Source organism: Leucoraja erinacea, chromosome 12 (genome assembly GCF_028641065.1).
Source record: "Leucoraja erinacea ecotype New England chromosome 12, Leri_hhj_1, whole genome shotgun sequence".
In the NCBI taxonomy this organism is placed as follows: Eukaryota; Metazoa; Chordata; class Chondrichthyes; order Rajiformes; family Rajidae; genus Leucoraja; species Leucoraja erinaceus.
Window position 1 is genome coordinate 44,439,480 of NC_073388.1, and position 144,179 is coordinate 44,583,658.

At 44.5% G+C, this 144,179-nt stretch overlaps 1 protein-coding gene across 1 annotated transcript; it reads right to left on the reverse strand.

The window, feature by feature from the left end:
• Nucleotides 1–2,570: 2,570 nt before the first annotated feature.
• Nucleotides 2,571–55,507, reverse strand: npas2 (neuronal PAS domain protein 2). Its single transcript, XM_055644024.1, has 21 exons — nt 55,113–55,507; nt 51,595–51,651; nt 50,974–51,128; nt 48,912–49,003; nt 47,924–48,013; nt 44,068–44,188; nt 39,278–39,391; nt 34,501–34,619; nt 32,216–32,298; nt 29,746–29,852; nt 28,250–28,397; nt 23,716–23,800; nt 22,390–22,531; nt 19,953–20,059; nt 18,883–18,969; nt 16,701–16,859; nt 14,464–14,652; nt 11,348–11,547; nt 9,928–10,020; nt 8,398–8,587; nt 2,571–6,838 (listed from the first exon to the last, which is right to left on the reverse strand). Exons 1-21 carry the CDS (start codon nt 55,169–55,171, stop codon nt 6,680–6,682), a joined length of 2,556 nt encoding a protein of 851 aa, XP_055499999.1. The 5' UTR covers nt 55,172–55,507; the 3' UTR covers nt 2,571–6,679.
• Nucleotides 55,508–144,179: the final 88,672 nt, after the last annotated feature.

Genomic DNA, 144,179 nt, shown 5'->3' on the forward strand with positions numbered 1-144,179 from the left:
CCAGTGATCCCCTCACACTAACGCTTGTGTTTTCTGTTTGAGTTTGACATTTCAACTCCCATACCCATACTGACCTTTCTGTCCTGGGCCTCCTCCACTGTCAGAGTGATACCACACTCAAATTGGAGGAACAGCACCTCATATTTCCCTTAGATATTGATTTTTCAAATTTCAAATAGTCTTTGCATTCCCCCATCTCTCTGTCCCTCCCCTCCTTAGTCATCCTGCTGGTTTCACTGTATCCCTTCATTATCACCTCTTCCATAGTCAACAATGGTCTATTGTGGGCTCCACCTTTCTTGAGTGATCTGTGCCAGCTCTAATTTTTTCTGTACCTTTTAATTTCTCTCGTTTCCCTCTCCCCCGACTCTCAGGCTGAAGAAGGGTCTCGACCCGAAACGTCACCTATTCCTTTTCTCCATTGACGCTGCCTGACCCGCTAGGTTACTCCAGACATCCGTGTCTATCTTTGGTGTTGGACTTTGACTTGATTGTATTAGGATTGTACAGCATGATCTGATCTGATTGATAGCATCCAAAACAAAGCTTTTCATTGTACCTCAATACACATGACAATAATAAACCTGAACTTAAGGGTGGACAAGCAACATGGAGGAATACCAAGCTGGTAAGTCTGTTAATATGACTGTGTATCTAATGTACATCCATTGTACTTGGTGACTGTGCATGAAGTGTAGCCACCTCTCGTTCCCTGTTTTAATTGGTGTTACACTGTTAGTCATCAGTTTCTCTCTCCCAGATCAGAATTAATTTAATCGGCAAAGTTGAAAGTATTTTGGTAGAAATTGCAAAAGTGTCCTTCATGATTAGACACAAAATGCTGGAGTAACTCAACGGGTCAGGCACCATCTCTGGAGGAAAGGAATAGGTGACATTTCGTGTCGAGACCCTTCTTCAGACTGGGAGTCAGGGGAGAGTGAAACTCGAGGTACGGGAAGGTAGAGACAAGATCAGAGCCGGCACTGATGACCAAAGAGCCCACAATGGTCCATTGTTGGCTGTAGAGAAGGTGATAACGAGGGGATACAAACAATCAAACTAGTAGGGAGGGGAGGGATGCTGAGAGAGGGAATTATCATGTTTCATTGCTGAGAGAGTGTATGGAGAACTGAAACATCAATGGCACTTGTCGGATGAAGCACTGGTTTCAATATGTATCAGTTACTGCAATAACAGTAATTTTGTGCTTGTACCAATTGAGATGGTGAAATGTTCCATAGCATGTAATTGTCTTCATGTAAAGAGGGTGTTTAAATAATTCAGTGTGTTCTTTCTAAATAACTTCATCCTAAGCGCCCAAAACCTTCCAGTACGTGCAAGGCCACCTGGTTCAATGATTGCAACTCTGATTATCCTTTTTTGAATGTGGATTCAGACAAATTTAAAGAACCCTGATATTTCTCCTCCAAATGCTGAAGTACTTGTACTGCCTCTCAGTGTCCCTGATACACGGCATGATTACATTGCTGCCTTGCTTTCATCAAATCAATGCATCCTTTCCAAGACAATAAATGTATTACTGATTTAGTCACTGTGGCTTCTTATAAATCTGGGTAATAATAACTATACAGTCATAAGACATAGGAGCAGGATTAGGCCATTCAACCCATTGAGTCTGCTCCGCCATTCGATCAGGATTAGTTTAGCTTGACATCACGTTCAGCAAATTGTGGGCCGATGGGCCTGCTCCTGTGCTGTGCCTTTCCAAGTTTAAACAGATTTTGTTTATTTATAACGTATGTACCTGTCTACATATAAATAGGTCTGAAGAAGGGTCTCAACACAAAACTTAGCTAATCCATGATCCCCAGAGATGCTGCCTGACTCGCTGAGTTACTCCAGCACAGTATCATTTTTTCTTAAAGCTCAGTTGGTCAGGCAGCATCTGTGGCGGGAAAGGACAGACTATGTTTTCAGATGGGGCCCTTCAGATTGATGGGAGCAGGAAGAGGAAGTTGATCTCCACGCCCCATCCCAGTGCACTACCAATTCTTTCATCACCTCCTAAAATCACCCTGACCCAGTCACCCTCTTCCTTTCCCCTCCCTCGTGCTCTCGCACTGTAAGGCAGCAACTTCATTTACAATCCATTAGCTCAAGGTAGAGTACGTGAATTACTTTATTTTAAACTATTGCAAATTTCCCAAAAAATACCATTAATCTCAACTCCCACCCCCGAGTCCCCTATTTCCTTTGTACCCCTTCTTTCCCCCCTGCTATTCCTTTCCACCCGTATCTCTCCCCATGGTGTTACATTTCACTCTTCTCCTTTGATCACCTTTTTACCTCCACCCTTGCCTTTTACCTCCACCGTTCCCCCTAATGAACCCCCCCCCCCTCTCCCTCACCTACACCGACATATCACTTGTCAGGGTATGTCCCACCCTCTCTTTTCCAGCTTTCTCCCCAGTCAGAAGAGAATTAGAATTAGAATTTCCTTTATTGTCCTTCAGACCTTACGGTCTGAACGAAATTTCATGCCTGCTGTCATACATACAATAATACAATAATAAACAACAATAAACACAAATTAACATCCACCACAGTGAGTCCTCCAAGCACCTCCTCACTGTAGTGGAGGCAAAAATCTTAGGGCTGCAGTCTCTTCCCTCCTCTTCTCCCTCTGCGCTGAGGCGATACCCCACTGGGCGATGGTACAAACAGTCCCGCGGCTCACCGAACCCCGCAAACGGGCCGGCCCGGGGTGGTCGAAGCTGCCGCCCTCCAGTCCAGTGGAACCCCGGACTCAGGTCACCGCCGCCAGAACGCCGTCCCAGCCACTGGAGCACCGTTCCAGCCCCGAGCCGGATCGCCCTCAAGTCAGTGCTGTTCCTCCCTTGAGCTGGGCTGCCCCGACGGGAGCGCCATACCTCCCTTGAGCTGGGCCGCCCCGATGGGAGTGCCGTTCCTCCCTCGAGCTGGGCCGCTCCGATGGGAGCGTCACAGCCCCTCATGGGAGAGTCTCAGCCCCGCGCCAGGCCGCCCTCACGGGAGCGTCACAGCCCCTCACGGGAGCACCGTTCCAGCCCCGAGCCGGACCGCCCTCACGGGAGCGAGCGCAGGGCAAGTCCTGACTGGCTCTGCCTCCGGAGTCTCGAGGTCGCCAGCTCCGCCATTAGGCCTCAGCGCAGACGGAGGCAGAGAAGGGGGATATGACAAAAAAGGCGCATTCCCCCGAAGGGAGAGACAGCAAGTCCCATTTCAACCCCCCCTCCCCACAAAAACACAACCTAAAAACCAAAAACTTAACTAGACAAAACGAAAAAAAACAACACAAAAAAGTAAAAACAAACGGACTGCAGGCGAGCCGCTGCTGCCAGGGTAACGCCGCCACTTCCGGACAGGGGTCCCAACCTGAAACATCTGTCCATTCCCTCCACAGATGCAGGCTAACCTGCTGAGTTCCTCCAGCACTTTTCATCTTGAATCAGGAAAGGACCCTGTGCAATGCTGAAATGGTAAGAGAGGAGAAATTGTGTCTGTTCGTGAAGTCTCTTTGGAAGTAATTTTTTATGTTTCTGTGTAGAACTCTACTGTTGAAATTAGGAATAAAAATCCAATGGCATTTGTGCAAAGATCCTTTATTCACAAAGACATAAATTGTGCAACCCCTTTCTGTAAGACACTTTGCTGTAACAAATTTTCATTGAATAAGAACATTCATAAATTCAAAATGACCAGTCACATCATATAAAATTTGCTAATTTGCTATTATAAGGATTTTTTGTACAGAATTCAATACAATATGTACAACAATTAACACTCTTCACTCTTTGTCAGGAATATATATCCAAACAAACAATGACTCCAAAAGTGCATGTTCTTCGTCCAAAGGTTAACACACCGAACAGATCATCTAAGACCAAAATGCAACTCTTTGAAAAGGTTATACAAAATACAATGACAGAATTGTAATACTGACTATTTTGACACTAGAGCTTATGTGAAATAAACCGTGATAAACTGGTTTATGTTGGAATTCAGTGTCTTTCCAAAACTTCATCCCTATACTCTGCTGGGTATACATTTTAAAACACAATACAGATTGATTGCCGCATGATAAGTCAATGTTAATAAATGTGAACATTTATATTTGATTAAAGAGTTCTGATGGCCCTACTTTAATGAGATTTTTAGGGTAATTTGCAATAGTTTAAAATAAATTAATTCATGCCATACAGCGCCAGAGACCCGGGTTCAATCCTGACTACAGGAGTTTTTACATTCTCCCTGTGACCACACAGGTTTTCTGTGGGTGCTCCAGTTTCCTCCCACACTCCAAAGACGTACAGGTTTGTGCTTTGGTAAAATTGTCCCTAGTGTGCAGGATAGTGCTAGTGTACGGGGTGATCGCTGGTCGGCGCGGACTCGTTGGGCTGAACGGCCTGTTTATGCACTGTATCTAAAGTCTAAAGTTGTGGGTAGAAATGGTGCTTTGAGATTAAGGATCTGCCATCATATTGAATGTTTGAGACTCTCAAGGGTCTGGTTTCTTGCTCTAACTTGTTTGTGTTCTTTGAACCACCATGACAGGGAAGAACATCAACCACTATACATGATCTTCACAAAAGCCTTTGAATCTGCCACTAGGGAATGATTGTGGAGGATCCTAATGAAATACAAAACTCCATAGAATTCATCTCAATGTTACATTTCCCACAGGATGGGATGTAAGCCCTGGTCTTAATAAACAAAACAGCTCCAGAATAGACTCAGTGGAAACTGGTGGTAAGCAAGGCTATTTCTGAGTTTTGTCATTGCAAAGTGCCATTTCACTGCGAATAGCTTGCCACTGTGGAGTGGAGCTGATCCTTTCGACAAACGGGGAAACTGTTTAGCCCACATCCATTCCACTTCAGAACCAAGGTCAACCCAATTCTCTCAGCCAGCTGCCCACATAAAGGATGCGTGAGTACGAACATGTTTGGGAGCAATGTGGTACTTTAGTTTAATTTAGAGATTCTGCATGAAAACGAGCCCTTCGGCTCGCCTACATACTCGGGGCAATTTACAGAGGGCCAATTAACCTACAAGCCCGCACATCTTTAGAACGTGGGAGGAAACAGGAGCCCCCGGAGGAACGTGCAAACTCCGCACGGATACCACCCAAGATCAGGATTGAACCTTGGTCTCTGGCTCTGTAAGGCACAGGGGTGGAGAAGTGGGGGGGACATCTTTCCCCCTCTTGCCCCCATCAGTCTGAAGAAGGGCCCCGACTCAAAACGGCATCTATCTATTCCCACCATAGATACTGCCTGACCCTCTGAGTTACTCCAGCACATTGTGCATTGTGCTTAAGATTCCCGATGAATCTGCAGTTCATTTAATTTAGAAATACAGCATGGAAAGAGGCCCGAACTCAGAAGGCAAGAGAAAGTCAGCACTGTACAATTAATGCCCTTACTGAAAATAATCAGATGACATTCCCAATGCATGGTCACAAATTTGAGAAGAAATGCCAATTGTACTGCAGCAATCTAAATAATACTTGACATACATTCACATGCATTCGGATTTGTCCTCGCAGTTAAATTCAACTCTCAGGCTACTGAGTTAAACCTCAATTTCCCTATTAAGATCTGAATGCTCATAATGTTTTTGTGTGTACATTTCTATATATAATATATATATATATATTTCTTCCAAGTTTGAAAGCAATTGAGGCATTTTAATATATCATTTGGATTGTCAGTTCCTGAGAAGATAAAACAGCTGTGAAACCAGGGAGTATTTGACTCTTGTTCAATCATCACTAGACCTGAATTTAAAAATTAATAATGCATCAACTAGTATTACACACAGTGTACAGATTGCCAGCAGAGAGGTTTAATGCATTTAGTTTTTTAGTGGATTCCACAGTGAAATATTTGGTTCAGAAACAGGAGAAGAAATATATTTTCAGTTAATGGCGGTCAGATTTAAATACTTTTAAAATATAAAATAGGAACGTTATTTAGAATATAGATAATGTAATATTTACAGTACATTTGCCTTGCAATTCTAGCTGTACGTGAAATGAGTGAAAAGCAGACTATTTCACAGAATCACATCTGACTTCCTGCCAAGGGCAACTATAAATGTTGACTAAAAGCACACGATGTAACATGGCATCTGACAAAATTAACTGCACAGTTAACACAGCTTTTAACAAGGTCACTTTTGTCGTTGTTTTACCAGTAATGTTCTTTTACTGATCGTTTTACGTTGTGCCAGTTTAATCCCAATTGTCATTTTCATGACTTGTGTTTAAAGAGAGCACACTCTGATCGCTAATAAATTCCATCACAACCTGCACTTACAAATTGGGTCCATGTAGGTGGCAGTGTTGCAGAACGTGTTAGGTTTTCTAACTGTTGGGTTCTGGTGGGATGTGTACTCCAGGCTTCTGCTGTGAAAATGACAACTGAGCATTAAATCCACTGCATAATCCCAAGGTATCCCTCAAGAGGGTGCCCCAGCCTGGTCACCCATCTTGGCTTCTGTTTTCCACGAGCTTGCAGTCCTTCCATGACGGTCTCCAAGAAATGGATCAGCTGCCCCAATGGAACAGGGTGAAGATGAGTCACTTGTTAAATGACCGAACACCTCCCCCCGGCGCCACTCGCCACGCTCTGCCCAACTAGCGCTTGGTCATAATCCACCGCTGGCACATTGGTGGTTACCGCGGCAGCTGGATGTTGGACATGTCTGAGAGTGTACCCGCGCTGTTCTGTATGCCACGGGAGTGGTGTTGTGAGAGGTAGTCCATATGTTGGGCTGAAGGCAGGGAAAGTGGCTGTGATTGGATGCCTTGCATTATTCCACTTGGCAGCACCTGCTAAAGAAGCAAAAGCACCTGGTTACAATTCAGTTCACTTCATCACATATCATTTTAATGACATGGCTAATCTTCCCTGCTTTCCATCTTATTCAGCACTCTCTCCATCTCTCTCCAACATAATCTCCAACCAGTTGCCAGTATCTACATTAATCTGCCCACATCACGCCTGACTGGGCGTCCTCTGTGCTGAATCTGTACGTTCATCTTATTTCCCCTCATAAATTCATAACTTGTAGGAGCAGAATTAGGCCATTCAGCCCATCAAGTATATTCTGCCATTTAATCATAACTGATCTATCTCTCCCTCTCAACCCCATTCTCCTGCCATTCTCCCCATAACCCCTACTAATCAAGAATCTATCAATCTCCACCTTAATAAATATCCATTGACTTGGACTCCACAGCCTTCTGTGGCAATGAATTCCACAGATTCACCACCCTCTGAGTAAATTCCTGTGGTTTCCTTCCACATCTCAAAGATTTGTGGATTAGTAGGTTAATCCACAAATAAGACAGTTGGATGAACGTTTTGTAACTTTGCCAGCACCAGAAACGTGGCGAATCTTGTGCACTGCCGAGGTGAGGTCTGCTGCATGATTTTACAGAGTTGTAGGCCAAAACCAAGAATGTCACTATCAAGATACATGTTACAATAAAGTATAATTGAATCACTGAATCATTGAAGATTAGACCCTGTTTTGTTTCTCAATTCCATGCCAAAACTCCAGGTGACGGCACGGTGGCACAGCTCGTGGAGCTGCTATCACATAACTACAGCAACTCGGATTCAATCCTAACTTGGTGTGGTCTTGGTTGAATTTGTTCATTCCTCTTCTTTCCCCTGATGTTTCCTCCCACATCTCGAAGATTTGTGGATTAGTAGGTTAATTGTGTACATTACACCTCGTGTGGAGGTGAATTGTAGAATCAGGGGGGATTGGGTGAGGGAGGAAGAGATGTGGGGAATGAAAAAAAGTATTAATCTATGATTAGTGTAAATGGGTCTTTGAATGATATAAAGTTACAGCATGGAACAGGCTTCAGCCCACTAGTCCACGCCAACCGTCGATCATCCGGTCACACTAGTTCCATGTTCTCATCCACTCCCCACACTCCAAGGACAATCTACAGAGGAAGATTAACCCGTACATCTTTGGTATGTGGAAGGAAACGGGAGCACCCAGAGGAAACCCACGCAGTAACAGGGAGAAGGTGAAAACTCAACACAAGGCAGGTCAGGATCGAGTGCAGAATATAGTTCACAGCCTTGTATCCCATCAGTACGATAGGAAACATTGGAAAGACTCAGCAGATATGGAAGAAATGAAGGTAGTGTTTCAGGTCAGCAACAAATTCTGATGACCCTTGCAGTTCCGGCGAAAGATTGTTGGCATGAAATGTTAACACTGCTTCTCTCTGCATACCTGCTGCTTCTTTCCAGTGTTTCCTGACACTATTTATTGTTCTGTCTCTTGATCTGAGATCTAACTCTAAATGGACGTTATTACCATAGTTTGCAACGTGGTGTTAGCCAGAGCCTCAGGGACTCACCTTACCTGTAGGTAGTGATGTTGCTGTTGGAGGGGCATGGGATGGTGGGCAAGCTGCTGTGAGATGGAGGTCGACTGGTGCTGAGTGAACCCTTGGTACTGGAGAGCCATGGATCCAGGAGATGGCAAGATGACGGTACTGCAGCTGATCGGCTGCATGGCTAGCGCTGTAATCATCTGCTGTTCTTGAAGATATCTGAAAAACCAAGAGAGCAAAGAGCATTAGTCGTGCTTCCCTTGAAAGCATCCAAAAGCAAGAAATTACAGATGCAAGGCAATGTGAAATAAGAACGAACAGCCGGGCATTCAATGCCCTTGGAGTCAAAAATAGCCCCAACCTTCAGCATTTCAAAGTTGCATCGAAACTGGGCAGTTCTTACAGACAGTCAAAGTCAACGGCCCTGTCTCCAAACATCTACCCACCAACATGAAAACCCTCACCTGTATCTACCCATCACGTAGATAGACACAAAGTGCTGGAGTAACTCAGCGGGTCAGGCAGCATCTCTGAATAAAAGGGATTGGTTGACGTTTCGGATCCAGACCCTTCTTCAGACTGGTTAGGGATAAGGGAAACAAGCGTTTTCGATGGTGATGTGACATTTCGGATGATGCATTCCTAACCAAAACATCGCCTATTCCTTTTCTTCAGAGATGCTGCCTAGCCCGTTGAATTACACCAACATCGTGAGCCCAACTAGTATAAACCAGCATCTACAGTTCCTTCCTACATATTTTGCTTACTTAGTACTTGTCAGGCTTTGTTTTTCCCACATCTCTCTTCCAGCTTTCTCCCCCACCACAATCAATCTGAAGAAATGTCCCGACCCAAATTTTCTCCTATCCATGTTCTCCAGAGATGCTGCCTAACTCCAGCATTTTTGTGTCTTTTTATTTGAACCAGTAATTTCATCTCTGTTTCTGTCTCTCCAGAGATGCTGCCTAACCTGATGTCTATTCCAAACATTATATTTCATTTGGTTTTACAACAGCTGAGGTGTTCAGCACTTCAATGTTCCAACATCATTCATCAGCAGTTCTGGCTCTTTTTTTCTCTTAATTTATATAGCCTGATTTACTAACAACACAAATCAGAGACAAAGAAGCATAAACGGCTTTTAACTGCCACATTAATTTACTTGGTCTCTCGCCACCAGAAATATTCCCACCTCCCCCTACATTCTTCAGCAACTCCAACATTTTGTGTCTTTGTTTGGTAAATCAGCACCTGCAGTTTCTATGTAGGAAGGAACCGCAGATGCTGGTTTACACCCAGGATGCTGCCTGACCTGCTGAGCTACTCCAGCACTTTGTGTATACCTGCAATTCCTTGTTTCGTCACATCTCTGTGGTAGATCGGATACTGAGCTCCACATTTGAGAATCACTACTGTCTGTGAAAGTTATAGAGGTGGTAACTTTATGAGGACACGTTAAGCATTTGTACTACTACATAATTCTCAGCGATCCCAAGCCTCCTCTTTGTACAGCTATGCTTCTGAGTTTGCTTTGGTTGAATCCTAGCTACAGTACATACTTGGCTTGGTGCTTTGTTGTGCTGTTCTGGGAGGGCTGTTCATTTCCACCTCTTTTTGGCATTATGGAATGGACGGGCTGATTTAAAGAAAATCTGCAAAGAGCCAAGCGAGAAATATAGTTGAGCTCCTTTCCCTTCACTCATGGAGACTAAGCTGAGGCCAGCCCTTTTCAAGTTGCCGGCTTAGTTTGATAACATGCAACTGGAGGTGAAGTCAAGGAAACAAATTTGCGTCAGCATTTAATTTGTGTAATGAGCGGCACTGGGTCAGTCTAAGCTCATGGAAGTACAGGTAATTTGTGTTTGTTTGCGTATTGTCACCTGCACCGAGATACAGTGCAAAGCTTTTGTTGCGCGCTAACCAGTCAGCAGAAAGACAATACATGATTACAATCGAGACAGTGTATCACATGAATAATGTGAATTACGTTTAGTGCAGTTGTATTCCTAAGAATCCCTCTGCTATAGAAAATCCCATTATAAAACCAGCAGTGTCAATTGGGAAAAGAGGGTTATGGGCTAGAGAGTTTCTTGCTTGCATTGGGTTATTTTTCTTGACTGGATTTTCAAACATAAATGTATTTTTATAATAACTAAGTTTCTTTTTGTTACTGTGTAGGAAGGAACTGCAGCTGCTGGTTGGTGAAGATAAATACAAAGTGCTGGAGTACCTTAGTGGGTCAGGCAGCCATCAATGGACCATTGTGGGCCCCACCTTTCCTGAGTCATCGGTGCCGGCACTGATTTGTTCTGTACCTTTTAATTCCTCTACTTTTCCTCGCCCCTGACTCTCAGTCTGAAAAAGAGCCTCGACCCGAAACATCACCTGTTCCTTTTCTCCAGAGATTCCACTTGACCCGCTGAGTTACTCCAGTATTTTGTGTCTATCAAGGTTGTTACCCAAAGCCTTCTTAAAGAACTACAATGTTCCAACTGACTCCTGGCAACATACGACCCATGACTGATGAAAGCAGGGGAAGGGGCATTTGGGAAAGTGTTGAGAACTTTGAAGCCTTGGATTTGGAGTGTAAACATGTGGAGATGGTGGAATAAGTCACAACCTCACAAACTCTCCTTCCTCCAGCCTCACTCTATTGACTACCACCTGGCCCACCCGTAGTAGAGTCTATGTTTCCCTAGTCCTCATTAGTCACCTCAAAACGTACAGAGCCAGAACAAAAGCAAAGCATCCTTAATCTCGAGGGACTGCCTGTAAAGCAGGTGCAGAAAAGCTGAAATAAAAGCAGAAAATGCTAGAAAACTCAGCAGATCAGGCAGCAAAACAGAGTTAATGTTTCAGGTTGAGATTGGTAACTTGCTCTTAATTTGTCAGCTGAATGATCTAAGTTATAAATACCAGTTCGACACTGGGCCGAAGGGCTTGTTTCTATGCTGGATGATTCTATGACTTGAGTTGTACCTTAGTTGTCGGTCATGTCCATAATCAGCACACGAGTGGCTTTGGCTGGTGTCTGAAGGCAGTGAAACTGGGAAGGTCCCTTTCGGAGCCTGGGTAAACATCATGGGATTGCTGAAGATCGGTGCGACCAGGTTGGTTGGTGATTGAATTTGTACGCTGGCTCGCTGAAGTTGCCCGTCTTTCACGAACTGCTGCTTCATCTGCAGAAAGTAAACACACCGTCAACCCTCAGACAATACCTACGATAAAATACAATAAAGGGCGGCACGGTGATGCAGCAGTAGAGTTGCTGCCTTACAGTGCCAGAGATATAGACCAAACGTGGGGGCAGGTGGGACAAGTGTAGCTGGGACATGCTGGCTGGTTTGGGCCAGTTGGGCCGAAGGGCCTGTTTCCACACTGTATCACTCTATGACTCCATAATAGGAGTCTGGGCTCCTCAATTCAAGAGTGTGTCCATGCTATATTTAATAATTGAACCTTGATATCACAAGAGTTTTCACTTGAACTGCATCAGCAATTTGGTCAGAGTTCTAATCATTTTAAGAAAATTAGTTGAAATTGAATTTTAAGAAACATTTAGACATGTATTAAGACATATTTATAAAGGTATAGGACAGGTTTAGAGGGATATGGGCCAAATGCAGGCATGGGACTAGTGTAGATGGGACATGTTGGCTGCTGTGGGCAAGTTGAGCCGGAAGGGGCTGTTTCCACGCTGTAAGACTCTATAACACTATAAAAGTTTATGCATTTCACATGTCTTGTAAAATTTATCAATCTGTCTGTACAAAAGATGCCATTTCATAATATACCTTTTTATTCCCTTTACAAATACCTTGTTTTAAAATGAAAATTATATTCTCTAACTACAAGTTGTATCTCTGCAGTTCGATAAATACTGTAGTTAAAAATAGATTCACTATAAATAAAAACATTTACAATGAGTGTTGTCATTGATGTTAAATAACTGATAAATACTTTTAAGAAGAACCAAAACAGTCTGTTAAGTAAGAGTACAGTTGTTAACTGCTTAGTAGATTGGAAAAACTGCTTGCTTTGGTGCTTCCTATAAGAGTCATAGAGACTTACAGCATGGAAACAGGCACTTTGGCCCAATGCCCATGCCGACCAAGCAGCCTCATCTCTCAGATTCTCACCTGCCTGGGTTTGGCTTACATCTTGCTAAACCTTTCCTATCCATGTCTGTGTCCAAATGTCTTTTCAATGTTGTCAGAATCAGAATCAGAATCAGAATCAATTTAATTGTCATTTGGACCCCTGGAGGTCCAAACGAAATGCCGTTTCTGCAGCCATACATTACACACAAATAGACCCCAGACACAACATAATTACATTTAACATAAACATCCATCACATTGCTGTGATGGAAGGCCAAAAAAACTTCTCTCTCCACTGCACTCTCCCCCCCCCCCCCCCGATGTCAGAGTCAAAGTCATAGCCCCCGGCTGGCGATGGCGATTGTCCCGCGGCCATTAAAGCCACGCCGGGTGGTGCGAGGTCGCACACCGGGTCTTGGTGTTGGAGCCCCCGGTGTGCGCTCGCAGAGTCCGCGGCCATTCCAGCCGCGCGGGGCAGTGGTGTCAGGCCCCGCTCCAGGAGCTCTTCGACCCCGCAACTCGGGCGGGAGAAGTCGCCGCCGCAGAAGCCCCGAAAAGCGGTCTCCCCCCAGGGAGCCGTGGGCTCCCGGCGCCGTCGTCCACAGACCTGTAGAGAGCCTCCGACTCTCCGGCAGCAGCAGCAGCAGCAGCAGCATCAGCAGCAGCAGCGCTCCTCCACCGCTCCGGACTCGGCCAGCTCCACGACGGCAACGGTGAGTCGGCACCTGAGTCCCCGGTCTCTTCCTGTTGGAGGCCGCTCCTCGTTGCGGCCTCAACGACGACTGAGACCCGACGAGAAAAGGTCGGGTCTCCAGTGCAGGGAGAGATTCAAAAAGTTTCCCCCCCTCTCCCACCCCACCCCCACCCCCCCACACACGCACCCCAACATAAAATAACAAACACTACATAAAAACACACAGACAAAAATAATAAAAAACGCGGACAGGCTGCAGAGGCCACTGCTGGCCAGAGCCGCGCCGCCTACCGTCATAGTTCTTGCCTCAAATCTAGCTTGTTCCAAACACCCACCACTACTCTGTGCGAAAAAGTTGTCCCTCAGGTTCCCATTAAATCTTTCTCCATTATGTATCTGTTTCTGAAATGTCCTGGTTTTTATTAAGAGTTAAAATAGAACTTACTGAAAACACTCACTAAGTTAGGCAGCGTCAGTGGAGTGAGAAACAGGTCAGATTGAAGATGCTTTGTCAGAACTTGGAAAGAGAGTTTCCAGGTCTGATGGAGAGTTCTGGACCAGAAACATCAAATGTTTCTCCTTCCACAGATGCTGCCTGACCTGCTGAGATTTTCTAGCATTCTCTGTTTCTGCACCATCTGCAGCTTGTTGGTCTTTAATTTTTTAAACGTTCTTCAACATCTTGCAAAATAGTCCAATTAGTAAACCTCATCACGATGATTACTTAATCCTGGGACAACATCTAATTTATAAGCAAGTTGCAACTTCCAGAATGAAGTGTGGACATTTGATTTATGTAGAAAATAATTGATATTTAAAATTCTGTCACCTTATGTATTGGTTAATATTAAGTAAAATACAATGCTGAGTAGCTAAAGAGAAACTCCAAGTCACGTATCAAGAAGTCTAGACTTACTTTACTTTTGACTTTAGAGATACAGCGCAGAAACAAGCCCTTTGGCCCATCGAGTCCATGCTGACCAGCGATCACCACTTACACTAAAACTATCCTACACATTAGGGACAATTTATAATTTACAGAAGCCATTCAGTCGACAAATCTGTATGTCTCTGGAATGTGGGAGGAAACCGGAGCACCCAGAGAAAACCCATGCGGTCACAGGGAGAGTGTACAAACTCCATACAGACAGCACCCATAGTCAAGATCAAACCCGGGTCTCAGGCGCCATAAGGCATCAACTCTACCACTGTGCCGCTCTAAGCCAAATGATCGTGCCTTGAAAGCCACTGTGAAGCTCCCCTCTGTATTTGACTGTTGTAATCTGTAACTAAGACATTACCGGCACTGATTTTGCTCTTGATTCCCTGAGGAGTTGCTGAGGGGATGAGGACATCTGCTGAGCGTGCAGATCAGATTCAACGAGTGCTTGCATTTGTTTGCTGGACAGGTATGAATTCTGCATGGCCACATCTGGCTGCTGCCCTTGAACTTGATGATCCGATACATTAAAACTTGATGGTTCCGATTCCTGAAATAGCATCGAGAAGCACATGGACAATATAGATTAAAATATAATGATCTGCAATTATTCTCTTAGAACTGCAAATTTTAGCACAGAATATTTCAAGAAAGCAGAATTAATGATTCTCTGACATTCCCAACCACCTACTCCGGTGAGTCTCACCCACAGTTGGTCTACCTCAGTGGGATTTGTTTAGTGTAGTTTAGTTTTGAGATACAGCATAGTAACAAGCCCTTCGGCCCATCAAATCCGTGCCGACCAACGATCACCCATACACTAGTTCTCTCCTACACTCTAGGGACAATTAACGATTTGCAGAGCCCAATTAACCTACAAACGCGCACGTCTTTGAAATGTGGCAGGAAACCATAGCACCCGGGAAAACCCATGCGATAACAGGGAGAACGTACGTACAACGTACAGACAGTTACGATTAAACCCGGGTCTCTGGCGCTGGAAGGTAGCAACACTATCTCTGCACCACTGGAGGCGGCCAGGCAGCATCTCTGGAGAACATGGATCAGTGGCATTTCAGGTCAGACTGAAGATAGGGTCCTGAAACAAAACGTCGCCTATCCATGTTCTCCAGAGATGCTGTCTGACCTGCTGAGTTACTCCAGCACTTTATGTCCTTTAGTGTAAACCAGCATCTACAGTATCTTATTTCTTCTAGGAATTTCTAATAATTGGTTAATTCCTTTATGTTATTGCCACAGAGAAATTGAGACTAGTGGTGTGCCTCAGGGTTCGGGGCTGGGCCCATTAGTGTTTGTCATCTACATCAACGATTTGGATGAGAGCATACAGGGCAAGATTAGCAGGTTTGCTGATGATACAAAAGTGGATGGTTTTGCAGATAGTGAAGATGGTTGTGAACGATTACAGCAGGATCTTAATCGATTGGCCTGGTGGGCTGAGGAATGGTTGATGGAATTTAATACAGAAAAGTGTGAGGTGTTGCATTTTGGGACGTCTAATAAGGGCAGGACCTACACAGTGAATGGTCGACCTCTGTGTAGTGTTGTAGAGCAGAGGGATCTAGGAGTACAGGTGCATGGTTCCTTGAAGGTTGAGTCGCAGGTAGATAAGGTGGTCAAAATGCCTTTTGGCACATTGGCCATCATCAGTCAGAGTATTGAGTATAGAAGTTGGGAGATCATGTTGCAGTTGTATAAGACGTCGATGAGCGCATTTAGAATATTGCGTTCAGTTCTGGGCACCATGTTATAGGAAAAATATTGTCAAGCTTCAAAGGGTTCAGAAAAGATTTACAAGGATGTTGCCAGGACTAGAGGGTGTGAGCTATAGGGAGAGGTTGAGTAGGCTGGGTCTCCATTCCTTGGACTGCAGGAGGATGAGGGGTGATCTTATATAGGTGTATAAAATCATGAGAGGAATAGATCGGGAGTCTCTTGCCCAGAGTAGGGGAACCGAGAACCAGAGGACATATGTTCAAGGTGAAGGGGAAAAGAATTAACACAAATCTGAAGGGTAACTTTTTCACACAAAGGGTGGTGGGTGTACAGAACAAGCTGCCAGATGAGGTAGTTGAGGCTGGGACTACCCCAACGTTTAAGAAACAGTTAGACAGGTACATGGATAGAACAGGTTTGGAGGGATATGGACCAAGCGCAGGCAGCTGAGACTAGAGTAGCTGGGACACATTGGCCGGTGTAGACAAGATGGGCCGAAGTGCCTGTTTCTACACTGTATCACTGTATGACTATGAATTATGGAGTTATACAGCGTGGAAACGGGCCCTTTGGTCCAAATCATTCATGCCAACCGATATTCCATCCCAGCTAATCCCATTCGCCCGTGTCTGACCCATATCCCTCTAAACTGTTCCTATCCATGCACCTGTCCAAGTGTCCAACGACATCCTCTAGCAGCTCGTTCCAAAACCTACCACCCTCTGATTGAAAAAGTTGTGATGGTTGTGTTCTGATCAAATAGCAACACTCAGCAGGATTTGGTAATGAACTGTGAGACCAAATCAGAAATTAGCAAGGAAGCAAAGCACAAACAAAAGCAGATCTCCATCTAGACCGTACCTGGGGATTGGAGGCATGCACAAGTTGGAGCTGCTCCTTAATCTGATGGAGTTCCTCCTGCTGGGTCTTAATGTTGGCCTGCAGGATCCTAGTCCTTTCCTCCAGTTGCTCCTTCAGATGGTGCATCACCCCCTGCTGGACAGGGCACTGGTACGCGGCCTGTGGTGAAAACATGGGCATCAGCCAAACAGATATCACAAACAGTTGCATGATTCCGTTTTAGTTTTAAAGATAAGTCTTGGAAACGGGCCCTTGGGCCTACCGAGTACACGCCAACCACACTAGTTCTATCCTACACACTAGGGGTAATTTACAGGAGGCAATTGACCTGCAAACCTACCCATCTTTGGAATGTGGGAGAAAGTCGGAGCACTTGGAGGAACCCCACGCAGTCACAGGGAGAACGTGCAAACTCCTCACAGACAGCACCCGTGGTCAGGATCGAACCCGGGTTTCTGGCCCTGTAAGGCAGCAACTCTACCGCTGCGCCGCTGTGTCTGTGTTGATTGCTCTCTCTCCCCCTCTCTCTCTCGCTTCATCACTTTGTCTTTTTCTCTTTGTATCTCTCTCCATCTTTCCACTTTCTCTCCGTCATACACACACCCCTGCTCTCTCGCTCACATTCTTCATCACACACTCTCCCACTCTCTGCCTGTCTTTGTTGTGAGAGTTACTATTCATCAGAAGGACTTGTGGTGGCTTACCACCACTTTTCAGGAGGAATTAGGGACGGCCAAAATCCATAGGCTTTGCCAAATCCTGAAAACATAACAAATAAAAGTCAGAGGAGAGCGTTGCCATTAAGTGACAGTTAACTGTAAGGAAGCTGGGGGTCAGAGTGAATGCTTGCGGGTGTGGGTTAACTAACTTTGCCAAATTCTACTGAATACACAAGTAATCTTGTTCTCTGCATTGCTGCGTTCATTCCAGTTACTCAAAGGCTCTTCAGGGCTGGTACTCGACAATGTGGGCAGTGGGATAATCAGGGTGGCTGATCGGGGCCTCCTGTTGTGGCCATAGTGGACACCCAGTGGCAAGCATAGGTTTACACACTCAATGAGGACCGGCAGTGGGATGATGCAGGCACCTGACAAGTCTCTTCCAGCTACATGGAGCACTTGGAGGAACTGTCCCTCCTGTTCCCACAACCTGGATCGAAGAGACTTGTTGAGGAGATGGAACAACTGGCTTGAACCTTCCAAATATCAAATTCTTAAAAAGACTCGATATTTTTAAGAACTTGATATTTGAAAGCTAAAAGATGGCGCCCAGAAAGGTGGCAACTCTTTGTGTACTACCTACCTCAAAAGAAATCTACTCAGTCATAAAGTCATAGGGCTGCACAGCATGCAAGCCGTCCCTTCGGCCCAACTTGTCTATGCTAACCAAGATGCTCCATCTACACAAGTCCCACCTGTCCGAGTTTGCCCACGTTTGGCCCATATGCCTCTAAATCTTTCCCATCCATTTACCTGTCCAAGTGTTTTTTAAATGATGTTACAGTACCTGCCTCAATTACAGATGGCGGTGGAGGTTAAGGCGTTGGTTATTTTTATAGCAGAGATTGATAGGTTCTAAGGCAGTGGTTCTTAACCTGGGGGTCGGGACCATCACGGGGGGTTGTTTGGGCTTTACCGGGGGATATGAAGGGGTCATAAATAACATACCAATTTTTAGGAACCTAATAGTCCTATCCCACGGTGCAAGTTCATTCCAAGAGCACTCCCGAGTTTAAAAATAAATCAAACTCGTGGCAAGCACGGAGAATGAACGTAGCGGGTACGTCGGAGCATGGGGACGTCTATTAGCGCTAAAGGCAGGTACTCGGGAAGACTCGCTAACGGCAGATAAGCACGGGAAGACTCGTGACGATTTTTCAACATGATGAAAAATGTCCACGAGAACCTGACGAGCAGTCATAACCGTAAATCTCCGAGTTCGAGGGCAATGTGTTATATTGAAGCATCAGCTCATTGTCTCCAAAATTCACCTCCACTGACTTCAATGGGAAGATTTCAGGGCAAACTTGGGAGAGCTCTTGGAATGAATTCGTACCTTTTTCGTTAATATTTTGCTGTTTCCAGCTACTTGTGACCATAAATATCTACTACTACTACTAACTACTACAGGTACATCAAGTTATGATAGGGGTTAGAGCTGGGTATTTCCAGCTATTACATACCATAGGAGGCTGTTGAATGGAGCCTTTGGTTGGAGGCACAGACAGCTGCTGAGCTGCTTCAGGCGATGGTTGCCCTGTCATCAAGGCCTGAGAAAGCAAAAACAAGACTTCATGAGCAATATTCCCTTGACTTTGTCATCAGTAAAAGGCAGTATTCATGTCCATAATGCTCAACCAAATGACAATATCTTAAGGGTTGGAATGAACATTCAATTACTATTCCAATATTGGTATTCCAAAGCTTACAATGCAGGGAAAATTAATTGGTCTTAAGAAGGGTTCCAACCCAAACCGTTGTCTATCCATGTCTCCAGAGATGCTGCCTGACCTGCTGATTTACTCCAGCACGTTGAGTCTCCTTGTCTTACTTTAGAAGGATGTGAAGGAATCTTATTGAAACATAACATTATTAATGGATTGGACACGCTAGATGCAGGAAACATGTTCCCGATGTTGGGGGAATCCAGAACCAGGGGCCACAGTTTAAGAATATGGGGTAGGCCATTTAGAACGGAGATGAGGAAAAACGTTTTCACCTAGAGAGTTGTGAATCTGTGGAATTCTCTGCCTCAGAAGGCAGTGGAGGCCAATTCTCTGGATGCATTTAAGAGAGAGTTAGATAGAGCTCGTAAAGATTGTCAAGGGGTATGGGGGAAAAAGGTAGGAACAGGGTTTTGATTGTGGATGATCAGCCATGATCACGGTGAATGGCGGTGTTGGCTCGAGGGGCTGAATGAAGTAATAGAAGCTTTTACTATCCTCCTTTAGATTCTTACCTTTTATACTTCATCTTGTCTCCCAGTATTGCCTTTTTAGTTACCTTCTGTTGGTCTTTAATAGTACCTTCCCCTTCAGCGTTCTATAGACTGACATCCCTCCCCCCCCCCCCCCCCCCCCCCCAAGCTCCCCAAATCTTTACACAACCCCAGTCCTTTCCACTCATCACTTTAATTTCATGTTTCATGTATCCTGTGTTTTAAGACTGTTGGCAGATCAATTTCTCTCCTGGGATAAATAAAGTTCTATCATATTGTATCTGAGTGTTGTATCATGCGAATGCAAAATCTCACCGGAGTGTTGATTGTGTGCGGTCTCTGTACAGACTTGTCCTGCAGACTTGTGTTCACTGATGATCTGGATGGTGTACTTGCCTCAGTGTGCGTCTTGGATATCGTTGCTGAAAGCAAGAAGCATTCACGGCATCAAATACATTCTCACAGGCTTCAAATATTTACCAGTGGAGACTAATTTTAGACTTGTTTCAAATAATAATATCTGGAAATACCGCCATTCTCATCACAATTCTCCCCGTTGGATTGCAACCTTGTCGTGGTCGGGGGGGCTTGTGTATCTCAGTGACCCCTAGAGCTATGCCAGCGGGAGATTCGTCTCCTGTTAGGGTCTCCCACGCTGAACAGGTCGAAGGGTAGAGGCGAGACGAGGAGAGATCCACTGGTCCTCCAGGTTGGGGGTTGAGCACAGGGCTAACACCCCTGTCTCGTAAAACAAATATGTTACGGAAACAGCAACTGAAGGAATCTGCACCACAGTGGACCTGACCTGGGGTCATGTCCAGAAACTAGCACAGAACAGACAGGAGTGGAGGACCTTCTTTTGCTGCCCTACATGCCAGGAGGCATAATAGGCAGTAAGTAAGTAAATCATCGGCATTTCAATAATGCAGAATGAGAATGCGACGCATGTTTTATCTGTTTTGTGCTGCTTGAAATTCATCCCTAACCAGTAGTGTTAAATGTGTTATATTGAAGCATCAGCTCATTGTCTCCAAAATTCACCTCCACTGACTTCAATGGGAAGATTTCAGAGGCTGATTCAATGTTTCAATGGACCTTTATTGTCACCTGTACCATTTAAGGTAGAGTGAAATTCGTTTTACCGTACAGTCATACCAGAAACAAAGTAACAAGACACACAACGACATAAATGTTAACATAAATATCCACCACAGGGGCTCCCCCACATTCCTCACTGTGATGAAGGCAATAAAGTCTTATCTTTTTTCCTCCTTATTCTCCCGCAGATGGGGCAGTCTAACCATCCTCAGTCGGGGTGATCGAAAATCCCGCAGCCGGCGATCAAAGCTCAAGCAATCGGGGCAGTCGAAGCTCTAGCGGCTTGGAGCTCTCGAAGTCAGTCCCAAACCAAGGGACTGCGAGCTCCACGATGTTAAATCCGCAGGCTCCCGCGGTTGGAGCTCCCAAAGTCGATCCTTTGGGAGCCGCCAGCTCCTCGATGTTAGGCCGCAGCGCAGACGGAAATATGACACGGAAAAAAATTGCATCTCCATTGAGGAAAGTGATTTTAAAAAGGCACCCCCCACATAAAACAAAGCTAAAGATACACTAAACAAACATTTAAGAACATACTAAAAACAACAAAGAAAGAAAAGGACGAGACAGACTGTTGGCGAAGCTGCCATTGTACGGAGCCACCCGGTGGAGAGGGCAGATGACATGGGCAATGAATTTCTGGACAGATACCTGCTTAATACTGGGAATGATAATAGTTGTATAGTCTCCCCATTTATTATGACAGTAATGCTGCACAATAGATTGGTCCTTTCTGGATATTTATTATACACTGAGCCATCCATGCAGTATGCTTTGGCAAACTCCTTAGGTTACAAACCATCACATCTCTCTCTACTTCTTTCTGACCACCTGTTTCTGTCTGTCTCTCTCTGTCTCTCTCCATCTCTCACTCTTTGTGTCTGTCCATCCATCATCTATCTGTCTATCTGTCTAAATTTATCTTTCTTTATAAATCTCTCTCTCTCTCTTCCTCTCCCTCTCTCTCTCTCTCTCTCGCTCTCTCTAAATCTCTCTCTCTCATCTCTCTCTCTCTCTCTCTCTCTTTTCTCTCTCTCTCTCTCTCTCTCTCTCTCTCTTTCTCTCAGTCTCTTGAACTATCTAATTCTCGCTCTCTCTCTCTCTCTAATTCTCTCTTTCTAAATCTCTCTCTTGATACTCTCTGGACTACTGGCCCTTACTGCTTGTTGTGTATCATTATAAATCTTTAACTGGACATATGTGAACTTCCACTTCTCATGGGTTTACCTATTTGACCTTTAAAAGAAAACTTTCAGCGTTCAATCATTTGTTGAGTAAAACAGTGGAGGAACAATGGCCCAGGATAGGGAAGAACTTCACAATAGGACCAGTGGGCTTCCCAACAACCACCTCTTGAACACTACAAATACCAACTAATCTACAAACTACAAAGTGTTTTGGTTGCACTAGGAACTTCTTGGTTGCACAAGGGACACTAATGTTGCATTTTTAAATTCATTTGAACTTTTATTGCTTATTGTGTAACATGTCTACAGTCCTGTTATGCTGCTGCAAGTAAGAGTTTCATTTTTCCGCTCTTGGTACAAATGGCAATTCAACACACTGGATACTTGAGTATTTTACACTCCACCTTTATATCTTAATGGAGATCAAATGAGGTCTGAACATAGAGAGTACAAGCTTAATTTCCACTTACAATGAGTGTCAGAGAGAGCGTCAGGAGAGGACTTGAACGAGCCTGGGGATGACACCCAACAAGGGTGGCTGCGGCTGAGCTTCTCGGTGGAGAATTCCTGGATGCTTTCACGATGCCTGGTATCCATGTGACAGTTCTGAGTCTTTAACACGGGGAAAGGAGGAACAACTTTTAATCTCCAGTGGCTATCGCCAAGATTACACATCTTCTCTTCAAAGGAGAGACACAGAAACATCGAAACATAGAAAATTTTCCCCCTCGAGTCAGCACCGGCATTCAATATGATCATCCAAAATCAGTATCCCATATCGCTTGATTCCGTTAACCCTAAGAGCTATATCAAACTCTCTCGGTAGCTGTAAACGCAACAATTTTGAATTGCATGACCACCGAACAAAGTTATTCTTACACTGACAAAACTACACAGTGCAGACAGAGCTATTTTTTAAATGTAAACTTTGCATCTTTCCCCTTCCAATTTGAAAGACCCAAAATAGCTCTGCTTGCACCATGTTCCTTGAATCAGAGTCTGGCTTACGACCAAGTGCTCTATAAGGAAATTCAACTTTAAAAATCAGCAGATGATGGAAATTTTAAATGAAAGCAGAAGGTGTTGGGATACTCAACAGTTCAGGTGGTAAGCATAAGAAATAGAAAGGAAGTTAAAAACTAGTCATAGATGTCAGCCTTTCAACCCAGCACATCTATACCAATCAATGCGCCTAGTCCTATTTGCATGTATCCCACTGAACCTCTCCTATCCATGTACTGGTCTAAAGGTGTAGCTGGGTGGTAGGAGAATGTCGATGGGGAGGAGAATGTCGATGGGGATCATTAATGAGTGTGTGAGAGAGAATACAAGGAAGTGAGTGGAAGAAATAAGATTGGTGGTCCTAGCAACATCCTCGAGACCTGGCAACGTCCTCATAAATCCTCTCTGCACTCCGCGATTCAGGCCAAACTGAATGGGCAGGGCCGCCCAGTGCTTTGCTCTCACTTCTGCTCTCATGTGCTGTATAAAGAGTTCTGATCATTAAGGTGTAGGAAGGAACTGCAGATGCTTGTTTACACCGAAGATAGACACGAAATACTGGAGTAACTCAGCGGGCCAGGCAACATCTCTGGAGAAAAGGAATAGGTGACATTTTGGGTCGAGACCCTTCTTCAGAAGTTGGTCTGAAGAAGGGTCTCAACCTGAAACGGTGCCTATTCATTTTCTCTGGAGATGCTGCCTGGCCAGCTGAGTTACTCCAGTATTTTGTGTCTATCTTCTGATCATTAAGGTAACTGATTCAGAATGCCAACATCTGCAGTGATTATCAGTACCTTCAGGCAAGGTGGTGTCAGGGTTTCAGTGGTGGATTCTTTGAGGCCCAGCTCTTGTCGCCTCTCTGCACGAACTTCAGCGTAGCTGCAAATCGGAAGATGAAGGAAAATGAATTTGTGCTGAAGTGAAATCTCACCCGGACAGGGTAACCATGGCGACATCAGTAACACCAGAGACACCAGCCTCGTCAAAGGGTCCAGACCCAAATGTCACCTCTCCAGAGATGCTGCCGGACCTGCTGAGTGACTCCAGCATCTTGTGTCTATCTCCATTTTAGACCAAAATGTACAAGTCAAACAACTATGGAGATTCACAATTGGCCAGCGTTATAGATAAATTCTTCCAACTTGTCAAAGAAAGCAGACATTATCAAACAGTCTGAATAACTACAACCATGCCCAAATTATATACATATGCAAAACAAAATTGTTGCTGTCAAACATGAGCCTAAATGGAGACATGAGGAACTGCAGATGCTCAAATCATGAGCAAAACACTGAGTGCTGGTCAACGGGTCAGGCAGGACCCGTGGGGAGAAAGAGGTCGGCAATATTTTGAGTCGGGATCCTTCTTCAGACTGGGATCCTTCCTCAGACCATTCCCTCTCCAGAGATGCTGACTGACCGGTCGAGTTACTGTTGTGCCATTTGCCATTGATCAATGCTTGGGATTTACGTGAGTGCTTCTACCACAGGGGGGCACAATCAGCATATTGTTTCACGAGTCGCTGCCTGACTGATCGATCTTTCTGAGAAAATGTGCTTGTTATTTCCACCGTAATTGTTGTCATTTTGTTAAAAGCCAACAGTTATTGGTTTTGAATCAGAAACAGTTATTGAATTTGAATCAGAGTCACCTGTTCATCTGGTCGCATTCGGAACCAGATACATCTAGAAATTCCGCCAGGTTGGATTATGTTATTTTCTGTCATGTTGGAACATTGAAGTTGGATATTGCAATGCTGGTTCTAATATATTGCCCTCTGAGCCCAGACAAAGGTGTTGAATTTCTAGGCAAAATAGCCTTGTGTCTTAAAACTTAAGAACTTTGAAAGCTGAAAAGAGTGGTGCTGAGGGAACTGTGTGCATAAGGATTGGAAAAGGGCAGAATTCTTGCAGGGTTGTTTGACTTCAAGCGTTCCAGAGATCAGGAGGAGTCAAAATCTTGGGCTGATGATTTTAAATTCCGCATTGTTGGACCAGGATTTAACATAGATAGCCGAGTGAATGAGGGTTATTTCGAATGAGGTGCGAATTAAGATATAGATTTGTTGCAACCATGCTGATACTCCTGGACTTTGTTTGTGGCTTCTACCCCTGCATCACTGGTGAAAATACAATCTGGTGGTGCTTGGCGAAGGGCCGCTGAGTGCAACCCAGTGGATGGACCACCGAGAACAAAGAGAGGAATCTAGCAGGGGTCCGGCAAAGAGTGAAGAGGGACCCTGCGGGTGGGGGGAGGGGAGGCCCGCTGAGAACTATGAGGGACCCGGCAGATGGGCCGCCGAGAACTAAGAGGGGCCTGGCGGGGGATGCTGAGGGGAAAGAGGGAGGTGGCGGGCCACTTGCGTCCACATGCGGCAGCGGGTCTGAGTCGCTGCTGCGAGAAGATAAGAGTGTACCAAGATGCTTTGACACTTTGTCAGCGCTGGAAACATGGCGACTCTTTGTGTAATGCCCAGGTGAGGCTTGCAGTGTGGTTTTACTGCATTGTATATAAAAACAAAGGATTTCACTGTACATATCATTGACAAATTGACTCGTTAAATCTGCAAAGCACAATGAGTGCCACCCAGTAAATGCCAAGATTGTAAACAAAGGCAATGGGGAGTAACCAAAGTCTCACTGCTAATTCCACCCCATCCTGCCTAAAGTGCACCCTGTTACACACAGGGCAGGATGGGTGTCGAATACATGGCCTTGGAAGCTGATTTCGAGAGAACACTCACAGAAATCCACAGCTGCCAGAATAAAGAAGAACACTCACGTGCTGGAGCAACTAAACAGGTCAGGCAACATCTCTGAAGAACATTGATAGGTGACGTTTTGGATCAGGACCCTTCTTCAGACCCAATGCATGAGGCTGAAGAATGGTCACGACCTGAAACATCACCTATCCATGTCCTCCTTAGACGCTGCCCAACTCGCTGCGTTACTCAATCAGAGTTCGATGAGGAATTCCAGCATCTGCAGTTGCTCATATGTGAATAAAGCAGAAACTGCCCTGACATTAAAGTGAATTAACAAAATGGACAATGCACTAAAGAGGCTGCCCTTAACACGACCTTCAGTGAAACCAAAGACATAGTCCATTCGTTTTTGAATGCACCGTTAATCGTGGCTTTGTGGCAGAGGTTTATTTAAGATTCAACGTGTGCCTGAATCTCCACATTGATAAATAGACCCGTCAACAATCTCCTCGAGGACCAAAGAGCTTGGGGAGTGAGAGGAAAACAGCTTTCTAAATAGGTAAACAAGTGATTAATGTAACAAGCGTGAGGATGCTGATGAAAACTGCTATCTCGATTGCAATAATATGTTAGCTTTCACAAGACTGATTGCTTTTCCTGCTACTCTCCCAAACCCCTTCGACACATAGACAGGTGCTGCTGTTAGACAATCTGACATGTGGCTAACTGAGTATTCAGTGACCTTCTGGGGGGAAAAAAGCAGATTATAACTTTTTAGTTTAGTTTAGTTTAGTTTAGTTTAGAGATGCAGCATAGAACCATGTATTTTTACCCAGTGATTCCACGCCAACCATCGATCACCTATTCACACTAGTTCTATGTTATCCCACTTTTTTTATCCACTCCTTACACACAAAGGGCTATTTATAAGCCAATTAACCTACAAACCTGTATGTCTTTAGTTTAATTTATTGGCACGTGTACCGAGGTAGAGTGGAAAGCTTTTTTGTTGCGTGCTATCCAGTCAGCGGAAAGAAAATACACAATTACAATCGAGCCATCCGCAGAGTAGAGATACATGATAAAGGGAATAATGTTTAGTGCAAGATAAAGTCCAGTAAAGTCCAATGAGGTACATGGGAGGTCAGGACTGCTCTCCAGTGGGTGATAGGAGAACTCGGTTGCCTGATAACAGCTGGGAAGCAACTGGCCTGGTATCTGAAGGTATTTCTTTTGTAGAAGAACACAAAGTACTGGGGTAACTCAATGAGTCAGGCAGCATCTGTGGATAGGTGACATTTTGAGTCGGGACCCTTCTAGAAGCTGATTTTTTTTTGTGGCGGGAGAAAGCTGGAGGAGAGGAGGGGCAGGACTAAGACTGGCAAGTGACAGGTGGATACATTGGTTTTGATTGGCAGATGAAGGAACAAAAAACCAGAGGTGAAAGGATGGAAAATGTGAGATAGGGTTTGAAGAGGCACGAATGTGAAGCCAGTGGAAGGAATAAAGGTGGGAGAAGAGAAGAGAAGAGAAGGGGTGGGGGAAAGGAAGAAAACAGGTGTGCATCTGGATGGGGCACGGGGGAAGAGAGGGGGGAAAAGGGTAGAGTGAAAGGGGAGGGGGTTGTTTATAGGCCAGTTACCTAAAATCGGACAATTCATTGTTCAACCCCTTATGTTGCAAGCTACATTAATAAGGTGCTGTTCCTCCCGTTTCAAATATCGCCTTTCCATGTTTTCAGAGATGCTGCCTGACCCACTGAGTTACTCCAGCTACTCGTGTCTAGAAGGGTCCTGCCGCAAAATGTCTCTGATAATTGTATGTGCTATTCCCAGGACTCCCGCAGCCTCCAGAGAAAGCATTCTCTCTGCCTTTCTTTGTAAACTGGCATCTGCATTTCCTTATTGTTTGTCTGGCAATGGCAGGTTTGCCTAGCAAACAGTCAAGCTGAATACAGGGAAGATATTAGTATCTAGCACGGTATGATGGCGTAGCGTTCAAGATGCGGCCTTACAACGCCAGAGATGCGAGTTCTATCCTGACTACCAGTGCTGTCTGGACGGAGTTTGTATGTTCTCCTTGTGACCTGCGTGCGTTTACTCCAGGAGCTCCGGTTTCCTCCCACATTCCAAAGATTGCAGGGTAATTCTATCTATCTATGGCGTTCACTCCAACTTGGGGTTGAGTGGTGCCATCTGCTTCATGATGTCCTGCCGCTCTCTTCTGTCCTTAGCTAGCCTGCGAGCTCTGATCAGAGAGTTGGTGTCCTTTTTGCTGCAGTCTGCTTTCAGGCAGTCACTCCATCTTTTTGGTGGTCTTCCTCTTGGGCCGTTTCCATGGCACATGCAGGTTAATTGGTTCGGTAACATTGTAAATTGCCCCTATTGTGTGTAGGATGGTGCTATTGTGTGTAGGATGGTGCTAGTGTGGATATCGCTGGTTGGCACGTACTCAGTGGGCCGAACGGCCTGTTTCTGCGCTGAATTTCAAAACTATACTAGACACGGTACAATATCCTCCACCTGTTATCCCTGAAGTGGGCTAGAAGTGGGAGTTGCAATCCCAGTCCCATTCACAGTGTACAGTCTGCAATCCCATGTAACTAACAACGACAGTGAAAGTACCTGACAACAGTGTGCGTGCAGACGATGAACTCAGGCTTGGAGTTCCACTGGTGGAAGGTGATGTAGTACTGGGTCTGTAGCCAAATCCACTGCTGCCCCTTCGTGAGGAATCGATAGTAGCAAGACTTGCCCTTCCCGAACTGCATTACTGTACAGAAGAAGAACCGTGTAAGACACAATCTAGTGTGTACAGCTGCAGATTGCAAAAACATTTTTAGGCTTAATATTGACGCCCAACATTGTTGATTGAATCTATAGCAAAAAAACTCTGTCATCAGGTTTCTGAACAGTCCTTCCATAAGCCAGGGCACTCTCTGGTTCACCTTTATCCCACTGCAGACATTGGACCTTGTCTATAGAACTGGTGCACTACCATGCTGAGAACTAGCGATTTTGGCACAGTGGAGGGCAGCTGCGGAGGCTGATGCATTAATGATATTTAGGAGACTTTTGGATAGGAACATGGATATGCAGGGAATTGGTGGATGTGGATTACAGGTAGGTAGATAAGAGATGGTCTTGGCACAATGTGGGCCGATGGGCCTGATCTTGTATTAGGTTCTACGTGATCATCTCCCCATCTATCTCGCACCTTCTCTTTCTCCCCTGAGAAGACTCAGCCCTTGATCACCATTTGCCTTGTGACCAGCGATCACCCATACATTAGTTTAGACTCTAATGATACAGCATGGAAACAAGCTCTTCAGCCCACCGAGTCCACCTTGACCAGAGATCATCCCGTACACTAGCACTTACACACTAGGGACAATTTACAGAAGCCAATTAACTTATAAAACCTGCACGTCTTTGGGATGTGGGAGGAAATGGAATCACCCAGAGAAAACCCACACAGTCCAGTTCTGTGTTATCCCGTCCTACACACAAAGGGGAATTTACAGAAGCTAATTAACCTACAAATCTGCACGTCTTTGTGATGTGGGAGGAGACCAGAAGACCCAGAGAAAGCCCACATGGTAACAAGGAGAATGTACAACCCCACACAGACATCAGTTGTAGTGAGGATCGATCCTGGGTCTCTGGGGTTGTGAAGCAGCAACTCTACCGCTGAGTCAATGAGCCGCCCAAAGTTGATAAAAATGCAAGGAGAATAGGTTGCTGGAAAATGAGTGCGTGAATGGGATCGCTCTATGAGCTGGCACCAACTTAATGGGGTGGGAGACTGCAACCTTCACGTGGTCCACCCTGTTTCGACTAACGCAAACAACCCGACGTGAACTAACAAGATCAAATAGACCAAGTTGCCCTACAACTTTAGGCCGTGCATGCCAAGCGCAAGAAGAAGAATGACTCAATGGACCACATGGCCTTCTTTTATTAATTATGTAAAGTCAGAAGGGTGTGTGATTTGACGGGAACCTGCAATTAGGGCCTGTTGCCTATGTCTTTGTAGATAGTATAGGTTGTGCTGCCGGTGTAGCTAGCTTATTCCTATCATTGTCCCAAATTATTATTATACCATACAACTGGTTACTTACAGTGTTCATGGCATCTTGCCAGAAGTCCCAAGTCATCAACGTGGTAGTAATCATAGCCTGATGTTCCCAATACTTCGAATGGAAGGTAACCGATGATGGGAGGAGCCCTGATAAGCAGAAGGGAGGGATATAACATTGTTAGCTCTGATGCATTAAGCCATCAGTCATTGAGACCTTCATTCAGAGCACACGGGATATCAACAAACAGGCGATAAAGATCCATCTACCTAACGGAATATTTTGATCGCCAGTCACTCAAATATCTGTTCGATTCTCCGTCATATTTTTCCAGCGTGTTTGCTCAGAGCATTGTCATGGACCAGACCACTCCATACATTCAAATAACATGGAAAGTAGTTAAACTGAATGCGACATGTTCAGTTTGCTACACTCACTGATGTATATTGTCACAGTGACTACTTTTCAAAAGTACTCAATTTGCTCTAAAGCAGTGCTGAAAGATGACTAAAATCTTCCTGCAGAATGGATCACTTGTCTGCTCAATTCCCCATTATGAAATGAATCATTTTTAACCCGAGCCTCCCAGGCCAGCCCGCACGCAGGTCAGTGATTGGAGACACAGAGCTGCCTTTTCTAATCACACAACATTTTCTTTCTTCAAGCTCTTTCCCTTCAGCTTTGTCAGGGCAATTCTGTTGGGTGAAGACCAATTATTTTGAAGCCTGCTTCGGTGGATCATGTTAGACTGGCAGAAACCCTAATCTGAATGTGTGCCGGTCTTTTCTGCAAACATCACTTCACAACTATGGATCTGCTGCTTTTTGGACCTTCTGCCATTAGGAATTTGCTGAGTTTTGCTGGCAATTTCACACCGAACAAGAGCCATGGACTTATACAACATGACCCTCCAAGATGCCCCATCTAAGCAAGTCCCAATTGCCCATGTTTGGCCCATATCCCTTTTTTAACCTTTCTTAGCCATGTAGATGTCCTTTAAATGCCGTTATTGCACATGACTCAAATACCTCCTCTGGCAGCTTGTTCCATAAACCCACCACCCCCTGAGTGAAAAGGTTGCCCCTCAGGTTCCTATTAAATTGTTCCCCTCTCACCTTATCTCCTGGTAGAAATAAGGAACTGCAAATGCTGGTTCACAAAAAAGGACACGAAGTGCTGGAGTAACTCAAGAGTCAAGAGTATCAAGAGTATATTTAATTGTCATTTGGACCCCTGGAGGTCCAAATGAAATGCCGTTTCTGCAGCCATACATTACACACAAATAGACCCCAGACACAACATAATTACATTTTTACATAAACATCCATCACATAGCTGTGATGGAAGGCCAAATAAACTTATCTCTCCACTGCACTCTCCCCCCCCCCGATGTCAGAGTCAAAGTCAAAGCCCCCGGCTGGCGATGGCGATTGTCCCGCGGCCATTAAAACCACGCCGGGTGGTGCGAGGTCGCACACCGGGTCTTGGTGTTGGAGCCCCCGGCGTGCGCTCGCAGAGTCCCGCGGCCGTTCCAGCTGCGCGGGGTGGTGATGCTAAGCCCCGCTCCAGGAGCTCTTCGACCCCGCAACTCGGGCGGGAGAAGTCGCCGTTGCAGGAGCCCCGAAAAGCGGTCTCCCTCCAGGGAGCCGCGGGCTCCCGGTGCCGCCGTCCGCAGACCCGCAGCAGCATCAGCGCTCCTCCACCGCTCCACCCGCTCCGGTCTCGGCCAGCTCCGCGACGGTGAGGTGAGTCGGCACCTGAGTCCCCGGCTTCTTCCTGTTGGAGGCCGCTCCTCGTTGCGGCCCCAACGACAGCTGAGACCCGACGAGAAAAGGTCGGGTCTCCAGTGCAGGGGAGAGATTCAAAAGTTGCAAACTTTTTACGTTTCCCCCCCCCCCCCCCCCCCCCAACCCCACACACACACCCCCCCAACATAAAATAACAAAAACTACATATAAACATAGACAAAAAATAATAAAAACGCGGACAGGCTGCAGAGGCCGCTGCTGACCAGAGTCGCGCCGCCTACCGGAGCCTACCTCAGCAGGTCAGGCAGCATCTCTGGAGACTATTGATAGGTAGTGTTTCAGGTTGGGTCTGAAGAAGGGTCCCAACTCGAAACGTAATCTATCCATGTTCTCCAGTAATGCTGCCTGACCTGCTGAGTTACTCCAGCACTTTGTTTCCTTCTATGTCCCCTGTTTCTTGATTCCCGTACTCTGGGTAAAAGACTCCATGCTTTAATGCTACCCACTTGTCCAATGGTTCAGGAAAAAATATGCCGTCGGTATTTGATTATCTCAACACATTTATAACTTCACTTATTCATTGGCAAGTATTTATTTACTTTTGTACCAATAGTTGGTTCACATGGTATCTACCACTGGTAGGGATAGAAGTGGCCAGCTTATCTTAAAGGTTAAGTATATGGGCAGCAAACACTAGGGTTCGCATATCGGAGATTAGTTATTAGGACATCAGTGAGGTGCTTTGAAGAGTTGTGTGACCTTACCTGTGGTCTAGAAACAGAAACTTCCATTCTAAGCTATGCCGTGAGGTAAATTCTTCGCATGGCTCCTCAACATTGCACAGTTCCTGCAGTAAATAAGAGTATCTAACATTAGAAGCTGCTGCTGCCAAACAAAGGAGTATTGTAAGAAGAACTCTCTGCAGCTCATGTGATGAATATTTGTTATGAAGATTTGCAAACTTTTTACGTTCTGTGGCGGTTCCTGGGGGTTAGGCCACTCCTTGGATCATCCCCCTTGGCTATTGAGCGACAGGGACGTTGGTCTGCCACGGGGTTTCCCAACGTCCTGCTGGGGTGTGTGTGTGTTCTCGGTGTGACATTAAACTACTTTCGAACCTGCCTGACATCTGTCCTTTTCCTGATCTCGTCCAGGCCGCTACAGTTCAATAAATTAAAATTGTTCCAAAGGTTGGAATGAGAGCCATGAAAGCTATCAATGCTTGAGGATTTGATATAAGCACAGTGGTCTTCTTCTTCTTTTATGTGGCGTGCACAGCCTAAAGTTGTTGGACAACTTGTTCTATTTGATCTTCCATTTGTGCATGTCGAGTTGATTGCATTAGTCAAAACAGGGCAGACCACGTGAAGGTTGCAATCTTCCACCCCAAGCACAGTGGTCAAATAACCAGACTGTTATCCCAAGGCCTCAAAAAGGCAGTCAGCATTATCACACCACCCTGGCCACAGTCTCATATCACTCCTGCCATCAGTAAGAGGTAACTGTAACATCCAAGTCCAGGAACAGCTTCTTCCCTACAGCCATCAGGCTATTAAACGGCACAACCTCCAAATAAGCTCCGAACTACATAGACTTGGGGGCATTGGCTTTGTCTTTGCATTATTATTGTTTGTTTATATATGTACATATATTTTCTTGTTGTGTGGGAAGGAACTGCAGATACTGGTTTACACCGAAGATAGACACAAAATGCTGGAGCAACTCAGCGTATCAGGCAGCATCTCTGGGCAGAAGGAATAAGTGACATTTCGGGTCAAGACCCTTCTTCAGCCTTTTCTCTTTGCTTGTTATGGTGTTTGCAGTGCATTGAAAGGCTCTGGACTCTTCACTACTTACAATTCCTTCGACATGCCTCTTGATGTAACTTTTCCAATGTCACCCTGACCATTCTCTCTCGTTCCACCCCTCTTAAGATGGTAAAACCCAGTTGCCTATATGCCAGTCAACTGCGACCTCTCTGTCCCCTGATTTCTAGTGACCCTTCCTTAAGCAACACCTTGATTTTGGATTTCTAATACCGCTGCGATCTTGAGATTCTCCCTAACAGCTCATTGAGTTATCTCCACCCCTCCAATCTTGTCTATTTTCAAATTGTATCCTCAGTTGAATTCCCTGGAATATATTGTCATGGGTAGTGGGGGGGACCACCATGGGGGGGGGGGGGGGGGGGGGGGGGGGGGGGGGGGGGGGGGGGGGGGGGGGGGGGGGGGGGGGGGGGGGGGGGAGCCAGCGTACTTTGTAACATTGTCGCTATTTACATACCTTGGGTATGCAAGTAAAAGATGTCACTGTGCCTTGTTACATGTGACAATAAAGTATTCCATTCCATTAATTGTGGAAATAAATTAAATTATAACATTTAGCCTGGTGCAGGTTAAATGTCTGGAAGGAAAGATTTTGTAGAGGGAGGAAGAGGGAGTGCATCATGCTGGATTGTACTTGCATTGAGCTAGTACAGACCCGATAGGCAGAATGGCCTCTTGCCATGCTGCACTATCTAATGGTTCTTTGATAAGCCCCCCTGCATCTTTGCCATATCAAAGAGACTAAATAAATCCAAGTTCCTTCCACTTATATGAGCAAAGAAATAAAACCAATTCTTGAAATGAATCTCAGCAGAGCATTGCGATATCCTGTAGAATCTCCAAGAAATAAAATGCCTGCAGGAAAGTTGGTGTTAACAGAAACCAGGTCTTTAACAAAAGAGATGCTCTCCAGCATTATACAATTAAATCAGAGACACAAGGATCTAGAGATGTTGGAATCTTGAGCAAAGTGCAGGATTAACTCAGCATGTCAGGCTGTGGAGGGAATGGATAGATGACGTTTTGCGTCAGAACCCTTCTTCAGACTGTTGAAATTAAATTAGTCAGACTGGCTTGTAGTGGGAACTTTATAGTGAATGAAGTAGCGTAGGAGTTTAATTAAAGTACTGTCAATTGGGGAAGGTTACATTTAGAAAGCATCAGGAATCATCTTTGACACAAAAGCCAGAGATGTGAAGAATATTTGAAAAGCAGGGCTGTACCTTCAGAAACTGCGGGACAACGAGACGTACAGTAGCCACAAGGCAGATTTGTTCCTTCCCTGCAGATCTAAACGACCGTGAAATAGCCGATTCAAACCCGTTGCAGGAGGATGGAGGCACTGGAACGACAATAATGTATTTTCAGAACACGAATAACGTTTCGCTTCAACTACTGCAGACAGACGGAGAACATTAGAATGAAACAACCCAAAGACTGCAAACGCTGAATATTAAAACTTGGACACATCCTTCCAATACAGTGCTCTATAGTATTCAGTGTACTTGTAACAAAGAAGTTGTAGTTCAATACTGAATGGTTTTGGTCAAAGACCCACAAGGGGAATGTTAAACAATTCCTGATCTCTTGTTGATCTTGACGTTTTTTAAAATATATTTTTCACAGGATACAGTCATCGTCCGCAGTCCCAGCATTTATTATTCGTTCCTAATTGGCCCCATTGAGGAGGCAGTGAAGAGATGGTTGCGTTTAGAGATAAAGCATGGAAACAGGCCCTTCGGCCCAACGAGTCATTGATTACCTGTTTGCAGCCTGGGGCTTGCCTGAATCAGGCACCACTCATAACATCTGGAGCATGGACTGGACTTGGAAAATGGCGTCAAAACATGGCGCCTCTTGCATGCGGGCTCAGGAGACTATTCTGTACAATTGCTAAGTGGGGATGGTAGCAATACTCTACTAAACTGTTTGAAAGAAAATAATTTCACTCGCCATTTACACTTAGCACGTGATGATAAACAGATCCTTCGTCCCACTGATTTCATCCCAACCGTGGATCACCCGTTCACACTTGTTCTATGTTATCTAACTTTCTCATCCACTCCCTGCACACCAGGTGCAATTTTAGAGACCAATTGACCTTCAGACCAGGACAACTTTGTGATGAAACCATAGCACTCAGAGAAAGAAGAATGTGCAAGCTCTACACACAGAGACAGCATCCAAGGTCAGGATTGAACGAACCCAGGTCTCTGGCGCTGTGAGGATGTCTAGTGTAGTAGATGTCTACCAGCTGCATCACTGTGCTGCCCTGAGTTAAGGATGAATTCCGATGGTGAATTTGGAACCACATTCGGCCAGACTGGGTCAGCTGACAGATTTTCTTCACGGGTGACCTGCGTGGGTTTTCCCCGAGATCTTCAGTTTCCTTCCACACTCAAACGATTTACAGGTTTGTAGGTTAATTTTCTTGCTATAAATGTAAATTGTTCCTAGTGTGTGTAGGATAGCTAATGTACAGGGATCGCTGGTCAGTGCAGACTTGTTGGGCCAAAGGGCCTGTTTCTGCGCTGTATCTCTAAGCTAAACTAAAAGTACCTCAGTACCTAGCTGGATTCTTGCAACAGTCAGGAATGTTGATGGACATTGTTATCGATGCTAGATTTATTATTCCTTTTTATTTAATTACTTAAATTTAACCTCCTCAGTTGGTCTGGTGGGATTTGAACTTGGAGGTCCTTGGATCAGTGACCCAAATCTATAGCTCTCTGTCACAATGGCTTAACTACTCTGGGAGTATAGCAGATCTAAGAACAAAAGACCATGCACCTGTCTTAATTGGCAGGACAATGTTAGAGAGAGCTAACAGCCAAGTCCTTGCTGTACATATATCTCATCATTTCTCCTGGGTTCTGCACATCGATGCAATCACAAAAAAAGGTTACCAATCCTCCACTTCTCAGAAGGAGGAGATTTGGCATGTCGCCAAATAAGAAATTCACCTTAAAGGGCCTGTCCCACTTACGTGTCCTTGGCACGCAAATTACACGACTTTGTGGTTGCGTTGAGGCGCAAGGGCATCGTATCTCTGGAGAGAAGCAATGGGTGACGTTTCGGGTCAAGACCCTTCTTTTCAGACTGAAAGCGAATGGTATGTTAGCTTTCATTGCAAAAGGATTTGAGTATAGGAGCAGGGAGGTTCTACTGCAGTTGTACAGGGTCTTGGTGAGATCACACCTGGAGTATTGCGTACAGTTTTGGTCTCCAAATCTGAGGAAGGACATTATTGCCATAGAGGGAGTGCAGAGACGGTTCACCAGACTGATTCCTGGGAGGTCAGGACTGTCTTATGAAGCAAGACTGGATAGACTTGGTTTATACTCTCTAGAATTTAGGAGATTGAGAGGGGATCTTATAGAAACTTACAAAATTCTTAAGGGGTTGGACAGGCTAGATGCAGGAAGATTGTTCCCGATGTTAGGGAAGTCCAGGACAAGGGGTCACAGCTTAAGGATAAGGGGGAAATCCTTTAAAACCGAGATGAGAAGAACTTTTTTCACACAGAGAGTAGTGAATCTCTGGAACTCTCTGCCACAGAGGGTAGTTGAGGCCAGTTCATTGGCTATATTTAAGAGGGAGTTAGATGTGGCCCTTGTGGCTAAGGGGATCAGGGGGTATGGAGAGAAGGCAGGTACGGGATACTGAGTTGCATGATCAGCCATGATCATATTGAATGGCGGTGCAGGCTCGAAGGGCCGAATGGCCTACTCCTGCACCTAATTTCTATGTTTCTATGTATGGCCGAGCGGGGCTGGTCCCACTTAGAAGCGAGGAGGGGTATGTAGTTGTGCGCGACATCGCGCGGGGCTCCGAAATTTTTGTAGTGAACTAACTCTTTGTGTGCCAACGGCCTGTTGCGTAACTGACGGCCAAAGTGGGACAGGCCCAAGACCCTGGCGTGACACAACGTCTCACCTTCAACAGCAGCAGAAGCGGGTAAATGATCGCTGAACTCGGCCTGGGGCTCAAGGCCATTGCAGTCCGGATCCGCCCCCACTTCTACTCCCAGAGCGGGGCCAAGAAAATTGAAGACAGACACAAAATGCTGGAGTAACTCAGCGGGACCGGCAGCATCTCTGGAGAGAAACAATAGGTGGCGTTTCGGGTCAAGACCCTTCTTTTCAGACTGAAGAAGAGTCTTGACACGAAACATCACCCATTCCTTCCCTCCAGAGATGCTGCCGGTCCCACTGAGTTACTCCAGCTTTGTGTCCATCTTCAAATGACGTCATGCGCTCCAGACGGCTGTGCGTATGGGTGTAATCTCGCCCGACCTTCCCTCGACCGTCTCGGCTCAACTCGACCACGAGGTTGCGTAATTTGTGTGCCAAGGACACGTAAGTGGGACAGGCCCTTAACTCTATTGAACTTCTACCAGTGTACAGTGGAGAGCATACCAACTGGTTGCAATATGGCCTGGTTCAGAAATTTGAAAGCTCAGGAACATGGGAGGCTGCAGAGTGTGGTGGACACTGTCCAGCCTATTATGGATAGTCATCGCCCCACCACTGAAATGATCTACAGGAAGTGTTGCCTCATGAAGGCAGCTAATATCATTAAAGTCCTACACCATAGATAGACACAAAATGTTGGAGTAACTCAGCGGGACAAGCAGCATCTCTGGAGAGAAGGGATGGGTGACATTTTCGGGGTGAGATCCTTCTTCTGCACCATTCTGACCACGTTCTCATCTCACTGCCACAATTGGCAAGAAGGTTCAGGAGTCCAGTACTGTTTATCTCCAGGTTTAAGAACAGCTTCTTCCCATCAAATATCAGGTTCTTGAACCACCCTGTCCCCACATCCACCTCAACCCTACTGAACCATTACAGATTTGGCACTACTGTGGTTCCACTACGTACTTTAATGTTGGCACTATCATAGTCTCATTTACTTAGAATAACTGATACTTTGTTGACTGTGTTTTTGTTGTTTTTCTAGCATCTAATGTGCCGGTATAGAGCCACTGCCCCACTGTGCCAGAGGCCTGGGTTTGTTTTCTTTTGTTTTCTTTTCAATAGGTGCAGGAGTAGGCCATTCTGCCCTTTCAGCCAGCACTGCCATTCAATGTGATCATGGCTGATCATCCACCATTGGTACCCCGTTCCTGCCTTCTCCCCATATCCTTTGATTCCGCTAGCCCTAAGAGCTCTATCTAACTCTCTTTTGACTGCATCCAGTGAATCGGCCTCCATTTACTTCTGTATCAGCGAATTCCACAAATTCACAACTCTCTGTGTGAAAACGTTTTTCCTCATCTCATTCTAAATGGCTTGGACCCGTTATCCTTTAAACTGTGGCCCCTGGTTCTGAACTCACCCAGCATCGGGAACGTGTCCTGCATCTAGCGTGTGCAATCCATTAATAATTTTCTAAGTTTCTATATGATAACCTCTCATCTTTCTAAATTCTAGTGAATACAAGCCCAGTCATTCCACTTTCATCATATGACAGTCCCACCATCCTGGGAATTAACTTCATGAACCTACGCTGAACTCCCTCAATAACAAGAATATCCTTCTTCAAACTATGAGACCAAAACTGCACACAATACTCCAGGTGGGGTCTCACTAGGGCCCTGTACAACTGCAGAGGATCTCTTTGCCCCGAGACTCAACTCCTCTCATTATGATCTCATTTGATCCTGACCTCTGGTGCTGTCTGTGTGGAGTTTGCAAATTATTCCTGTGACCATGTGGGTTTCCTCCAGGTCGTCCCACGTCCAAAAGACTTGTTGGTTTGTAGGTTAACTGGCCTCTGTAAATTGCCCCCTAACGCCGGATAACATGGAACTAGTGTGAACGGATGATTGGTGGGTGGTATGGTTGTGGGTGGCTAAAAAGGGCCTGTTTCAATTCTGTGTCTCTCAACTAAAGCTGCAGCAAGTAAGAATCTCATTGTCAGGTTCATATCCAGTATACAGCACATGACAAATAAACACACTTGTTTCTTGTATAAAACATTGCGATGTAAACTCACCAAGGTTGTGAAATTTAAAATTCCCCACAAATTTGACATATTCATAGATGGGTGGATCTTTTGAATCTAAGGAGCCTCTTGACAAATGACAACAGAATTCAACATGATTTTGATCTAGAAGAAAAGAAGGAAAGCTGCTGTTAATATTGAAGTTACATCACCAGAATAATTCAGGCATATTTACAACTTCAAGTGTGAATCAGTTGCATCTCATTTTCAAATGTTGTGCAAAAACAATATCAATCTGCAATAAACAATATAATTCTAAATTTAACATATTCCACACCATATTCTGGTATGAAATTTAAGCTTGTTTCCTTAACTTCTAGGTTATAGTAAATGCACAGGTTGATAATAGGGTGCCTCAAGAATCTATCATTGAGGATCCTCACCATCCCTCTTCTAGCTGGGGATACCATAGGGAAGGAGGTCCAGAAGCCTGAAGCCCCACACCACAAGGCTCAGGAACAGCTACTTTCCGACAATTCCTACAATTAGTACAAGCCTAATCCTATCTCAGTCACAGGTAGAACATGCAAACTCCACACAGACAGCAGCCGTGGTCAGGATTGAACCCGGGTCTTGGGCGCTGTGAGGCATCAGCTCTACCAACTGCGCCACTGTGTGGCCCTCGGTAGCTCTGAGAATATCAAAGCCGTAATTCATTTTGGGTAGTTGATCAAGCTTGTCCTGCTTGTTGAAGCATTTGCCATTATGAGTTGAGCAGAGCAATCAGCTGTAACTCATCGGTCCATTCTGCGTTCAGCTCAGTGCTTTGCTGACATTATCATTAGAAAGACCATGTTAACATGCCGAGACTACATCAGTGCAGTGTAATTGGAACAATGATTTTCACCATCAATGATCTCAGAAGCAATCCATGCATCATTACATGTGACAGCAACTTGCTCTTTCTCATAAAGAGAACCGTTGGGATATAACAAGAGCCCGCGTTAACTAAGTGTGCTGTCTTTTCCAAAACCTGGAATTAAGTTTCATTGCGCACTATGCCCAGGCAGAATTAAATTATAGATTAAATTATCTCCCTGAGAACAACCTCACCACAGCACAATCTGTGTTGGTTACAGTTTCAAATATGCACGCAAGGAAATTGTAGAAGTAAAAGACAGAAGCATTTCCACACCCTGAATTATCCAAAAGTGCATAAATGTCTTAAGAGAAATAAAAACAGAAGGAATGCTGGAAATGCTCAATGTCAGGCAGCATCTCGGGAGAAAAGGACGCAAAGTGCTGGAGTAACTCAGCGGGTCAGGTAGCTTCTTGGGCAACACGGATTTCTTGAGGATATTTCACAGTGGAGCAGTCAAAATGTAGAAACAAGGAACTGTAGATGTTGGTTTATACAAAAGGACACAAAGTGCTGGAGTAACTCAGCAGGTCAGGCAGCATCTCTGGAGAACATGGATAGGTGACGCTTCGGGTCGGGACTCTTCTTCAGACGACCCAAAACATCACCTATCCGTTTTCTCCAGAAATACTACCTGATCCACAGAGTTACTCCAGCACTTTGTGTCCGTCTGTGTGAACCAACATCTGCAGTTCCTTGTTTCATCATTGGGGGAGAAACAGGTTAACTGTTAACAGTTATTGACCTCACTATAATAGTTAGTTTCAACGTTGCTGTTTTAAATCATAGTTCATTTCAGAAGCATCACATATGATCAGGGTATCTTGGGACGAGTGTCTCATCTTCTGAATCCCAAGTTTTTCTGCCATTTAGACTTTACTTAGATTTTAGAGATGCATTGTGGAAGGGCCCATCGGCCTACTGAGTCCACGCCGACCAGCGATTACCCCAGACACTAGCACTATCGGTACACACTTGGGACAATTTACAATTTTTACCAAAGCTAGTTAACCTACAAACCTGTACATGTTTAGAGTGTGGGAGGAAACTGGAGCCCCCAGAGGAAACCCACAAGGTCACGGAGAGAACGTTCAAACTCCGTACAGACTGCACCAGCAGTCAGGATCAAACCCGGGTCTCTGACTCTACCGTTGTGCCACTGTACCAACCTGTTTACAAAGATTGTAAAGGAATACTTTCCACTTGCCTGCTTGGGTCAAGAATGATATTTCAACCCTAATTATCCTTTTCCCTGAGCCACAGGTGTACAGTAGTTGTACAGATGTACTGGTGTATAGATCAGTGTCTGGATCGAACCCAGGTCTCTGGCGCTGCGAGGCAGCAGCTCCACCAGCTGCACCACTGGGCCAATGTGCTTAGACATTGGATTAGAAAACAAAATCCTTTCATCTCATCCTTAAGAGGGCACTTTAACTGGGCAACAAATTAATTATAAACCCAGGACTCCTTCAGCAGAATGCCTTCTAACATATCTAATTAGTACACGGACATTAAAGGGAAAAGGAGAGTCAAGAATTAAGTGGGAAGATTAAGTGAAAACTGCCCAGTCCATCATGGGCACTGACCTCCGCACCATCAAAGGGGTCTCTAGGAGGCGCTGCATCAAATAAGCAGCCAGCATCATCAAACACTCACACAACCCTGGCCACGCTCTCATTTCACTCCTAACATCCAAGTTGGAGAGGAGTCTAAAAACTGTGCCACCACATTCAAGAATAGTTTCTTCCCAACAACCATTAGGCTCTTGAACACTACACAACACTAACTGATTTACTATGTACTGTGTTTGTTTGAACGAAGGATATTGGGGTTATTAATTCCTGGAATTTTGTTTATTTTGTATTATCTATGTAATTGTGTTACAAGCCTATAATGTTGCTGCACGTGGGCCTGCCCCTCTTAGGCGATCTTTTGGGCGACTCCAGGTGACTGCCGCAAAATTTTCAACATGTTGAAAAATCTTCGGGCGACAGTGGCGCCAATTTCTGTTGTCGTAGGTTGATGTAGGATGCTGTCGTAGTTTGTCGCCAGGTGAATTCCATTAAAACTGGTCCCTGACAGTCGCCTAAAGAGTCGCCTTATTATGCCCCTGTCCCACTTAGGAAACCTGAACGGAAACCTCTGGAGACTTTGCGCCCCACCCAAGGTTTCCGTGCGGTTTCCGGAGGTTGCAGGTGGTTGCCGGAGGTTGCAGGTAGTGGAAGCAGGTGGGGAGACGGACAAAAACCTCCGGGAACCTCCAGGAACCACAAGGAAACCTTGGGTGGGGTGCAAAGTCTCCAGAGGTTTCCATTCAGGTTTCCTAAGTGGGTCAGGGGCATAAGCGGGACAGGCCCTTAAGAATGTCATTGTTTCGTTGTCGACACAAATGACAATTAAACACTCCTTTTCTCCAGAGATGCTGCCTGACCCACCAACATTATGTGTCTAATCTCAACACTCTCTTGACCCTTGATAGTTCGTTCAAGGAGCAACCAGATACAAGGAGCCGGTTTCCCACTGTAAGCTTCTATGACTCCCAAGTACAGTGCCCCAATCTGCTTGCTTTGCAGTAACTCTTTCGATGCTGCGGTTTATATTATTCAATGACTCATTTTCGCAGTTTTGTGTTTCATTCTTGTTGTTTTCTTCTGCATCTGAAACAGTCGTAGATTTCTCACCCATTTGCTTTGCCCCGTCTGAAACTCTCAATGTGTGAAAATAGGCCACCAACATGTGTGACTCACCCATCAACCATCGTCAGGTTCTTAACAATATGCACAAAAAACAATTTGAACACCATCAGCCATGGAGTCGTAGAGTTATACAACACAGAAACAGGCTCTTCGGCCCAACTCGTTCTTCTTGACAAAGGTGCCTAACTGAGCACCTATCACCTTTGTGATCGACACAAAGTGTTGGAGTAATTCAGCGGGTCAGGCCGGGTCAGGTCAGGCGGTTTTGAGTCGAACCCTTCTTCAGACTCTTTTAAAACTCTTTAACCTAACTGAGCTTGTTCTATTTGTGACATTTGGTCCATATTTCTTTACATTAGCGATACAGCATGGAAACAGGCCCTTCGGCCCACCTAATTGGCAAGGCCAGCAAATACACTGTACACTAGCATTATCCCACACACTAGGGACAATTTACAATTGTACCAAAGCCATTGATGGAGTGTGAGAAGAAACTGCAACACCCGAAGGAAACCTATGCAGGTCACAGGGAGCAAGTACAATCCCTGTACAGATGTCACCCCTAGTCAGAATTCAAGCCAGGTCTCTGGTGCGGTAAGGCAGCAACTGTACCACTGTGCTACTGTGCCGCCCCCTAAACCTTTCCCATCCATACACCTGCCCAGATGCGTTTTAATGGTTGTAATTGTACCCGGTACTTTCACTTCCTCACGTTCCATATATTGCCCCTCAAGTCCACCTTTAAATATTTCCCCTGTGTCATCTAACCCTGGGGTAATGGGTGGCACAGTGGTACAGCTGGCAGAGCTGCCGTCTCACAGCGCCAGAGACCCGAGTTCCATCCTGATCTCGGGTGCTGTCTGTGTGAAGTTTGCACGTTCTCCCTGTGACCAGGTGGGAATCCTTTTGAGGTTCCAGTTTCCTCCCACATCCCAGACATGCGGGTCAGTAGGTTAATTAGTTTTGGTAAATTGCCTCTAGCGTGCAGGGAGCAGATGAGAAAGTGGGATAACATAGCACTAGTGTGAACAGGTGATCGATGGTCAGCATAGTGAGCCGAAGGGTCTGTTTACACGAGGAATCTCCAAACCGATCTCTGAACTAAAGTTCCTTAACACCTCCCGGGTTGTTTTCCAATGTTAACGACACGATGCAAATGCAAGCAAATGTATTGCTGTTAAATTCTTCTTCTAAAATGGCAAATTAAATGCAAGAAGGGTACATACTGTTTGAGTAATCATGTGTAACCGGGTCTGTCATCAGCATTTGGTTCGTGAGCAGCTTAAATACTTCCGCATGCTGCTGTTCTGGCAGGAAGTTCAGTATATTCTGGTCCACTAGGTCTGACTGGTTAAGAAAAAAGTTTGATTTTTTTTAAAGGAGGAAATTCTCTTTTTCTTTTTGCATAACTGTTCAATCCCTCGTCCTTGATTGACTGGGGGAAAATAGGCGATAATATATTTCCACAGTTAGAATGAGAACCTTTACAAATCACATGCTTGAAAGCAGCTCCTGCCCATATATCAATATTGAGTCCAGTTTAGTTCAGAGATACAATGTGGAAACAGGCCTTTTGTGTTCAAGCCAATCAACGAACCCCTTGTACACTCGTCCTATCCTGCACACTGGGGGAAAGTCACAGAAGCCAATTAACCTGTGGGAGTAAACCGGGGCACCTGGCGAAAACCCACACGGTCACGGGGAGAACATACAAAATCAACATGAGTGCAGGGGAACACTCAGGATTTTCTAGAGGGAGATTGGGATTGGGCATGGGGAAACTCCATGGGAGATGGTACAAAGATATTGAACCATCGCCCATGGCTCAAACTGCTCCTAAAATGGAATTGAGGAGGAAACCAGACAAGATCTAATTGAATGGATTTGTTCTCATGTTTTGGTGTTTATAATAAAATTCTTTTTATGGCCATCCATTTATTTCCTTTTGAGATGGGACAACAGAGTAATGAAGTAACATATCTGGTTTATATTAACATATCTGTGTGGCACGGTACATCAACAATGAGCTTTTTCTGGGTAGGAGAGAGGAAAGGAGTCAACTGTAGGAGGCCCAGTGCCATCATAGGTTTTGCCAGGAGTGCTAATTAGATCTTCCATCTCTGCTTCCTCCTGAGATCCCCTCTATCTCCAGCCAATGTTCTACTCTTCATGTGATATCAAGCAATGGGCGGCACGGTGGCACAGTGATAGAGTTGCTGCTTTAAGGGCCTGTCCCACTTTCACCACCTAATTCACAACCTTTTTTACACATGGCCATTTTTCATCAGGTTAGAAAAACGCCCGACCTACTTGATGCCACAAGTACCTACGACTAGCATCACGATCTACCTACGACCTCCCACGACCTCCCACGACCTCGTGACGACCATGCTGCGAGTATGAGTCAAGGGCATACTCGGCAGAGGTCGCAAATTAGGTTGTGAAAGTGGGACAGGCCGTTTACGGCGCCAGAGACCGAGCATTCGACCCTGACCACCAGTGCTGTCTGTAGGGAGTTTGTACGTTCTCCCCATGACCACGTGGGATTTCCCCCACATTTCAAAAACGTGCGGATTTGTAGGTTAATTAGCTTCTGTATATTGTCCTGCTGGATAGAACTAGTCTATGGGTGGTCGCTGGTCAGAGCAGATACGGTGGGCTGAAGGGCCTGTTTCCATGCTGTATCTCTAAATTAAATGAAACTAAACTGAACCATTACCTTGCATGGGAGTTACAATTGTCTACTGTTTTTGAGGTATCTTCTGATTTATGCGGAAAGAACATAGAAAATATAATTTAGAAAACAGTACAGCACAGGAACAGTACCATAGTCCCATAAAGTCTGTACCGAATATGATGCCAAGATAACATCCTTTACCTGCACATGATCCATATTTCAATCCAATTATTTTAGTAATTAATATATTGGTCAAGGTAAGCTTGGTGCAATTAATTTGCTGAAGATTATATCTACTGCTCTGACTGTACGGCAAGGTGGAGAATGGGCTACCTGCCAATAATTAGCAGGTTGGGAAATTGATGTGCAAACAATTCAGATTACAATATGCAGACTGGTGTGGGATTTATTGCCTAGCAATACAAGGATTATTACATAAATGTGATGCTTATTTTCAGACATCCAGGAGAGCAGTTTAGGACAGATCTAAACCTGCGGAAAATTTCAAAACACAAGGATCCAATTTAAAAAAAAACTAATATTTGATCATTCTCCTCTTCACTTTAGCAAACTTTAATAGACACCATGTTATGTACGGAGATACAAGGAATTGCAGATGCTGGGATTTTGAGCAAAATACAAAGTGCTGGAGGAACTGCGTCTGGGAAGTTATATACTGACGATGTAGCATCTGCGGAAGTTATATACTGACGATGTTTCAGGTCGGGACTCTGAAGAAGGGTCCTGACCCGAAACTTTGCCTATCCATTCCCTCCGCAGTTGCGGTATGAGTTTCCCGCTGAGCTACTCCGGAGCTTTGTGTCGTGTACCAATTATACATGATAGAACTAGCAGTGCTTGAAGGTTTGGGCTTGGGTTGGATATCCGGTCTCTTATTTCACTGGGTCAGAATGAACTGCTGATGCTCGTTTACACCAAAGGTAGACACAAAATGCTGGAGTAACTCAGCGGGTCAGACAGCATTTCTGGAGAAAAGGAATTTGCGATGTTTTGGGTCAGCATCCTTCTTCAGACGGAGAGTCTGAAGAAGGGTCTCATTTTGTGTCTATCTCTAATTGCACTGCGTCTTGTGAAAACCCAACCACAGTAAATTTTTTAATAGGTCAGATGAGTCAAATGTTAAACTTTCACAGCAATTATTAAATATCTCATAAAGGGGCTGCTTGGCATGTGGTTAAGAATGGAACCATGAAGGATGCAGGTGAACAACTTAATTGCACAGTGTTCTGCAACCAATGATGTTTCTCAGTGCAGGTAAACCAGGAGCTTAATTTCAGTTCAAAAGCCACATGCTGCGATAGTTAGACTCGGGTTCCAACCCATTGGGGAAGCATCATGGAGAGTGTTATCTGTCCAATTGATGTTGAAACCATTTTAAAACAACAACCTTGTTGTGAAGGGTCCCGACCTGAAACATCACCTCTCTATGTCTTCCAAAGATGCTGCTGACCCACTCCAGCACTTGGTGCTTTTCTTTTGGAAACCAGCATCTGCAGTTCCTTGGGTCTAAACTTTGCTGTTGTTTATGAGGAACAAAGGCATCACCAGCAGCACCACACTCCCATCCATGTCCTGGGCCCACTGCCCTGCTTTAAAATGATTGACAGTTACAGCATGGAAACAGACCCTTCGACCCACCGAGTCCACTCTGACTATCGACCATCAGTACAATCCTGACTACGGGTTCTGTCTGTGCGGAGTTTGCAAGTTCTCCCTGTGACCATATGGGTTTCCTCCGGGTGTACTGGTTTCCACTCACATCCCAAAGACGTGCAGGTTTGAAGGTTCATTAGCCTCGGTAAAATTGGCCCCGATGTGCAGGGAGTGGCTGTGAAAGTGGGATAATGTAGAATTAGTCTGAACGGGTGATCGATGGTCGTGTGGACTCGGTGGGCTTAAGGGCCTGATTCCATGTTGTATCTCTAAACTAAACTATCTGCAAATTATTTAACACCTTTATCCAGGCCTGGAGGGTTTCTAGTTACATCAGGTACATGCGGAGAGACATTGAAGTGTACACACTCCTACTTCAAAACCAATAACTGCTGAGCCAAGATTAGCAAAGAGGAATTTGTGTTCAAAGGGACAAATGAGCAGTTAGAGGTCACAGTTAAGATACCCATGAGTGGAATGCTTTGATTTTTCAGTTCAGCTTCACAGTAGACAATTCTCTCTGGAAATATCCTTGCCTGCAGCCATTTAGTGGTGCCTACCTAAGCTAATAGCATAAAGCAATTCTGCACACATTTAGATCACAAATCTACAGGGGAAAATCAATCTGCTTTACTATTTGTCTTGTCTGGTTTTGTAGTTTCTTTCTTGTCCAATTCATGCAATATTGCAAGACCAAAGTGTCATCTACAAAAATATTGCAGTATTCTTACCGGTAAATGGCCAAGCAAGGAAGAAACACTGTTGGAGGCATAAATAATGTTTCCATCGATACTAAGTGCTATGACAAACCCATCTAATGCCTGGAAGGAAATAGAAAGAAATAACAGCCATCAATGGTCCACTTAAGTGAAATACACATGTTTTGAACTTGGAGGTCTTGGAACGTGTGACAATACCTAGCTGCAGACATCAATAAATTGTGGATGGATGGCACTCACACTGAAAAGAAAACAGGCTGGTTGTTCTTTGTTTCTTGAGTTGGTGTGATTACTTATTTTTTGGGCCAGTGAAGTGTCCTCAAACCCAAATGTCCTACACATTAAGACACAAGGAACTGCAGATGCTGCTTTATACAAAAAAGGCACAGTGTACTTGTGCAGAGCTTGATGGTACTCTGTATAGTATGATTTGACTGGAGAGCACGCAAAGATTTTCACTGTACCTTACGAAATGTGCCAATTATAAAATTAACCGATGGTGAATTTAGGCATTAGGCAGCACAGGCAAAGATTTAGGAATTTAAATTGGATGATGAAGTGCTGCTGCAGTTTAGTTAAATTGATCCAGTTAATATTATACACTGCAGAGTATTATTGTGCTTGATTGTACTCACATATATTAGATCTGATTTAATTGGACAGCACACAAACAAAAGCTTTAAGGGCCAGTCCCTCGAGCATGCGACCTCCATGCGGCAAGCGCGACCTAAAGGGCCGGTCCCACCAGCATGCGCCTGCATGCGGCAAGCGCGACCTAGCGTGGTCGCTTGAGCCGTACGGCATGCGGCAAGCGCGACCAAACCAGAAGCGGGAGCCGCGCGGATGTCGAGTGAGTGACACGGCATCACATATTTCATTATCATACATTCATTACAAATGTATGATAATGAAATACTCATGACTTGACTCTTGACTTTGTGTGTCTCTGTTCTGAAGAATACGGAAACATCTCCGGTTACATTGTGTGGACTTTACGTACCTCTAGCATCAACTGCGTGAATTCTTCATTGCTAAGGAAGGAAGGCTTCCAGTCCTGTCTGATTTCACAAGCATCAATTTGAGCAGAGAGTTCTGAAAGGAGAAACAGGTTTGAGTGGCAGTCCATCAACTGGGCAAAACAACTCTAAGAACAGTTTTAGTTTATGACATTTCCACTCTGAGGATAAAAGATTCTGACTGTCTACTCTATCGATGCCTCCTATAATTTTACAAACCTCTACCAGGTCTCCCCTCAACCTATGTATGATGTTCCACAGAAAACAATCCTCCTCCTCCTCCGGCAGCTCATTCCATGCACCCACCACCCTTTGGGTAAAAAGGTTGCTCCTCAGGTTCCTATTAAATCTTTCTCTACTCACCTTCAACCTGTGTGATGCAATCTAATGTACTGGTTAGCAAATTTCAGGTGCAGAATAAAGACACACAACAAACAGGTGGCCAAATTGGTTAGGAATAGATACAAGGATGCGGGTACATTTAAAATTGTGGAAACAAATATAAGCATTTTAAATGCTGGTTTACTAAAGAAAAATATGCAAAGTGCTGGAGTAACTCAGTGGGTCATGCAGGATCCATGGAGAACAAGGATATGTGACGTTTTGAGTTAGGTCCCTCTATCAGTCTGACCTGAAATGCCACTAATCCGTATTCTCCTTAGATTAGATTCCTTTATTGTCATTCAGACCTTTCGGTCTGAATGAAATTATGTTGCCTGCAGTCATACACAGAACCAATAAAAAACAAACCATACAATAAACACAAATTAAACATCCACCACAGTGAGTTCACCAAGCACATCCTCACTGTGATGGAGGCAAAGTCTTAGTCTCCGTCTCTTCCCTCCTTGTTCTCCCTCTGCGCTGAGGCGATCGATCCAGGACGGAGTTGCCGCCCTCCAGTCCAGCGGACCTCCGTGGTGATGTCGCCGCCGCATAAGCCGGAACGCCGCCACAGCATCAGCTCCGGGCCGGCCGCCATCCCCGCTCCAGGTCCCACAGTCTCCGCTCCAGGTCACTGCCCCAGCTCCGGGGATGGTGCCCTGATCTAGTACTTTTTGTTTTCGATTTTGGTCAAATTGGTTCCCAGTGGATCATTTTTCCTAAGTTTGTATGATTGGTAGAATAGCTATGTTATGGGGGTTTAGTAGAATTTCATCCAAAGATCTGGGGAATGTAGTGTCAGAGTCAAGCGGAGGGTGAATCCATGTTGTTATAGTCCAGAGCCAGTGCGTGGAGTTTAAAATATACCATGGGCTTTGTGTAAGATGGGATAATTGCTGAGTTTCCACTATTTTAAATTTGCTATTTTAAATGGATCTTATAGAAACATATAAAATTATTAAAAGGACTGGACAAGTTAGATGCAGTAAAAATGTTCCCAATGTTGGGCGAGTCCAGAACCAGGGGCCACAGTCTTAAAATAAAGGGGTCATTTAAGACTGAGATGAGAAAAAAAAATTTTCACCCAGAGAGTTGTGAATTTATGGAATTCCCTGCCACAGAGGGCAGTGGAGGCCAAGTCACTGGATGGATTTAAGAGAGAGTTAGATAGAGCTCTAGGGGCTAGTGGAATTAAGGGATATGGGGAGAAGGCAGGCACGGGTTATTGATAGGGGACGATCAGCCATGATCACAATGAATGGCGGTGCTGGCTCGAAGGGCCAAATGGCCTCCTCCTGCACCTATTTTCTATGTTTCTATGTCTACAATTACAGGATTGCTAGTCAACTGGTCAATCCTTGATCTCTGAGCAGCTGTCCCTTGCTCATTCATCTATCCTCCAGTTTGCTGTGGGATTTCCAAGGATTAGTTTTAACCAGCAAGGTCATAACAAATCAAAACTTTACAAGCATCATCTGAGAGTTGAATGATATATCAATGGATAAATATAACAATTTATATATAAATAAATATATTTTTAATAATTATAAATACATAATCAATATACCAATTCTTATATAACAATGGATAGAAATCCGATGACTATCTGTATGCAGAGTCAACGCCGTTCTTGGTAATAAACATCTGACAGAATGCACTTACGCAAACCTTTTTGTTTCTGCAAGAAGTCAATTGTCCTCTGCAGCACAGTGGACTTGTCCATCTTATGTATGGAGCCCTGGAGCATTGTACTAAGTTCCTTGATGAGTACATTGAACTGGTCTCTTCGCTTCTTCTCAGATTTGTTACGTGAAACCCTTTTAGAGAGAAAGATCCTTTAAGGCATTTAAGCAAAAGTTATGCATTCAAGCAAAATGCAAGCAAGTGTGGGCTGTATATTTTTATAAGACTGAGACATCACAGTGAGATCAGTTTACATTCCCTAACCCTAAATGCAAACGTTCGGCCCAGCAAGGTTTACACAAGCACCCATTTAACTTTCGTTCATCCTAACTCTTAGTTTCCCCCACATTCTCATCCATTCCCCCAGACTCTGCCACTTCCCTCCGCACAGGAGATAATTACAATGGCCAATTGACCATCTCTCTGAGTTGCAATTGCAGGAATCTTGTACGGTTACAGGGAGAACATGCAAACTCTACCCACGCAGCGGCCAAAGTCAGGATTAAACCCAGGACTCTGGCGTTGTGTGGTATTAACTCTATTAACGGCACCAAGCAATTGTCCAAATTGCTGGTGCAGGTAGATTTCCAAGCATCTCACCTCTTTGCCCTGTCCTTTTCATCGTCTTCCATCAGGTCACCTCCACAGCTGTTATCTCTGTAAAAGAGATTAGAAACAGAGAGAAAAAAACCCATTTACATCTCCTGGTCAATATTCCAAGAAAAGAGCCAAGAGTTGACTTGGCTCAGTTCAATCGATAATCCAGGTTTTGAGACTGGAGCAGTCAATGAAAGGAAGAGGGAGGTAAAGTTTAGATGCAACAACATGCAAATGCAGGTGTACAAAAAAAGACACAAACTGCTGACACAAACTTACTCAGGTCACTTCATGACATTTCATGTTCTGACCCTTCTTCAGTCTGAAGAAGGATTCTGACCCGAAATGTCACCTATCCTTGTCCTTCAGAGATGCTGCCTCAGGTGTTGAGTTACTCCAGCACTTTGTGTCCTTTTTTTTTGTTTGTTTTTGTTTTTGTTTATTTATTTTTTTGTTTATTTTATTAGAAGTTAATACAGTACAAAACAGTACAGTGGAACCTAATTTTAGGTGCCAACAATGTCGTACCGTAATCCATTCTATGTACGACCTCTAGTTTTATGTTTTGAGAAGGAAGTAAGCAAGACAAGAAAAAGAAAACAATAGAAAGGGGAAAAAGTGGAAAAATAGATGGTAGAGAATAGAAAAACGTGAAGTGTGTATATAAAAAAAAGAAAAAGTGGGAAGTAAAAATAGAAGAGAAGGCCCCTTAAAAGAGAATTTTTCAAATCTTTATTCGGAGATGTAGATTAGCATGAACTGAAATCAGCAATCTTTACGGTACCGCTGCATCACATGATTCCAAAAAGTCGATGAAAGGAGACCAACTCCTTAAGAATTGGTCATATTTATCTATTAGTCGGAGTCTCATTTCTTCAAGGCGTGCTATGTCCATCATATTCCTAATCCACATTTTAACAGTTGGTATGGTTGTATTTTTCCAAAATTTAAGTATCAATTTCTTTCCAATTATTAACCCATAATTAAAAAAAACGTTTTGGTCTTTATTTAAATTGATATCTTCTACTATTATTCCAAATATAATCCACTCCGTTTTAGGTTCTATTGTGGGCTTGAAAAGCTTTGTAAATATATCAAATATATCACTCCAAAATTTATTCAGCTTTGTACATCCTACAAATTAGCGTTTTGAAACAAACATTTATCGCATCTGGGAGAGATGTTTGGATAAAATTTATTCAACCTCGTTTTTGAATAATATAGTCTACGTAATAATTTGAAATGAATTAAATTATGTCTTGCATTAATAGAACAATTATGTGTGTTCATCAGATACTTTTCCCATCTATCCTTTGAGATCTTTATCATTAGCTCATGTTCCCACTCTTCTCTTAGTGCTTCTGTTGAGGGTAATTCTCTATTTAATATATTATTATAAAAGTATGATATTAGTTTTTGTGAATCAGCCTTAATATTCATTGCTTCTTCTAAAGGGTCTGAAAATATAGTTTGAAATCTATGTGTATATTTCTTCATAAAGTCACATATCTGTATATATTTAAAATATTGATTATCCTTCAGTTTAAATTTTAATTTTAAATGTTGAAATGATAACAGTTTGCCCAATTCATACATACCCCCTACTTTCCTAATCCCCAGTCTATCCCATTGTTGATATGTTTTGTCGATGAGAGATGGTTTGAATGCGGGGTTGTTCAATAGTGGGGTTAGTACTGATAGATTATTTAATTTCAAGGATACTTTTATTTGTTTCCAAATTCTTATTGTATTGTGAATAATTGGGTTCTTCTTATATATTATACTATTCAATTTTATCGGTGAGAGCAAGATCGTTCCTATATCGTGCGGATAGCACTCCTCTTTCTCCATTCTTATCCACTCCAACTGCTGGAGCTATCTAACCGGTCCTTTTGTTTAGGATGTAAAGTTCTTAGTTATTGTCAAGGCAAAGGTATGAAAGGATGCTTATTGTCAATGATGTGCTGTGGTATTTTCATAAATGGTGGTATTGGAGAGTAGAAGGCAATGTTGGATCATGATGAACTCGTGTGTGGTTATAAGAATTCAGTGTAAGACTTTAAAGTAACTGATGATTTTACCAAGATACTTCACTCATTTACAAATTAAATTATTTTTTATCAATTTGTTGAAGCAAGATAATGCATGAGTGTAAAAATGGTTGTAACATTATGTTGATAAGAGAAAGAGTGGGGCATAATGTTTTTTCAGATTTGTAGCACCCATTGTTTTTTACTAGGGCTGGACATAATAGCCACAGTATTAGCAAGCAAATAGAATGCCCATTTGAAGTATAGAGTGCAGGTAACTATGGTAACAAGCATATTTGAAACTCGGTCCTCTCTTAAACATGTACAGCTTTACTCATGATAGACAAGATCACCTCTCTCACCAACACAGTGTAGTTTTTGGGTCACCTACGATTCACAGGTGGCTACTTGTGGATGGCACAGTATAGCAGCTGGTGGAGCCACTGCCTCACAGCGCCAGAGACCTGGGTTTGATCCCGATCTCCAGCGCTGTCCGTGTGGAATTTGCATGTTCTCCCTGTGACCGTGTGGGTTTCCACCGGGAGCTCCGGTTTCCTCCAACATGCCAAAGATGTACAGGTTTGCAGGTTATTTGTCTTCTGTAAATTGCTCTTAGTGTGTAGGGGGGTGGATGAGAAAGTGGGATAACATAGAACTAGTATGAGCCGGTGATCGATGGTCAACGTGGACTTGGCGGGCCGAAGGGCCTGTTTCCATGTTGCATCCCTTAACTAAAAACTTAACTAAACTATTATTGTGATGCTAATACCTGTTCAAGTTGTTTCAAGTGAAGTGCTTTCCTTTCGATGCCCATTCAGGACTCTTCCCATCCGTCTGAGGAAGGTGATAGATGCTGCCTGACCTGCTGAGTTCCCCAAGCACTTTGTGTTTGCTGGAATTGCTTGGCAGTTCTTCATTACTACTGCTGGGATGTTGCCTGGCCCCTTAGACTTTATGGTATCCAGGGCTCTCAGCTTAGTTTAGTTGAGAGATACAGCATAAAACCAGGCCCTACGGCCCACCTTCTGTAACGACCAGCAATGCCCGTACATTAGCACTATCCTACACACTAGGAACAATTTACAATTTACCCAAGCCAATTAACCTGCAAACCCGCATGTCTTTGGATTGTGGGAGGAAGCCGGAGCACAACGAGAAAACCCACGCGGTCACAGGGAGAACATACAAACTCCATACAGACAGCACCTGTGGTCAGGATCGAACCTGGGTCTCTGGCACTGTAAGGCAGCAACTCTATCACTGTGCCACCGTGCTGCCCATTGCTCGATATCACATGGAGATTAGAACACTGGCTGGAGATGGTGGGGATCTCAGGAGGATGCAGAGATGGAAGATCTAATTAGCACTATAGGTAAAACCTATGATGGCACTGGCTCTCCTCCAGTTGACTCCTTTCCTCCCTCCTGCACAGAAAAATCTCATTGTTGAAGTTCCACCATCACCACACCTCCATGCTATGCTGTGAATTACCCGGTGTCAGTGTCTGACTGTATGTATGAGATCGCTTGGCACTGCATTTCCATCATCATGGTCCTGCTGTTTCTGCACTGTCTGGACAGATTGCAGTTCTAGGATATCTGAAACGAAAACAAAAATCACAAGGGTGAGAGTTGCGGGTAAGTGCCCTTGCACTGCCTGCCGCTTGTAAATCAGGAGAGAGTGTGGCTTGGTGGGGAGTGGAAAGTTGCTTGTGCATCCAAGCGGTGTCCAAGAAGGAGTGTCCCAAGGCTGCAGTCACGTAACTGTTGAGTGTGAATCCAAACATTGAATAATGTTGGCGGATGAGCGACGGGCATTTGGTGTATTGCTAGTGCCAAGACGGTGAAATGTGGCAACTGATCATTCATTCACTGATCTTGACTGCATGGGTGATGTCAATGAATTCAAGCAGGTCTGCTCGCAATGTATTTGGGGCTTGCATCTAAATGGACACATGGTCCACTATGCAGCTGGTACATCTTTCCTTCCCTTCCATTTTAAAGGTTTTTATGTGGGCACATGGTAATGCAGGGAATGGAGGGATATGGATCAATGTGCAGGCAGAGGAGATTAGTTTAACTTGACATCTTGTCTGACACAGACATTATGGGCCGAAGGGCCTGTTCCTGTGTTGTATTGTCGTGTGTATTCTATGTTGCTCCCTGAAACTCCAGTCAAGTGCAAGAATGGGCGGCACAATGGTGCAGCGGTAGAGGTGCTGCCTCACAGCACCAGGTACCACCAGCTACAGATTCCACCCATGAATATTCCCACCTGAATTTTGCAGCCCTTGCAATTAGTTATCCACACAAGTGAATGGAAGGGCTCTGGAGAGTGTTGAAGACCAGGAGTGCAGGAACTTAGATCCTTGAATGGCCTCACATGTGGATAGGGTAGTCAAGAAGGCTTTTGGCACATTGGCTTTCATCAGTTAGGGTACTGAGTATAGAAGTTAGCATATTATATTACTGTTGTACAAGACGTTGGTGAGGCCAAATTTGGAGTATTGTCTTCAGATTTGGTCACCCTGCTATAGGACAAATGTTGTTAAGCTGGACAAAGATGCAGAGAAGATTTACAAGGATGTCAGCAGGACGTAAGGGCCTGAGCTATGGGGAGAGGTTGGGCAGGTTTGGACTTTATTCTTCAGAGCACAGGAGGATGGGGGGTGAAGGTTTAGAGGAATATGGGTCAAAAATGAGCAGGTACAATACAATACAATACAATACAATACAATACAATACAATACCATGTAATTGTCATTTGAACCTCACATGAGGTTCAAACGAAATTTGGTTTCTGCAGCCATACAAGAAAAGAACCAAGACACACACCAACACAATTTACACAAACATCCATCACAGTGAATCTCCTCCTCACTGTGATGGAAGGCAAAGTCTTGTCTTTCCCCTGTTCTCCATTCCTCTCCCGAAGTCAAAGTCAAAGTCAAAGTCCCTGGCGGGCGCTAGCAAGTCCCACGGCCATTTAAAGCCGTGCCGGGCGATGTAAGGCCCTGCTCCGGGTCTTGATGTTGGTGACAAGGTGAGACTAGAGTAGATGGTCGGCCTGGTTAAGTTGGTCTGAAGGGCCTGTTTCCATGCTGTATGACTCTATGACTATAAATTGTCTTGTTCCCAATATTGCACTGGAAGGAGAGGGGTTAATTGCGCATAATGCTTATGGGCCTGCCCCACTTGCCGATTTTTTACACAACTGCCGGCGATTGTCATAGTCGTAGCAGGTCGCCATAAAACCGGCGACAACCTACGTCATCCTGGCGACAACCTACGACAGCACCTACGTCAGGAGAAGTCAAGCTACACTCATAGGCGTCAAACCTACTGTCGCCGAAAATTTATCAATGACTTTTTGTGCGACTAAGGAGACTACTCCCAGTGACCACCAGCGAACATGTGGCAACAAACTGGTCGCCTGTAGTTGCCTAAAAAAATCACCTCAGTGAGACAGGCCCATTACAGTGCTCATTTTGAGGGGAAGGAACTCTCTCTTCCTAGATCTGACATTGGGTCGACAAATTGAAACGTTAACTCTGCTTCTCTTCCTTTAAATGCTGTGTGACCTGCCAAATGTTTCCAGCATTATTTTAACCATTTTGCTTCTCTTGTCACAGGCATATTTCGGAGAGTTGGAATGAATGCATTTTTTGATCGAGCTAATGAGGAGAAATGACAAATTGATCATTACTCAAGCTCTGCAGAAAAGAACATTCAATTAATACTTCAATCCCCTTATGCCTGGGAGCTTTCTTGTCTTATGAGACTACACTTCTGTTTAAAAAGTCCATTTTAAATGTGGCACTTCATTTGATTAGAACACTGCTAAATGATTCCAGTAGAATTTTAAAAGTGGATGTTGTAAATGATTTTACTTCGGAGTCACGTGAGTGACTACGTGAAGAACCCACCCAGCGCGCAGGCGCGGCATTACGTCAGCAGTGCAACAGCGGCAGCAGCTGGAGCCAGGCTCTCCAGCTGCAGCATAAAGACGAGACCTCAGGTAAGTGCCTTTTTTGTTACAGAGTCGCGCTAGAGAGAATAATGGCCTCTCGCAAGCGACCAGCCAGGAGGACTGCCTGCCCTACTCCACCCGAGGACGGGTCCATAGCGGGATGGCAGCCTCTCGCAGCGGAGGAGCTTTTTCAACGCTCCCGCTCACCCGACACCGAGCCGCCCCCAGTGCTGCAGATCTCAACGCCCCGCACAGGGAGGAAGGCGACACAGAAAACCGACCGGCCGGTGTCCTCCGATGAATCGGAGGAACGGGAACACTCTCCCCCACCGAAAGGGGAGACGCTCGGATAAGCTGCATGAGGCAGCTCCTCGAGCGCATGATTAATGAGGAGATGCGGCATCTCCCAGGAGGACGGGCTTTGGCCTCCTCCTCTCTCCACCCCTTCTGTACCCTCTATGTTCGAGGGCAGTAAGGGAGGCCAGGACTGGGCTGGCCTATCCCAAGGGCAGGCGGAGGATATCGTCAGCATGCCGGGCGTGCCGGAAGAAGAGCTACTGGGTGTAGTGGGCCGAGATGCGGCACCACCAACAACTGGGATGTTGTTGCCACCCAGAATGGCGGCAACTATAAACAGGCTGTCCAACAACCCGCTGCAGGACAAGGCTGTCCAGCAGGCCCTTGACAACTACATCGCGCCCGAAAATTGCGAGGCGCTGAGGGTCAAGACGGTAAATGGGCAGATCTGGAACCAGCTGGGGCAGCACATAAGGGCTCAGGAGGTAAAAATGCAGCGAGTCCTGAAGCTCCACTCAGCAGCCGTCACCGCCTTTGCTCGGTCCGTTGGGGATGAAGACCTGACCATACCCCAGCAGGATGCCCTCGCACTGATGTGCAGCACCACGTATGAGCTAAACAACCTACGGCGGGACAACATCAGGCCTGCCCTCAACCCAACATATGCCGGCCTCTGTAAAGCTCCAGCGCCCGAACGACAGGCGCTGCTATTTGGTGCGGATCTGGCCAAAAGGCTCAAGGAGTTGGAAGAGGCGGCAAAACCAGTAGGCCTCATGAGGGCAGGGCCAGGACCGAGCAGGGCGAAGACACCCAGTTGGCCGCACGCCTCGGCAGCCACCAGCAGATACCGAGCTGGTGAAAGCCTGGTGACCGCCTCCCACTACCCCCAGTGCTCTTTTTTAGAGCGGGGCCCAGGGCGGAGCCGTGGGAAGATGCGCCGCCCCACCGCAGCACCAACACGGACAACCTTGGGCCAGACCCACCGGAAACGACCCCACAAGTGAACATGGAGGTAGGTGGGTCTGGGTCCTGTCAACATACACAGACAAAGGGGGTGTAGTATTAACAGGGGGACGTTTGAGGTTCTTCAAGCATGTTTGGTGCTCCCTTACTAACAATCAGTTTATACTCAACAGTATTAGTGGATACAAGATTGAGTTCAAACCAGGCGTAGAACCGCCAGTTCAGCACATGCCCCAAAGGGTGTTCCTTCCCTCGGCAGTTGAGAAGGTAGAAGGACAAGCTGAACTTGATCGGCTCGTGGCTAAAGGCATCATAGAAATGACCACACACGAGCCGCAAGAATTTGTATCAAATATTTTTCTCAAAACCAAAAAAGATGGTGGATGTCGCATTATTATTGATCTGACATCACTCAATCAGTCTGTTGAGTATCAACATTTCAAAATGGAGACATTTGTCACTGCCAGACAACTGATCTCCAAGGGATACTACATGGCAAGCATAGATATCAAAGATGCTTACTATTTGGTACCCATTCATAAAGATTACTTTAAATATCTGAAATTTATCTGGAGGGGCCAGCTATGGCAGTACCGAGCTTTGCCCAATGGTTTAACGACAGCTCCCAGACTATTTACGAAAATTCTTAAAGTGGCCATGAAGAAATTGAGAGAACTAAAACATTTAGTAGTGGCCTATCTGGACGATGTTCTCATATTAGGAAGAACACGGGAACAAGCTGTCGCAGGAGTGTTAGCCACTAAACAACTCCTTGAAACTTTGGGTTTTATCCTTCACCCAGATAAATCAATATTGGAGCCTACTACTAACATGGATTACTTAGGCTTCACTATTGACACGATTCACATGACTGTCACTCTGCCCAGAAACAAAACAGTTTCACTCATTGAAGCTTGTAGCCATTTAATTGCTACACCGCAACCTAGAATACGGCATGTAGCCAGAGTTATTGGCTCTATAGTAGCAGCATTTCCGGCTGCCCAACATGGGCCCTTGCATTATCAAAATCTACAAAGAGCAAGGACTCATGCATTACGCCTTCATAGGGGGCATTATGATCGCAAAATGGATTTACCCGCTGAAGCCAAATCAGAACTTCAGTGGTGGGTTGACAATATTTGGCACAGTCACAGTCCTATCACCGTAACCAATCCTAACATAACCATTGCAACGGATGCCAGTGCTTTAGGCTGGGGAGCTACTAACTCCATAGACAGCACAGGTGGCAGATGGACTAACTCAGAGGCATCGCTACTACAATCACTGGGCATTAACTTTTTGGAAATGCTCGCCGCCTTTTATGGGCTAAAAGCATATGCATCTGGTATGCGGCACGTGCATGTTAGAATTATGATCGACAACACTACGGCAGTATCTTATATCCAGCACATGGGTGGCATTAAATCAGTATCATGCGACAAATTAACTGCTATAATCTGGCAATGGTGTGTCGAGAGACATATTTGGCTATCAGCTGCCTATTTACCAGGCAAGCTAAATTTAGTGGCGGACACCAGGTCACGAAAATTCAACGACAACATCGAATGGATGTTGGACCCAAAATTATTTGCTAAAATTATCAAGCAATATGGTACGCCAGATATAGATTTGTTTGCGTCTAGGTTAAATCACCAACTACCCATGTATGTGGCTTGGGAACCCCAGACCCAGAGGCAGCAGCGGTAGATGCCTTCACGCTGGACTGGGGAAATTTCTTTTTCTATGCTTTCCCTCCCTTCTGCCTCATCAGTCGGGTACTCCAGAAAATTCAGGCAGACTCAGCCTCTGGCATTCTGGTCGTGCCCGACTGGCCTACCCAACCATGGTTCCCAATGTTCCACGACATGGTGGTAGAGACACCAATGGTCCTTCAACACCACCCCCAATTATTGACTCACCCGGTAACTGGCATTAGCCATCCATGCCACCAAAAATTGAAACTCCTGGTTTCCAGATTTTGAACAGGCCTTACCGGGGATTGGGGTTATCAGACAGAACAATCACCACCATGTCGGCATCCCTGCGAGTTTCCACCAAGAAACAGTACCTGACCTTCATCAGGAAATGGGAACAGTACTGTCTGGACGCAGGGACATCCTACAAGACGACTTCGATCTCGGATGTGCTAGAGTTCCTGGCCCACCTGCACCATGATCTCAAGATGAGCTACAGTGCCATCAATACGGCTCGGAGCGCACTGTCCGCATACCTCATGCCGATAGAACAGCATAGTGTGGGATCCCACCCTCTAGTCATCAGACTCCTTAAGGGGATCTTTAATACCAAACCCCCTACACCTAGATACACTCACATGTGGGATGTGAGTGTAGTTCTCACACACCTTCGAGGTTGGCCTCCGGTGGGATCCCTGAGCCTGGAACAGGCCACTTACAAAACCCTCATGCTCATGGCGCTTGTCTCAGCTCAAAGGGTTCAGTCGCTCCATCAGCTAAATCTGAACTACATGGTGACCACCCCAGATACCATTACTTTCACCATGCCGGGGTTGGTAAAACAAAGTAGACCAGGTACATCAAACTCCCCGTTGATCTTCCGGGCTTACCCTCCAGAACCTAGGCTGTGTGTGGTGACCCACCTTCACCATTATCTAGACACAACCCAAACGCTAAGAGGGAGAGAGAAAGCCTTATGGGTTAGCCACAGAAAGCTTCTTTTGGACGGGTAACCAGCCAAACATTATCCAGATGGTTGAAACAGGTCCTCAGCATGGCAGGGATTAACACAAATGTTTTTAAATCCCATTCAACCAGGGCAGCGTCCACCTCAGCGGCGGATAGGATGCAGGTTCCCCTCGACCACATCCTCAGAGCAGCGGGATGGTCAAGGGAATCGACATTCCAACGATTTTACAACAAACCGCTGATGGAACAGGACGTCTTTGCGGATACCGTTTTAAAAAACCGCAAAGTTATGATTTAAAGCCATGGGAGCTATTTTGTTTTTTGTTATAGTTAATAAATATTTCTTTTATAACTAAACAAACTTGTTGGTCTCTAGCTACCACTTCCTCCCTCGATGATCTTTCGGCAGTGAGTGATATAACTGTTACACGGTTTGAAATCACAGACCTTTGAAGTCTTCACGTAGTCACTCACGTGACTCCGAAGTAAAATAGTAAGATTAAACGAGTACTTACCAGTACGAAGTTTGATCTGTATTTTATGAGGAGTTACGATGAGGGATTACGTGCCCTCCGCTCCCACCCTCATTATATAGATCAAATTCGGACTAATGTCTCGTTGGTCTTCACTATCTTTACTTCAACTAGTGTCTATCTGTGATTCCACACCGCTGCTTGGAAGTATGCCGCGCCTGCGCGCTGGGTGGGTTCTTCACGTAATCCCTCATCGTAACTCCTCATAAAATACAGATCAAACTTCGTACTGGTAAGTACTCGTTTAATCTTACTATTAAATGAGACTTGGAACAAGTGGCCTTACTGAAAACAACAGCCAGGCAGAATAAATGTTTCTCCTTCAACGGAACCTTTCTTGTGTAATGTGAATTTAACTATGATTTAAAAAGGTTAAAATGCAAATCTTTCTAACTAATTGTTATACCTGGTGAACTGAGAATTTTCTATGTTATAAAATCAAACAGAATTCTTTAATGAGATTGCAAGGTATAAATCCTTTGTTTTCATAAGTTCAAACAGCAGAATTAGGCCATTCGGCCTATCAAGTCTACTTCGCCATTCAATCATGGCTGATCTATCTTTCCTTCTCAACCCCTCCCTTCTCCCCATAACCCCTGACACCCGAAAGTGTTAAGAATTGATTTTCTGTTAGCGTGTATAAGGATATAGCAAGTAGATTAGGTTTATGATCCCATTTAGAATCAATATCAAATAATGGTATCTAATTGCTTGGCTTCTTACTGGCAATCAGGACTGAAGCAGATGCTAGAATGTTGAGCAAAACACAAAGTGCTGGAGTAACTCAGCAGGTCAGGCAGATTCTTTGGAGGAAGTGGAGAGGCGGCGTTTTGGGTGGGGACCAACCTGTTTGACCTGCTAAATTAATCCAGCAGTTTGTGTTGTGCTCAATTCAAATCTATTTGCCTTGACCTGAATTTGTCACCTATTTGTCGACTTATTGCAGCAACTTATTGTCTGGTATTTGTCGACATTGCAGCAACGAAAAGTGTGAAATTCAGAATGAAAATAAAATAACCTGCAGATGATGCAAATCTGGGGGGAAAAAGCACATGTTCCAAATGTGCAGCAAATGCTAGCAGGTCAGGCCGCATCTGTGGAAAGAGAAATGGGGTCCATGTTTCAGGACAAAGACCCTTCCTTAGAACTGGGAAAGAGAGGAAACAAGTTTGTTTTAAGTTGTGAAAATGGTGTTGGAGGAATTGATAGGAAAAAGGGAATTTGTTTATGCAGATGAGGGAAGGTTTGTCATGCAGTGAGGTGCTGTTGAGGTTCTCTGGTTTTGCAGATGAATTAGGAAAGATAGTGAGAAGGAACTCAAACAAAGAGACACGTGGAAGCCATGAACGACAGGTCACAGCAAATCAGACAAGGTTTGGATAAAAGATTTTTAGCCTGAAATATCAAATCTGTTTCTATCTCCACTGATGATACATGACCAGTAGAGGGTTTGCTACATTGTTTGTGTTTTATTATTACATTGATTCAGCCTTTAATGCAGCAGGAGGCCCAGGATACTGTACAGAAAAGTTATCAAATAGAGTTTGACTTTGATCCATGGTACAAGTTGCTATTTCTGCTGAATGATCAGTGGGTGATGAGCAAACCATAGATTAAGATAGATGACCAAAAGTTTATCCAAAGGACTATATTTTCTTTCGAAAAACTAAAAGCAGATGGAGAAAATGGACACAAAGTGCTGGAGCAACTCAGTGGGTTAAGTAGCGTTGTGGAGAACATGGATGGATGGTGTTTCAAATCAGAACCCTTCTTCAGACTGGTTGCAGGGAAAGGAGAAAGGAGGGGCAGGGTACAGCATGGCCGGGAATGGGTACACACAGGCCGGGTGGGGGTTAATAGACAACGAAGCGAGAAGATAAAACAAGTATGAGCCCAAATGGACACTTGGAGAAAGTAAAGGTTGAAGGAGGGATTACAGTTGGAATACCAGAGGGAGACGGCGATCTGGAACAGAGAAGGTGCTGTATGTCACATTGCTCGGCTTCTGACATCTAAAACATCTAAATCTCAGCACAGCACGCAGCAATCTGGTAATAATCAGATAATTTGTTTTATTGATATTCGTTGTGTTCTAGCCCTTTGAGATCAACAGTGAACTCGATAGAAAACCAGCCTTTGCCAGTTCTGACAAAAAGTCTGCAATTGTTTTTCATCTCTGTACTGCAGCTGCCTGATTAGCACAAGCACTATATAGTTCAACTAGAGGAAAACAATTATCTCATATAAATATGAACATCTTGCTCGCTGCAAATACACATTATTTGCAGAGTTTCTCCTCATTTTCCAAAGGAGAAAAAAAAAATCACAGTATTTTCATAATCCGTGTTGGACATCAATAAAGAAAGTGTTGAAAATGAAACACTACATTAGTTATCAAGCACAACAGTTGCTGGAAGCTTATGCAGAACTTACTCTCCCTATTTCTAATTCTCACACCCTTCTTTTCTGATTTTTTCCCTTTCACCCTCCTTCACTTCCCCTCTTCCTCTTTCTTATTCCCTCTTTTCTCTCTCCCTCTCTTTCCCACTCAACCTCTCTTTCTCTCACTGCCTCTTTCTCATTCACTTTCTCACTCTGGCTCACCGCCTCTCCGACTCCCTCTCTTTCCTCCCCCCATCCCCTCCAGCCTTCCTCTCCACACTTCAAACCAATGGCCGGAACATGCTGTGCATGCTCTAAATGCACAACAGGTCAGGAAGCACTTGTGCAGAGTGAGAGAAAAAAAGCAGAATTAAAAGTTTACTTTGATCAAATTTCAGCAGAATGATGGAACTAGAGAAATCAAGTGTGTTTTGTAGATGCAAGTAAGGGGAGGAGTGGAGAGAGCGGTGGTGCAGCTGAGAGTGGGTGACGCAGGCCGGTGAATTGCAGCTGATCTGTATGGAGGAGGTGGTGTAGGTAGAAGGAGATGAATGAGAACAGAGGAGAGAGAAGACAAACACTGCTGGAGCAGTGAAACAACAAACAGCCACAAGAGAACTCACTCTCACTCATATTTATTCTCAAGCCCTTTCTCTCTCCCTCTCTTTCCCATTTCATCTTTTCACTCTCTCTCCCTTCCCCATTCTCTCCTTCTCTCTCTCTTTCACCCCCCTTTCACGTACACTCCTTTCTCTCTGCAGATTTTTGTTGTGAGGATACTGAGCTAAATACATTTCAAGAATCAGAAGGATTTTGAGGCAATGGAGCAGAAATACGCCGCGTTATTTGAGAAAGCGCAATTTAAAATAATCTCTTTCCAGCTCTTAGTTCATGACCATGTGGAACAGTGAGGAAAAATTATAATAAAACGCAGATGCTGGAAATCTGAAACAAAAACAGAACACGCTGGAAACACTCATCAGGTCAGGCAGCATCTGTGGAAAGCGTGAGATCACGGCTGATCTTATTGATCTATTCAAAACATTAAACGTAGAAGCTCGTCAAATGCCAAAATATCTAAACTGGCCAAAGACTCAAAACCAAGAGTTAATTTCAAAGTTAGAAACAGGGAAAGTGAAAATACTCTGCATAAAATAACCAAAATACGTCAATTACCTTGAACAGAGAATGGTGCCTGAACAGAAGTTGAACAAGACGATATGAACATTGATATTTCCTGTATCTCATCCTGACCAGGCACATGTAATAGATTCTCAGAACGGTAGAAGAATGTGCTGTGGGCTCCAGAAATCATATCCTACGTCCATTCCATTTGCAAAAGAAATCAAGGAGGAAACAAAAGGAAGGTACTTCTGGAAATCTCATTCAGACATTGTGCTGCCCACAGCTTCTACATAAACATGGCCAGCAATCTCCTGTGGTGCTGCTAAATTACAGAGCCTCTCTTAAAGAATCAAGAGTGTTTTATAGTCATATATTCCACATAGACCAATTAATAATAATAGTAATAAATGTTATTTATGGGCGCCTTTCAAGAGCCTCAAGGACACCTTACAAAATACATTCTTACGCAGCAGTACAACATAATATTTAAAGATAGTACACTGTAAACAATGTCATTACCAAGAAAAAAACAGTTCAGTGCATATACATAGAAACATAGAAAATAGGTGCAGGAGTAGGCCATTCGGCCCTTCGAGCCTGCACCGCCATTCGATATGATCATGGCTGATCATCCAATTCAGTATCCCATCCCTGCCTTCTCTCCATACCCCCTGATCCCTTTAGCCACAAGGGCCACATCTAACTCCCTGTTAAATATAGCCAATGAACTGGCCTCAACTACCTTCTGTGGCAGAGAATTCCACAGATTCACCACTCTCTGTGTAAAAAATGATTTTCTCATCTCGGTCCTACAAGATTTCTCTCTTATCCTTAAACTGTGACCTCTAGTTCTGGACTTACCCAACATCGGGAATAATCTTCCTGCATCTAGCCTGTCCAACCCCTTAAGAATTTTGTAAGTTTCTATAAGATCCCCCCTCAATCTTCTAAATTCTAGCGTGTACAAGCAGAGTCTATCTAGTCTTTCTTCATATGAAAGCCCTGCCATCCCAGGAATCAGTCTGGTGAACCTTCTCTGTACTCCCTCTATGGCAAGAATGTCTTTCCTCAGATTAGGAGACCAAAACTGTACGCAATACTTCAGGTGTGGTCTCACCAAGACCCTGTACAACTGCAGTAGAACCTCCCTGCTCCTATACTCAAATCCTTTTGCTATGAATGTTAACATACCATTTGCTTTCTTCACTGCATGCTGCACCTGCATGCCTACTTTCAATGACTGGTGTACCATGACACTCAGGTCTCGTTGTATTTCCCCTTTTCCTAATCGGCCACCATTCAGATAATAGTCTACTTTCCTGTTTTGCCACCAAAGTGGAAACCTCACATTTATCCACATTATACTGCACCTGCCATGCATTTGCCCACTCACCCAACCTATCCAAGTCACCTTGCAGCCTCCTAGCATCCCCCTCACAGCTAACACTGCCCCCCAGCTTCGTGTCATACGCAAACTTAGAGATGTTGCATTCAATTCCCTCATCCAGATCATTAATATATATTGTAAATAGCTGGGGTCCCAGCACTGAGCCTTGCGGTACCCCACTAGTCACTGCCTGCCATTCTGAAAAGGACCCATTTACTCCTACTCTTTGCTTCCTCTCTGCCAGCCAGTTCTCTATCCACATCAATACTGAACCCCCAATACTGTGTGCTTTAAGTTTGCATACTAATACATACATACACACACACACACACACACACACACACACACACACACACACACACACACACACACACACACACACACACACACACACACACACACACACACACACACACACACACACACACACACACACACACACACACACACACACACAATTACACATAAAAACAAAAAAACAATAATTGTGCAAAAGCCAATACCCTCACGCCTATATAGTTCAGAGCTTATTTGGAGGTTGTAGTGTTTGATAACCTGATGATTGTTGGTAAGAAGCTGTTCCTAAAACCTGGAACGCACAGTTGGCAGGAGTGAAATGAGTGTGTGGCCAGGGTGGTGTGGATCCCTGATGACGCCGAGTACAATAACAAAACAGCCCACCTCACATACTCTTCGAATTGAAGTCACGGATGTACTGTGAGCAGGTTTTCCCAAACAATATGAGTGACATCTTGAGAGCATCGACAGGAGTGATAACTAGCTGTGGTAACATTGGCTGCAGTTACATGACACTCAATGGCAGACATCCCACATCAAAATCCACACTGACATACGTGTATGATGAATTCGATGTTGTGCCATTAACATTTGGTAATTTTCAGCTGAGGGCATAACCTGCCTGAACTAATTCGTGTCTTATCAGTTTCCACAATGCACTTTGCTGGATCCAATACATTACAAGTTAGCAGTTTGGCAACTGAAAGCACTAGTATTACTAATTGTTCCCCAAGTTACAACAAGTTACCATCCTCCTGAACAGTGTGCTAATTTGACTGCTATATTACAGGACTACAAAATATATATTGCTGAACAGTGCAGAAAACAAAGCAGGGCCGCTGCAGTTGCAGTCTTTTAGTTTTATCTTCTGATTGAATAAAAATCTGCATTTAAGACAGCTTAAATGCCTACTTAAATATAAAAGTGAAGGCTATATGTCAAAACACCGAGGAAACTACAAACGACATGGCTCAGCAGCCAGGAGAAAAACACTGCCAGTTGCTTCCTCTAAATTGCACAGATTATAAACAGAAAAAATATTATATTACATAGAACATTTATTGATATACCGTCATGTGATGCTTATAATTAGCCAAGTGTTGAAAGTAAATTGAAAGAACATTATTTTACAGCATTGAAAGGAACCCATTCAGAAGCATGGATAAAATGAATCTACCTTAGAAAAATGCTTCTTCATATTATACCTAAAACATTATAGGAATTGATACGCAAGTCATTACATACCTTTCACTTGATTTTGTTTATTGGAGCTCAGTGGTGATATGAATGGACACCATTCTTAAATGTTCACTGTTCTAAGCCATGTAATCCACCTCAACATCACAGTAAAACATACATTGAAGTCCTCAGTGAATATCAACAAGCCATACGTCTAACCTATTGGCACCGAGAGGTTCAGAGAGATGACACTTTTGTCAGCCTAAAATCAAAGCTATTCATTTGTGCAACTAATTCTCCTCTCAGTCCATCCCAGTGCAGCTACGATAAAAAGGAATAGGGTTGATTGTCTGTTGGCAAGCTGCAATGAAAGTAGGTCAATTCAACAGCTCAGCTGCCTAACAACACGATCATTAACAATTCACTTTACAGTTCATAAATCAGAATGGGAAAACATTACAAAATATTCATTTCAAAATTAGCACATCTTCTCGTGCTTTTATTTTTGTTAATCATATAATGTGTTTGCTTCTATGAAGTGGAGTAGCGTTTTAGCAGTCATCATGAAAACCTTTTAAAAACACTTTTGTTTACCAAAGCAAGGTATTAACGGATGATTATGTAAGGCTCCTTGCTTAAAGCACAATCCCGTCATGTGAATATTATCTTTGTTGCTTCCAAAGTCTTGCTCCATCATTCTCGTTCACAGCAGTTGTCAAGATTTACTGTTGCCGATTTATTTATTTATTAATTCATCTGCGCTATTCGCAGACTGGTGACATTAATATTAATACTGCAGATAATGCACAAAAACCTAAATATCAAATAAAACATTCAAATTCACCCTTTCAGAACGGCTTGCTTGGTAACTTCCAAACAGCTGTCTAAAAATGGTCATTTTGTAAATGGATGTTCTAATGTTCCAGTAATTAATTTCTCAAATTGTTATTGTGTTGTGCATTGGCACAGCGATATCATTGTAATTATCAAAAGATGATATCTTTGTTATTTATAATGGCCAAATGGGTTTATTATTACCAAAAAGAAGATGGCTTCAAGATTACCACACAATATTGTGAGCAATCTATAGAGTGCACATTTCAAAAACCCTTGTAGAAATTAGGTGCAAGAGTAGGCCATTCGGCCCTTCGAGCCTGCACCGCCATTCAATATGATCATGGCTGAGTACATAGATCAGTACAGCACAAGAACAGGCCCTTCGGCCCACAATGTGCATGCTGAACATGACACCTACATGTTTTCATCTGCCTACAAGTGATTCATATCCATCCATTCCCTGCATATCCATGAGCCTATCCAAAAGGCTCTTGAAAACCACTGTCGTATCTGCCTCCACCACCACCTCTGGCAGCGTGCTCCACGCACCCACTATGTAAAAAAAAACCCCAGCACATCTCCTTTAATCCTCTCTCTCCTTAAAGTTATGCCCCCTAGTTGATGTGGGCCGAATGACCTGTTTCCATACTGTAGCTCTCTATGGCTCTATGACTAACTCACAATCACCTCTCAGCAAATATATCATTCATAAAAGGCAACTAAAAATAGTGACATTATAGCTACTGAGCATGAATTATTAACCACATATTTTTATTCTGTTATTCTGTCAGACCCATTCATAAAGATAAGACCAGGATGTGGATAGTTACCATCTTTCCTTGAAAGTTCCTTCAAGTTACATATCACCCTGACCCTGACTTGGAAATATATGGATGTTCAGGATGAATCTGAATCCTGGAAATCTTTAGTTTAGTTTATTGTCATGTGCACCGAGGTACAGTGAAAAGCTTTTTTGCTACGAGTTATCCAGACAGCAGAAAGACTATACATGACTACAATCACTAATTCACAGTGTACAGATACAGGATAAAGGAAATAATGTTTAGTTCAAGATAAAGCCCAGCAACGTCTGACTAAAGATAGTCCAAAGTTTCCATCCACAATCAATGATCTCCACCACAAGCATCGAAGAAGCACATTCATCTGAAGAAATTAAGTGCTTCAAGAAAGCAGCATAAAATGCGGGACAAATTTCTGTTCCTGTGCTGTACTGTTTTGTGTTCTATGTTTCTCAAGGTCTATTGGGGATGGGTAATAAATGCTGGTATTTCCTATGTACTTAAAATGAATAAAACATTTGCCATCGATCCCATTGTGCACAAAGAAGCCTCTCAAGAGTGTTTGAGAGAATAACAAGCGATTGGCTGGAGTCATTAAACTACCCCCTCTAGAACAGGGAGATGCAAGAGGTCACAGATGCTGGAAGCTGAAGCAACAGATGATCTACAGGAGGACCTCAGCAAGTTGAGCAGCATCTTTGGAGGGAAATGGACAATGTGATTGCCAAAGAGATTCAGAAAAATAAATTACCTCATAGGAAGAGGTCATAGTATTACAGCCCATCCCAAAGCATCCATTCGAATGATCTACTTGACTTTAGAGAGTTTGGTTTTAGTTTTAGAATTCCAGCAGAGAAAGAGGCCCTTCAGTACACTGAGTCCATGCGACTATTTGTTCTGTATTATCCCCCTTTTCTCACTCACATCACACTTGGAGCAATTTACAGAGGCCAATCAAAGTACAAACCTGCATGTCTTTGGGATGCTGAAGGAAACCGGAACACTCAGAAGAATCCCATGCGGTTACAGGGGAACATGCAAACTCCACACAGAGAACACGGGATGATTATAAAGCTAAAAAGTATTCCTTCGAAAAGATGAAATGAGACATATGTGGAGGGCACATGATCTTCAAACTAAGGTTAGAGAGAAGGTAGCAGGGAGATGACCATGTTGTTGGGGCGGCACGGTGGCCCAGCGGTAGAGTTGCTGCCTTACAGTGCCAGGGACCCGGGTTCGATCCTGACTGTGGGTGTTGTCTATATGGAATCTCCTTGTGACCGCATGAGTTTTCACTGGTTGCAAAACAAGCAGTCACAGGGAGAACGTACAAAATCTGCACAGACAACACCCATGGTCAGATTGAACCCAGGTCTCTGGCGCTGTGAAGCAGCAATTCTACTGCTGAGCTACTGTGCCACTCCTGATAAAAGGGTATGCCTTCTAAAAGTTAGAAGTATCTGACCACATAAAAATCAGTTATATGATATATTCATTTTTATTCCGTCAAATTATTTCCGCACAAACAGCTAACGCAAGGATTAGCTCTTAATCGAACCTGGATTTTAGCAATTAACTAAATACAGCTGTGGCTGGGATCATCTGTAAAAGAAAGTGTTATAATCTGATAGGAATTCTGGAAGCGACACAGAATCTAATGAAGAATATTCTGCTTCGGAGTAGAAATTGCTAATTCTAATAATGCTCCCAGCACCAGCCATTCTATGCCAACTCAAAGGAATTGTTTTAGTTGCAAATTCTTATTAATTTCATAATCTTTGGCTCACGGTGCACAATTTATCATGCTACATAAAATCAATCTTTTCCATACACATTTTTTAACACTGTTTATGCAATCAAAACTGCCGTGAAATAAGAATAATTACTCAGTGTTTATATATCTCATAAAATCTTCTGTCATAATTATAGCCAAAACATTGCATAACACGTCCTACATTCCTGATAAATGATGCCACACAAGCTAATAGCTGATCCTGGCAAAAGCACAGGGCTCGTCAAAACTTCCCTGAAATGCTTTTCATTTGGTCTTCATGTTATAAGTGTCTGTGAGTGTGATTTTAAAATGGCTTGCATTTGTGGAAGCTCTTTGCACAACTTCAGGATTAAATTATTTTATTTTTATTTTTTAATTATTTCATCATTACTTTTGGAAGGGTGTTATCTAAGTACAAATTGCAAAGACAAATGTTTACACATGTAGTTCTCATCACTAATGCTATGCTGAAAAGTGATATTATTAAAGGGCCAATGCTAACCAGGATGTGAATTCCCCAACTATATAGATAGAATCATATAGAATGGAGAAGAAGCTGTTTCTGAGTCTGATGGTGCGTGCTTTCATGTTGCTGTAACCTTAGCCCAACGGGAGCAGGGAGCAGAAACAATAACCAGGCTGGGATGTCTTGAAGGCAGGGTATTGCCTCCAGCGCCTTCAAGGTCAGCCGCAGGAGGTGCCCCTGGGATACAAAGATGGCCAGGCGAGGAGAGGGACGTTGGTTCACGGGCCGAACCGGACGAAGGCGACGGAGGGAGGTCCTGCTGGAGCCTAGGGCTTAGGTAGAATGGGAACTGCTCCAGTAGACTGTGTGCGCAGGTGGACCATACTTGGACTTTGGAAACGGCGGCAAAACATGGCGGAGCCTGCACATGTAAATATGTAAAAATAACTTCACTGTGTAGTTGCACATGTGACAAATAAAGCACCTTTGTTTAAGAAGGAACTGTAGATGCTGGAAAAATCAAAGGTAGACAGAAATGCTGGAGAAACTCAGCGGGTGAGGCAGCATCTATGGAGCGATGGAATAGGTGACGTTTAGGGTCAAGTCCCATCTTCAGACTGATGTGGTGGAGGGGGGTGCGGGAAGAAGAAAGGAAGAGGTGGAGACTAGGCTGTGGGAGAGCTTGGAAGGGGAGGGGAAGGAGGGAGGAAGCAAGGACTACCTGAAATTGGATAAGTCAATGTTCATACCACTGCCCAAGCAAAATATGAGGTGCTGCTCCTCCAATTTGCAGTGGGACTCACTCTGGACTACACCACCTGGACTACACTTCTTCCATCCTGCTTCCTGTAAGGACTCTATCCCCTACCCCCAATTCCTCCATCTTTGCCACATCAGGATGAGGTGTTCCAAACCAGGGCATCGGAGATGTCCTCATTCTTTCGGGAACGGGGGTTCACCTCTTCGACTTTAGATGAGGCTCTCACCAGGGTCTCCTCTATATCCCGCAGCTCCGCTCTCACTCCCCATCCCCCCACTCGTAACAAGGACAGTCCCCCTTGTCCACACCTTCCACCCGTCACATACAACAGATAATCCTCCGACATTTTCCGCCACCTCCAACGGGATCCCACCACCGGCCACATCTTCCCCTTTCGGCTTTCCGCAGAGACCGCTCACTCCGTAACTCCCTTGTCAATTTGTTCCTTCCCACCCAAACCAACCCCTCCCCTGGTACTTTCCCTTGCAACCGCAGGAAATGCTACACTTGTTGCATTACCTCCCCCCTTGATTCCATTCAAGGACCCATAGAGTCTTTCCAGATGAGGCAGAAGCTCACCTGCACCTTTTCCGACCTCATCTATAGCATGCGCTGCTCTAGGTGTCAGCTGCTCTACACCGGTGAGACCAAGCGTAGGCTTGGCGATCGCTTTGCCCAACACCTCCGCTTGGTTCACACTACCACTCCCCCTCCCATTCCGAATCCGACCTTTCTGCCCTGGGCCTCCTCCATGGCCAGAGTGAGTCCCACTGCAAATTGGAGGAGCAGCACCTAAACTTTTGCTTGGGCAGTTTACACCCCAGCAGTATAAACATTGACTACTCCAATTTCAGGTAGTCCTTGCTTTCCCCCTCCTTCCCCTCCCCTTCCCAGCTCTCCCACAGCCTACTGTCTCCGCCTCTTCCTTTCTTCTTCCCACTCCCCCCACCTCCACATCATTCTGAAGAAGGGTCTTGACCCGAAACGTCACGTATTCCTTCATTTTAGAGATGCTGCCTCACCCGCTGAGTCTCTCCAAAAAAGCACCTTTGATCTATTGAGAAGAAACAATGACACAAGCAAATAGCCGATCCTGGCAAAAGCACTTCCCTTAAATGCTTTTCACTTGGTCTTCATGTTATAAGTGTCTGTGAGTGTGATTTTAAAGTGGCTTGCATTGTGGGAGCTCTTTGCACAACTTCAGGATTAAATTATTATTATGTTTTTATTTTATTATTTTAGCAACAAGTCTTTGACAAGTCCTTGACCAGATCTGGATGGGTTTAGTGCAAGTCCCAAGTTACCATAACAACAGTAAAAGATGTCAGAATGTGACCATGGATCCTAGCCTCTGTAATGGTGCGTCAGTTGAATTGGCCCTGACATGCGGTAGATTTGCTGCCCTACGCCGCAAGAAACCAGAGTTCGATCCTGACCATGGGTGCTGTCTGTACAGAGTTTGTACGTTCTCCCCGTGACCACGTATGTTTTCTCCGGGTGCTTCCGTTTCCAACAACACTCCAAAGATGTGCAGTTTTGTAGGTTATTTGGCTTCAGTAAAAATTGTAAGTTGTCCCTGGTGTGTAGTATAGTCTTAGTGTACAGTATTGCTGGTCGGCGCTGACTCAGTGGACCGAAGGGCCTGATTCCACGCTGTATCTCTAAAAAAAAGCCACATTAATGGCTGAACATTCTGGACACTTGCCTTGTATTAACTTCCTTAAAGAATGATTTGCAACATTGAACAGAGAGGGGATCCTGCCCTCTGTAGCTTTCCTCTGGTTTTGTACATTTTTGCTGCATTTTTTTTTGTCTTGTCGAGTACCGAGGACAGCAAAGCATCTGAATTCAAAGCATTGTGATTGGCTGCTGATGGGTGTTGCTATGGTGCTTGAGAGTGCTACAGTCCGTTCTAGGCGATGTGAGTGAAGAGGAGATGAAAGGCTGACTTCAATGATTCACACAATTGTGCACTGTGCATGATGTTAGGGGTACAGAGAAGTCCTATTTAGAAACAGTCCTAATATCTAACAATGTGAATTCTGTTTAGTTCCAGTCCACAGACCTGGCGACCTGTTCAATGGCCTTAGTACCATAACTTGCGTGGAGGTTGAAATAAAGTGACAGGCCTTTCCCAAAGGACAAGACCCATTTTAGCTCGGCATGGTGGCGCAGCAGTAGAGTTGCTGCCTTATAGTGCCAGAGACCCAGGTTCGATCCTGACTACGGTTGCTGTCTGTACACAGTTTGTACGTTCTCCCTGTGACCACGTGGGTTTGCTCCAGGTTCTCCAGTTTCCAAAGATGGAAAGAAAGAGGCGCGGTACAGCTTGTCAGCTAGTCAATGGGATTACGTCAAAAGCAACTCAACAGCACTTAGTACCACACAACCTAGGGACCCGCAACACAGCTGGAAAATGTCCCCTTGGACTGCCCTTCTCTTTTATGCTTCATTCTCATTAACAGCTGTCCTTGGTCTCTCGGACACCCTCGGACACCCTCCACAGACAATTGACTTTGTCACCCTAAGCCTGTGGCCATGGGCAGTGAGGGTGTAAGGGGTGCGGTCATAGACAAGGGTGGGGACGGCAGGATAATATGTGGTATAATGGGATCAATGGGAACTGACATAGACTCAATGGTCTGAATGGCTTCCCTGCATGCCCAATGGAAATATGTTTACCTAGGGCAGCACAGTGGCGCAGGGGTAGATTTATTGCCAAAGTCCCATGTTCTATCCTGACTACAGCTGCTGGCTGTATGGAGTTTGTATGTTCTCCTTGTGACCACGTGGGTTTTCTCCGGGTGCTCCGGTTTCCTCCCACATTCCAAAGACGCGCGGCTTTGTAGGTTTAATTAGATTTTGTAACTAGTCCATAGAGTATAGGAGAGAACTAGTGAACAGGGTGATTGATGGTCGGAGCGGACTCAGGGAGCCGAACGGCCTGGTTCCATGCTGTATCTCTGAACTAAACTGAACTATTAACATATACCCACCCTTCAATTTTCACTCATGGCAGGCAACATTTATGTTTTAAAATATAGATTGGAGCACGTTAAAAACAAGGTCCCAAGGATTCACTTTAATTCACATTAAGTTTACTACTTTCAGTGTGATGTACTCCCACTTTACTGTGAGTTATTCATGAACGTTTCAATTCATGACCTTTTGATTCGATTTCTGTTGGTAAGTAACTAAAGAATGTCACTCAAGATGCCCACTTCCCTGCATGCCTCAAAAGTAAAATAAAATCAGCAAACTGAAACAGGAAATACTGGAAATATTCTGCAGCTCAGGCATCTTTTCTTTGTTATCATTTTCTGGAACTGGGCATTGCTGGCAAGAATTCATTGGGCATCTTCAACTGCCGTATAACTGAATGACTTGCTGGGTCATTTCAAAGGGTGATACCACTTGCCATCTTGCTAGCCTCACCCTGTCCCCTCACCTCTCTCTGCCAGTTATCTCCTTCTATCCCACCAGACTGAAGATGGAATCCGACTCTAAACATCGTCTGTCCATTTCCCTCCAAGGATGATGCCTGGCCTGCTGAGTTCATCCGGCGTTCTGTTCCATCCTTAAGATTGCAGCTCTAAATCTCGCACCCCTATCTCTCTCTGCATTTTGTTTTCTTGCACTTGATTTGACAATGAATTCAATATGGATTTGAATTCAATATGAATATGAATACAATATGAATATCAACTCAATGTGCCTATTATTTCAATGTAAATATGAATTCAATGAATTCAGTGCGCTGATGGCTGCATCCTGGTTTGAACATGCTGCTCACTACTTAATCCATTCTTTAAGTAGCATAAGAGATCTGCCTGGGATTCAGTGAGGCAATTAATTGGTTCATATCCTTTATACACATCATACATATATTAAAGTTCAAATGAATTGATTTAGACTTTGTCCTGATGAAGATGGGCAGCGCCACAGTGTAGGTTGTGGTGCTGTTGCCTCACAACTTCAGTGACCCAGATTCCATCCTGACCTGACTAGTCTATGTGGAGTTTCTACATTCTCTACACTGTGGATTTCCCACTTGGGTTCCCTGGATTCCTCCCACAACTCCCACATGTGTTTAGAGTCATAGAGTCGTACAGCAAGGAAACAGATCCCTTGGCCAAGCTTGTCCATGTCAACTGAGATGCTCCATCTACTGGACACTAGACTGGCCCCACCTGCCCATGTTTGGCCCACAACCCTCTAAAATAATATTTTGGGTAGATAACAGGCAAAAGAACCAAACAGGAGCTGCAGGCATGTTTGAAGTACCGGGCGAGTGGAGTGCGGCTAATGAGATGAGATTGTTGGTTGGGAGCCAGAATAGTCTCCTCTAGTTTAATTGTGCATAGAAACCAGCCCTTCGGCCCATCGAGTCCACACCGACCATCAATCACCCTTTCACATTAGTTCTAAGTTCTCCCTCTTTCGCATCCACTCCCTACGCACTAGTGACAATTTACAGAGGCCAACTAATCTACATACCCGCACGTCTTTGGGATGTGAGAGGAAACTGGAGCACCCGGAGGAAACCCATGCGGCCACAGATGAAACGTGTAAACTCTACACAGACAGCATCGGAGATCAGGATCAAACTCGGGTCTCTGGCACTGTGAAGCAGTAGCTCTACATATGTGCCAGCGTGTCACCACTGTTATATTAACTAAAGTAAGAAAGATATTTTCAGCAATGGCCATTATTTCTATAAGAAAATGGCATCAGCTTTGGGTTTTTTTTAAAGAACGGCGAAATTCTCAAAGCTGCAATCATAATTTTAGTGCTTCTTGATAATATAACAAGAGAAGTCATGTGAGCTGATGAATTGAACCAATGCAAAATTCCATAGAGACAGTACACAAAGTCATGTTCAAACCCGAGTCTCTGGGACATTGAGGCTGCAACTCTACAGGCAGTGCCACTGTGCCACCCCTCTTTGGGCACTGCCCAGCCCTCTTGTGGAGGTGGTGTTGAACCACCACAACTGTACAAACATTGTTGATGCACCAAAGTGCCTTATGCATTATCTGTGGAATTCTCTGCCACATAAGCTAGTTGAGGCCAGTTCATTGGCTATATTTAAGAGGGAGTTAGATATGACCCTTGTGGCTAAAGGGATCAGGGGGTTTGGAGAGAAGGCAGGCACAGGCTACTGAGTTGGATGATCAGCCTGATCATATTGAATGGCGGTGCAGGATTGAAGGGCTGAATGGCCTACTTCTGCACCTATTTTCTATGTTTCTATGTATCTATGAAAGGACTTTAGAGGGGAGATGAGCATCAACAACTTTGCTATGGGTCTGAAGTCACATACAGTTAAGGCAAGGTTGGCAGACTTCCTCTCTGAAATATATCTCTGCATTTTTACAAAAAATTATAATTTAACCACTGACACCAACATTCCTTTATGGGCGGCACAGTGGCGCAGTGGTAGAATTGCTGCCTTACAGCGCTAGGTTCAATCCAGACTACGAGTGCTGTCTGCACGGAGTTTGTACGTTCCCCTTTTAACCACCTGAGGTTTTCCCCAGGTGCTCCGATTTCCTCCCACATTCCAAAGACATGCAGGTTTGTCGTTAATTAGCGTTGGTGACGTTGTAAATTAGACAGCGTGTTGGATAGTGTTCGTGTACGGGGGGTGATCATTGGTCGGTGCAGACTCGGTCGGCCGAAGGGCCTGTTTCTGCGATGTATCTGTAAAGTCTAAATGCCACGTGATGTAACTAAGTTTAAGTTTCACAACGGCCTTGATGGATTCTGAACGGTGGATTTCCTAGTGGTCTCGTAAAGTAAATACCGTGCTACCATTTCATCCATTATTTTATGTGATTAGCCAGTTTGATAACACAGTGCATCAAAGATCTTTGATGAATGCTGGCGGTCTCCCCTTGCAGAGATTGCAGAGAGCTATCTTCAAGGTCAACACCAGCCTTCTATTGCTTTAGGTCTGAACATAGTTTCTGCATCATTGATTTATGTCTATAATGTACACTAACTTTATCACCGCACATTCAAGTCATAAACTGTTGGAGTCAACTGAAAAACATGCTATTTTCCCTCGTTTATTATTGTCACGTGTACCGAGATACACTGAAAAGCTTTTTTGTTGTGGCGAAAAGATTATACATGATTACAAGCAAGTCGTCCATAGTGTACAGTTAAAGGGTAAAGGAAATAGTGTTGGAATAATAGTAGAAGATACGTCTTTCTCTTTGCTCCAACTATTGCATTTCAACAGCATTTAAAAGACAATTGGACGTGCATAGATTGGAGAAGTTTAAGGGATATATACCAAATATGAGCAATTAGGACCAGCTTAGATTGGGCATCATGAGGCATGGACTGGTTGGGCAAAAGTGCCTGTTTCAGTACTGTATGGACTTTGTAACTATGACTCTAAGATTGTACTGATTAAATATCATATTCAAAGTCAGGATCTTCTTTTGTGACTACAAGTGTGAGCCAGGAGCTGGTTATCCTGCAGTGACTGAGTCAACTCCTGATGCTTCAAAGCCTTCCCGCTATCTAAACATCAATATTCAGCAGTGATGAAATACTCTCTGCCTTGATTGATTGAAAGATACAGCACGGAAACAGGTCCTTCAGTCCACCGAATCCATGCCGACCATTGATCACACATTCACACAAGTTACTTTGTAGAAACAAGGAACTACAGATGCTGGTTATACATCTAGTCACAAAGTGCTGGAGTAAGGGGGGAGGTATCCCAACCTAAAAAGTCACCCATCCTTTTTCTCCAGAAATGCCACGTGACGTGTTGAGTTACGCACACTTTGTGCCCATCTCGTTACTATGTTATGCCACTCTCGCATCCACTCCCTACACACAAGGGCCAATCTCCAGAGGTCTATTAAACTACTAAGCTGCGCATCCTTGAGATGTGGGAGTTAACCGGAGCACCCAGGGGAAACTCACCAAAACAGACAGCAGCCGAGGTGAGGATGGAACTTGTGGTCTCTGGTGCTATGAGGCAGCGGCGCTACCCGCTATGCCACTGTGCCTCCCCTTACTTGTTTGGATGAGTGCAGCTCCTACAGCTCTCAGGAAGCTTGACACCATCCAGGATAAAGTGGCCCACAGAATTGACACCCCATCCAGTACCCTAAGCAGTTACAGTCATAGTCATACAATCACACAGCTGGGATACAGGCCCATTGCTCAACATGTCCCATTTACACTAGTCCCACCTGCTTGCATTTGGCCCATATCCCTCTAAACCTATCCTATAGTACCTGCCTCAACTACCTCCTCTGGCAGCTCATTCCTTATACCCACTACCCACTGTGTAAAAAGGTTACCCCTCAGGCAGGCACGTGCCGTGAGTAATTACTCAGGGTAGGCACTAGGGAGTCAGTCGACTTTTTAAAAAATCGTGAAAATCCGTGCATGCACAAAAAATTGTGAAACCTGCGCATGCGCAGAAAATCATAAAAAACGCGCGTTTGCAGATCGGTCCTGGAGGCAGTCAGTCGACTTTTAAAACATCTTAAAAATCATGCATGCGCAGATTGGTCTCCACTCCTGTGGGCATGAGCAGCACCTTGCGTGCAGTCCACGGTGCAAAGGCAGAATTTGAGCTGCCTTTATTGCCTGTTGCCAGTGAAGGCTTGAAGCAGCATCCATGGCACGCGAGTTGAATATAGTCACGCATATTACGCGTACTGCAGAGGAAAGGCACGAGAGAATTAAGATCGATTTTTAAAATAATGACCATTTAATAATAAATATTGAATTTAGTAAATTAATTGAAAATCTTTACTATTTACATTTAATAATTACCTTTTTATAATTTTAGTTGGGGTAGGCACTTGCATATCTTGCATACCCTGACAGCACTTGCCTGCCCTCAGGTTCCTATTAAATCTTTCCGCCCCTCACCTTAAACCCATATCCTCTGGTTCTCGATTCTCCTACTCTGAGCAAAGACTGTGCGCTTACCTGATATGTTCATCTCATGATTTTGTACACCTCTATAAGATCACCCTTTGTCCTCCTGTGCTCCAAGGAATAGAGTCCTAGCCTGCTCAACTGCTCCCAATAGCTCAGACCCTCGAGACCTGACAACATCCTCCTAAATTTTCTCTACACCCTTTCCAGCTTGTCAACATATTTTGATGCTCCAAAACTGAACAGAGTACAGTACTCTAAATGTGTCCTCACCGACGTCTTATTTACTGTAACTGTAACGTGACCTCCCAACGTTAATACTCAATACCCTTACTGATGAAGGCCAAAATGGCGAAAGCTGGTTTGACATTCCTGCAAAGCCACTTTCAAGGAAATATATATACCTGCACACCAAGATTCATCTACTCTACAACAGTTCCCTAAGCCCTACTCTTCAGTGGGTAGATCCTGCCCTATGCTGCCCATTTGTTCCCTCTGTGCTATAATGCACAGTGGCTGTTGTGTGTACGATCCTCATAGGACACCACATTTTTACCTCTTGACGACTCTGACAACAACTCCCAAATCTGTGACCTCTACCCCGCAAGAAGTATGATGTAAGCAGCTGCAGCCTCCATGTTGTACAAAATTCTGACATCCTCCCTATACACCCATCCTCCCTGATACTCCCTCCCCGGCAGCACTTTGGAGCCAGAGGGACCGCAACAGTTCAAAGCAAAGGCCTGCCACCAAGAGCAATAAATGATACATAACAAATTCAGATCTTGCCTGCAACACCCGCAATCCAAACAATTGAACCATCTAAAAAATGCTTTGAAGTTCAATAATCACACAATCAATTGGCAACGTTTTTCTTCAAATTGTCGAAACAAGGAACTGTCGATGCTGGTTTACAAAAAAGGGCACAAATTGCTGGAGTAACTCAGTGGGTCAGCACAGTGGCACAATGGTAGGGTTACTGCCTTACATCGCCAGAGACCCGGGTTTAATCCTGATTAGATTAGATTCAGATTCAGATTCAACTTTAATTGTCATTGTCAGTGTACAGTACAGAGACAACGAACAACGACAACAGGAGCTGTCTGTGCAGAATTTGTACATTCTCCCGTGACCATGTGGTTTTTTGCTGGGTACTCCAGCTTCCTCACACACTACAAAGACGTCCAGGTTTATAGGTTAATTGACTTTGGTAAAATTGTAAATTCTCCCAAGTATGAAGGATGGTGCTAGTGTACGGGGTGATCGCTGGTTAGCGCGGACATGGTGGGCTGAAGGCCTGTTTCCATGCTGCACCCCCGAAGTCTAAAGAGTCAGACAGCATCTCTAGAGAACATGGATTGGTGACGTTTCGGGTCGTAACCCTTCTTCAGTCTGAAAAAGGGCCCCGACCCTAAACATCACCTATCCATGTTCTCCACAGATACTGTCTGGCCTGCTAAGTTTCTCGTGCTCTTTGTGTCCTACTTTCTTCAAATGAACCCCTTAATTCATTTGATTTTTCAATGTAGACACATAAGTAATATTTCAAACACATGGTAAAACATGGCACAATAAATCCAACATTTTAAACGGAAACATTCACTGAATTAAAAATTCTCGTACACAAAGGTACTTTGAGCTTCTTCAGTCGATGTGATATTTCTGTTTGCCTAGGTGCTGGTTATTGTGAAGGACAATTTCCACATACATGTAAAAGTGGTTGTGTCAAGAGTCTTCAGGAAGACAATGGAGGTAGATTCTGTTGGGTTGTGTCGACAGGAGCAAAAACGGTGAAGGTGTATACTATTATAATGTTGCATAGTTCTCAATATTAGTCAACAGGAACATACAGTTTCTGCCATTCTCGCTTTCTAATCCTTGGTAATTTTAAAAGATTAAAAACATTTAACGGATTAAATTTAATTGGTAGGGATGTGGGAGGAAAACAGAGCACTCTGCGGAAACCTATGTGGTCAGAGAGAGACTGCGTAAACTCCACACAGACATCTCCCAAGGTCAGGATTGAACCCTGGACTCTGAAAATATGAGGCAGCAGCTCTAGCAGCTTGGATTAGTTTAGTTTAGCTTAGTGTAGAGATACGGTGCGGAAACAGGCCCTTTTGCCCACCGAGTCTGCCCCGACCAGCAATCACCCATACAATAGATCTATTCTACACACTCGGGGCAATTTACTGAGGGCCAATTAACCTACAAACTTGGAATGTGGGAGGAAACCAGAGCACCCAGAGAAAACCAAAGCGGTCACAGGGAGAACGTGCAAACTCCGTACAGGCAGCACCCAAAGTCGGGATGGAACACGGGTCTCTGACGCTGTGAGGCAGCAACTCTACTGCTGCGCCACTGTGCCACCCGTTATATAATTCCTGAAGTCCATATTAATTGCCCTGATTCCTAGTTTAAATGTTCAGGGACTTGACTACACTCGGAAGATTTTCTAAGGGGAAGACTGCTTTTCAATCCTGGCAAAGTGGATAAAATTAATCCACTTTAGTGTGGCAGCGAGAAATACAGTAACTGTTGACAGAAAATAAACAACCAGCAGGGCACGCAGCATTTCGAATGTACCTTCTCGTAATCTCCTGTTCTAAAAGAATGCACCACTGGAAAGGTTTGTTATTGTTACGTGTGCTGATATATAATGAAAAGCTATGTTCCGCATGCGATCCAAACAGATCAGATAAAACATACATAAACACAATCAAGTCACACTCAAGTACAATAGATAGAGCAACATGGGGAGATACAGAGTACAGGAAGTAATTCTCAGCATTGTAGTGCACCAGTTGCATGGACAAAGTCCAATGTACGCAATGGGGTAGCGGTGAATTGGACAGTACCTTAGCCTGCTCTGGGATGAGCAGGTGCCAATGAAGGTTGTATTGAATTGCGGGACAGGCTAGATGGGTTGAGTGGCCTCCTCACACTCTGCTTTTACATAGAACATAGAACAGTACAGTAGGAGAACAGGCTCTTCGACCCACAATGTCTGTGCTGAAGATGATACCAAAAGCATCACATATCTACCTGCACATAACCCATATCCCTCCATTCCTTGTATTTCCATGTGCTTATCCAAAAACTTTTAAAAGCGACCACCAAATCTGCTTCAACCATCACCTCCGACAGCGTGTTCTAGGCACTCACTAGCCCCAGTGTAAAAAATCATTGCCCTGCACATCTCCTTTCACCACAAATCTATGTTCACCAGTATTTGATTTTTCCAGCCTGGGGAAAATGTTCTTGTGTTCTTGTGAAGATATGTGACAACTGTCACACAACATTGAGGTGTCAGTTGTGCCACTGTCAAAGATGTACAAAAAGAGTCTTAAACCCACAAGCAACCAACTCAAGAATAAGTGTGGCATCAATTGAGCCACACACATGTTGAGACTATATCACTGTGGAATATATCTTTAATATATATGTCCATGTGAGTGAGTTTCCATTGTGCACTTCAATAGGCTGTGCAAGTGTGGGCAGCACGGTGGTGCAGCGGTGGAGTTGCTGTCTTACAGCGCCAGAGACCCAGGTTCGATCCTGTCTACGAGCACTGTCAGTTTGTACATTTTCTCTGTGACCATGTGAATTTTCTCTTGGTGCTCCGGTTTCCTCCCACACTGCAAAGACGGCACACTTGTATGTTAATTGGCCTCTGTAAAATTGTAAATTGTCCCTGGTGTGTAGGATAGTATGAGGATATGGGGTGATCACTGGTCGGCGTGAACTCGGTGGGCTAAGGGCATGTTTCCATGCTGCATCTCTAAAATCCAAAGTCTGAAAGCCTAAAACTAGTCCTGCCAAAGGTACTGGGGAGGGATATAGGTTAGAGTTCCTATTGCTATTGGTAATAAGACCATGACCAAGATCAGTTTTCCATCCGATGGCCTGGCATTTATTAGTTGCAGCTTTTCTTGCTCTTGATGTATAGTTTGACCACTTAAATGACATTCACTCAGTCTGGCTTCCAATACTAATTATACCCTGCAAAGCCCAAACATCAGTCACCAATATGCAACCATGCCGTGCAAATCAATTTAACAGCATGGTAGTTGCACATTTATGGATCCTTGATGTGTTAGTTAATCCAGACGCCCTGATTAAATCCTTTCATACAATGTAGGATTTAAGCCCAAGCATTGATTGCTGTGTGGTTGTGGGTGTGCTTCATTAGTTTCTCACATCAGAGAAGGTTTGCATGACCTCTCAGGGGAACCAGTTAGAATATTTGCCGTATATTGTGTGAACTAAATTCCACACAAGAGTTTAGAGTTTAGAGATACAGCAAGGAAACAGGTCTTTGGGCCTACCGAGTCCGCGCCGACCAGCGATCTCCGCACATTAACACTCGAAACAACTTGCAATTCCTCCAAAGCCAATTAACCGACAAACCTGTACGTCTTTTGAGTGTGGGAGGAAACCAGAGCACCCGGAGAAAACCCACGTGGTCACGGGGGAATGTACAAACTCTGTACAGACAGCACCCATGGTCAGGATCAAACCCATGTCTCTGGTGCTGTAAGGCAGCAACTCTATTGCTGCGCCACCATGCTGCCCTGTCTATATTGCCCCTGATGTCTATATTTGGGTATTGGCGAGTAGTTAGCATGGTTCCCTTTATATTTTACTGCTTGCAAGTAGTCTAGTTAAAATAGCTCAGAGGTTTAACACAGGTTGTAAGCTCTTAACTAAATTAGATTCATCTCTGTATTCAGAACAATAGAGAAGACATCCACTGCTTTAATTCTCACAAATTTTCTGGCGTCATGTTCAAGAGATTCGGTGAGTCATTTTTTGTGCAAATGTCTAATTAGACATTGGGATGGAGGCATCGAAGTCTGCATTCACTTTCCCACCTTGACAAACAAAGCATTGAAAGATTTCTGAGCGCATTGTTGTTTTTCCCGTAACCGGCAGTTATCAGTTCATCAAAAGCCTTGAGGACTCTATGTGTAATATATTTAGTGATTCTGTTTACAGCAGCTAATTATAACGAAAGCAGGTTCAGCGCTGGGCTAATGTCACACCTATAAGAAACAAGTCAGCTTTAGTTCTTGAAATAGTCAAAAGGATCTAATTCATTCTAAGGAGAGGTAATATTAGTCTCTTCTTAACCACAGTCGAACTAAGAATGTCTATGATTGGATTATGAGTTCTGTTTATAGTCATCGAACGGATTTATCTCGTCTATGTGTAGCACTCTAAAACCCATCAAATGCCGTTGCTAAACAGGGAACTGAGTTCCATATATAGCACATTGCTCCTCTCTTAAAGGGAAGTCACAAGCACTAATTTTCTTTTTGTCTCTTAGCAGAATACATGCCTTTGATGCCCATGTGGATGGTAGAATTATAGCCTGTGGAAGATGCATGCTAGTGATACAGCTGCTCTTGGACATACTGAGGGTGATCATGGGAGGAAGGCAATCTATAAGAATGCATGAACATTGAAGTGGATCGATCCAACAAATGCTCTTATGCTGGATCTTTAATAAATCAAAACTTGATACAAGGTGCTTTGCAGAAAGATCGTCAAACAAAGAATGGATATTAACCACAAGTCCAATTAAATTTATCATCATACACGCAAGCACGTTGAGATAGATTAGTTTAGTTTTGAGATACAATGTGAAAACAGGCCATTCGGCCCACCGACTCCACACCAACCAATGATCGCCCGCACACTAGTACTGTTCTACACACTAGGGACAATTTACAGAAGCCAATTAACCAACAAACCCTGCATGTCTTTGGAATGTGGGAGGAAACCGGAGCACCCGGAGTAAACCCACACTGTCACAGGGAGAGCGTACAAACTCCGTACAGACAGCGGCCATAGTTAGGATCAAAACTAGTTCTCTGGCGCTGGAAGGCAGCAACTCCACTGCTGCACCACTGTGCTGCCCTACAGGTACAATGAAAATGTTGCCACGTCATGGGCACATAGACATAAACAAAACTATACAACACTCAAAAACATAACTTCCACATAAACTTCCACACAAGACAGAATTTATTTGCAATTTATGAGAGGAATATAGATGCCAAATAAATTCATATTTAGTTGAGTTAATTAAATTCTAGTATCGGTAAAGGTGACCATGAAATTACTTGATTGTGAGAAGAGTCGAGAGGTTCATTAATATTCTTTGAAGAATGAAAGTCTGCCATCCTTGACCGAGACTTGCCTACATGTAACTCCAGACCAACGAGAATGTGATTGACCCACCCGTCCTTTGCGAAGCCTCAGCTAGTACCTCAATTTTGCCAGACCAGCAATAGTGCTGAGACGGTCTGCAGGAATGAAGTTGGGAACTGTGTGTCATGGTGTCCGAACATCAAACTAGCCCTTATCGCCAGCACCATGAAAGATCTTAGGGCGGCACCATGGTAGAGTTACTGCGCCAGAGGCCCAGGTTCGATCCTGACAATGCGTGCTGTCTGTACATAGTTTGTACGTTCTCCCTGTGATCGCATGTGTTTTCTCCCACACTCCAAAGATGTACAGGTTAGTTGGTTAATTGGCTTTGATAAAATTGTAAACTGTCTATAGTGTGTAGGATAGTGCTGAGGTACGGGGATTGTCGATCGGCTTGGGCTCAGTGGGTCGAAGGGCCTGTTTCAGTGCTGTATCTCTAAAAAGTCTCGATACTCCTGAACCAACACCTCTTCCACACCCCCTTCCTTGAGGTGCTGCCATGTAGCCTTATCCTTAAGTCTACGTCATCTGGTTATTCAGCTATAGCACTTTGTTCTTATGCACTATTTGATATTGGACCATTCTGCTGTTTTGCATTTGCATTGTATTTATTATTATATCTATTATTATCATTTACATTGTGTGATCTAGGAGTTTCATGCAAGCATGGAATTTCATGGCACCCTGGTGTAAATTAAAAAAAAGTAATCCGAGCCTGAATTCGACTGAAATGTGATTGACTCAAGCAGCTCATTTACAGAAGAGCCAAAGTGGGTGGAAAATATTAACTGTGGAGCAACTTTCTGAATGAAGGTGGCACAGTTAACACCTGATGGATTAAGTTATTAAAATAAGGAGAACATGCATTAAAATAAATATAGAAGAATAAAATGTCTACCTTTGAAATTACGAAAGACTTTCAGGTTTTCTATTATCAAACCATTTTCTCTTGGAATAAACGGCTTTCCTTTTGTGGAATACAATTAAATTTAAAATAGACTTTAAGAAAGAAGCAGGGATTCCCAAAAAGCAATAGACCCCATGGCATAAGTCGACTAAAGCTTGTTGTAGTTGCTAGTGGAAGGCTAAAGTAACTTGCTCTGAACCACACTCTAATTGTCCACTCAATAAGTCACCCTGCAGATGCAACACTGAGTACTGGAGGAAGACTGATTTTAATGAATATCTAATCGATTGACAAAAGCCTTCACCACTTCTGTTCTTCAGGTTTAGCAAAAGACTGACATTGTTTAAAAAAACTGTGCCTGTAATGGTTGTAGTACTGATGTATAATGACCGCACATGCACGCATGATAGACGACAACAGCAGCAATTAAAAAGCCTCCAAATCTGAGACGTTTCCAAGAGTAAGCATTGACCCCATCTACACTTCACGCTGCCTTGGAAAAGCAGCCAAGGCAATCAGAGAGTTGACCCGCCCCAGTCATTTATTCTTCTCCCTGCTCCTGCCTGGCAGAAAGTACAGAAGTTTCAAAGCTTGCACAACCTGCCCAAGGAGCAGCTTCTTCCCTTCTGTTATCAGGCTTCTGAATGGTCCATCCATGAGCTAGCGTACTGTCTGATTCACCTCTACCCCATTGAGGACATTGACCTTTGTCTATTGAATTGATGTGCTACAATGCTGAGAACTATATCTTTCACTCTGTATCTTCCCCTTTGCTCTTATCTATTGAACTTGAGTTTGAACTGATTTGAACTATGAATGGTATATATGATATTACAGTGGCACATGTGGTAGAGCTGTTCAGGTTTAAGGCTTGGCCTCTGGTGCTGTCAGTGAGGAGTTTGCACGCTATCCCTGTGACCACATGGCTCTCCTCTGGGTCATCTGGTTTCCTCCTCCATCCCAGATTGAGTTGGAAGATTAACTGCAATTGTAAATTGCCGCTGGACTTGATGTGTGAATGTAGGAAGAATAAAAGGGGTCAGTGTATAGTTAATGTAAATACGTAATCAATCATTGGTTCAGACGCCATCGGACAAAGGGCTGTTTACTGGGAATCTGAGAACAAACAAAGTGCTGGAAACAATGAATGGATCAAGCAGTACCCATAGAGGAGGAAACACAGTTGATTCTTCAGGTCCTTGACCCGTCATCAGAACTGTGAAAAGTTTTGAACAACTGGAAAACAATTAAAAAGGCATCAACCCGTAAAACATTTATGAAGGAGAGAACGGAGGTGCTTCAACAAAGGGTGATTCCCAGAATGAAGAACTGAACTTTACAGGATGGCATGGAGCCACTGGATAGCGGTAGAGTTACTGCCTTGTAGCGAATGCAGCACCGGAGAGCCGGGTTCGATCCTGACTATGGGTGCTGTCTGTACGGAGTTTGCACGTTCTCCCCGTGACCTGCGTGGGTTTTCTCGGAGATCTGCGATTTCCTCCCACGCTCCACAGACGTACAAGTATGTAGGTTAATTGGCTTGGTAAATTGTCCCTAGTGGGTGTAGGATAGTGTTAATGTGCGGAGATCGCTGGTCGGCACGGACCCGGTGGCCTGAAAGGGCCTGTTTCTGCGCTGTATCTCGAAAACTAAAAAACTAAACCTCTAAACTATACACCATCAAATCCCCAACAAAAGAAGATGCAAAGTGCTGGATAACTCAGCAGGTCAGGCACCATCTATAGAGGAAAGGAACAGGTGACGTTTTGGTTCACAACCCTTTCCAGTCTGAAGAAGGGTTCTAACCGGAATTGTTACCTATTCCTTTTTATTCCAACGATGCTGCCTGACCTGTTGAGTTACCCCAGCACCTTGTGTCTGCCTTCGGTATAAACCGGCATCTGCAGTTCCTTCCTGCACAGATGGTTTGTGTGACTGTACATCACTCCCTCAGTTCTACCCTAGAGCACCAACATACATTCAATGTTCAACATTTCTCACCAAACTACTGAATGACGACAGAGGAGGTGGCTGATTAGACAGTGAGGACTGTGCCAGCCCTTTCCTGGAGAACTGTGGCAGGTCCTTCTTCCCGCAAGCTTTCCCTGCAGACCTGCAATTATCTCCTTAAGTACTGACCCAATTCCTCTTTGAGTCAGATGCAAACAATTTGCTTTGCAGAACAGGTTTGTTTTTCTCATGTCACCGCTTGCCAACGTTTCTCCTCTGATGTTTGACTATCCCATTGACAGCAATGCTCTCTGCTCCAGCTTCCCTCCCTCTCTGCACAATCCCCCTTCATTTTGAAGTGGATTCCTGCCTTTTCTGCGCCATGGAAAAATAATTCCCAATTTCTCCAGCCTTTCGCCATAACTCAAGTCCCTCATCTGAAATTTAGAAGGATGAGAGGGAATCTTATAGAAATGTATAAAATGTATTAATGGATTGGACAGGCTAGATGCAGGAAAAACGTTCCCAATGTTGGGGGAGTCCAGAATCAGGGGTCACAGTTTAAGAATAAGGGGTAGGTCATTTAGGACTGAGATGAGGAAAATCGTTTTCACCCAGAGAGTCGTGAATCTGTGGAATTCACTGCCACAAAAGGCAGTGGTGGCCAATTCACTGGATGTTTTCAAGAGAGAGTTCAATATAGCTCTTAGGGCTAAAGGAATCAAGGGATATGGGGAGAAAGCAGGAGCAGGGGACTGCTTTTAGATGATCAACCATGATTATATTGAATGGTTGGCTTGAAAGGTCGAACGGCCTACTCCTGCATCTATTTTCTATGTCTCTATATTTCTATCCCTGGAAGCATGGAACATAGAGCACAAAGCATGGACCACTACAGCACCAGAACAGATCCTTCAGCCTACAATGTCGGTGCCAAACATGATGCCATCCAACATTTATCTGCCTGCACATAATCCATCTTCCTCCATTCCATGCATATCCATATTGCTATCCAAAAGTGACTCAAACACCACTACCGTATCTGTGTCCACCATCACCACAGGCTCTCACCACACCTTTGTGTAAAACACTTGCCACACACATCTTCTTTAATCTTTGCCCCTCTCACCTTAAAGCTGTGCCCTCAAACATTTGCTCTTTCCATCCTGGGATTTACCATTTTAGTAAATATTTTCTCCAAGACCTTTACTTCCTTTAGAAACAGCTATTAGTTTACTATTTTGCTTCTCTCACCAACATCACCTTGAATAAAGTTCGGCAAACAAGGAAAGTTCAAAGAACAGCGAATGTTTGATGAATTATTACATTACAATGCTGAGAACAATATTCTGTTCTCTGTATCTTGCACTTCACGCCACCTATTTTACTTGAGATTGACGTAAATGTATTTATGTATAGTAATATCTGATTTAATAGGATAGACTGCAAAACAAAGCTTTTCACTAAATAAGGCCACAAAGTGCTGGGGTAACTCATCAGTGGGTCAGGCGGCGTCTCTAAAAAACATAGACAGGCAACGTTTTGGGTCAGGACCTTTCTTCAGGCTGACACTAATGGGGAGAAAGCAAGAAAAGAGGTGGAGGGTAGGACAAAGCCTGGCAAGTGATGGGTGGATACAAGCCAGGGGGCAGGGGACGATTCCTCAGGCCCACATGGATGTTTCCAGGTGGGCATCAGGAAATAAAGGTAGATAAAAGAGGGGGGCGGGGGGGCGGAGGTTTGTTTGTAGGCTAGTTACCTAAAATTGGAGAATTCATGCCATTGTGTTGTAAACTATCCAGGAATATAAGGTGCAGTTCCTCCATTTTGCGTGTGGCAGCACTCTGGCAATGGGGGAGGCCCAGGACTGAAAGGTCAACATAGGAAAAGGAAGGGGAGTTAAAATGGTTAGAATCCGAGAGATCCAGTAGACCTTGGCTGACCAAGTGCATGTTTGGAAAAATGATTGCCTAGTTTATGCTTGGCCCTGCCGATGTAAAGGAGACCACACATCAAACACAGCAGGTGAGGTTTGAGGACGTGTATGTGAACCTCTGTCTCACCTGGAAGGACCTCTGGAATACCTAGATAGAAATGAGAGAGAAAGTATAGGGACACGGTGAGGGATGTGAAGACGAAAGGTATGGTGACATGTTTCCTCCCACATCACAATGTCATGCAAGTTTGTTGGATTCATTGGCCTCTGCAAATTGCCCCTCATGTGTAGGGAGAGGAGGCAAAAGTGGATAACAAAGAACTGGTGTGATGGTCGGCGTGGATTCGATGGGGCAATGAACCTGTTGCCATGCTGTTTCTCTAACCTATATGCAACTCCGATGTTTCCTGATATAACCTCTTCTTATGAAACCTCCAACTGGGGATCAAAAATCAATTTTCTGTGACTGCAATTGTGCAAGTTATTCTAAGTAAAGGAACGCGTTTTTGACTCGTCTCTTGTAACAAGTCCGTGCATGGTGAAGAATTTTGCTTCAAGGGGAATACTTATTGTGGGCTGTGCTCCTAAATGTTACTGTGCATTAGGTCATAAACATGCCATATATAGAGGAAGGCATCAGGAGTTTATTAAATCAAATCTATATTGTTCTAAAGTCTTTATGCCTCAGGCCTTTAAACTGCTCAGGAACAGTTCAATTTCATGAATGAAGAGGATTTATTCAAAACATGATTAAACTTGGGGAAAAAAGGAAAAGAAAGGCAACAGAATCTTGGAATCAACAAAGACACGAATTAAGTCATATGTTAGGATCAGTCAGTAACAGTGATCTAAATGTCTGTGTGTGTGTGTGTGTAATGGTCATTGGTGTGTGTGTGTGTGTGTGTGTGTGTGTGTGTGTGTGTGTGGTTGTGTGTGTGTGTGTGTGTGGTGTGTGTGTGTGTGTGTGTGTGTGTGTGTGTGTGTGTGTGTGTGTGTGTGTGTTTGTGTGTGTGTGTGTTGTGTGTGTGTGTGTTTGTGTGTGTGTGTGTGTTTTAGATTTTAGGTTTGGAGACTCAGCACGGAAACAGTCCCTTCGGCCCACTGAGTCTGCGCCGACCAGCGTTCACCCCATACACCAGCACTATCCTACCACCTACGCACAATTTACAAACTTTTTTTGAATGAAATGCCAACTAACCTACATTCCTATACGTCTTTGGAGTGTGGGAGTAACCGGAGCACCCGGGAAAACCCACGTCGTCACAGAGGGAATGTACAAACTCCACAAAAACAGCACACGTAGTCAGATTCAAACCCGCGTCTCTGACGCTGTAAGACAGCAACTCTACCGCTGCGCCACTGTGCTGCCCAAATATGTGTGTGTGTGTATGTGTGTGTGTACTAATGATGAACAAATTAAAAGGGGCGAATAAAGTGCAAGGCCATCGGGTAGTGATATACATCAACAGGAGGCAACTAGAGTTAGTTTAGGTTGCACACAATAACGCCTCATAAAATAGTCGGACAAAATTAGACTGCGTCACTTTATATTGAATTCTGATACCATAGCAACATGTGAAGGCACCAACCATTTTTCTATATTCTGTATTCATCAAAATGCCAACTGAGACATGTGGAATATTGTGCAGTTCGACATTTATGAGGATGCTCCACAAACAGTTGGCGATAGAGTGTGGGGTGCGATGGGGGGGAATAACTGATGTGTCATTGTGTAATGAAATATAATTCCATTCAGTATTCTGCACTTGGCTCCAAATTTGAAGCACTCGCTCAGTGCGAGCAGTGAAGTTACAGTGAGGTGGGACGGCTCTGACCGGCTGGAGATGCAGCCCTGATGCACCTCATTGTCACAGTATGTTGCTGAGATTGTGACCACAGGAGGTCATTTATTCAGCATCCACTTTAAACCAAATACAAGTACAAGCTGTAACAACCACAGTTAAAAACAAAAACAGCACATGAGCACAAATAGTTATCTCCCTCCACTGTCCACTGCCCATGATTAGTGTATCTTTTCTCTGTCACAGTCGGCATTCTCAGTCCATTTTTTTGTCTCTCTCTGCAGGGGTACACGAGGCCTCGAGACCTAAAACAAATTCCATCCGTCTTTGAAGCTTTCAATGCCTGCAACTCCGCTCCTCCCTTGATGAACACACCGAGGGTCCCGAATTCAACGTGACCCCTGTCTCACACAATCACAACAGGCAGAGCTTAGAGAGAAGGAAGTTCAAAAGAACACTGACCTGAAGTGCCCAGGGTTTGCGCCATCCATGGAAAAATACATTACAAGGACATTTCTTTCTCAGCAAAGTCAACTAATAATTTTGTTCGGTTACAGAACTTGTTTTAATCGCCATCACAAATCCCCCAAGTTAAACATCTGCAATGTATATCCTTCGTTTTTCAGTGTGTTTACACGGTTTGCCCTCATTCTGCAATGAATCTGTTGAAGCTACACACAGCATTCAGCTCATCTGCCTATTATAGAAGCTTAACATTATCTGAGGACTTAGATGTGATGTCAGATTGCAGGAGGTTGTTACGTTAAATACTTGAACTGAGAAAAACCTAATTAGTGTTGGAAATGTGGTTGCACACAATTCATCCTTAAACCCTAGCAATTTATTTCCATTGCAATTTTCATTATAAGTGTACCCAGGTACTGTACGATAGTTGATCCCTAGTTAATGTTTACTGCATACAGTTTCCTATCATAGCCAGATTTTTACTTCAAAGAAGTACTTTGTTTCATTGATGGCTTGCACATGGGAATCTGACTCAGAAGAGGACAGAAAGTTTTCTCTTCTTAATAGAGATAATAAAAACATCACAACATTTATATTGGAGTGTGGTTAGAATTGGACTTTCGAGATACAGCGTGGAAGCAGGCCCTTCGGCCCACCAAGTCCATGCCATACACAGCAATCACACCATACACCAGCAGTAACCTAATAAGTTTAGGATAATTTTTTTATGGACAATTTTACAACTTTTAGCAAAGCCAATTAACCTACAAACCTGTAGGTCTTTGGAGGGTGGGAGGAAATTGGAACATCCAGAGAAAACCCACGCAGGTCACAAGTAGAAGGGCCCTTACACAGCACCCATAGTCAGGATCGAACCTGGGTAAGGCAGCAACTCTACTGCTGTGCCACAGTGCCTCTGTGTTATGTCAGTGGAGAATGAAACCGCATTGTAAATTCTGCCTGGCAGGTTGAATGTAAACAATTTCACCTGCCTCCATCCAAACATTGAAATGCAATGACCAGATGATGCAGACTGTGACCATGGATTTAAAAGGAATTTAAAGCCTGGAAAGAAGCCATTCAGCCCATCGAGTCCATGCTGGTGCTAACACTTGACATGAGCTCTTACTCCCACCTCTCATAATTTCAACCAACCAACCTCTCCACTTTAAACACTTACTCAGTTTCTTCTTCAATGCTTTTTGCCATCATCAAATGTTATTTGGTTCATATAAAGTTTAGAGTTACTGCATGGAAACGTTCCTTTTGGCCCACTGAGTCCATGCCAACCATACATCTCCTGTTCGCACTAGTCCTCAGTTATCTCAATTTCTCATCCACTCTCAACACACCAGGGGCAACTTACAGAGACCAATGAACCGGCAAACCCGCACGTCTTTGGGATGTGGGGGAAAACAGGGCACTCGGAGGAAATCCACGCGGTTACAGGGAGAACGTGCAAACTCCACAAAGGTTGCATCCGAGGTCAGGATTGAACCAGGGTCTCTGGCACTGGAAGGCAGCAGCTCTACCAGCTGTGTCACTGTGCCACCCTTGCATTCCACATTGTAAGTCTTCATTGACTTCTTTTCTGAAGCTTACTAGAAACAAAGCCTTACATTTAATATCCATAAAACCTGGGTCTCTGGCAGTGTGAGGTAGCAGCTCTACCAGCGTTATGGTAGTGGTTGATGAAAAACCAAGAACGAAAATCTCAAGTTACATAGTATGTGTGTATTAACAATACAAAGGGCCCTTGATGTTTCGTTGCATTGTTACTTCAACAAAAGTTTTCTTTTTTTAATTTTGCGACTTTTCCACATTTTGTTATCCTAGCTTTAAAGCATTGAGCTAAATGTTTGTAATGCCAGTTGCCATTTTATATTCTAACAATTTAATTTAGTTTTGTTTATAGTTTAGAGATACAGCGTGGAAACAGGACCATCGGCCCACCGAAGGCGTACCGACCAGCGATCACCCATACACTAATTATATCCTACACATCAGTGACTAGTTACATAAGATAATTAACCTACAAACCCGCATGTCTTTGAGATGTGGGAGGAAACTGGAGCACCTAGAAAAAAACCCACGCAGTTACAGAGGAGAACGTACAAACTCCACACAGACAGCAGCCAAGGTCAGGCTCGAACCTGGGCCTCTGGAACTGTGAGAACTTTACCACTGTGCCGCCCCGGTGAATACTTGGTGTCCTACATCATGCATGTGGAGGTGCACCTCAGTAATGTTCCTGTGGGACTGACCCTGCCCAATAGAGGACTGTGCAAACCCCATCTCCTCCCTCACTTCACCCTCGAGCTCACAACAATGGTAACCACTGTCCAGGTTCCTGCATGAAAATTTGTAACAAGCCAGAGAGACAGACAACGCTACCTTACACCCATTTGACACAAAGTAAATCAAAGGATTGGGCAGCATCTCGGGATAGCATGGATGGGTGACATTTCGAGTCGGTACCCTTCTTCAGACTTGCTCCAGAGTTCTCTGAAGATGCTGCCTGACCCGCTGAGTTACTCCAGCACATTGTGTCTATTTTTGTAAACCGGCATCTGCAGTTCCTTGCAAGTTCACACTCATTTGGCCATGTCGGTCTTGTTTACCCACGTCAATAACTATTCAGTGATCAATCTCCAGACATGAACAGTGGGTTTGAAGGCTGAGAAAGCAAATTGAAAGTAGCGGTGGGCAGAGGAAATTGTTTTTATACTCTATCATTGCCCTGTAAGATGCTTTTTTTTTTGTTCTGAATCAGACCTCAAAAGACTACCTTTTGAAAGAAATATACTTCAAAAACACAAAAGGATGAATCACGGAAATCTGTGTGCTCTGTTAGGGCAGAGTGAGCAATCAACTTCCAGCAAGAGCAAGTATGGAACATTACCAAAGTAAACAGAAGCCACACGTGTGCCTTCCTCCATCACACTACCCACTTCCTGTCTTCCCTCATCTACCATCCCCAAATCCCTATTTCTCTTTTATTCCTCCCCCATTCTACCTCTTCCCACCCCCTATTCCCCATATTTGTCCCTCCGGCTTTACATTTCACTCCTTTTCTCCTTATCTTAGTTTTTTAGTTTAGATTAGAGATTCAGCGAGGAAACAGGCCCTTCGGCCCACTGAGTCTGCGCCGACCAGCGCCGACACTAACACATTCCTACACGAGGGACAATTTACAATTTTACTAAAGCTAATTAACCTACAAACATGTATGTCTTTGGAGTGTGGGAGGAAACCGGAGCACCCAGACAGAACTCACGCAGTCACGGGGAGAACGTACAAATTCTGTACAGAAACACCCGTGGTCAGGATCGAACCCGGGTCTTGGGCGCTGTAAGACAGCAACACTACTGTGTCACCACTATGCCGCCTTGATACCCTTTTGTCTCCTTTTCACCTCGATATCATGTACTCCACCTGACTGACAATCAACCCCCTCCCCCATTAATTCTATTCAATCATCCCTTGCCAGGTTTTGCCTGCTCCTACCTCACTTTTCTACCTTTCCCCATGCACTTATTTTACCTGCACTTTCTTGCCAAAGAAAGTTTACTTATCTTCAGGACTTTATTCTTTGCCGTGCAGGAGGATAAAGGGTGACCTTAAAGGGGTGTACAAAACTAATGGGCCTGTCCCACTTAGACAACTTTTTAGGCGACTGCAGGAGACTATGCAGTCGCCACATGGTGGCCACATGTTCGCGGGTGTTTGCCGGGGAGTCGCCTTCATGGTCGTGAGGAGTTCCCGCATTCAGGGAACTAGTCGCAGCCTCATTATGGTCGTCGTAAATTTTTGTTAAAAAATTACCGGGGACTAGAATGAAGCCGCCATGAGGAGTAGCGAGAATTCTCGAGCCGTAGGTGGGTCGCCAGGAGGTCCTCGTGGGTTGCCAGGAGGTCGAAGGTACTTAAAGGTTCTTGTAGGTTGTGGCCGGTGCTGACCGGTGAATTTCATTGGCTCATTGGGGTAAAAAACGTAAGCAGTAGTTTTCAGAACCAAGGATAACTGACTGGTAATGTTAAATGTCTGCCGTACTTCACAGCCATGTATCTCTGGCCTCTTAAAATTTGTCTCCATTCCTTCTCCGTCCATCTCCCTCCTTCTACCCCCTTCTACCCCCCTCTCCCCCCCTCTTTTAAAGGACTTACCATACACTGTGCTTTAGCCGACTTAAATGCAGCGCCCACCGGTGGACAAGCTTTTCCCTTTGAGAATAGGGAAGATTCAAACAAGAGGACATGACTTCAGAATTAAGGGACAGAAGTTTAGGGGTAACATGAGTGGGAACTTCTTTACTCAGAGAGTGGTAGCGGTGTGGAATGAGCTTCCAGTGGAAGTGGTGGAGGCAGGTTCGTTGGTATCATTTAAAAATAAATTGGATAGGCATATGGATGAGAAGGGAATGGAGGGTTATGGTATGAGTGCAGGCAGGTGGGACTAAGGGAAAGAAAGTTGTGTCGGCACGGACTTGTAGGGCCGAGATGGCCTGTTTCCGTGCTGTAATTGTTATATGGTTATATGGTTACCTTTCTGTTCATCGCGGTGTGTGTCTGTATCACCTTGGCTTTACACCAGTGTGAATTTCAGACAGCGCTCCCCCCGCTTGCCCTGTCACCCGCCTGCATAATGGGCTGGTGAAGGAAGCGATGTGTTTGTGTGTGTATTCCACTCTGACACTCGCTGGCAGTTGCCTGAAAAATCGCCTAAGTGAGAGGTTCATGAATGTACAAAGTCTTTTGCCCAGTGTAGAGGAGTCAAGAACCAGAGGACATACATTTAAGGTCAAGGGGGAATGATTTAATAAGAACCTGAGGGATAACATTTTTACACAAAGGGCGGTGGGTGTATGGAATGAGCTACCGGAGGTGGTAGTTGATGCAGTTACTATCGCAAAGCTTAAAGAAATATTTAAACAGGTACATGGATAGGATAGGTTTAGAGTGAGGTGGGACTAGTGTGGAGGTGGCTTGTTGGACAGCGAGGGCAAGTTGGGCTGTTTCCATGCTCTGTGACTATAATGAGTCTATGACGCTATGACTCCCTCGGTAGCGGTAACACCATATTCTGCACCTTGTTCCCAATTATCATCACTCCCTGTCGTACTGATGCAAGGTATGGTCTGCCAATACAGTGTTTTTCCACTGTATCTCGGTACACATGACAATAATAAACTAATACCAATAAGAAATGTCCTCAACCTCGACCTATACAGCGCCGGTTTGGTTCAAGTATTAAAATATAAATATTTGTCTTCTAGGTGCTAAATAGTCTGATTTTAAATCATCATTTTCACACAGAGAGTGGTGAATCTGTGGAATTCTCTGCCACAGAAGGTAGTTGAGGCCAGTTCATTGGCTATATTATATTTAAGAGAGAGTTAGATGTGGCCCTTGTGGCTAAAGGGATCAGGGGGTATGGAGAGAAGGCTAGTACGGGATACTGAGTTGGATGATCAGCCATGATCATATTGAATGACGGTGCAGGCTCGAAGGGCCGAATGGCCTACTCCTGCACCTATTTTCTATGTTTCTATGTTTAGAAGTTGCCCTCGTCTGTGTTAGATGCTGAAAATGAATCACCCATTTTTAATTAATTTACAACCTGTTTTGGACATCATTTTTGAGTTTGAAACTGAAAAAGATTCAGTATTGTTGGCCAGAATAGCAGATCATCAAACCTTCAAAATAGTTCATTCTATTCTATTCCATTCCAGTGTTCTCTGGAATGATTTTGAATGATGTCTGCAGGCACGTTATGATGAAGAAATACCAGGTTGTTTGTCAATATCTTACACACATTTTTTCACAGACTTTAAGAATTAAAAACTTGCATTTCTTATAGAATATTAACATGTTTTTCATGAATAGTTAACATATCCTTGGTGTTTAGCTTAGTCTTGCAAATGACTATCTATGGGAACTAGTTTTCAAGTCTATTGTATTTATATGTTATATCTATCCATATTTAAGGTAACACTTTAGATATGTTGCTGTGGCATAATTGATAGTTCATCTGTTCTGTCCTGGAGACCATTTTAAGTCTCAAACCACAATGGGTGTGTCTGGGGATCTCAGGAAAATGAAGAGTAGAAATAGCTGTCAGAATCTCACAGAAAGACACCTGAAAGGTCAAATCCATGATTATTTTTCCAGATGGCAAAGGGCCTGTCCCACGGTGCGAGTTCACCCAAAAGCTCTCCCGAGTTAAAAACTCCTGGTAAGTGCGTAGAATGTATGTAGTCGGTACGTCAGAGCTCGTGGATGTCTCGTAGAGGCTTGTAATGCTAACGGCAGGTACTTGGGAAATGCGGAAGCTCGTGAAGTTTTTTCAACAGTGTGAAATATTTCCAAGAGTAAAAAAATACTCGTGATGAGGTACCACGAGTTTGATTTTTTTTTTTTTAACTCAGGAGAGCTCTTGGGTGAACCAGCGTGGGACAGGCCCTTAAATCACCAATGAGATGAAAAAAAAGACAAAGTGCTGGAGTAACTTAGCAGGTCTGGCATCATCTCTAGAGAACATGGAGAGGTGATATTTTTGGCTCACTTATTGATGTTCCCTTCTTCAGACTCATGTTCATTATCCTTTCTCCAAAGACGCTGCAGTTATTCCAGCACTTTGTGTCTTTTTTTGTAAGCCAGCATCTGCAGTTCCTTGTTTCTCCACTTGCCAGTATTTGTCCCATCCTCACATCTCTTCCAGCTTTCTCTCCCTAATTACAATCACTCTGCCTCCATTCTGTGTCCTTGATCCTTTTTCCGATTGGAACATAACTTTTCTCCTTCTACACTGTCCACACTTATCATGGTTTTAATTGCTTCAGTCCAATCTCCTCTCAATCTGATTCACTGTCTGCCCTTTATCCCATGACCAAATTAAATCGATCAGATTTGCAACCACTTTACAATTAAAAGCATTTTCCAGTTTATCAGCATACCACTCATTTAAAATGTTAGAGCTGCTGCCTCACAGCACCAGAGACCCAGGTTCGATCCTGACTTTGGATGCTGTCAGTGTGGAGTTTGTACGCTCTCACTGTAACCGTGTGGGTTTTCTCTGGGTGCTCTGGTGTCCTCCCACATCCCAAAGACACATGGCCTCTGTAAATTGCCCCGTAGTGCGCAGGGAGTAGGTGAGAAAGTGGGATAACATAGAACTTGCGTGAATGGGTGATCGATGGTCGGCTTGGGCTCGGTGGGTCAGAGGACCTGTTTCCATGAGGTATCTTTAAACTAAACTGCCTCGCTAGACACAAAATGCTTGAGTAACTCAGCGGGTCAGGCAGCATCTCTGGAGAAAAGGAATAGACCTACAAACCCCTTCAGAAGAAGGGTTCCACACCGAAACATCACTTACTCCTTATCTCCAGAGATGCTTCCTGACCCACTGTATTACACCAGCATTTTGTATCTATCTTCAGTACAAACCAACATCTGCAATTATGTTCCCTCCTACATAATTTGCCTCACTATTCCTTACATAGGTAGATACCACCGTCCATCAAGCAATATGAATAACCATTTCCACACCTGGTAGCCAAAAGTGCAAACAACCTGATAAAATTATTTCATGCCATAAACGTAAAAGCAAGCAGAATGTCTGGCCAGTTTTGTGGACCCAACTTGCTTTAGGACATACAGTATAATCCTTATTACTGGGTTGTGTTGATAAGCTGTGTAGGATCTGTCAACACCTCTAGTTTCCCTCTCCCCTGGCTCTCAATCTGAAGAAGGGTCTCGATCTGAAACATCACCTGTTGCTTTGCTTCAGAGATGCTGCCTGACCCGCTGAGTCACTCCAACATTTTGTGTCTGTCTTCTGTGTTGATAAACAGTCTATGAGTAACTACACTTCCACTGAACTGGAGCCAACTTCACCTTGTGCTCTATAGAAAACTGAAGGTGGTTGCCGCCTAATATCAATCTTGCCCTTCATGTAAAATTAAAATATGAGTTTATTTTCGTTTGGAACGTGTAGAGCTGCCTTTTGGCTTTGCTCTTCTAATCCACCCACTTCTGTACGCACTCAAGTTGCGAACCCATATTCTATTCATACTCTCTGCAGTGCCCAATCCCATTAGTGTCTCGCTCTTTAAAAAAATACTGCAGGATATATTCGTGCTATGTAGGTTACCAGAACAAATCTTATATAACCTATCAAGTTAGATTTTAAGAGTTGGTTAGAAATTTGTTGTATTCTACCCGACTGGACAGAAATCTTCATAATAAGAAGCATTTATCCTTCCTGTAACATTGCAGCAGTTTCATAACAACTGATTATATTTGCAGTTACATCCTTAAACAAAATTCTTCTCTGTAAAGACTGCCTTTAAGTGTTGATGTGTAGTAAGACAATATCAGTTATTTCGCAAATAATACAGCGTTAAAAGACAGGCACGTACCTTTAAAAAAATCTGGCGTTTGTTGCCGTGTAGTTCTTTCCTCAAGAGCCCTCAAATTTAATTCTCGTCAGTTCACTGCGCCCTGGATAGTTAAATAAAAAGTGTGTGACAGGTGATATGTAAATTGCCAGGTCTTGCTGCGAGGCATTACATACTTATGTCAAAAGAATTTGTGGTACTTTTTTTTACACTGCGGTTTTGCATTAGTGACCTATTAGTACCAGTAAGCTCCAATGCTGGTATTATCTTTTATGCGTAAGGGAGGATGTTAGAATTTAGGGTGATTTGTTTCCCTGTATGGCACAGAAGGTTAAGAGGAAATTGAGTAGACAACCTTAAAGTCATGAAGAGTTCAGGGAACGCACATAATAGGAAACTGTCTCTAATGGTTGAAAGATTGATGAGGTAGGAATATGGGGGAGATCAAGAATGAAATTCTAAGGATTGGGTCCTCGTCTACAAAAGGCATAGTGTTCATTTGGGAGAAATGCTAGGAATCTAGTATTGCAGGAGTGCAGGGAAATTGGAGGGTTAACAATAGCAGTAAATGAAAGAGACAAGGAAGGGTGGAACCTTGAAGGAGTATTGAACATAGGAATGAAAATAATGCAATTGTGGAATCATTAATGGGACACATACAATGACGCAGCTGGTAAAGCCACTGCCTCAAAGCACTAGAGACCCAGGTTTGATTCTGACCTCGGGTGCTCTCAGTGTGGAGTTTGCATGTTCTCCCTGTGACCGCGTGGGTTTCCTCCGGGTGCGCTGGTTTCCTCCCACATGCTCAAAACGTGAATGTTTGTAGGTTAAACGGTTTCTGTAAAGAAGGGATGAGGAAGTCAGATAAAATAGTAATAGCATGAATGGGTGATGGATGGTTGGCGTGGACTTGAAGGGCCGAAGGGCCCCTTACTATGGTCTTATTTCTAAAAAAAGAGCCACCACCATGTAATTTGCTCGGGTTATTTACATGATAACGTAGATACATTTGAATAGGCAAAGAAGGGCAATGTTACTGACAATGTAGCACTCCACTTTTACTGCATGAAATTACTGCCAGAATTAAGTTCCTAACTGCAACAGTGGAATTTGAATCCATCTTTTAACATGATATTGAGACCACATCCTTTGAACTCTGACAATACAGACAGTGCTAACTTAAAACCATATGATTCTTCCAAATGGAGTTCTTGCAGCACTTGTTGACAAAGAATGCACATTTTTCAACATTTCAATTGAAAACATCAGCTTGTTTAAAAATGTGTTTTTTTATTCCCCACTCTCCCCACTTTAATCAGTCTGTAGAAGTCCCGACTCCAAATGCCAAATACCCGTAACCCCCAGCGATGCTGCCTGACCCACTGCGTTACTCCAGCACTTTGTGTTTAGCCTTGTTTAACTAGTAATTCTTAAGGAGCTGTCCCACTACGGCGACCAAATCTGCGAGTTCTGGTGAGTTTGCCCTCGACTCATACTCGCAGCATGGTCGACACGAGGTCCTAGGTGGTCTTTGTAACTCTCCTTCATGCTCGAGAGTAGTCCCCGAGTACTCGAGGCCTCAGCTGGGTCGCGACGGATTTTTCAACATGTTAAAAAATGCCCGCAAGTAAAAAGAGGTTGCCATGGAAAAAATCGATACTTTTTTTACTCGTAGGTTTAATCGAAGTAGGTCATAGTAGGTCGGCATGTTAGTCATAGGTAATCGAGGGTAGTCGAAGGTAGTCGAAGTCGTAGTTAGTCTTCAACATAGTCGAAGGGAGGTCGAAGGAGCTCAAAGGAGATCGTCTTCACTCTCCACTATTCGGTGTCCAATTTTCCCGATGCTAGTCAAAACTAATTTTCAACATAGTCGAAGGAGGTCTCCAACATGACACTTTTTCAAACTCTCCTAAACTCTTCTAAACTCGCCAACTAGGTCACCGCAGTGGGACAGCCCCTTTAAACTGTGCAACATTTATGTTTAACTGGTAGAATCAGAGTCATACAGCATGGAAACAGATCTTTTGGACCAACGTGTCCATGCCGGCCCAGATGCCCCAGCTAAGCTAGTCATATTTGCCCACATTTGGCCCATATCCCTTGAAACCTGTCCTATCCATGGACCTGTATAAATATTTTTTCAACGTTGTGAAAGTACCTGCCTCAGCTACCTCCTCCGGCAGCTCATTCCATATGCCCACCACTCTGTGTGAAAAAGTTACCCCCTCAGTTTCCCATTAAATCTTTCCCCACTCACCTCTGTTTCTCGATTCCCCTACTCTGGGCAAGAGACTCTGTGCATCTTACCCAATCTATTCCTCTCATGATTTGTACACCTCTATAACCCCTCCCCCCCTCCCTCATCCTCCTGGGCTCCGCTGCGTTAGATAAACTTGCTGGCAACATATCAAAGGACACAGTGGCATTTTTCACTTGTTTACCTGGAAGGCAGGGCTTGATTCATCTGACGAGGAACACTTGAAAGCAATTTTTTTTTGAACTAGAACATAATTGCTGTAGATACCAGCAGGGTGGAGAAAAATCATTTCAAGGGCTATTGCTCGTTGGCAGAGAGAGAAGAGAACGCTTGTAACAAACACATGGTGAAGGAATCAGTCAGATCAATGAAACAGAGACGTCAAGAAGCTGAAACAAGTGGATCTTAATTTCAATATTACTCAGGGTAGAAGTGTATTCGGATGCAACAACAAAATATTTGCCAAAAAGGATACCGCATTAAAATGATTTTGCATTGACATTTCTCTGGTAATTCTAACCAGTCAAGTGATGATCAATCACTCTGGTCTGAAGGTTTCCTTGGCAGTTCCCTTCATGAAGATATTGGTGTGAAACCTCATGCTTGGCTAATTGACCAACATGCACAGAGTTGATCAAAATCATAATAGTACTTTATTAGCCATGTATGTTTTGCAACATACGAGGAATTTGATTTGCCATACCAATAAAGAGCAACAAGCCACCCAAATAAATTTTTAACATGAACATCCACCACAGCGACTCCTCCACATTCCTCACTGTGATGGAAGGCAGACAAAAGTTCAATCTCTTCCCTTCTTTGTTCTCCCACGGTCGGGGGCACTAGAATCTTCCGTTGCCGGGGCGATCAAGCACCCGCATTGGGGGGTGGGGGGGGGTGGGATCTCAGCTCGGGCTAACGGACCCTGGGTTGGGGCCGGTCAAAACTCTTGCAACTTTGGAGTTTCCCAACATCAGTCTCTATCCGAGACTGCGAGCTCCTCGATGGTGAAATCCGCAGGCTGCGGTTGGAGTGTCGATCCCAGGCAAGGGATCGGCTCCGATGGCAAGACCACGGCCCCGCGGCGGGGCTCAAAGTCAGTCTCGAGCAAGGCTGCCAGCTCTATGATGTTAGGCTGCAGAGCAACCGGAGATACGATCCGGAAAACAATCACATCTCCCCCAACCCCACCCCCCCCACATAAAACAAACCAGAGAACATTAACACATACATTAAAACACACTCAAAATAACAAAAAAAGACGAAATGACAGACAGACTGTTGGCAGGGCGGCCATCACTGATGGTGCCACCCATTGTTATGTTTTTAGTTTAGTTTAGAAATACTGCACGGATACAAGCCCTTTGGCCCACCGAGTCAGCGCCGACCAACAATCTCCGTACGCTGGCACTATCCTACACACGAGGGACAATTTACAATCTTTATCGAAGCAAATTAACCTACAAACCTGTACGTCTTTGGAATGTGGAAGGACACGCAGGAAAACCCACGCTATCACAGGGATAACAAACAAACTCCGTACAGACAGCACCTGTCATCAGGGTCAGACTCGGGTCATTTTCCAAGGGGACATTTTCTGGTTGTGTTGCAGGTCCCTCGGTTGTGTGGTACTAAGTTGTACATGTGTTACATGTGGCATAATCCCATTAACTAGCCGACAAGCAGTACAGTATCTCTTTCTTCCAATCTTTGGAAACTGGAGCACCAGGAGAGAACCCACATGGTCACAGGGAGAACGTACAAACTCCGAGACGACACCCATGGTCAGGATCAAACCCGGGTCTCTGCCGCTGTAATGCATTACCGCTGCTCCACCATGCCACCGCAAGGTGCCACAATGTCACCCCTAGATGCCAGAGAACATATGACAACATTTTGGTATGAAATGATTGTCAGGAATCTTGGAATGTTACCAAACGGATGCCTTAGGCTGGAGAACCAAGGATCTGCAGATGGAGTCTGCTCATGGGAGAGTGAACTCATCTTGCTGGCTTCAGTAACCCAAGAATTCACATTAAATCTAGCAATTCCTCTGTTGACGAAAAAGTACACACAGACACTCGTAGACACACATCCATACACCAACACACACATACATACACCAACACTAACACACACACTCACATCGGCAAAAGTACACCTGCACGCACACACGCACTTTATGTTTTTCTCAGGATTCCAGCATCTGGAATCATTCCAGTTTTGTTCACTCTGCTATAGGACGGATGTCGTGAAGCTGGAGAGAGTGCAAAGAAAGTTTGCGAGAATGTTGCGAGGACAGGCAGTAGGGAGAGAAGTTCTGCAATAGAGAAAACTTCTGCCCTGAGCATTAGGGAGAAGTTGAGCAGGCAAGCACTTTATTCCTTGGAGCACAGGAGTCCGAGGGGTGTGCTGAGAGGAATAGATTGGGTGAATGCACACAGTAGTGGAATCACATACCAGAGCTCATGGGTTTAAGATGAGAGGGGAAAGATTTAATAGGAATCTGAGGAGCAATTTTTTCACACAGAAGTTGGTTGGTGTATGGAACGAGCTGCCAGAGGAGGTAGTTGAGGCAGATACTATACAACATTTAAAAGACATTTGGACAGGTATATGAATAGGAAAAATGGTTGTCATGGGCACATTGGGCCTCGGCCCTCGGGCCTGTTTCCATGCAGCATGACTATGAATGCAGAGACTGTGTTCCTGTTGGCTCTGCCACACAATGTGATCTTAAAAAGCAAGATCAGGCAACTAGCATTTTGTCATCAGCACCCTACCCAAGTTTAGTTCCCCATGCTCGCACTTGCTTTGCCCAGATGTGGAGATCCAATCCTGCTGGCCTCCTCCATCCCTGGAGCTGAACTCTCAGGTCTTGACAATTCTGAGTGTTCCTGACAGCTGGCAAAGCCGTAAATTGGACTTTGCCAGCTGTAAAAGCTCACTGATGTTGCAGGTAGACAAAAATTCAGCAGGTGAGGCAGCATCAATGAAGGAAAGGAATAGGCGACGTTTCGGGTCAAGACCTTTCTTCAGACTGAAGAAGGGTCTTGACCCAAAATGTCGCCTATTCCTTCGCTCCATAGATGTTGCCTCACCCCTGCGTTCCCCCAGTAATTTTGTCTACCTTCGATTTTTCCAGCATCTGCAGTTCTTTCTTAAACGTCACTGATGTTGCAGGTTTTTTTTTTAATGTTTCTGACAGTCGGAACCATTTATATAGAAAATTAATTAATTCTTAGAAAGAAAAGTAAAATAATATTATGTCAAAAGCACATGAAACACTTAAAATATTAAAAGGCCTTAAAGAAAAAGATTGGAAGTTTCTTTTTAAGAATCCATGGTTTGCTTTCTTATTAGCAGCCCAATTAGTTACATGAAATACCTCACCTTGCAGTTACTGGATGTCTGAACTAGAAACAGAAAATGCTGGAAAGTATAACAGGTTAGACCTGAATGGTTAACTATTTCCTGCATATTCTATTCATGACCTGTCACAACCCGTTCTGATCACACCCTTTCCTCAAACAGTCATTTGTTGTTCTTTTGTACAAAAAGGGAAGCAGGGATAGTCCAAGGAATTATAATAGTAAGATTAAACGAGAACTTACCAGTTTGAAGTTTGATCTGTATTTTATGAGGAGTTACGATGAGGGATTACGTGAAGAAGCCCGCTCAGGGCGCAGGTGCGGCATGCTTCCAAGCAGCGGTGTGGAATCACAGACAGACACGTATTTGAAGTAACATAGTAAAGAATAAAGAGACATCAATTATCAGTTTGATCCATGTAATGAGGGTGGGAGCGGAGGGCACGTAATCCCTCATCGTAACTCCTCATAAAATACAGATCAAACTTCAAACTGGTAAGTTCTCGTTTAATCTTACTATTTTACTTCGGAGTCACGTGAGTGACTTCGTGAAGATTTCAAAGCTCTGTGATTTCAAACCGTGTAACAGTTTTACTCACTCACTACCGAAAGCTCTTGAGGAAGGAAGTGTTATTGTAATCAACCAATGAATCTGTTTTGAAAACAAAACGGTATTTATTAACAACAACAAAAGAAAAATAGCTCCCCCGGGCTTTAAATTAAATATTTGCAGTTTCTAAAATTCTGGCTGCAAATACGCCAGGTTTCACCAACGGCTTATGATAAAATGTTCGGAATGTGGATTCCCTTGACCATCCTGCTTTGTTGAGGATAATGTCAATAGGCACATCCATCCTTGCTGCCGATGATGTGGATGCTGCCCTGGTGGAATGAGATTTAAATATATTAATGTTTATCCCAGCAGCTTCCAATACCTGTTTTAACCATCTTGAAATGGTCTGGCTTGTTACCCTGCCATGTGGCTTTCTGTGGCTGACCCATAAGGCTCTCTCACTTCCTCGGACATTATGGGTTGTGTCAATGTAAATGTTTATGTGGGTCACCACACACAATCGTGGCTCTGGTGGGTAAGCCCGGAATGCCACTAGCGTGTTGGATGTTCCTGGCCTGGACTGCTTTATCAGACCTTGTATTGTGAAGGTTATCTGATCTGATGTTGTTTCCATGCTGTCCAGTCGTAGTTTATGTAAGGACTGGACCCTCTGAGCAGATACTAGAGCCATCAGCATGAGCGTTTTTAAAGTCAATTGCTCTAAACTGAGAGATCTTGCTGGTGGTCTGTCCCGAAGGTATGCGAGCACAATACTGACATCCCAAATTTGTGTATATCTGGGGTTGGGGGGCTTGCTGTTAAATATGCCCCTCATTAGTTTGACCACCAGCGGATGGGACCCCATGGGCTGATGTCCTGCAGGTTTGAGGTAGTTGGAGAGTGCACTACGTGCCGTGTTGATGGCACTGTAGCTCATATCTTCACGATGATGTAAATCCGCCAGGAACTCTAGAACATTCGCTACTGTGGCTGTTTTGTAAGCAGTCCCCGTTTTCTGGCAGTACCTCTCCCATTTCCTGATGTAGGTTAGGTACTGCCTCTTTGTAGATGTTCTGAGGGATGCTGACATGGTGGTGATGGTTTGTTGCGATAACCCCAGGTCCAGGTAAGGTCGGTCTAGAATCTGCAACCCAGGAGATTCATGTCTTGGTGGCATGGGTGGCTGATGCCTGATACTGGGTGAGTCAGTAACCCTGGATGACTGGGGAACACCATAGGTGCTTCCACCACCATGTCATGGAGTATTGGGAACCATGGCTGTGTAGGCCAGTCGGGCACTACCAAAATTCCAGATGCTGAATCCATCTGGATTTTTCGAAGTACCCGACTGATGAGGCAGAAGGGAGGAAAGGCATAGAAACCAAACTTTCCCCAATCCAGCGTGAATGCATCTACCGCTGCTGCCTCCCGGATCCGGTTCCCACGCGACATAGATAGGTAGTTGGTGATTCAGTCTTGATGCAAATAAATTTATATCTGGCTTCCCATATTGCTTTACAATTTTAGCGAATGTTTTAGGATTTAACATCCATTCGATGTTGTCATTGAATTTACGTGACCTGGTGTCCGCCACTGTGTTTAGCTTACCTGGTAGATAGGTAGCTGAAAGCCAAATATGTCTTTCGACACACCATTGCCAAATCGTATTGACCAATTTGTCGCATGATAAAGATTTTATGCCGCCCATATGGTTAATGTAAGCCACCACCGTTGTATTATCTATTTGTAATCTAACATGCAAGTGATGCATATTGGATGCATATGCTTTCAAACCATAAAAGGCGCCCAACATTTCCAAAGAATTAATGCCCAGTGTAGATAGTAATGATGATTCTAAGTTAGTCCATCTACCACCTGTGCTGGATATGGAGTTAGTTGCTCCCCAGCCTTGAGCACTAGCATCTGTTTGGAGTACTAAAGTAGCATTAGTAATAACAATAGGACTATAACTGTGCCAAATATTTTGTATCCACCACTGTAGCTCTGATATCGCTTCAGGGGGTAACGTCATGACCCGGTCATAATGACCTTTGTGTTGTTTTAGTGCCTTTATCTTTGCTCTTTGTAAATTTTGATAGTGCAAAGGTCCAAATTGGATAGCTGGAAATGCTGCTACCATTTTGCCAATTACTGCTGCCACTTGTCGAATAGTTGCTCTTTTCTTTATCTTTAAGTTATTACATGATTGTACCAATGCAATCATCTTTCCCCTTGGCAGGGTAATAGTCATTTGGACTGAGTTAATTGTTAAACCCAGATAGTCCATAATTGTGGATGGATTTAACTTGGATTTATCTGGATGTAAGACAAAGCCTAGAGTCTCTAGGAGCTGTTTAGTAGCTGATACTGCTGCTACAGCCAATTCCATAGTTTTCCCAACTATGAGGATGTCGTCCAAATATGCCATGACTATATGGTTTAGTTTTCTTAACGTTGCCATGGCTGGTTTTAATATTTTTGTGAATAGTCTTGGAGCTGAAGTAAGCCCATTAGGCAGTGCTTTATACTGCCAAAGCTCCCCCATCCAGATAAATTTAAGATATCTGCTATAATCCTTATGTATAGGTACTAGATAGTAAGCATCTTTGAGATCAATGCTGGCCATATAGTATCCTTTGGAAATCAGTTGTCTAGCAGTCACAAATGTTTCCATTTTGAAATGTATATACTTAACAAATTCATTCAGGGATGTTAAGTCAATGATGATGCGACATCCACCATCCTTTTTACTTTTAGTAAATATGTTGGAAACAAATTCCAAGGGCTCATGACTAGTTTTTTCTATGACCCCTTTGTTTATAAGCCTCACCAGTTCAGCTTGTCCCTCCTGTTGTTCCTTATTGGAGAGTACAAATACCCTTTCGGGCACATGTTGAACTGGCGGTATTTTTGAGATAAATTCTATTTTATACCCTCGAATACTATTAAGTATATATTTATCATCAGTGATCCTTCCCCATGCTTCTTTGAACAAGTGTAACCTTCCCCCCGTTAGTAAGTCACCCTTATTCTCGATATGCGGGTAGGAACCAGATCCACCTACCTCCATGGTTATTGGCGGGGTTGTGGTTTTTTCTTTTTCAATGTTCTTCCCTGTCGACGTGCTGGCGATGTTGGGGGGAGGCGCATTTTCCAGGGGGTCCGCTGCGGGCCCTGACCTAAAAAAGGTCTCTGGGGATAGTGCGGCCCCAAGCTTTGACCAGTCGCATATTCGGGACGCCGACTGGTAGATACAGTGGTGTGCTGCCGCCTGGGTGGAATGAAAAGCTTTGGTATGTTCGTCGCCGGTACTGCCCTCATGAGGCTAAAGGTCTTGGACGCCTCCTCCATCTCTTTTAGCTGTTTATTCAGGTCCTTCCCAAATAAGAATGAGTCGGTCTCGACTGATGGAGTTTTGCATAACCCTGCAAACTTTGGATTGAGGGCCGGCCTGATGTTCTCTCTTCGTAGATTATTTAGCTCGTATTGGGTTGTGCACATTAGTGCAAGGACATCTTGTTGGTGAGTGGTCATCTCTTCCGTCTCGACACCCCGCGCATAGGCTGTTATTGCCGCCGTGAGGAGGCGAAGTATGCGCTGAAGCTTGACTTCCTGTGCCCGAATTGGTCCCCCCACATTGCCCCAGATTTGAGGATTGAGGCTCTTTACTTTGAGAGCCTCACAATTGTCCGGGGCTGTGTGCTCCTCAAGCACTTGGGCGAGCACCTTCTCCTGCAGTGGTTTGTTGGAGAGATGGTTAATGCTGGCAGCCATCCTTGGCTCCAGCGGCACTCCAACCCGTGGGGTAGCGACAAATCGGCTTACGACACCCAGCAGCTGTTCTTCCTGCACACCCTGCTCTCTTTCGACTCCTTCCGCCTGCCCCATACTCAGACCAGCCCTGCCCTGGTCACCGATGCTAACCTCCCATTCCTGGTCCGAGGTCGCAAAGGGAGGTGCCGGACTCAACACCATGGAGGGGGCGCCTTGTGGTAGGGCCACCCATGGCGGTAAGGTCGAGGGGGAGGTCTCTGACAAAGAGCAATCTAACCAAGACCTCAACGGTGGAACAGGCGGAGGATGATGGCTGACCTTAGTGGAGCGTCACAACGGCTGGGAAGGCGGATGAAGGCTGCAGCAGAAAAAGGTCTCTGGTCGTCTTGGCCTCCATGCCATTGGATCCTGACCCAGATCTGTCAAGGACCGTAGGGTGGCTGTCTGTGCACCAGTCTCCTCACGTTAAACAAAGTCACGCACAGACGTCCTCCATATAGGGAATAGCACCCTGGAGACACCCATGGTCAGCCACTACCGAAGGGGGGCCTAAGACTGGTTGCTCCTTTACAGGAAGGATGTGAAGGCTTTTGGATAGATTGCAGAAGAGATTTACCAGAAGTCGTCCTGGATTAGGGGATATTAGCTACAGGTTGTTTTAGTTTAGGTTAGAGATATTACGTGGAAACTGTACTTCAACCCACCAAGCCCGTGCCGACAAGCGATCCCCGTACACTAACGCTATCTTGCACATTAGGGACAATTTACAATTTTTACCATAACCAATTAACCTACAAACCTGTACTTCTTTTGGGTGTGGGAGGAAAGCAAGGCACTTGGAGAAAACACACGTGGTCATGGCAGGAAGGTACAAATTCCGTACAGACAGCACCCGTGGTCAGGATCGAACCCAGGTCTCTTGTGCTGTAAGGCTGCAACTCTACTGCTGCACCACCGTCATGCCCCAAACTTAGACAAACTTGGATTGTTTCTCCGGGACGCCGGTGGTTGAGGGGAGACTTGATGGAAGTATATAAAATCATGTGAGGCATAGATAGGATAAACAGTCAGAACCTTTTTTCCAGGCAGAAATGTCAAAGACTAGGGGGCCGTGGCTTTATGGTGAGAGGGGCAAAGTTTAAAGGAGATGTGCGAGGTGATGAATGCCTGGATCGTGCTTCCCATGGGTGGTGAGCAGATATGATAGTGGCATTTAAGAAGCTTTCAGATAGGCACATGGAAATGCAGGGAATGGAGGGATATGCTGGATCAGTTTAAGTATGTTCGCCAAGGACATTGTGGGCCCAAGTGCCTGTTCTTGTGCTGTACTCTTCTATGTTTTAAAGGCAAAGGGATGCAGATGCTGGAGGTGTGCAGGGCCAAGTATGTTTACACAGAGGGTGTTAGGTGCCTGGAACATGCTACCAGGGGTGATGGTGGAGGCAGATATGATAGTGGTGTTTAAGATTGGCACATGGACATGCAGGGATTGGAAGAATCTGGATCATGTGTAGGCAGATGAGATTAGTTCACCTTGCCATCATGGTCAGCAATTGTGGGCCAAAGAAGCTGCTCCAGTACTGAACCTTTCCACGTTCTATGAGTCATAGAACCATACACACCGAAGCTTCAGCCCATCTCATCCCTGTCAACCAGAATGATAACTCGGCCAGTCCCACATACTTGCACGTGGCCCAAATCCTTCAACCTTTCCAATTCATGTGCCTTTACAAGTGTCTTTTAACAATTGTTCCCTTCTGGAAGCTTGTTCCATGTATGCATCAACCTCTGTGTGAAAAAGGTGACCCTCAGATCCCATCAGGTGACCCTCAGATCTTTCCCCGCTCACCTTAAAGCAAAGCCTACTAGCTTTAGACTCCCGTTGCCACGTTGAAGAGTCTGTGGTCATTCACCTTATCTATGCCCTTCATGATTTTATATGCCCCGACAATATAGGACAACCCTCAGTCTCCTCTGCTCCTGGGATACCCACTCTATCCAATGTCTTCTTATAACACAAACACTCCAAACCCGGTAGCATCTCATTTCCACATTTTCTAGTTTGGTGACGTTCTTTCTCTTGCAGGGAGACCAGAATTGTACACAATACTCCAAATGTAACCTTACCAACTCCTTGTACAGCTGGAACATGACATCCCAACTCAACTTTAACTGCCACTCCCCATGTTTAAGAACACTTGGATTGCAGTAGATTTAATGATGGACTGGGAAATATCTTAAGCTTACCAGCGTCTTTATATTTGAGATACAGCGTGGAAACAGGACATTCAGTTTCACCGGGTCCATGCCGACCAGTGATAACTCTGTATACTTACACTATCTTACACACTAGGACCAATTTTACAACTTATTGAATTCAATTCACCTTCAACCCTGTATCTTTGGAATGTGGGAGGAAACCAGAGAACCCGCAGGAAGTCCACGTGGTTACAGGGAGAATTGTATTGTATTGTATTTTTGTATTTGTTTATTTGTTCCGAACAAGTAAAGACATAATAGGAATAAATAACAACAACAAAATCGAAATAGTCAAACAATTGGACATTCCAGGCAATATTTACAAAGCAATGAAAAGCATAAAGCAAAATTTAAATGTCCAACACTTTTTCTTTACAAGCTCGAAAAGAAGAATAATTTATTTAATCTCACCCCTTCTCCCTAAACCCTTCTTCCATATTTAATAATTAATTAATTAATAATATTAATACCCCAGACAATTTTTAGAGATGCATACAGGCATATATATCTATACAACTGATATTCCCCTACAAGTAATATGTATGAAGTAACCAAAAAACATAAATAAATAATAAATAAAATAATAAATAAACATTAACCCCTGTTTGTCAACCATCCCCTTCATCCCTGTACCTTGTGAAAAAAAGTTTTTTGTATGTCATTTTGAACTGGTTCATATTTGGACATTGCTTTAACTCCACATTCAAACTGTTCCACAATCCTACTCCACAGACCGAAATACAAAAAGTTTTTATGGTCGTGCGGACTCTTTGTACCTTAAAATTAAATATTCTTCTTAAATTATAACCTCCCACTCGCTCATTGAATAATTTTTGTATATTTCCAGGTAAGTTTTTATTTTTGGCCCTAAACATTATCTGTGCTGTTTTAAATGCAACCAAATCTTCTAATTTTAATAATTTTGACTGTAAGAATAATGGATTAGTGTGACCCAGATACCTGACATTGTGAATAATACGTATTGCTCTTTTTTGCAGAATAGTTAATGAATATAGCAAACTTTTATAGTTATTGCCCCAGACTTCTGCACAGTAATTTAAATAGGGTAAGATTAGTGAACAGTAGAGAATGCGGAGTGATTTGTGATCCAGAACCTGCTTAACTTTGTGTAATACAGAAATGCTTTTTGCCAGTTTGGATTGTACATGTTTAATGTGTGATTTCCAGCTGATTCTATCATCCATTATAACCCCAAGAAATTTATTTTCATGAACTCGTTCAATTTCAACCCCATTTATCTTTATGTTTGCTTGTGTGATTGTTCTGCAATTACCAAATCACATTATTTTGGTTTTGCTCAAGTTTAATGATATTTTGTTCCTGTCAAACCATGTTTTCATTTTGCCCATTTCTTTTGTTATTTTGTCCAGTAGTTGTGTAATATTTGTGTTGTTTGCAAACAAGACCAGCCTCAAGGCATTGGACACATTACAAATGTCATTTATATACATGATGAATAGTTTTGGACCCAACACTGACCCCTGGGGGACACCACAAGCAATGTCCAAACATGTAGAACTGTAGCTACCCAGCTTCACAAACTGTTGCCTGTTGCTTAAATAGCTTTTTATCCAATCCAGTACTAGACCTCTGATGCCATACCTTTCTAATTTTTTTAATAAAATATCATGATTGATCATATCAAATGCTTTCTTTATATCAATAAATATCCCAGCTGCATAATTTTTGTTGAACATTTGTTGAACATTTTTTCTAGTATTTTGGAGAATTGAGGGAGTAAAGAATGTACAAACTCCACACAGAAACACCCGTAGTCGGGATTGAACCCGGGTGTCTGGCACGGTGAGGCAGCAGCTCTACTGCTGCGCCACTGTGCCACCTTCTAATAGTTTATTTTGTAAGAACTTTAAAAAATATTTTCCATAGTGTTTTTGAACACTTGTGGCTGCTAGAGACATTCGCTAAGGTCCCAACTGCTTGGCAGCTTTAGCAGTCTACTCATCCCAGGGCCACTGTATAATCAGCTGTTGAAGCACTTCTGCGGGTTTTGGGACTGAACACATCTTGGGCATTGGAGGAGCTCAGTGATTAATATAGAACTATTCATGTTCAGGATATAGCAGGTAACGAGACCTTTCCCCACCTTGGTCTTTGTGATTCAATGCAAGTCTGCTTTGAATTTGGTTCATTGTCCTATCTATATGGTAGAGCTGTGGCCTCACAATGCAGCTACCCGGGGAAATCACAAAGACCTTGGGGATTCCCAGGAGTCCAGTGAATTACCACCAGTTTCAAATAAAGGAGACGTACCCTTAAACCTGAGGGCACTCATTTTTAAGACAAGGCAGTTCATAGTTTAGTTGGTGTTTGTAGTGTTCAAGAGCCTGATGGTTGTTGTGAAGAAGCAGTTCCTGAAACTGGAGGCTACAGTTTTCAGTCCTTTTCCCGATGGCAGGAGTGAAGTGAGGGATGGTGTGTGTCCTTGATGATGCTGGCTGCCATTTAGAGGCAGTGGCTCCTGTAGATCACTTTGATAGTGGAGATATTCTAAAGAGTAGGATTGCCACCACCATCAAAAGCATCTATGCGAGGCATTGCCTCACGAAGGCGGCATCCACCATCAAGGATCACCACCATTTGGGCCGTGCCCTCTTCTCGCTGTTACCGATGGGTAGAGATACAGAAGCCAGTCCCAGACCATCAGGTTGAGAGGAATTACTTTCCTACATCAGGTACCAACCCGCCCTGCACAATTCTAACCCTAACTTGGCAATAGAATACTGTGAACCACACTGGGACTACCATGAACATTTTATAATGGTATTTTGTGCTTATGTCTTGTTTTCTTGCGCAGTCTTTTTCTTTTCAATTACTTACATGCAAATTATTTGAGTAATTTATGTATAATTTATGCATTTTCTGTGAAGTCCGAATTTGTGTCTGAGATGTTGCTGCAAACGAGATCACAATCACAATAATACTTTATTAGCCAAGTATGTTTTGCAACATATGAGGAATTTCATTTGCCAAGTCAGTCACACAAATAAAAAGCAACGGAACACACAAAACACATTGCACCTGGACCCCACCGTATGACAAAAATCAATTGTACGTCACATTAATGCACTAACATTTCTTAAACTGCAGGCCTTTTAGTTTAGTTTAGAGATACAGCTGAAAACAAGCCCTTCGGACCACCGAGTCCACATCAACCCCCGAATAACCGTTCACACTACTGCTATTCCGCTTTGACATCCACGCTAGGGGTAATTTACAGAGGCCAATGAACCCACAAACCTGCACCACATTGGGATGTGTGAGGAAACTGGAGCATCTAGGAGAGAACATGCAAACACCGCACAGACAGCACCAGAGGTTAGGATCGAACCCGGGTCTCTAGCGCCGTGAGGTAGCAGCTCTATCATATAGATAGGACAATGAACCACATTCAAAGCAGACTTACATTGAATCACAAAGACCAAGAAAAGCATTGGCAATACCAGCCATCTGTACTTTTGGCTTGGTTGGTCACAACAATGAAGGAATACGTTAGCTGGCAGTCAGAACATGATGTACATAAACCAGTAACCTACTTTCAGAAGGTTTTAAAGTAAAAGAGCAAGTGCTCAGAACTGGCAATAAATTTCCACCTTACATTTAACCTCAGTTTGTGTCAGAAATCTATTGCCTGGTGAAAGGTGGGTAGCAATTGTGTGGTCAGCCAAGTCCCAACCCAGGAGACCAAACTGAGTTTGAACAGGATGAGAACTAAATGAGAGAGTTACTACAGCCCCAAGTCAGCTCACAGCATTGACCTAAAAAGACACAAAGTGCTGGAGTAACTCTGCAGCTCAGGCAGCATCTCTGGAAAACATGGACATGGACAGGTGATGTTTCGTGTTTCTTCAGAATGATTGTAGGGATGCGGAGAGGGTGGAAGGGGAGGAGGGGAGAAGAAAGCAGGGAGAGAAGAGAGGAAGGACAAAGCATGGCAAACTATAGGTGGACACACAGGCGAGGGGGGGGGGGGGGGGGGGGGGGGGGGGGTGTGGGGTGTCAATAGGCAGATGGTTGGAACAAAGGCCAGGGATTAAAGCAGAAGGTGTGAGACGAACGTGTAAAGAGTTGTGAATTGTGAAGCTAGAGGAAGGAATGTAGGATGGGGGGGGGGGGGGGGGGGGGTTGTAGGGTACAGGGGAGGAGGGGTGTGGGGGAGAAAGGGGAGAGGGGAGGGCATTGGAGCTTCCATAAATTTGTAGAATTCATGGTTCACTGCATCAAGCTGTCAGCCTTTGTTAGCTCCTGGCAGCAGATCTAGACTCTGCTAAACGTGCTTTTGGCAGGAATATTTACTCGTGTTGGCTTTCTTGCCAAGTTCATGACTGTCTGTCGATCATCTTTCCTTTCAAGATGATCTTTCCTTTCACTTCAAATTTTAAAAACTGAATACTTTATTTGGACGTTAAACTTCAGACGTTAGACATACAGTGGGGAAACAGGCTCTTCGGCCCACTGAGTCCATGCTGACCAGCAACCACCCCGTAACAACAACCTCTGTATGAGTATCTTTGGTCATCCGGTATGAAGGTGGGAGGGTTGATCGGCGAGGAGCAGGGGTGTGGGGGTGGGCGGGGAGTTATCTCTCTGTCAGTTTGCCCCTGGGCCCGGCCAAGATGGCCATTCCCAGGGCAGGACAGCGGGTAGTTGAGGATTCCACTGGAGTCGACTGCCTTCCCCTCTTCTGTGCCCGCGTGACCTTGGCACGGGAGCACTCGGGGCCCACTCGGGCCTTCCTTGAACGCTGGTCGGCATAAGAGAGGGAGGGGTGGGGGGTCAACTGCTGGCTAGTTTTGATCTCACCAGTATCTTGTAACTGTGATTATTTGAAGAAAAGCTTTGGTGCACTATCTGAAATATCATCACCTTAAACTCAAGGAGAAATAAAGGTGATGATATTTCAGATAGTGCACCATTTTGCTCTGAGACACATCTGCATGGTATCACGACGTTATCTCCATTTATATATTTGGTAGAATGATTTCAGATACATTCTTGGGTTGTGATGAAGGCCAATGTTTATTGCATCTGTCACTGCCCCAGATAACAAGAGGCTTGGATTCTCCCAAATTAATTAGAATCATATGTAGGTCAATTAACCAGTCACCCAACCAGTGAAGCCGTTGGGCATTTTATGACAATCTGATAGCATTATGGTCACTTGCACTGACAACAGTTGCAGGCTAACTGAATGAATTTCTAGTCTGATGCATTACTAATCCAGTTATATTTAAATTAGAAACAAGGAACTGCAGATGCTGGTTTACCAAGAAAAGACACAGAATGCTGAAGTAATTCAGTGGGTCTGGCAGCAACTTTGGGGATCATGGGCTGCACGGTGGCGTAGTAGTAGAGCTATTGCCTTACAGCCCCGGAGACGCAGGTTCAATCCTGACTGCGGGTGCTATTTGTACGGAGTTTGTACGTTTTCCCGTGACCTGCGTGGGTTTTCTCCAAGATTTTCGGTTTACTTCCACATTCCAAAGACGTACAGGTTTGTAGGTTAATTGATTTGGTTTAAATATTAAATAAATGTCCAAGTGTGTGTGGGGGATTGTTAATGTGCGGGGATCGCTGGTCGTTGCAGACCCAGTGGGCCGAGAGGTCTGGTTCCGTGCTGAATCTCTAAACTAAACTAAACATGGATAGCTGACGATTTAAGGGCGGCACAGTGGTGCAATGGCAAAGTTGCTGCTTTACAGCACCAGAGAACCAGGTTCGATCCCGATCCACGGTGCTGTTTGTGTGGAGTTTGTACGTTCTCCCTGTGACCATGTAGGTTTTCCCCGGGTGTTCCGGTTTCCTCCCACACTCCAAAGATGTACAGGTTTGTAGGTTAATTGACTTCGGTAAAATTGTAAATTGTCCCTAATGTGTGTAGGATTAGTGTTTGGTGTATGCACTGTATCTCAAAACTAAACTAAACCTTCAATGACAATATTGTTTTTTTAATAAGGCATGATGACAGTAGGTATAAATTAGGGGAAATACTTGTCATTCATACAATAATTATAACGTCAATGGCCAATTATGAAAAGTAAAGTTAGATCCAGGAAACAATGAAAACAGCAGTAAAATGGGCCCGAGCATTGTGCTTCCTTGCAGAACAGAAGCCTCCAAGCATTGTGATCTATAGATCATTTAGGGTTGGGTTGACCTATTAATAAAATCTGTTATTGTCACAAGCATTAGGTAAAGAGCATACCCGGAAAGAGAGAGTTTAACCTTTCCCCTTGACATTACTGGCATTAGCACCACCAAGCCCTTTACAATGAGTATCATTGGGGACATCCAGTTGCCCAGAAACGAGGCAGGTCGAGCTACAGTATATTGTGTGACTACAAGAGAAGGCCAACAATTGGACAATACATCAATTATTTTTTTCACCACCTTCTGGACACAACTCAAGAGTGTGACAGATTCAACACCAATCAAGACTTAAATGCAGAAACTAAGAACTGCAGATGCTGTATTTTACCAAAGATAAACACAAAGTGCTGGAGTAACTCAGCAGGTCAGGCAGCATCTCTGGGGAAAATGGGATGAGGCATTGAAGTGTTGGAGCCAAGAAAAGATGAGAATTAATCTACAAATCCATATGTATTTGGAATGTGGGAGGAAACCGGAGCACCCGGAGAAAACCCAAGTGGTAACTGGAAGAACGTGCAAACTCCGTACAGGCAGCACCTGTAACCAGGGGAAGGGAAAAGGGGGAAACTGCTTTCGGTCACCTCCTAGACGGAGAGGCGACGTTTTCCATGTCACCTCCCTCGTGGCCTAACACCATGGATTGGAGCGGCCTTTCGTGGAGTCGTGCCCGGAGCATCGGCAGCAGGCGCAGTGTGGACTTTCCATCGCAGAGCGGGCGCACCCTTGCCGGGGGTCGCCAGAGTGGAGTGCTCCGATTGCTGGCCTGGTGTCATTGACATCATGGCCTGTGGTCTGCGGAGCTTCTAGCCGCGGGCGTGGAGTGGATTTACCATCCGGAGTCTGGGATCCCTCGCCGGGGATCGCCGGAGAAGAGCTCCGACCGCCGGCCTGTGGCCTGTATTATCCTGAAGCCGCAGACTCCTGTAGGAAAGTGCCGGTTCGGGACCTCCAAGCCACGAATTGTGTTCCACCATCCCAACGTCGGAGTTCAGATCATCCCGACGAGAGGGCTGTCTGTAGCGGCGACTACCGAAGGTCTATGGCCCCAACCACGGGTGAACAAAGGAGGAGGACTGGCTGAACTTTGTTGCCTTCCACCACAGTGAAGAATGCTGTGGTGTATGTGTCAAAATATTATTGTGTGTTCTTTTTAAGTGAATTCATTTCACTGCACCTTCAGGTGCATGTGATGAATAAAATAGACTTTGGTACATTTCTTAACAAAGTTTACTCAGAAATGACAAGATTATTCAGATACTTGATTAACACTAAATCAAAGTCTTAATTACATAATGGAACAGAAAGAATCAGAAAGGTCACAATCAGAATGAGGCTACATTCACAAGACTAAATTCATTAACAGTAGATCTCAATTTCTGTCACAATGATGAGTGCACGCATAATCAATGAAATTCCCAATAGGCTTTGTCTACGGTTTCCTCTCACCACATTAGCACAATCTACATCCCTGTTTACTAATTATTAGCCCTCACTACTGTTTACCTTACAACAGTAATCTAGCTCTTAATGTGGACACAAAATGCTAGTGTAATGCCCCTGTCCCACTTAGGAAACCTGAACGGAAATCTCTGGAGACTTTGTGCCCCACCCAAGGTTTCTGTGTGATTCCTGGAGGTTCCCAGAGGTTCCCGGAGGTTTTTGTCAGTCTCCCTACCTGCTTCCACTACCTGCAACCACCTGCAACCTCCGGGAACCGCACGGAAACCTTGGGTGGGGCGCAAAGTCTCCAGAGGTTTCCGTTCATGTTTCCTAAGTGGGACAGGGGCATTACTCAGCGGGTCCGACACCATCTCTGGAGAAAAGGAATAGGTGATGTTTTGGGTCAGAAGTTAGAACCCGTCTTCAAACTTATTCCTTCTACACAGAAATGCTGTCTGACCCGCTGAGTTCCTCCAGCATTTTGTGTCTATCTTTGGTATAAACCAGCATCTGCAGTTCCTTCCTACACAATCTAGCCCTTAGCGTCAGCAAGATGAAAGAGTAATGAATAGAGGAGGGTGTCCATAGCAACAGATCTGCTGTGGAGATATTCAGGTTCATTGCCCTCTGTATCAACAGCAACTGAACCAGGTCCTTTCACACTGCTGCAGTGATCAAGAAAATACATCAGAATATTTACTTTCTTAAACATCTGAGAAAATTTGACTTGTCCACGAAGATTCTCTCAAACTTCCACAAAAGGTATAGAAGATATTCTAATGGGATGCATCTCAGCCTGGTGTGACAACTTCTCTACTCTTGACGGGCCTGAACCTGCAGAGTGTGGTGAACACAGCCCAGTCCTTCACAGCCTTGACACTTCCTTCCAACTAGTCCATCTTCCCCTGTGTTGCATCAGGGAGGCTGGAAGTATCATCAAGATTGCCCGACACCCTGGCCATTCCCTTCTCACTCTTCTGCCTTCTGGGACAAGGTATAGGAGCTTGAAAGCTCAGATGCCCAGACTTAAGAACAATTTCCTCCCCACTGCTATCTGGCTCCTGAACAAATCGCCTCTTTCACACCCTATTCCCTCAAGTATTGCTGCATACTTATAATCTTTACTTTAAACTTTGGAGATACAGCATGGAAACAGGCCCTTTGGCCCACTGAGTCTGTGCCGAGCAGCAATCATCCCTTTTACAAGCACTATCGTACATACTTAGTACATAACAATTCATAATTTTTACAGAAGCCAATTAACGTACAAACTTGTACATCTTTGGTGTGTGGGAGGATACCCGGAGAAAACCTACGCGGTTACAGGGTGAAAGTGCAAGCTCCGTATAAGCAGCACCCGCAGTCAGGATCGAAACTGGGTCTCTGGCACAGCAGACTGCAACTCTACTGCAACACCACTGTGCCTCATATGTGCATCAGAAATTGCTCTCCAATCTTGCACTATTCTGCTGCTTTGCACTCATCATTGTATTTATCATAACTGTGTGTACACTGTTTACTCTGCGAGCTTCATGTGAATAAGGAATTTCACTGCACCATGGAGTAAATGACTAAATTAATCCAAATCTGCACGCAGCGTGGTACAAGACTAATACCCTTTATCATTTGGTCTATAGCATTGCCACCCCCATGCTAGTTGAAGTGACTGACCCTACGGTTCAACTTATCATAATCATCTTCCATTGCAACGTCAGTCACAAAGATGAGCTAACAATGTTTCAAGAGCATTGGCTGTTTCACAGGATTTATCATTATTTTTTACCTTGTCAAAAAGCAGTGACCCTGCTGACAATTCTTGCCATTTACTGTTTTATAGATAAAGATGCCAGCCAAATTAAAGCATTTATTAAATGCCCTTTATCCCCCAAATGCTATTGTGTATATGTGGAGTGTTTCAGTGAAGTGAAACTCTGACATTATTTAGATTGGTAGCTGATGGAGGGATTTAGAGTTTACTTGTCAATGTTGGACTTTAATTGTCCTGGGTTGCAGGGGCGACACAGTGGTAGAGTTGCTGCCTTACTGCGCCAGAGACCCGGGTTCGAACCTGACTACAGGTGCTGTCTGTACAGAGTTTGTACATTCTCCCTGTGACCACATGGGTTATCCAGTATCCGGGTGCTCCAGTTTCCTCTGGATTTTCCTCGTACAATCCCTCCCTAAAACCACCCGGCACGGTTGTAACCCCAGAAAAGGGGCAGGCAGCTGGCTCGGGCAGAGCCCCCTTCTTCCTGGCGCCGTGACTCATGGATGGCCCAGGAGCAACCCAACCAGGACATCTTCAGCCCTACCCTCTCCCCTACGCACAGGGTGCCCAATGATGAGGATGGTGGGTGAGAAATACAGCCAGAAGGCAAGGAGCAGCCCCTTTAGATATTGGAATAGGGGCTGCAACCTCACACACTCCATGTACACTACACATGGTTCACAGACCCTTCCAGCCTGCAAAAGTGGCAGGCTGGTAACCAGCTTGGAGAGGATGATGGTATTGAAAGCCAAGATATAGTCTATAAACAATAGTTTATATTGTCCAAGTGGTCCAGTATGGAGCGGAGGGCCAGTGAGATCGCACCCTCCGTAGGCAAATTGTAGTGGGTATAGGTTTGTGTTGAGGTAGGAGTTGATATCCACCATAATCAACCTCTCAAAGCACTTCATCACCACAGACGTTAGTGCCACTGGCTGATAGTCCTGACCCGAAACGTCACCTATCCATAAAATATGCCCAAGCCGGGCTGATGGAACTGCCTGTGTTTCATCAAATGATCTATCCATACAGCCCTACCTTTGGTCACCCAACATTCCCACCTTCACAAACAATTGGGAATCTAATTGGGAATCGAACTTCATTATCCAACGGCTCGGTCAGCTATAACTGAAATCCATTATATAGAGGCCCGTAATAGTGAATGTGAACTGTACTATAAACCACTAGCCCCACTCAGAGAAAGTGAAAATATAACCTGTTTCCTTGGAATACCTCTGTATGTGTCCCAGAGATGAACTGCCAACTCCAGAATGGATCTGGGGTGTTGGTAATGACAATATCTGGCTTGCAGCCTGTTGATTTATCTAACACCTCCTACATCGCTATGTTATGCTTCATTGCAACTTGTGATGCTCATGAAATTATGCAACGTAGCCTCTTAATTGAAGCAAGTGGCAGAGTGGCACAAGGTGGTATGGCGGTGCAGCGGTAGAGTTGTTGCCTTATAGGCCCGGGTTCGATCCTGACTATGGGTGCTGTCTGTAAGGAGTTTGTACGTTCTCCCGATGACCGCTTGGGCTTTCTCCAGGTGCTCCGATTCCCTCCCACACTCGAAAGACGTACAGGTTTGTAGGTTAATTGACTTCATTAAAATTGCAAATTGTCCCTGGTGTGTAGGGTAGTGTTAGTGTGATGATTGGTCGGCACGGACCTGGTGGGCCGAAGGACCTGTTTCCACGCTGTATCTCTAAACTAAAGTAAACTAGCATCTCAGCAATGAATAAGTTATACACCCACAATAAACATTGTTTTTATTGGGGATTAAAATTAATGTTATGGTTCAGGTTTACCAAAAGGTTTCAAGAAATCCACAGTAGAACTCATTCTCTGGCACAAGGCACAATTATTTTGCGGTCATTTTTTGTTCAAAACCTAATCAGGTCTCAAAACAAATGAAGCACTAATGACAACAAGCCTATGCTGGAGTAATAGACTCATTCACAAGGGAGAACATAACTTTTGTCATAACTGTGTTATATAGATCAGCAGTTAGACATTTATGAACAGCTAACACATTTACAAGCAGAGTTATATTTACAGTCTTTAACAATACAACCGTAAAACACACAGAGGCATCGAGCTGCACCGACAAATATATACAATGAGAGTTTGATTAACAAAGTCACTCACCCTGACAGCGATGAGGAGCCAGTTTTTGTGCGAGAGGCTCACACAGAAGAAAGCATTCAGAGTAAATTTGCAGTATAACTGGTGTAGTCAGTTATGTAATTATCACTATTTCACTATTAGTGCGGAAAATGAACATACCAAGTGGTTTCCACCTTCGGTAATTTCGTTTCCCTTCTGTCGGAGAAAAGAACCACAATTGTGGTTACGCTGTTGTCAAGAGGAAATAATTATTGTAATTTTAAACCGTTAAGAAGACATAGTCTGCAGTTCCATAGTGGAGGTTCAATGGCCTCAGAGAAGCAGGGGAAGAACATACCACTATGCATGGTGTAAACTGGCTCCATTTCAGTGGAAGAGTATTTGCTCACAGCAGGGATCGACAATTTATCAACACAGAAGATAGACACAAATTGCTGGAGTAACTCAGCGGGTCGGGACCCTTCTTCTGACTGCAACTTGAATGTAATAAAAGGGATCTGCAGATGTTGGTTTATACCAACGATAGACACAATGTGCTGGAGTAACTCAGCGGGTCAGGCAGCATCTCTGGAGAAAATGGATAGGTAACGTTTCGGGTTGGGACCCTACTTCAGACTGTAAGTAAGGGGGGTGGGGTTGTGGAAGGTGAGAAGAGCTGGAGGTGAGAAAAGACCAGGACTAATCAGGATCAGCAACAAATGACGTCAAGACCTGGTAAACGCTAGAGATAGTGTGATCTCAAGTGGGATACAATGTGGTGAACCGTGGAAGTGGTTCAATGACTATGGTGAAGGATTTAAAATTTGTTATTTAAAGTTAGAAAATTCAACGTTCATGCCACTGGGTTAAGCTACCCAAGCAAAATATTATGTGCTGTTCTGCCAATCTGCATGGGGCCTCGCTCTGGCAACAGAGGAGGGTTTGCAAGATATTCTGTTGCACTGTGTTTGGACAACCGTGTAAGCATTTCACATAGTTTTAGGCTGCTTTCTAATTGGCAAGTAAATGAACTGCCATTTGCAGTTACTCTTGTAACTACACATAGATTCCAAATGGAATGCCGCCTGAATGACATTAGTTCATTGAGGTTAATTTGAACCAGTGTCTGAGCTTTACCCCCCACTTGACAAGCACTGAGATGTGAATTTGTAATTTTTCTCTGCTCAGTTCAAAGGTTGCAGCAATTAATGTTAGGTTGACAAAAATGCTGGAGAAACTCAGCGGGTGAGGCAGCACCTATGGAGCAAAGGAATAAGCGACTTTTCGGGTCGAGACACTTCTTCACTGACTGGGGGGGGGGGGGGGGGGGGGGGGGGGGGGGGGGGGGGGTTGGGGGGCGGGGGAAAAAAAAGGAAGAGGTGGAGACAGTGGGCTGTGGGAGAGCTGGGAAGGGGAGGGCAAGGAGGGAGAAAGCAAGGACTGCCTGAAATTGGAGAAGTCAATGTTCATACTGTTGGGGTGTAAAGTACCCAAGTGAAATATGAGGTGCTGCTCCTCCAATTTGCAGTGGGACTCACTCTGGCCATGGAGGAGGCCCAGGACAGATAGGTCGGATTCGAAATGAGAGGGGGAGTTGAAGTGCTGAGCCACCGGGAGATCAGGTTGGTTATTGCGAACTGAGTTCACTGATCTTAGGTAGTCCTTGCTTTCTCCCTCCTTCCCCTCCCCTTCCCAACTCTCCCACCGCCTACTGTTTCCTCCTCTTCCTTTCTTTTTCCTGCCCCCACCCTCAACATCAGTCTGAAGAAGGGACTATCCCTACGTTTAAGAAACAGTTAGACAGGTACATGGATAGCACAAGTTTAGAGAGATATGGACCAAACGCAGGTAGGTGACACTAGTGTAGCTGGGACACGTTGGCCGGTGTGGGAAAATTGGGCCGGATTTGCTGAAGATAGGTGGGTTAGTCGGTGTGAGAAAACTCAGACTCAGAAAGTGAATGAGGAAAAATTGGCAGAAAATAAATACTGATGGATGAATCTACCCTCAACACCCAAATCCATTGAATATGTTCAAAATAGAGATCCACAGACAAATGAATTGCAGTGAAGTCGAGGCACAAGGAAGAAAATGAAGAGTGGTGTTAAAGTCAAGTTTGGGTCATTCGTGATCATACTCATTGGTGGAGTGGTTTCAGGAGTCCCATTGACCTATTTCTGTCTCTTACGTGAAGAGGGGCAGACAATCTATTCTATCAATGCAGGTTGAGGGATAAATGTTGACCGGAGTGCGGGGGCTTCTCCATTCCGACTGGAATGCCTGGGTTTTATAAGGAGTAGGCTGACAAGATATAAGTGGCCAACCAATATCAGCTAATTGGACCCAGCCATTACCACTAATGCTGGGGATTGGCCTCTCCAGACCTGTCAGCCAGTGATGGGGATCAGAGGGGAATCCGAGGGAGGGGACGATGTCACAGTAGGTACATGTGGCAATAAATGGCCTGTGAGATGCTCCACGTGGAAGCCTTGGTGTATATATTAAACGGAAGACCATCCCAAAAAAGGCACAGAGTGTTGGAGTAACTCAACGGGTCAGGCAGCATCTCTGGAGAAAGTGGATAGGTGACGTTTAGGGTCATGATCCTTCTTCAAACCTTTTTTCAAACGTATCTGAAAAGGAGTCCCAAACTGAAATATCACCAATCCATGTTCTCCTAGTATGCTGCCTAACCCGCTGAGTTAGTCCAGTTAGTGTGTCTTTGTTTTGCATACCAGCATCTGCAGTTCCTTGCTTCTACAAAAAGCTATCCTAATTAGTTTGATAACATTTAACATAATAGTTAAGGAAGTTTAACTCAGAACTTCTTACAAATCACCTTTGACTGGTTGGTAGACCAAAAGTGCTGAAGTAACTCAGCAGACGTGGCAGCATCTCTAGAGAACATGGATAGGTGATGTTTCGGGTTGGGACCCTTCCACAGACCCTTCTGAAGAAGAGTCCCGACTCAAAGAGTCAGCTATCCATGTTCTCCAGAGATGCTGCATGACCTGCTGAGTTACCCAACCATTCCATGTCTATCTTTGGTATAAACTAACATCTGCAGTTCCTATTTATTACCATTTACTGGTATTATACTGGTTCATATAAGGACCTCTTTTCATGTTAAAATCATGCTTCAAGTGTTTAGTTTCCAGTTGCCCAAAAATGTTCTTCTGTATCTCCAAATTAAGTTGCAAGATGCCAGATGTGCAGGTGGTAAAATCAACATCTGCATCAGGAGCTCTTCTAGCTTATGTCATGTCAAAATTAGAATACGCCAAATGCCTTTTGGTGGGGCCACATCTGGAGAGCATAAAATAAGGGTCAAAAGGTTGGGATTAATATGTTTGTACCGTTAGAGGATTTGTCAGAGGGAAACTGGGTTGGAAAAAGTGCTTCGGAATGGCAAACGGTAAATGGTGGGTTGCCACAAAGATTACCACTGAGCCCCTCACCATTACAATCTATGACCTAGATAAGAAGCCAGTGAGTATTGCAATCGAGCTTGGTATTGATGGAACGAAAATGGAAGGAAAGGTAAGCTGTGAGGAGGTTGCAAACAGTCCGTAAAAGAATATACTCAGTGGGGAGTAACGTAGCAAATGGAGCTCAAAGCCTGAAAATAAAAAACGATCCGTTTTGACAAGAATGGAAACAATTTACATTTATTTAGTGGTAAGTTTGAGAGAACTTGTCCTCATTTGTTTAATGCATGACTCAGTAGCGTAGGAAGTGATGGAAAGCTATTCTAACCAAGTGCATCTTAGTGAATTGAGGTGTGATAATGATACATGGTACAATGGTACCTTATTTGACACATATACCAAGGTACATTGAGATTCATTGTTGTATATCGTTCAGTACAGGTATCACTATATATAAGCAGTTAGATACATCTTAGATAAGCATCTCAGATACAGCAGTAGTACACTGAGCCCATTATCCAGTCACGCCAGCTTCTTGTTTTCACCCAACAAACAGCTAACAATGGCCTGTTTCCTTTATCATCATTACTTTTTTACATATCCTTCATTCATTGATCTTTATTTCTCTACATCATTGTCTATATTTCTCATTTCCCATTTCCCTAACTAGCCTGAAGTAGTGTCTCGACCCGAAACATCACCCATTCCTTCTCTCCAGAGATAATGCCTGTCCCGCTGAGTTACTCCAGTTTTTTGTGTCTATCTTCAGTTTAAACCAGCATCTGCAGCTCCTTCCTACGCAGTATACAGAGTCGTCAGTTTGGCGCCATTTTCAAGTCCCAGTTTTGTAAGTGAAGGGTTCTTGACCTGACCATGAAGGCCTGGCGACATTGCAAGGTTGGCCTGGCCAAGCCTGGCCAGGCTCTGATCATCTCTACAAAATTGCAATTTTTAAATGTTAATTTGACTGCTGATTTATGCATTAATGAATTCTACATGATCAAGTTCACTAGGTTTCAGAATAATTAATAAATATCCAAATTGTAAAGCTGAAATAAGCAAAAACATGGAAATGCTCTTTGAACCTGAGGACATGAGAACATGAAAATATAGAGACAGAGGAAGTATATGTAGTCTTCTGATCAATAAGGATCTCAGATTATCTTCCAACTCTCTCCCCACAAGAATAATCAAGGATGAGTCTCACTCCGATCACTCCCTCTTCTCCCCTCTCCCATCAGGTAAGAGGTACAGAATTGTGAAAGCATACTGTAGATTCAGGGACAGTTTCTGCCCAGTTGTCAAGCAAATGAACCATGCTATCACCAACAGACTATCTTTAATCTGACTTTACTGGACTTTATCTTGCACTAAACATTATTCCCTTAATCATGTATCTGTACACTGTGGATGGTTTGATTGTAAGCATGTATTGTGACTGGTTAGCATGCAACATTAGCTTTTCACTGTACCTCGGTATATGTTACAATAAACTAAACTAAACTAAACTATTCCTTTAGTCTTCCCTAAGGCGTGGGACTGTAGGATGATTCGCCTCCGTAAATAGCCCCTAGTGTGTAGGGAGTAGATGCCAAAGTAGGATAATATAGAAAACGTGTGAACGGGTGATTGGATGGCCTGGACTCAGTGGGCTTTAAGGCCAGTTTCCATGCAGTTTCCATTCAATCAAACAAAAATCCATCATTTCATACGGTCATCAGATCATAAATGATAGGAGCAGAATTAGGTAATTCAGCCCCTTGTCTTCTACTCCACCATTCAATCATAGCTGATCTATCTCTCCTTCCTAACTCCATTCTCCTGCCTTTTCCCCATAACCTCGGACATCCTAGAGAATGCTCAATGACTCAGCAAGTCCAATCATCTGGGATGGAAAAATCCAAAACCTCTCAACACTTTGCATCAATAAATTTCTCCTCCACTCCTAAATTCTTCCCAGCTGTTAACAGGCAATGGATCCATCTTATCAACAACGAGAGAGCTCCGGAGCTGCTATCTGCCTCATTGGAAATCCTTCGACTGTCTTTATTCGGACTTTACTGGGCCTTATCTTGCACTAAATGTTATTCCCCTTATCATGTATCTGTCTGTATACTGTGGATGGCTTGATTATAATCATGTATAGTCTTTCCGCTGACTGGTTAGCACACAACAAAAGCTTTTCACTACACCTCAGCACATGTGACAATAAACTAAACTAAATTAAACTAAATTAAACTAAACTGAATGGTTGACCAATATTCCATGGTCTGTGCCTCCCAGTTCGAGAGTTTAGTTTGTTTAGAGATACAGCATGAAACAGGCCCTTCGGCCCACTGAGTCCACACTGACCATTGATCACTCATTCACACTAGTTCTATGTTATTCCACTGCCTACACACTAGGGACAATTTACAGAGGCCAATTAACCTACAAACCCGTGTGTCTTTGGGATGTGAGAGGAAACTGGAGCATCCTTAGGAAACCCATACGGTCACAGGAGAACTTACAAACTTCGCACTGACAGCACCCCAGGGCAGGATCGAACTGGGGGTCTCTGGCTCCGTGACGCAGCAACTCTAAAGAAAGTATCCCTGCCCATCACTTCATTACATAGGTTTGAGAAGATGCCTTGTCTCAGTTTGTTCCAAATAGCTGTTTAACAGAGGACTCTCAGAACTCCAGGTTGCTTCCAGGATTGGGACAGATATCAAGTGCTGCTGGAAGATCAGTCTCTCAGCACTGCGGAATGTCCGTAAGGGACTGTTGCTGACTGGCCCATTCCAGGCTGCAAGAGTATGTGCTGAGGGATGCAATGAAGCTCAGTGCAGCCAACACCAAAGCTTTGTGGAGAGGACTGCAGCCAGTAGGCATTGAGCGGCCAAAGCTGGTGTAGAAACCTCCCAGTGGATCAGTGCAGGGACCTCATGAATGGCAGTGGTTTACATACACAAATTGTGCTAACACTGTCAATGTATAGAATTGATAATGCTGTGAATGTGTTGATAGCCATCCATTGGCCTAATGTTGATTGTTATGAATAAAGTTAGTTGTTTTGGAAATTAAAAAAGGTATGCGTATCCTACTCGATCTCGTCCCAGAGGACACCCACTGCATGCAAGGAATCCTTATTTTGTGACTCCAAGGCAAAATGGCATACAATGTTCTTGGAGTGAGCATAAAGACAAAATGCCGAAGGGATTCTTGGAGTGAGCATAAAGACAGTCCTAAATGGCCTACCCCTTATTTTACAGATGGATGCAATAAAGGACTCCCATTTTTGTCTGGTAACAGGTGGATTTTACACCTTTGAAACAATTCACCAATGAACAATGTCTCTGTAGCCTTTCGTCTTTACGTTCCCTTTACTGTGTTGCCAACCTTTCCCATCGTGCTTTTCCCATGGGTTTAGTTATAGTGTAGATGTGGAAACAGGCCCTTCTACTCATCAAGTCCACTCCGATCATCGATCACCCATTCACACTAGTTCTATGCTATCCCACCTTTTTATCCTACTCACTAGAGGAAATTTACAGAAATGCCAATTAACCTACAAACATGCATGTTTTTGGAACATAGGAGGAAACCGGAGCACCCTGAGAAAACACGTGTGGCCACAGGGAGAACGTACAAACTGTACAGTAAACACCCATGGTCAGGGTCAAACCCAGGTCTCTAGCGCGTAGAGGCATTTAGAGATAAAGAATGGAAACAGGTGCTTCGGCCCATTGTTTCAGCACCCGTACAACTAGTATACTTGTTCTATCCTACACACTGAGGGCAAATTACAGAAATTGACAATTGACCTACAAACTTGCATGTCTTTGGAATGTGGGAGGAAAATGGAGCACCTGGAGAAAACCCACGCAGTCACGGGGAGAACGTACAAACTCTGCACAGGCAGCACACGTAGTTAGAATCAAACCCGGGTCTCTGGTGTTGAGAGGCAGCGACTCTATCTCTGCGCCACCCCTATAAGGTTTTGGGTTAAACATATTACAACCGTTCTTATAATTTACATATTACATCTTTCTGATCATTTAAAGAATTTCCTACATCACATCAATTTACTTCCTGCATTTCATGATCTGGCGTAGCAAGATTCCTCTGTACAAAGGTTATCAGCATGTTACTGAGGGGGGAATTTAGAATTTCAGAACTATCAGGCAAATTGTAACAACCAATTGCTGCACAATGACACCTTCACAAACCTTTCCTTGAAGTGGGTCACCAATTTGCAAGACCTGGATTTTTGCATTTGTATTTTGCCATCAGCATTTACAGTATGCAAACAAAAGTGAATCTTTCACCACCCACCACGCCTATTCCCACCCACTCACAGAATCTAGGTGAAAATAAGAATATGAATCACACAAATCTATTATGCTCTATCTGATGGATTGCAGGGTACAATGATAGCACAATAAGAGTTCCTCTGGGGGGAAAATAGTTTCCTAAACCTATAATTGCTTAACAATTAACAACATAGAAATGTATTGCAATTAGAATGAATGTAGAATTAGCGGCGGCACGGTGGTGCAGCGGTAGAGTTACTGCCAGTGTTTGATCCTGACTACGAGCACTCTCTACATAGAAACATAGAAATTAGGTGCAGGAGTAGGCCATTCGGCCCTTCGAGCCTGCACCGCCATTCAATATGATCATGGCTGATCATCCAACTCAGTATCCCGTACCTGCTTTCTCTCCATACCCTCTGATCCCCTTAGCCACAAGGGCCACATCTAACTCCCTCTTAAATATAGCCAATGAACTGGCCTCAACTACCCTCTGTGGCAGAGAGTTCCAGAGATTCACCACTCTCTGTGTGAAAAAAGTTCTTCTCATCTCGGTTTTAAAGGATTTCCCCTTATCCTTAAGCTGTGACCCCTTGTCCTGGACTTCCCCAACATCGGGAACAATCTTCCTGCATCTAGCCTGTCCAACCCCTTAAGAATTTTGTAAGTTTCTATAAGATCCCCTCTCAATCTCCTAAATTCTAGAGAGTATAAACCAAGTCTATCCAGTCTTTCCTCATAAGACAGTCCTGACATCCCAGGAATCAGTCTGGTGAACCTTCTCTGCACTCCCTCTATGGCAATAATGTCCTTCCTCAGATTTGGAGACCAAAACTGTACGCAATACTCCAGGTGTGGTCTCACCAAGACCCTGTACAACTGCAGTAGAACCTCCCTGCTCCTATACTCAAATCGTTTTGCTATGAAAGCCAACATACCATTCGCTTTCTTTACTGCCTGCTGCACCTGCATGCCTACCTTCAATGACTGGTGTATCATGACACCCACGTCTCGCTGCATCTCCCCCTTTCCCAATCGGCTACCATTTAGATAAAGTCTGCTTTCCCGTTTTTGCCACCAAAATGGATAACCTCACATTTATCAAGTCAAGTCAAGTCAAGTTTATTTGTCACATACACATACGAGATGTGCAGTGAAATGAAAGTGGCAATGCTCGCGGAACAAAACAACCAAACAAATTATAAACACAATCATAACACACATATTATTTTACATAATAAATAATAGAAGGAAAAACGTTCTGTACAGTTAGTCCCTGGTGAGAAAGGCGTTTACAGTCCGAATTGCCTCTGGGAAGAAACTCCTTCTCAACCTCTCCGTTCTCACTGCATGGCAACGGAGGCGTTTGCCTGACCGTAGCGGCTGGAACAGTCTGTTGCAGGGGTGGAAGAGGTCTCTCATGATTTTGTTTGCTCTGGAGTTGCACCTCCTGTTGTATAGTTCCTGCAGGGGGGTGAGTGAAGTTCCCATAGTGCGTTCGGCCGAACGCACTACTCTCTGCAGAGCCTTCTTGTCCTTGGCAGAGCAATTCCCGAACCAGATGGTAATGTTCCCGGACAAGATGCTTTCCACCGCCGCTGCGTAGAAGCACTGGAGGATCCTCGGAGACACTCTGAATTTCCTCAATTGCCTGAGGTGGTAAAGGCGCTGCCTTGCCTTACTCACGAGTGCTGAGGCGTGTGATGACCATGTCATATCCTCAGAGATGTGGACTCCCAGATATTTAAAACAGTTCACCCTATCCACAGGATCCCCATTTATACTCAATGGAGTGTACGTCCTCGGATGATGTGCCCTCCTAAAGTCCATGATCAGCTCCTTCGTTTTTTTGATGTTCAAGAGGAGGCTGTTCTCCTGGCACCAGAGTGTTAGATCAGCCACCTCCTCCCGGTAGGCCCTCTCATCATTGTCTGAGATCAGGCCCACCACCACAGTGTCATCAGCAAACTTAATTATTGAATTGGAACTGAACCTAGCCACACAGTCATGTGTGTACAGGGAGTACAATAGGGGGCTGAGGACGCAACCCTGGGGCGATCCTGTGCTCAGGGTGAGGGACTTCGATGTATTCCCTCCCATCTTGACTACCTGGGGCCTGGCGGTGAGAAAGTCCAGGACCCAGGCACACAGGGGGGTGTTGAGCCCCAATTCCAGTAGCGCATTATCCACATTATACTGCATCTGCCAAACATTTGCCCACTCACCCAGCCTATCCAAGTCACCTTGTAGTCTCCTAGCATCCTCCTCACAGCTAACACTGCCCCCCAGATTAGTGTCATCCGCAAACTAAGTTTCCGCAAAAAACTCTATGCGGAGTTTGGACCTTTTCCCTGTGACAGCGTGGGTTTTCTCCGGGTGCTCCGGTTTCCTCCGAGACTCCACAGACATGCAGGTTTGTAGGTTAATTGGCTTTGATAAAAATTGTAAACTGTCCCCCGTGTGTGGGATAGTGTTAGTGTACGGGGGTTGCTGGTTTCCTCCCACATTCTAGAGACGTGCAGGTTTGTAGGTTAATCGGCTCTGTAAATTGTCCCTAGTGTGTAGGATGCGAAACTGGGACAACATAGCACTAGTGTGAACAGGGTGATCAATGTTCTGCATGGACTCAGTGGGGCGAAGGGCCTGTTTCCACACTATATCTCTAAAAGTAACAAAAAAAAGGATGTACATTCCAATATGAAATTTCAATTCTTTGCTGTTGAGAACCAGGTAATTATGGGGCCACACACACAACATCCCGCTAACACTAAACCAATGCTTTTTAAACTATTTCAGTGTCATTCAGCATTGAGTCTATCACAAAATTTCATGCACCCTTGACAATATTTTCTTATGTTTTTTTGGTAATTTTTGTCTTATTCTCCCTTGTGTATAATTCAGCAGGTCCCCCAACATAACCCGTTCCCCAACGTAATATTCCACCACTCACCCATAGCCCCTAACTGCGCAGGCGTGGCTCATTTCCCCTCATCCCCGAGCACTCTCTCCCCCTCCTCTTCATGTGTGGGAGGGGAGGGAAGTTGGGTGTGTGGGTGGGGGGGGGGGGGGGGGGTGGGGGGGGGGGTGGGGTGGGGGGGTATGGGGTGGGAGGGGAGGGGGGATATGTGGGGGTGGGAGGGGGGGGGGGGGGGGGGGGGGTGGGGGGGGGGGGGGGGGGGGGGGGGTGGGGGGGGGGGGGGGGGGGGGGGGGGGGGGGGGGGGGGGGGGGGGGGGGGGGGGGGGGGGGGGGGGGGGGGGGGGGGGGGGGGGGGGGGGGGGGGGGGGGGGGGGGGGGGGGGGGGGGGGATGGGGGGTGGGTGGGGGGGGGGGGGGGGGTGGGGGGGGGGGGTGGGGGGGGGGGGGGGGGGGGGGGGGGGGGGGGGGGGGTGGGGGGGGGTGGGGGGGGGGGGGGGGGGGGGGGGGGGGGGGGGGGGGGGGGGGGGGGGGGGGGGGGGGGGGGGGGGGGGGGGGGGGGGGGGTGTGGGAGGGGGGTTGGGTGGGGTGTGTGGAGGGGGGTGTGTGTGGGGGGAAGAGGGTGTGTGGGATGGGGGGTGTGGGGTGGGGGGGTGGGGTGGGGGGGTTTGGGAGAGGGGGGTGGTTGGGCTGGGCTTGGCTGACTGGGGGGGGTAGGCTGATTCTATGACTCATCCCTAGACAACAAGGACAGCTACATCAGATTTCTACTTATTGAACATAGCTCTGCCTTCAGTATCATACTACCAACCAAACACATCTCCAAGTTCTTGGAGATAGGATTCAGCAAACCCTATCTGCAAACTGGATCCTTGACTTTCTGACCTATCGATCACAATCAGTGAGGATAGATGACAAAACGTTCTGCACAATAATTCTTAACACACACTACCCTGCAAAGATGTAATCTCCGCCTCACACTTCATTCCCTATATACTAATGACTGTGCAACCAAACTCTGCTCCAACTCCACTTACAAGTTTACAATGACACTACCATAATAGGCTGGATTTTGAACAATGATTAACAGGAGTAAAGGTACGAGATAGAGAGCTCTCCGACAATGCCAATAAGATGAAGGAGCTAGTTATTGACTTCAGGAAACATGGTGGTGTACATGCACCAGTCGGCAGCAATGGGGCCGAAAACAGAGATGGTCAAGAGCTCCAGGTTGCATGGCATAAAGATCACCAACAATTTGTCCTGGAACAACCACATTGTAGTTACACGAGAGTGGCTTGCTGTCTTTTTAAGGTTTCTGATCATCAGAGGTCCACACCACCCTGGGTAAGCTCGCATACACAGGGGCATAGATATCAGCTAAAGAAATGGGCAGAGAAATGACTGATGGAATTTAAACTGAGCAAGTATAAGGTGTTGCAATTTGGTAGGTTGAATGCAAGGGGACATCTATCTATCTATACTAGTACTAAAACTCTCAACTTGTCCTCTTCTGGTTTGCACTGTTTTTAAATTTGCGCAAAAAAATGGTACCGTATATCACTAGGATTTATTTGCCGCCTTACTTGCCATTCTCCTCTGCTCCAAGCACAACAAGTTTTGTTCCGATCGGTGTTATATTACAAAAGTTATGAAGGATTAAAAATCGTGAGATCAACAGATTGGTCCTCTCGCCTGTCAGTCACAAAGAAGGTAACGCACCTTCTGGCACACGCTGTCAATTACCGGGGCTAGGGGAATAAAACCCTGGAGGCGGGGCTGAGTCCAGAGTCCGTGAGTGAGAGAGTCCAGAGTCCCTGAGTGAGAGGATCCAGAAGCCGTGAGTGAGTGAGCCCAGCCGCCCAGCCCGTGAGCCGCCAAGCTGCCCGATTCACGAGCCGCCCGACTCGAGAGCCACCCATCCGCCCGGCCTGAGAACCGTCCGCAAGCCGCTCAGCCCGAGAGCTGCCCAGCACGAGAGCCCCCCACACAACCCATCCCCCCCATACAACCCCTCCCCCGAACCCATCCCCCCACAAACCCCCCCCCCCCACACTCTCTCCTCCCCACAGTCCTTGTTACACACTGAATGTAAGTTCTGTTCACGATAAAGAGCATTTTTGGGGTGGTGGCTAGCTAGTGGAAACAAAAGTGTAGTAGGAAGGAACTGCAGATGATGGTTTACACTGAAGATAAACACAAAATGCTGGTGTAACTCAGCAGGACAGGCACATCTCTGGAGAGAAAGTATGGGTGACGTTTAGGGTTGAGACCCTTCTTCAGGGTTCCTTCTCCCCAGAGATGCTGCCTGCCTTGCTGAGTTAAGGGTCTGTCGTCATTTGCGCGTCATATAGGCGACAGGCCGATAGTGACTGACGCGCGCCGGCCGCGCGACTATCGAGCGCTAATCACGAGTCATCATGCGTCTCCATGCGTCGGCACAGCCGTCTGGTGCGAGTGACATCATTAGAATATCCTGCTTCTCTATTCTGCATTGTGACCATCATGGATAGAACTACAGATTTGACTTCAGAGTCACGTGAGTGACTACGTGAAGAACCCGCTTCCAACACATGCGTGTCATATCGCTACACGCATTGCGACGAGTCACACAGGGGGAACGACGTTCCCCAGCGGGAGAATTTGAAAGTCGGGAACACCAGGTAAGAGACTCTGCGTTCCTTCCACTTACCTTTTAGGTGGAGACATGGACCGGGTCCATGAAGGCTGCAGAAAGCTGTCGGGGGAGAACCGTGGAGTGCGGGCAGCCGGCAGGAGCAGCAACGGCACACCGATTTCGGGAGAGGAAACACCTGTGCCCGACTTCGCTCCCGCACCGGGGAAAAATTCACTTCTCCGCCGGGCGGGAAGCGAAGCAAAGACGTAAGTACAAAGTATGCCAGTCTCAAGCGAGTCTGGCTTGGAGCAGCGCTAGCGGCCAGCGCCGAGGCTCACAGAACTGAGGACATTGGAGTGGGGTTGACCGGTTGCAAACGACCGCGAGGGACCAGTACCGTGAGTACCGGGGTCGGTCCCAGCGGTCTGAGATAAACGAGCAGCCAGGAGCGCTGAGAGCGTTGGAGCCGATTTTGACCGGCTACACAGCAAAATCCCCACGAATCGGGTACAACCCCACGGACCCCATTGAATTGAGTGGCGGTGCAGGCTCGAGGGGCTGAATGGCCTGCTCCTGCACCTTATTTCTATGTTTTTTCTATGTTACTATGACCCTTATTATAGGTATGTGGGAAAATGGTGTAGACCTAAAAATAGGGGTTTTTTCATAGTAAACCTGGAAACATGATATTTAGTCCATTTTGCCAAGTTACTGAAAGAGACCATGAACAGTGTGGGTTTGATGAACTAGGGAGCACAGGTTTTGATGAACTAGAGAGCACAGGTTTAAGGTGAGAGGAGAAAGATTTAATAGCAACATGAGGGGCAACATTTTTCACACAAATGGGGGTTGGTATCTGGATCGAGTTGCCAGAGGAAGTAGTTCAGGCAGGTACAATATGGCATTTAAAATATATTAAATAGGTTTAAAGGGATCTGGGCCAAATGTGGGCAAATTGGATTATTTTAGGTGGTGATCTTGGTTGGCATGGATATGGTGGACTGAAGGGCCTATTTCCATACGGTATGATTCTATGACTAGGACTCCTGTGGAGATCCCCTAGTCACAGCCTGCAACCAGAGAAAATATCTCTTTATCCATTCTTTCTTACTGCCTGATAATCATTATCAAATTATGTCAGCAATATTTCCCCAATTTTGTATCCCCAAATGTGTTGCCCAACTGAATACCCATTGCAACCCCTATATATTTTCCATTAGTCACATAGAAACATAGTCATGCAGCACAGAACTTGCCCATGCCAACCAAGATGGCCCATCTATGCTGGTCCTACCAGCTTGCATTTGGCTCATATCCTTCTCATCCTTTCCTATCCTTGTACCTGTCCGCATGCTGAGAGAGCTCCAGAAATTTAGTCACACTGATTTTCCTTTCATACTGTAAATCCCTGCTGCCTCTGCTCAATTTTATCTTTAGAAAAATATAGGACAGTGTAGTGGCACAGTTGGTAGAGGTGCTGCCTTGCAGCATCAGAGACCTGGTTCAATCTTGACCTCAGGTGCTGTGTGTATGGAATTTGTACAGTCTCCCTGTGACTGCGTGGGTTTCCTCCAGGTGCTCCGGTTTCCTCCCACAACCCAAGTTTTTTTTACATAGAAGATGGTGCTGGAGGCAGATACACCAGTGATGTTTCAGAAAATTTTAGATATGTGTATTGATATGCAGGGAATAGAGCAGGAAGAGAGGATTAGTTTAGCTTGGCATCATGTTCTCCCTGTGACTGCATGGGTTTTCTCCAGGTGCTCCAGTTTCCTCCCACAACCCAAAGTTTGCAGGTTTATTGACCTCTGTAAAATTGCTTCTTATGTGTAAGGAGTGGATGAGGAAATGGGATGGCATAGAACCAGTGTGAATACGTGATTGATGGTAGGCGTGGACTTGATGGGCCAAAGAGCCTGGTTCAATGCTGTATCTCGAAAACTAAAATTTAATCTAATCCAATTAATCCTTTCTTAGTGTTCTTTTATTCATTACCCTGAATTAAAAATCACTTTTGGAAAATTATGTTTTACTTCTTTAAATGCTAGCCACTTTCTATCACCATACCTTATTGTTCCCACATCCTACTCACTTTAGTAGCTTATATTGTTAGATCCAAGGTCGTAGTGAACTGTAACATTTGCAAACTATGTAAAATTCTGTCATCTTATGAACACTCTTCCCCAAGGATCCCTGTACAACCTGATTATTAATTACCAGTAAGGCTTTTCTCTTTACACAAAGAGAATGTGAGACAGCTTTGCTACTTCCGTGGCCAGAAGTAATTATGTAATTGCCAACAGAAATATGATTGAAGCAAGCAGCACGATAACTTCTCAATGTACTTTTGTGGCAGAACTTGCAATTTAAATATTAGCCTCCAAAGTAAATTTATAATTTCTCCCTAGTGTATGGGGTGATTGGTTGTCAGCCCAGACTTGGTGGGCCTGTTTCCACTCTGTATCTCGAAAGTCTCAAGTGTTAAGTTCTCATGAGAAGTCATCAAACTGAAACATTAACTCTGGTTCTGGTTCTTTGGACACTGCCTGACCTACTGAGTATTTTCAACGCTTTCAATTTTAATAACCAACAAGTGCATTAGTTCCTCACTTTAGTACCAGACATTCCATGATGGGTACAATTAGGGGAGGGAAAAGCACTCAAGGTGGGTGGGGGGGGGGGGGGTTGAGATAGATGGGCACAAAGACCTTCAGCTCCGTTGAGGCGAGCCAGGCCAACGTGTCATCATCCGGGTCAATCAGACCTCGTTCACCATTCGGGGGTCGGTGTTTGGGGCAACTGGTGACTATGTGCTCCACTGTCTGTGTTGGGTCCCCACACTCGCAGGAGACGCTGTCCACGAGGCCCCACCTCATCATTGCTACTCCATAGCGTTCGATGCCTGTCCTCAAGCAGTTGAGGGTTATCCACTGCTTTTGGGGTAGGTCCTGGCCAGGGACGTCCATGGGGTAATCGATGTAATGGTGTAGACTAGATGGTTCCGCTGACTTCCACTGGTCTTTCCATCTCGTCTTGACCCAGGCGTCTGCCGGTGTTGTGCAGAGCAGCTCTTGGGCTGGCGTGGCAAAGGGGCGGCGTGACTTGAGGCGCACACGTCATGGTGTCTCTCCCCGACTCTCATTTACCCACCAATGGCACAATGCCCAGAGATCCCTATCCTGTTCCACAGATTTTGGAACCTCTCATGCAAAGTGTCATATCGGCTTCTTCTGTGGTAATATGATCACATCTATAGGAATTCACCAAAAGATAGCAATGGCAGACATTGGTGTTCCCGCTAACCTTGGATAACTTATCTTGACAAGTTGTGACAATGGGCCACCCATCAAGCTTGATTTAAAGCTGATAATTACAAAAGCAATATACTGCACTGTTCGCCATATACAGTAACTATTTCTAACATTTAACCATAATACGCACAACTACTCACCTCCATAGTGAAAGAAATCCACAGGGACTTACCCTTACTTCCCATGATGTGAAGATGATAGGAGAAAATTACCAACCCCCACAACACAGTTCACATTAATTACCATTAAATATTGTTTGATAAACCATGTGTGAAAATTCAGTAAAGAAGATTATTTTTTAATTTCTTTTTTACCATACCCTATTGCTGGAATCTGACAATGAATCTTGCAATGGAGAGTTTCCATGGGAACAGAAAGCTCTCTGGTTTTGAGTGCGTGTTTCTAGCTCCTTAGTCACCATTCAGAGTAATGGAGAACCCAAACAATCATAGGTGCTGTGGTTTCAAATTCAGCAATTAACCTTTGGTTTGAGTGGGGCAGGGGAATTAATACTGAAAGAAATATCTTTATTAATGAAGAGAAGTAAGAACCACAAAATTATCCAACAAAATGGCAGCCCAGTGGTGCAGCGGGTAGAGCTGCTGCCTCTCAGCACCAAAGACTCGGGTTCGATCTTGACATCAGGTGCTGTCTTTGTAGAGTTTGCAAGTTCTCGCTGTGATCATGTGAATTTCCTCCAGATGCTGCAGTTTCCTCTCACATCCCAAAGGCGTGCGGTTCTGTGGGTTAATAGTCCTCTGTAAACTTGCCTCCAGTGTGTCGGGAGCGGATGAGAAAGTGCTATAACATAGAACTAGTGTGATCGATGGCCGGTGTGGACCAGGTGGGCCGATGGGCTTGTCTCCATGCTTTATCTCAAAAATTAAACTAAAGAATTTGGTTTTGCACAACTCAACAGTTCTGTAATTCTCATGGGATTAAAAATATTTAATAGAGGCTTTGATGTGAATACTTGTTCCTGTTCTAGATATTCAGTATGTATTAATGAATAGTTCAAAAATAGATAGCAGAAATAATTACCTTCTTTTTTCACCAGCATTATTGCCATGTTGGATTCAGCTAGCATTATCAACATGGTAAATTTTGTATTACATGTTCAATTTTCCATTAGTATTTTCTATTAGTTTTTCCTCTTGGTATTTAAAAGTCTTTTATATGGACGTGTGGACATGCAGAGAATGGAAGGATATGGATCACATGCAGACAGAGGAGATTAGTTTGACTTGGCAT

Coding starts and splice junctions, on each gene's coding strand:
- npas2 (XM_055644024.1), bottom strand. CDS start 55,171: ATGATGATGGAAATGCAGTGCCAAGCGATCTCATACATACAGTCAGAC. Junction 20,060..22,389: donor CGCTCTCTCTGACACTCATT/GTAAGTGGAAAT, acceptor TCTTGCTTTCAG/CAACGATATCCAAGACGCAC. Junction 8,588..9,927: donor ACAACAAAGCACCAAGCCAA/GTATGTACTGTA, acceptor TTGGTTTTTCAG/ATATCTTCAAGAACAGCAGA.